We start from the raw sequence: 114,995 nt of genomic DNA, 5'->3' as shown, positions 1-114,995 counted from the left end.
GGCAACAGTTACTAATGGGAGTGAAAACGTTTGTATTAATGTGCACAGACTGAATCCACAGTAAGCACTTTCTACCTTGTTTAAGAAAAAAGCTGATTGTTTCCAAAATCTGCCTGTAAAACTTACCTTATTCTACAGAAAAAATACTCCTTTGGATTCTGATGATCTTTTTGTGGAAAAGTGAGTTATGGATTATTTGTTCATAAGAAGTTATCAACTGCAAAGGGAAGAGAAAATGGTGTTTTCTATTTTGGATCAACTGACCCTCAACAGGAAATGAAGTGAAGCAAGTTTGAGGAGACGAAAGGGAAGAGAGATTTTGTTTTCTGAGGAAGTGCCATGATGTAACATGAGCTTCTGTTTTTTTGTTTTTGTCTCGTCATATGTTCACCTCCACCCCCCAAAAAAAACAGTTATTCTGAAAACTTGTCATTTTAAGTTGGAAAAAAATTGCTTCTGAGCTGAACTGTATTTGAATCATGAGGAAGCTTCTGCTGCATAACCTATTGTATGCATTGATTAACTGAAATAAAGCCTCTCAGACAAACCACAAAAGCTTTATTTAAAACCGTATTTCATCTGAATGAGGAAGTTGTGCAGCAATACAAATCAAACACCAGCAGCAGCAGCTTGCATGAGTCCCAGGAACACTTTGAGCTGGCAGTTAACTTGGAGGACTGGGGGGAAAAAAAAAAACATTTGCATTTAAAAGAGGAAGTGGAAAGAAAAGCTTGACAAATATGCCACTGAGGCCATGGTAGCAGCGACTTCAGTAGTAATCAGTGTATAAGCATTGGGAGGACTGATTTCTATGGATGTTAAACTGGTTGTCCGGAGCCAGATGGAAATGCTTTTACGCTTTAATTTGACCGGGTCTGCTGGAAGGGAGAGTTCATTTCCCCAAAGGCACGGTTAGACATTTTTCAGTTTCTGACATGTTCCATCTGTTAAGGATGACTCCAGTCTGACCCATGTAAATATCACATGTACAGTAAATCGGAAACGGTGAAGGGTCAGACACAGACACTGGTTATTTTCAACTATTTTCTGTCTGTTGTTTACATAATGCTGTGGTTAATTTCAAACATTCCTCTTATGGTGCTAGACAAACATTTTGAAGTCATTTCTAAGACAGTTTTGTGCAAAATCTGTGGAGTTGTGTTTGGAATATTTTCAGAGCAGTGAGAAGATCGTTTTGATTCATCAAAATAAGATTCCTCTTGTGGCTTTACAGATTTTTGCAAAACCCAGTGTGAATGATGAAGGGTCATCTAAGTATGTGATTGAAAACATCTGGACTATATTAAAGCTGAACAATGCAGATTTATGTCCCACAGAAGCTGTATCTTTAACTGATGAGTGTGAATGGGAATGCATTACTTTTAGACACAAGATGAGAAAAATCAGCGATGTTTGCAATCACTAGGACATTTTCTAATTTTACATTTCTTATGTGTGCAGAGCATCTATGTGGAAAACTGTGACCTTTGTCCTTGCTGAGGCTTTAAACAATGTAAGAGGCTTCTTTGGGGTCAAGGGAACAGTTTTTTTAATTAACGTTTTACATAATTTTTCATGGGAGGATTTCAAGGAAACCCCACAGCTGTTATTTACATTACTATTTTTTACTTCCATTAGTCTGCTGGCTTCTTAGAACAAATTTCCCTCACAAAAGTCTACCATGTGCACTTTCCACGTTCTTTATTATTGTTTTTTTTGTAGTTTGTCCTCTATTGAATAAATTCTATTTATCTCCGCAAATATTCATCTTAGTAGTTTACATTTGACTGCAAATGAACATGCTGCTGCTGTTTCATAGTAATTTCACAGTTTCTATAGAAAAAAAAGTACATGAATAAACCAAACTGAAATGTGCAAAAATGTGTTTTTGTGCAGTCTTGCAGGAAAGAATGAGGAAAGGGTTTTGAGTTTCAGAAATGTCATGAATTTCATCTCTCTGGCTGCCTGTCATCTTACTATTTCAGCACAACCCCCCATTTGTCTGCCTATCTGAATGACACAGGAAGCAGCAAGGAAGAAGTGGGTGTATCTGTGCTTTGCAGATATCTGGCAAGTGTCCTCTTAGTTGAACATCACAGCTGTGACATTGTCCAGAGCCTAAACAGACCGGCAGAGTGACAGTGTTGTCCAGCCGAGCGGACAGACAGATGGACTGGATAACCTCTGGTCTGCTTTAACAACCTGCATCTTATCGATCATAGTAACCAATTGTGAAGTTTTAGGCCCAGGTTGAGGTAAAAAGGTTAAACGAGTCCATCCATCCATTTTCTTCAGCTTATCCAGGGCCAGGTCATGGAGGCAACAGTCTAAGCAGGGATGCCCAGACCTCCCTCTCCCCAGTCACCTCCTCTAGCTCTTCCCGGGAGATCCCGAGGTATTCCCAGGCCAGCTGAGAGACATAGTCTCTCCAGCATGTCCTAAGTCTTTCCTGAGGCCTCCTCCCGGTGGGACATGCCCAGAACACCTCCCCAGGGAGGTGTCCAGGAGGCGCATGAAACAGATGCCCGAGCCAGCTCAGCTGATCCCTCTGGATGTGGAGGAGCAGTGGCTCTACTCCGAGCTCCTCCCTGGTGACTGAACTTCTCACCCCTATCTTTAAGGGTGCGCCCAGCCACCCTACAGAGGAAAGTCATTTCGACCGCTTGTATCCGGGATCTTGTCCTTTCAGTCATGAGCTTTGGGTCATGGTGAGAGTAGGAACATAGATTGACTGATAAATCAAGAGCTTCACCTTTCGGCTCAGCTCTTTCTACCCCATGACAGACCGATACAATATCTGCAGCACATTGCGTCAGCTTGTTCACGAGTGAGGGAAGGATGGTTAAATGAGTTGGAAACTCAAATAAGTACTGTTATATTTAGATAATTGCACTGATAAGCAATGCTGTAGCCAATGGGCAACCAGTGACAGATGAGGTCTCACTTGATAATCATAATAGTCAGGTCCATAAAACTGCGAACACAAATTTTGTTAGTCTGTATCTGTACACCGCCACAGTGGATGTGAAATGAAACAATGTGATTAGACTTTCAGCTTTAATACAAGGGGTTTCACAAAATATTACATAAACCATTCATGAATTAAAACCAATTTAAACCATTTCCAGAGACTTAAAAGTAATTGGATATCTGACTGACCTTCAGCTTCATGTCCAGATGTGTCCTTTTCTCATGTCACTGAAGGGCCGATGCCTGAAACGTCACTACTGTGGGGAATAAATATCTTCTAGGGAGCTCACAGGTTGTGTGGACCTTATCTTATTCTTTCATCCACTGTTTTTTTGGGGTCCTGCACACCTTTTAGCAACTGGACATGTGTGGCATCACCTCTTTTCATTAAAACCAATAAAAACCATTTCCAGAGACTGAAAAGTAATTGGACACTGACTGTCCTTCAGCTTCATGTCCAGATGTGTCCTTTTCTCTGGTTATTTTATAACAAATGAAGCAGATTTAAAAAGTCTGCACTTGATGCCATGTGTTGACATTTGGTAGTTGTTCACTGGAATTGTCAATATGAGGTCCAAAAAGGTGTCAATGTAAGTATAGGAGAACGTTAACAGCTGAAAAAATAGAACAGGCATGAGAGAGAGTGAAAATTTTAGAAGTCAAATCAACAATTCAGTACATTCTTATAAATAAAGAATCCACTGGTGAGCTCTGCAACACCAAATCACATGCAAGACTATGGAAGACATCTAAAGTGGATCATCACAACTGCAGTAACTGAAGGCAGCTGTAGTAAAGTATCTCCAGGGAGGAAAGTCTAAGTTTAGTGATGTTCATGGGCTCCAGACTTCAGAAATTTCATCCAAATATTAAAAACAGTCCTCATTTTTATAACAATCTTACCTTGACTGATTACTTTTGAGCCACTGAAACTAGCCACTTTTAATTCCTACATGGTTGAAGCAATATTTTTACTGAACCCCTTAAGTTACAAAATAAGAACTGCATGTATTTAAAGCACAATCAAGCTATTTTATTTTCTTCATGGTCTAGTTTCTAAAATTTGCCGCTCCTGAAGTTTTCACTATGTCTCTGATGGATTTATTTTGTTTTTTGGACCTCATATTGATACCATTTACCGAAAGTAAATTCAATATTTGGACTCAACTCCTGGCCTTTTATCTGCTTCATTTGTCATAGAATAACCAGGGAACAGGACATGAAGTTGCTTATCAATCAGTTGTCCAATTACTTTAGAGCCTCTGAACATGGATCTGAATGGTTAATGTGATTAATATGTTTTTCAATACATTTTTATGAAACCCTTTGAATTACAGCTGAAGTCCACACTTCAATCATATTGTGATTGTTTCATTTCACATCCTCCATGGCACTATACAGAGACAAAATTATAAACCTTGTCACTGTCCAAATATTTATGGACCTGACTAAAATATAACAAAACATCTTATTCTATCGAGGCATACAGAAGCAAACTGGGGCATATACTATATTATTCCTCGTTAATATATGAAATGTAGCATGCTATAAGCAAAGGAACAGAAGAAAATAGTATTTACTTTTGAATTAAAATGGCTTCAGTAGCTGTCACACAGATGAATACAGATAAGATGGTTCTCTGATAGACTTCAATGATCAGCTTTCTTGACGTCTTGCCCTTTCAGACAGCCTTAAGATGGAGGAGGGGGAGGGGGGGGTACACTTCTTGTGAAAGGAAGCCCACTGCAGCCACAGCAGGTGGGGGTGGGGTGCTGCCTCTCTTCCTCTCTGTTCCCTGCAGCTGATTGATGCTGGCAGCCTTTTACCTTTTGCTTTACCAGCACAGTGCAAGGCTGGGCTTTGTCCCTGGGAGTTGCACCAATCTCCGGTCTGCTGCTGGGCGCTGAGAGCAGCTCAGCGGAGACTGGCGACATTTACACTCTGCCCCTGTTTAACAAACCTCCACAGAGGAGACACAGAGCAACGACTCCTGATCAGAAGAACTGAGACTGAGTCTTTAAAGGGGGCAGCTTCTAAAGATCACAGACGTTAACGGTTTTCTCCAGGTTTTGACCTCTTGGCTGAAAAGAGCTCCTGGCACACATTGTTTTTTACATATGTAGAGAGAGCACAAAGATGCATGCAACAGTCAAAATAGTTAGATTTCTTTCTATCACTGTAAAAATCAAAATGTTATCAAATGTATTTTTCTTATTTCTGGTCAGAATATCTCATCACACTTAAAATAAGTCATAATCACCTAAAGAGTAACTTTTCAGTCAGATATAAGAACTTATTTTTAGACAATAGATCTTGAAATCTTTCAAGAAATCTTACCAAGATAATTTTCACTTAAATAAAAATACTATATTTACATAAACAGAAGACAAAATGAATGTCTTTAGCCTTATAATTTTCACTTGTTCCATTGGCAGATTTTTTTGCTTAATTCAAGATTTTTTTTTTTGCTTAATTCAAGAAAAAAAAAATCTGGCAATTGAACAGGTGAAAATTATCTTGGTAAGATTTCTTGAAAGAAGATTTTCAAGCTCTATTGTCTAAAAAAAAGTTCTTATAACTTACTGAAAAGTTGCTCTTTAGGTGATTATGTCTTATTTTAAGTATGATGAGATATTTTGACTAGAAATGAGAAAAATACACTTAGTAAGATTTTGATTTTTGCAATGTAGCTCTTGAGGAAGTCCTCCTCTTTAATGATCCAACAATTTAAAAATATTATGAGCAACATTTATTGACTTGCTTTTTGTTTTAATTCAACTGAACGAGATACACTTCATTTAGCAATTTTTTAAAGTGCATCAGTTGCTGCAACCATCAAATATAACCAAAAACTTACAGTAGATGATATGCTTTTAGTTTTTGTTGTTACCAAACATGCAAAAATGTAATGCATCTTGTAAAATGGTAGGTATTAAAATGTTATCTTATATGCTGCTTACGGAGAAAGTGAAAAAACAGGTCTGGACTAATGCAGTGCTGTCAATAGCTACGGTTTTAACCTATTCCCAGGGCACACGTTAAATTATATGACTTTTTTTTTCTTTAATAAATGTGACAATGACATCACAAAAAGGTGCGTTTATGTTATTCTGTTGAGATCCAGGACATCATCTACTCAAATCTGCATCATTGTATCTTTTGCATGTTGCATTTGTGTGTTCACTGATACAAATACTAGAGAAGAAAAACTGGTTGTGTGTAGGTTTACTCTTTATGACTTGTCTTATTAGATTTCTCTGTGCCAAGAAAATAAAATGGACTTATGTACAGCCCTGAGTAAGACTACACTTAGCTTTCATTTCCTTTAATCTAACCCTCCTTTCTTAGCTGCCATTGAGTTTTAAACCACCCATGGACACAAAAAGCACATGCTGTACTCAGCTGCAAGCATGTGGTTCGCAAACAAAACCTCAAAATGTACCACACTGCTTTACTGATCTATCATTGGTGTTATCGGAGAAGACGTAAGGTGGCGATTTGTCATAAAATCAAAAAACTGTCAGACTGTAAAACTGAACGATGTTACCAAATAAATGTCAGCACTGAATTGCAATGTATCAAGATGTCACATTTCAACAGCACAGCCAGGCTTTAAGATGACAGATAGTGGTTTTAAACACTGTGTTAGTAGCTGTGCCAGACTCCTGATTCGGTAATGGTTTAATAAAAGCCAATGTTTATTTTGTTGGGAAACTTTTAGGAGCCTGAAGGGTCACCAATACAACTTACACACACATTCACAGAGGGACAGTAACTTTATTTTGGTCAGCATAATTTTTTAAGAATTATGTTAATGATTCAAGTAATGCATAGGCCTGTAATAATTTATCTGCTTAGTAACACAAACACTTAATGTTTGCTAAGCACCTGAGTACATCATTAGCTCAGTTTACACTCCAGAGTGATATAACCCTCACACTGTGTGTACTTTGCATCAGCAGTTAAAAGATGAAAAGTTTTCAAACAGTATATTTTATTCACACAGCAAAATGTTTGGTCTTATTCCAAGATAACAGCTAACATGAAACAGCTTGGATAAAAGCAGAGCAATATGGGATGTAGACCTAAAATCAAGGATAGTGGCATTTAAAGGCATATGAGGCTCATATTTAGTGTCTTATGGTGCAGGCAATTTAAACTGAGGAATCAATCTTCTACTGATGTTACTGCTGTTTTAGCAGTTTGTAGCAGTGTATATTCTCTGGACTCTTGGTTGTATGAAATAACTAACCCTTTTAAGACTGATATTATAACAGGCTACCTAGATAGAAGTGTCAGAAAATGTTTTTTTTTTGCCAATTCTTTTGCAACTTTTTTCAGGAAGAACTATTAATATCTGGCCATTAATTCTCAATATTATATGTAATAAATGCTTAAAACAGTGTGTGATACTTAACGACAACAACAAAAACAGAGATTATAGACATAAATATTCAACTACTTTACATGTGTTGAAACATTTTTGTTTGTCTATAGCATTAACTGTCCATGTTACATACATGCATAGATACATTTAATCATATTATACATATAATAATCTTTACAACTAAAATACAATTATCGATGAATTATACAAACTGGATTAATACAGAAAAAAACAGTGAGAAAATGGAAAAAAAAAAAAAAAAAGAAAAACTCAACCATAACACGGCAAAACACACAGTTGAACACTAAAACTGCATGATCACTATATTATACAGTTATTTACGAGAATTCACCACAACAACTCAAAACTTGCTAAAATGTTGCTAAAATTAATAAAAATCGTCCATCTCTTTCTCACCGACTGCACTCTGCTGCTCTCTGCTCCGCCCACTTCTACCCCTCCCCCTCAGCCAATGAACTGTAATGTGTTATACAGCAATAGAAAGCTCCCAATATCAGCTATTTTGTCAATAAATCAAATGGTAATTTGAATGATGGTATAAGTAATATTGATGTGCTGAAGAGACAATAGTCTAAAAAGAGTTAATTAGTTTGGATATTATAGAATTTTTGTTTCTGTGACATCCATGTAGAACAGACCTGGGCATTGTACAACCCAAGGCCACATCCATCCCTTGTGCTATCAATGGGAAATCAGAGATCTAAAGTTAATAAGTGCACATATGCATGTAAACCATCTGTGGTGCTTCTGTGTTAAAGGTCACTGCTACTGTTTACAGCTGATGTATGTTTATGCCTGTGTTCATTTGTCCATATAGCTGTAATGTCAGCAAGCTGAGGTTTATGGGGGATTAGTTAACTTTTAGTACCAGAGGATGTCCGTGTCTGTCGAAAAGATTGATTCAGGATGCACAGTTTTCAATTAGACATTGACTTACAAGTATTTATTCACTGCAGTCAAAGGTAAATCCTTATGCTGAGTTCTTGAACATAGACTGCTGTGTTTAATTTAAAATATGAACTGCTATTACAGGACTAAACACTGGTGTAAAAGTTTTAGCAACTCAGAGGAATGATTATTATTTTTATCATTATCATTATCATTATTATTATTATTATTAACAATAATAATAATAATCATCATCATCATCATCATCATCATACATTTTATTTATAGGAGCCTTTCTTGGCACTCAAGGACACCATACAGTAAACAGGAGAGTAAAAACAAGCAATAAAACGAATAAAAAGTAATAGGCAGGTAAATTTTGTTTTGTTCAATTTTGATTTGTCAATTTAGTAAAAAATAAGTTTTACTAATTAAGAACATCTCTGACAAGGTGACCGAATAAATAGACATAATAAAACAACATAATAAAATATATAATAAAATAATTCATAAAGAGCAGGACTGAGTTTATTTCATTGATCTGATCCAGCTAAAACAGTCCCAACTTCTCCTATGGTCCCTTAGGAAAACTAATTGCCTATCCCTGATGTACTGCCTGCTTCAAACATACATCATCCAATACTCCCTGTTGGCTCTGTCCATATAACTCTAAGGTTACCCTTTAATTACTTTGATTTTAAGAACTGAAAAGGTTCAAGTTTCATTTATTTCAATATCAGCTGCACTTACTCGGTATGAAGAATAGGATCAGCTCTTGATAAAAGATCCTGCTTTTGCAGTTCTGAGATGGACAATTACAAGAGGAGGTGGTGTGGGCATTTTTGAAAGTGCTGGTTTTATTTGCACTGTATCTTAATGCAGTTACAGTGGAGTCTTTGGCTCTGAAAGTGTGCATTGCGCAAAAATAATTCTGTTGCTGTGGTTGAAATGTACAGACCTCCTACGGCCTCCTCCTCTGCTACTGACGACAAAGCTCTCAATATAGAATTTCAGACATAGGTGATTTCAGCTTAACAAATGTGTGATGATATTAATCTTTCACAGATAAGTACAGACTATAGAGACAAACTTTTTCTTGTGATTCTTGTAATGGCTTGCTTTGGCAGTATTAACCCATAAAGATTCAAATATCCACTGGCATCCAAAGCCATCTACCTGATCTTAAATACTTGTTGATCCACTAATCCTGCCAATACATGTATTAATTGGTGTAAAATACAGTTTGTCGTCTTTTCATGGTCATCAGATATGACTCATGGAAGTTTTTCCTCGCCACTGTCACCAGTCACAAGTGTTTGCTCCTGGAGGATTCTGTTGGGTTTCTGTAAATTGACTTAGAGTCTGGTTTTGACCAAGTCTATTTGTAAAGTATCATGAGATAACTTTTGTTGTGATTTGGCGCTATATAAATAAAGTTTGATTGATTGATTTGATTGGTTTTCCCCTGTAAGTCGCTTTGGAAAATAGCGTTTGCCACATGCATAAATGTAAATGTAAATGACTCATTTGGACGTACAGAAGCTATATAATGAACGTGAAACCACCATCATCTTCTACAACCACCATTCACCAGTAAAACCCATGGAGTTGGATCAGTGACAGTGGATGGAGATGCTTGTTTTCTGTTAAGTCAGTGATACATTTTGTTGGAAAGGTCACTTTTTTCTTCAGTTTCCTCTATTTCTGATATAATCCTCAACTTTTATCTGATCTTTTATGAACATCTACATGATTAATAAATTAAATATAGAAAAATACATGATTTCCACAGAAAAAATGCAAAGTAAAGAGGGTAATATTACAATAAATGGTGATCAATTACTTAAGAAATGTTAAATATAAAGAAAAAAAAAATATTTGGGAACTTCCATAAAAGTAGCACTGGGTCTTTATGGGTTAAGATGAAAAAACTGTGTGTAGTAAATAAAATTCTTGCATAGGTCTTCTTGAATGGTCTTTCTGCAAGTGAAAGCTTAAATCCCAGGTGTTCACTTAGCTTTTGACCATTTTGTAAACATTTTAATTCACTAATTAATAAGCATGACCTTTTAAAAGTAAAGAGTGCGTCATAGGTCAAGTCTCAGTTGAAATTTTATGACAGAAACAAAGCTCTTGTCTGGTGTTCAACAGACTTTGATCCCTGACCCTGTAAAAACTATGTTAACTCGAATTATTATTTGATATTTATTTCCAAATCCTATTCAAATCCAGCAACATTTAGAAAGACAGTGAATTCTCTTGAACATGCAGTACATGTTTTCTTTTCTCCTCTCACCACAGCTGATGAGTGTACAACATCAGACCAAAATAAGATCTTTACAGCTTTTAATTTACTTTTTGCATCTGATTGTAACCCAGTGTTTTTCAATCTTGGGGTCGGGACCCCATGTGGGGTCGCCTGCAATTCAAATGGGGTCGCCTGAAACTTGTAGTAATTGGTAAAAATAAAATAATTTAAAAAAAACTTACTAATAAAAAATATATAGTGAGTTGACAGAGACAACCACAATCCAGGAAAGACAACCTGTGAGTCTGAAGCTGAAGCACTGTGGTACTGTTTATCTGTCAAATGTTCATTGTGGTCAGTTTCAGATGCTGCAGCTCTTTCATAATTCATAGTTTGACTTATTGTTTGGTCAGTATTAACTGTCAGCCTTGTAAATCCAAGTTGGACTGACTATACATATCCTGACCAAGGAAAATCAAATTCTCACTTTGTGCAGTAATCTACACCTGGCTTTTCTGCCTCTGTCCATAATAATATACATTATATAGACGAAATGTCCTCTAACATTAACCTGTATTTGAAACATAGTACAGCAAATCATTACATGATCAAAAACAAATTAATATTTACCAAAAAAAAAAAAAAAAAAAAGGCTCCATTTTGAGTGTCTGGGGTCACCAGAAATTTGTGATGTTAAAATGGGGTCACGATATAAAAAAAAGTTGGAAACCACTGTTGTAACCTGTTTGATGAAATGCAAGACTTCACACCAAGTTCAAAGGTCACCTCATAGCAGTTATCCACTGGTGATGTGGCCAATGCACTACTACCAGTAGACCTCTATAATTTGCTTGATGACAGTAAACTTAATCCCTGCTTTTTAAGGCTTGCCAGCTCAACTGAGCTGAACCATTAGTTACACTGCTCCATGTTATCTAATTATTGTCATCCTTTACTAATCAATTAACTATCTATAAAGGATCTTGCCCTAACAAAAATAGTAGTATCACCAGTTAATTATGAGCTTAAGTAATATCTTCAGCATATCCTATTGTAAACGAATCTGATTTTAGAGAAAAAGACTGAACCATATTGCTGCAACATCTTTTAAACTCATTTGTTTCATAGATTCCACTATGAATATACATTGTGCAGCTTTTTCTGTTTGTCTTTTAATAGCATCCATTGTAACTGATCTTATATTGCTTTTAAAATCCAGCATAGTATCTGATTATATGCTTATATATTGCCTTCTTTGGAAAATGAACATAATATACATCTTTATGCTGATGATACTGTCTTCTACTGTACAGCACATGCTGTCTTTCACGACTGTGTTACTGATTTACTGCTTGTACTCAATCATACTTCTTAATGCAGATAAATGTAAATGCTTTTCCCTAGAGCCTAAATATACTGATTATGATCATTATCACTATAACTAATACTAGAGCAAATATTGGAAGAGTCATGGAACATGATTACCTTTAAATTTGGACTGATTTTAATGGGGCATGTGTAGTATTTCTACTTTGAAATATCCCAAATTGATCACTAGAGTGTTTAGAAAGAAGAGTTCTGATGTTATGCCAAAGATGAGTACAATACATTGCAAAAACTGACGGACACTACAGTGAATGGTGAGTCAGTGTCGCCTTGAGGCTGCTAGTTTCCTAGTGCGTTGAAATTAGCGGCAGAATGTAATGAGTTAGGGTGAAAGCTGTTTCAACACGTTTCAGACTCAAAGAAAGTGACAAAGTGAAAATTAATAGAAACATTACAGTTGTTTTCCCCAGGGGGCATAGCATCACAATACAAAATACAATTTGATGCTGAAATCACAGCATTTCTTCTCCACTGGTGAGTTTGTTTATGAAGTTTATGATGGCACAAAGTTACAGTGATGTTATTATCTTTGCTAAGTTCACTGTTTGTTGGTTCACAGTTCAGGCTAATCTATGACAGTTCTTCCCTCCTTAGGTTGATCTTTAGCGGAACCACTGACAACAATCCAGACAGAAAATATTTTTTGTATCTTAACTATGTTGAAATGAGGCCTTCACCTCAATATTCACAGAGTCAAAGCTTGAATGAGAGATGTATTTCAGGTGGTTGTGAAATGTTTTCTAGTAGAATTAGTGAGAACAATCACTGTGGTTTTATTCTTTTGTAAGATTCTTATCACTTAATGTAACCTATTCAGTTATGTCCACTTTTTCAAACATGAGGAAATAACACACTTCCTTCTGTCACCTTTAGTGCTTTTTATCGATGAATCCAAAGCGGCATTTCTTGAGGTTGAAGTTGCATAAAAGCTTGCACAAGTAGTTTTCCAAATTATGCCAACAAAATATTCTACCAAAATGAGAATATATTATTTGTGATGATATGACTTGTGGATTGTAAATTTTCTAGTTTCATAAATGATTAGGCACAATATATTATCAGTATTTCACAAAAATTTATATACATTAACCACGTTCAAATTTTTAAAAAAATTTAATTTACTTCAGTAGATTTCATTCATTTTAAATATAACTCTATTAAGTAATCTTAGTATTATTTTGTTCCCGTAGTTTTTTTTTTTAAATTTACTCTTATTGTTCTCAAATTTACATAAATAAAGTATAAATAGCTAATGTATGCAGTGCAAACCTTTACAAGATACACCAACTTTTTTGTTATCAAAGTACCAATAAGCTAAGAGAGTTAACTGAAGCTAAATGAAAAATATTAGGTTGAAAAGGCACATCTGGGTAGAAATCCAGAATTATTAGAAGCAATAATTTTCCATGTTAAAGTCTATACCTGTATCATGAGACTTTTTCAACTGACGCTGTAATTTAAAAATTGTTTAAATATGATTAAATAATTTAATATTTGTTAAAACTATCTTTATTCAGGTTTATTAAGCAAATTTTGCAGTCATTTTAATTCACAGAACTCTAACTTTTACCAGTTAGCTCTTGAAAAACCTTCGAAATCCTGCAGAACATAGAACTGATCTATTTATAAGTCCTTAAAATTTAATTCAGCAACTACTGCAAGCTCTGTATTTGCTGAATAATAAAAAAGAATGCTTCAGCTAACCTGATAAAACTGGAGGATGTTATTTAATTTAGCTATGGGGAATTATATTATATCCTTTATTCTCACACCTCAACCAAACAAATAGAAACACAGGTCGGATTCATTATTTGTGTGCTGTTTTCTCTGTGAACATACAGTAGGATGTTTCTATATCAGAAGAGCTGGAGAGGAAACAACAAACAGAAGACATGCAGGTCACTGTGAGCTACAGGCAAAAACTGTGAGAGAGAGTGTGAAAGATTTAGCACATAGAGGGTGATGTAGAAAAAGCCAGCATGTCTGTGTTATCTCCAAATTGACTAATTTGGCTCTCTTTATCCATCTCCCTCCTGCACTGTGTAACTGTGTGTTTGTGTGCAGTTTCTTGCCTACATAGTTCCTTACAGTAAAGAATAGCACTCATCTAGTGAAAAATGTTGTGAAAGTGTTTTTATCACCAAGGACACATTCACCACTCACACACAAGCTCTGTATTAGAAATAGCTGTTTGTCAGAGTGCCTGCCACAAGGTTGTTTTATGAGAACAAACAAGGAATATTGATTTAATTACATACTTTGTGGGTGACCACCAGTTCATTTGGCTTCAGTCTGATAAAGGACATGTTACATGGCATACATACCTACTCATTCTTTTTCTTTAATCTCATATTTATCCAAACTGCAAAGCAAAATCATGCATTCTCCTCTTTACATTTTCATCATAATTCAGGCTTATGTGAATGGGTCAGATGCGTCTTTATTTCTTGTGTTTCAGTTGAAGACGACAGTGAGCTCAGTGTTGCATGTTTCTGTGGATGAGTGCAGGAAGACATTGGGTCGATCCTTCCATTTTCCTGTCCAGATGGCAGCGTCAGCTGACAGCAGATACGACATCTCTTGTGTAGTCATGTCTATCTTTGAAGCTCTTATGAAGCTCCTTGGTAGCAGAAGTGTGTGTGGGAGGTAGGGTTGTTGGAGGTTTGCATACACATGTGCATGTGTGCTTATTCTTGTGCTTGTTGGTGTATATTATGGTGTTTGTATACACCGTACAAATTAGGGACCTACAGCTTTTGTCATACATTTATATTCATTGTGCATTCTAATACAGCCTACACAAAGTCATTTTGTATTAGACCCGATGCTGGGATAGCTTGGACTTACACCCCTGGATCCCACAAAGGAACAGACATTTGATTACTGTACTTGTCAGCCAAAGAGAAATCCCACCTCCTCCTCCTCCTCCTCCTTCTTCCCTTACTGCCCAGGGGAGATAACACAGCCATTCTGTGCTGGAGAGAAAAACACTCTTTTCCAGATCAGCTACTGACTATCCACACTGGTTTTAGATACAATTTGTTGACACTTATTTTAACTGCAGTTGAAACTGGACATAAAACAGACAGTTTCCCAGACGTACATTAACTGTAGGTGGAGACCTAAAAAGGAACCCGATGGAAATCTCCACTGAAAGAAGTCTGAGCCTGGGCTTCATCTATTCATCTGGAAACTGAACCAAACTCTAATAAAGTAACAACTTTATTTAGTGAAATAAAACTTTAGAAGAATAAAAACGACTAAGATCTGTAATAAACTGGATCTTGTTTTAGTTAAAATTCTGTTTAATGTCCAGAACTCTTTGTTAAGGTTAGTGTTTTGCTTTAAGCAGACCTTGTGTATAACTTTGTCTCTTCACTTCCATGTGACTTCTTGCCATATTGCGGTTGACATAGAAAAGCTTGGCAGTTGGCACTTTAATTTGTGATGTTATTGCACCTCTTGATGAAGGAGCAGTTATGATGTTCAAAATGTGGCATTTAGTACGTTTTAAAAATAACGTAGTTGACGTAGCTGAGGTCCATGTGGCTTTACAGCTCAGTGAGGTCATCCCTCTGAAGTGCATCCATACTTGTTCTTACCAATCATTTAATAGCCGACGTCACTGGGGAACACAGTTACACAATGATTAAGGAGTATATCAATAAAAATGTGTGAAATGAATTCAAACAGTCCAGATGAGACATGGCTGTAAACCTCCAAAGTGTCTTTATCTAAGACTGTGGTAAGAATTTATGTTTGTATATAAAAGAGAAGCGGCTGTGTTTGGGCAACACATAAATCTGCTTTAACACTCTCAATTGTTTTCACAGTAAACTCAGTCAGCAGTGAGTTGGATAGTGTTTCAGTGTCACACTTTATTTGCAATAGATTAATTATGAAGAGAAACAATGACATTAGCGTATAGATGGTACATAACATAAAAAGTGTAAAAAAAAAAAAAAAAAAAAAAAGAAAAAAGGAAATGTGTAATCTTGATAGCAGTGAAACAGCATGTGTGCTCAGTATAATCCAATTAAATGAAAACACATAGTACGAAGAAGTAATTCATAGTCTGTTTTACTCAACCCTATAATTAGAGAACTTACAAAAATAAGGACCAAAAGACAGAAGGCTATATATAAACAGTAGCCTTCAAATGTCGTAGTTAATGTTCTGGTCTCACATTACTGACACCAGTAAGTGTATGCATACAGATAAGAATCAAAGAAACCAGCTCCGAGACATTATTCTGAGTAACTGCTGCTGTCACCCATCTGAAAACAAAACAGTCTTTGTGAACATTGTAAAGGTTATGGGGCCGATAGGGCCATAAAAATAACCAAGCTAGGACCCAGTGACATATCAGACAAGACATTTTGTCTTTGCTGTTCACTAACCAATGAGATAAATGTTAAAAGAAAGTCCTCCTCCTCCTCCTCCTAGATATGAGAGGAGAAAATGGCAGAAAAGTTTATTCTGCCTGCAGCCTAAAGCCACAGAAGACAGTAAATTAGAGTAGGAATAAAAACAACAACAAATTTAAGACTGTGCTGTCAGTAGTCGCTTTTCCATTGGACATCTGCGCAAAACTTTACAGATAGTTACTAAATGTTGAAAAAACAGAAGTGCATAATGTTCGTTTTTCCATTAAATCATAAATGGGATGATTTGTTTGTTTATTTATTATCGCGAGATGAGCCGAGAAGTCATTCCAGAAACATGGCGACGAACTTAAATATGGTGATTTACAGATATATTCATTATTATTATTATCATTATATATTACCCCTCTATCTCATACTAAATTAGGTTTTGAGTTTCCTGATGCATCCACTCATATCGCGACATGTTTCTTCTTCGCTTGTTGTAACATCCGTTTTTTTCACCTGACTAGTTGCAGAAAAGGTCTTTCCATTGCAGTTTTGTGTAATATATCATTTGTGCTATGCCCGAAAAGCCACCTCTTGCCAACGCAAAAACTTTTAATCGAAAAATGAGACTTTTGGCAAAATTATCGTTTTTCCATTAGGTAAATTTTTAAGCGTAAGTTATATTTGTGCAGTTTAAGGGTCAATGGTAAAGCGACTAGTGTCATATATGAAAATACACTGTTTGACTTGTTGCTTCCCTGTGAACCCCCCTCACCCCCCCAGAGTGCAGGTCTCATCGGCTGAACACATACTCGGTGTAGCTGGTCCACAGTTTGTCTTCCCCCGGGTCACTGCTGCCATATGAGCAGGTCCCGGTGGAGTTGCAGGCCACCATGTGGAAGCCAGCCTCGGCCAGTCGGTCAAACGCCTGCTCCAGGAAGTTGTACTTTAGGTAGTACCTGGAGGTGTACTTGTCCGGGGGTCGGTCCGGGTCTCGGCTCTCATTCAGGGTGTCTCCAAACACCTCTTTCGCCAGTGAAATCTTGCTGCACACGGTTATTCTGGCCACTCGTCGGAATTTGGCGTCTGCCTGGATGTCTCTCCCGATAGTGTAGCTGCCTCTGTATCCGACGGTGACGTACCCCGCGCCGGCCCCCGGGGAGCGCAGGGCCCGGTCAGAGGTGGAGGTGGAGGTGGAGGTGGCCGGGCTGCTGAGCTCTGCCTCCTCCGCTCCACTGTCTTCCGTACAGGACGAGTTGTCTTTACTGTCCCCGGCCAGGCGCCTCGACAGCTCCGGCAGTCTGAAGTAGTCCGCCTCCCTCTGCAGCCTCCTTCTTTCTTTAAAAAACTCTGGAAGAAAAAGCTCCGAGTCCCGCAAGTAGTCCAGGATGTACCGGAAAAGAAAGCCGTCCCGGTCGAAGAAGAAGCGGCCTTTCCCGTCTTTGGGCAGATCCTCCGGGGAGCCCTCCGTAAACCGGGTCCACAGCAGAGAGTTGGGGACCGACGTGAGGGTTTCCAGCCGGGTCACGTACACCTGTCCACCCACGTTGAGCTCCACTATTTCGGGGAAACTTTGTGCTCCGGTTTGGGCCATGTCTGCCTGTGTGTGTTTGTGTGGAGGTGGTGGTGCCCACAGAGGGATGGATGGGTGTTTGGGGAGTCTCCACGGTTCAGGAATGTTTATATGGGTTTGTCTGAGTGGGAGGAGGAGAAAGAGAAGGACGGCTGAGTATTAACTGTTCCCTGGACGGTTTTGACACTTTGATGATAGTGATGTGACGTTCACGTACGAATCGAATCTTTTGAACGGCTCTTTGACATGAACGATTCTTTGTAAAGAGCCGTTCATTTTTTCATTCGTTCATGTTTTTTTTTTTTTTGTTTTGTTTTGTTTTTTTTTTAAGGAGGGAGTGTCCGACTGCCTGTCAATTTACCAACATATTGTTCTTGTTCTGAGAGTTGCACTATCGTTCTGGTATTTAACCCTTTCATTCATACAGGGGTTGGACAAAATAATGGAAACACCTTAAAAAATCAACAAAATATAATTTAATATGGTGTAGGTCCGCCTTTTGTGGCAATTACAGCCTCAATTCTCCAAGGTATTGATTCATACAACTTGTGAATTGTTTCCAAAGGAATTTTAAGCCATTCTTCAGTTAGAATACCCTCCAACTCTTTTAGAGACGATGGCGGTGGAAATCGACGTCTTACTTGAATCTCTAAAACTGACCATAAATGCTCAATAATGTTGAGGTCTGGGGACTGTGCCGGCCATACGAGATGCTCAACTTCATTAGAATGTTCCTCATGCCATTCTTTAACAATTCTAGCTGTATGGATTGGGGCATTATCATCTTGAGGTGAAGGTGTTTCCATTACTTTGTCCAACCCCTGTAGGTCACTACAGTGGACAGTTCTTCTCCAGCTGTTCTCTTGCACATTCATGGGTTTTGTTGTTTTAGTTTCATATCAGCCAACACAGTGGACACTTACGCATTATCTCATACCTTAGACCATTACTGTAACTTTGCTGTTCTTGTAAACCTAATCTGCACTAACATTTTTTAGTGTAAATCAATTGTTATTTGTTAGACAAGAAGGTTTTTTTGTTTGTTTTTTTTTGCATATTATCTCCATGAAGTGAGTAATTACTAGCATTAGAATATGTTAAAATGTCAGAAGACATCAGATTAGCAGCCTTAAAAATGTTTTTATTTCATTGTTTTCAAATCACTTTCTGATATTGGGTTTTAAACACGTTTCTTTACTTCAAAAATTAAATGCATGGATATTTTTGGAACTCGTTAGAAAAAAAAAAAAAACTCGATCACATTGTTTTTTTCATGCCTAATGAGGAATAAAAACACAGAAGAAAAAAATCTTGGCTAAGGTTCTCACAATTAGTGCATGAAAGGGTTAAGTAATTGCAGTGATTAACCCTTTCATGCATGAATTATGAGAATCTTAATCAAGATTTTTTTTCTTGAGTGTTTTTATTCCTCTTTAGACATGAAAAAAACAGTGCGATTGAATTTTTTTATGAATCTATTTTTCATGGAATTACAACAATGTCCACTCAGCTGGATGGCATGTGTTAAATTTTTGAAGCAAAGACACGTATATTTAAAATCCATCATCATAAAGTGATATATTGGGTGAAAACTATGAAATAAAAACATTTTTAATGCAGCTAATCTGATGTTTTCTCACTTTTTGTCATATTCTAATACTAGTTATGGAGATAATACGCAAAAAAAAAAAAAACTTTTTTTTTTGAGAAAATTAGCAGTTGATTTACATTCAAAAATGTTAGTGCATATCAGGTTTATTAAGAACAGCAAAGTTACATTAATGGTCTGAATATCAGTGTAGATGATGCATGAGCGTCCACTGTGTTGGTTGATATCCTCTTGAGATCCAGTAAAGTGAAAATCTTTAGCTTTTTTTACGTTAAACAGTCATCTTATTTGGAAACTGCATAATGCAACAGTTTTTTTAGATGCATTTTTAAAATTATATTCACTTATTTATTTTTTAATGGAATGTCCTTTGCAATGAGCAGCATTTTTCTTAAATTATTATTGAAACTGTCAAACTTTAGTCCCCTACAGAGGAAAAAAATGCATTGCTGGGTCTCAGGAGGACATGGAATTAAAATAACTAAACCCATGAATATACAAGAGAACAGCTGGAGAATATCTGTCCACTATAGTGACCACTATGCATGACAGGGTTAATCACTGTTGTGTTTTGTGCAATTTTTGCATATGTTCACACACATTTATTGTTCTTGTTTTGAGGAGAATAAAATGTTATTTCATAAGAAAATGTTTAATTATCTTCTTCATTTTTAGGCTACAGACTAGTCCATATAATGTACCGTGATGTTTTTTTTTTGTCAAATTCCAGCATTTGCCTAATGTCACCTCTCATGTCATGGATTTCGCCCACACATTTTAACTAACTATTCTTTTTTTATGGTAAGATGATATTTACTGCCATGCCAATTAAACTTCTTTAAAATGTAATGTCAATCATCACATGTAGCCTATTTAGTCATTAAAACATTGGTGTTTCAAAATAATGCAAAAAACATAAGAGATACAGTCTTTTGAACGGCTCTTTTCAGTGAATAGCTCCTGATTGAATGGCTCCCTTCAAAGAGCCAAAAGTCCCATTACTATTTGATGATGCCTTCAAGGACTCCTGTAACTTTCTGGTGTGGCTACTATTAAGACCCAGTAATGCATTTTTGTACTATGCAGTGGACAAGAGTTTCACAGCTTTATTAAAAAAAAAAAAAAAAAATCCACTGCAAAGGACATTTTATTAAATAAAAAAATATATATATCTAAGAAAAATGTGGCATCATATGGTTTCCAATCAAGGCAATTATGTAATGTAAAAAAAACAAAACTTTTACTTACTGGGTCTCAGGAGGATATAATAAATTCAGCTGCTTGATCATTTAATACCGCCTTAAGAAGTGTATGGATTGTGGAAGCATCACTTATTTTCATAAAAGGTTATTAAGATGGAGCTTTTTATTGCTACATATTGGAGACTCTAGGTTTTTACTGCCTGCTATTACTTTTTTACAGCCAGTATATCTGTAACAGGATGTTTGCCTTTTTACGTGTAATAAAACTCAAACTTATCCCTAAGCATCCAATAATTTCAGACACTAGATAGGAGGCAACATAGATCTTATATGATCTTTTATGATTTTATATAATAAAGAACAAAAATGCTTGTGATGATTATTTTATTTTGCTTAATTTTAGACTACTCTTATTAAATGTTTTACCTCTATTACTATACAACCTATTTATTTTTATATGTATATATATATATATATATATATATATATATATATATACCTGTACAGACTTATTGTATTGTTGAGATGGTATTGTGATTATAGATTTTATGACAGATGCTAGACCTTGAATTTTAAATAAAGCATATTCTATTCTATTCTATTCTATTCTATTCTATTCTATTCTATTTGATTAAGAAAAGTCAGGTTTTCCTAATAAGACAGACATGTTCAACCAATGAAGCTTAGACTGTGTTCTAACAGAGCATGTGTACACTTTGCAGTAACAACAGGAAACAGGCACCATTCAGTTAGTTAAACTGGGTTTTAAAGGTAAGACAGCTGATCTGATTGATGTGTTTTATTTGTTCGATTTCAACACCAAACAGCTCTTTCATCTTATCTCTAGATGGGCTGTATTCACCAGAGGACCACTGACTCTTCACTCTTTATCTCAGTGGGAGATTAATTGGCGTGTTAGCTCAGATACTAAATGTTGTTTGATGCACGAGCCATATCATCTGTCTGTAAGAGCTGATTAAGAGCCAGCTGCATTCTGGAAAACATCTTGTAATGTTGCTCAAAAAGACAAACAGAGTTTGAGAGAATGGGATCATTTAGAGACACAGCTGCAGCCTTTAGAAATGGAGCATAATGATACAGTAAGTAAAGCCCAATAATCAGAAAGATGAAGCAGCAACGCTGATGTTAAATGGAAACACAAAAAGACTGATCTGTTATATGTAGTAAACCACTGTCAAATCAGTCATCATCAAATAGAAATGAACTTTGTACAAGAATAATGTCCTATTTTTGCTTATTAGATAAGTAGTTTGAACACAGAGGGACTTCTTATATCCATTTCCAGACAGTGACAGTGACAGTGACCATCCACAAATGGTTTCTGAAGTGTAAAGTAAAAGAGCTGCAACTACACTTAAACAAACATGTCAATGCAACGTCTAGTGGCATTTGGACACATTTTGATCCAGGATTCTAATTAGTAATTTACTATATATTTTGGTGCATTAGACGCATTCTGAGACTAAAAATGTTGACAAATTGATAAGTGGTTTTCTAAAGACTCGGTTATTTGTAGAGTATTAATGCCTTCTTTTAGGTTTCTTTATTCTTCTTCTGTTAATGTTGGAACTTGAGAAGACTATTTAAACCCTGTCAGACGATGTATAGATTATTAGTAATAGCTTTTTTTAAGCAGTAATGTGGGATGAATGAATCTCTAGGATGAACTTAAATGTGTCACCAAGTCTATTGTTAGAATTACACTGACATCTAGTGGACAATGAATGCATCGCACCTTAGGCCAAACATTTCCCCTTTATTTTATGTGTAATGCAGCTGCACATCATCAAACAGATTGCACACAATCAGTTCTTTGTCATTCTGTCACATGTTAATGTTTTCTATTTCCCCCCTTTTTTCCAACTGGCAGCCAACCCTTGGAGTCATACACTTTGAGCTGTGGATGATGGATGTAAAAAAAATATCATCATTAAAATGGTTCCTCTGTTTAGTGTCTTTTGTAACATTTCATCCTTCTTAAAACCAGCTTTATGATACACATTTTCAGACCAGGGGGTTATTTTGGGGCACATCTGCCTGCTGCGTCACACAGCTTTCTGAGCTCTTTGAACTGAGTTCAAACACCTGATATTTGCAGATTTTTTTTGCATCAAAAAGATAGAACACATTAGTTGTTCATAAGTTTCAGCTCCCAGAGATTATTCTGCCGTCCACAGACCAGACAACCTCAAACCTTTTCTGTTTCATATTTTCATTAAACATGGAATGATTTGTCAACTTTTCTCATTTGTATAGCATGTTGGATCAATGTAAAAGCAACTTAATCACCATGGATGGCACTCCCCATAGCCACGTGTGAGTCTGATTTCTTTTCTTGAAGAAACCATAACATAAAGATACTCTTCATGAGTTACCTGTCAACACAGAAGCTTAAATTTGTTTTCTAATACACGACAGAGTCTTGAAATAAGGCATCGTTTTGACTAGCTGATAACTGGGGAGATCATCCTCCATAGTTTAAAGGTGTTTCACCTCTAGTAGACCCTCAGGTGAAAATAATGTATATGATCAGCATATGTATACAAACTTTACCTTTAACTCCTTTGCTATGGTAGGATAAAGCAGATGTTCTTGAATGCGTCCTTGATCTTAAAGCCTTTCTCCAGTGGTTTCATCCTTACCTTGAAGCAGTCTGTTATAGAAAAGAGCATGAGGTACGGAGGCTATGAGTGTTTACGGTCTATTTTTGTGGGCTCTACCCTATCATACATTTATTTTATTTCACATTTCTTTTGAGTCTTCTTATGCTAATTCTTCACTGTTTGCAGGAACTCACATATATGATGCATTTAGCCTCCATTCAGATTTTTGTCCTTTTGTGTTTTAACCCTTTCATGCACAGTGGTCACTACAGTGGACAGTTATTCTACAGCTGTTCTCTTGTATATTCATGGATTTTGTTGTTTTAGTTCCATATCAGCCAACACAGTGGACACTTATACATCATTCCATACACTGCAGTTCATACCTTTATTGTAAATTGCTGTTTTTGATCAACCTGATCTGCAGTAACATGTTTAAGTGTAAAGCAATTGCAGTTTTTGGTTTTTTTTTTCATATTATCTCCATGAAGTGAGTAATAACTAGTATTAGAGTATGTTAAAATGTGACAAAACATCAGATTAACAGCAATAAACATGTTTTTATTTCATAGTTTTCACACAGTATATCAGTAAATACATGTTTCTTTGCTTAAAAAATTAAACACATGGTGTCCAGCTGAGTGGACATTTTTGCAACTCCATGAAAAATAAGTTCATATGTTGTTGTTGGTTTTTTTTTCAATTGCATTGTTTTTTTTATGCCTAAAGAGGAATAAAAATACTCAGGAAAAAATCTTAAGGTTCTCATAATTCATGCATGAAAGGGTTAAAGCTGGCCACTGCTGTTTGCCTTTTTGTATACTTTTAATAACTTAATTATATCCTTATTTTAAGCTGTATCTTTATTATTTCTTTACTCTGTCACCTGGGTTTTATTGTATTTTTACCAATTTAACTTAAATTTGAATCATCTATAGTCATTTTCTTTTTGTGTGATTAGTATTGATGAATACATTTTTAAAATAAATTCTACAGGACATTGCTAATTAACTCCAGTACACCATTTTTCCATTGAAAATTTTAGTAGTATGTGGACATTCACTCCACTTTCCATGTGTGCTTTGTCCAGTTTAAAGGGCCTGTCAGAGGATCCAGACCTGATCTCATGTCTGTGTCAGTGCTTGTAAAAGGTTAACTATTTTTGTCACAGTCTAGAAGAAGATAATTGGATAAAGGAAGTTGTAGCTTTTATCCGTTCAACCATTTCCTAAAGAATGATATGGATGCTCAATTACTAATCCTGTGGAAAATTATCTTCATGGTGTCCTCTATTCTTCTACATGTCCTCTTGAGATACACCATTTTTAGTATTTATCCATAATTTCAGTGTCATTTCTGAGCCAGTACTGGTTGCAAAATTTCAGTGTTTATCCAATAAGAAAATTATAGTACAATTTCTTCTGCTTGGATAATAGCACTGACAAATTTACTTTAATGAAAACACTATTGTGTTTTGTTACCATTTAGCATCATTTTTAGAAGGAATTTTCCTAAGTTGTCAGCTAAACAGTAAGAGATAAAAATGTTGTGTGAGGATAGATAGATAGATAGATAGATAGATAGATAGATAGATAGATAGATAGATAGATAGATAGATAGATAGATAGATAGATAGATAGATAGATAGATAGATAGATAGATAGATAGATAGATAGATAGATAAGCTTTATTACAGACTCGTGGTTCACATTAAAACACAAACAGATAAATACAAACGTAAAAAACAAAAAAAACAAAAAAAAACAAAAAAAACCTCTATACTTTCAAGAGGAAGGTTGAATAACAAACAACTTTTACAGTTTGATCTTAACTTTAGGGCCACCCCATAAAACCAAATTAACCCATAAAGTCCCAGTGCTGCTTTTGTGGGAGCTCCCAAATAATTTCTTCTCCATTTTTAACCTTTCTTAAGTGATTTATTACCATTTATTTTAATACTATACTGTGTATTTTGCATTTTAAGTAAAAATCAGGTATTTTCCTTTATTTAATGTACTGATTTTATAGATGTTCATTGAAGCTCAGATTAAAGATGATCAAAAACAGAAGAAAACTGAAGAAAAAGATCTTTTTTTTTTCTGCAAAATATATTGGTAACTGAACAATTTTCCTGATTTCCTTACATTAAAACCCTGTCATATTAAGTGTTTAACTCATAAAGACCCAGTGCTACTTTTGTGGTAGTTCCCAAATGTTATTTTTTCTCTATATTTAACATTACTTAAGTGATTTGTCTCCATTTATTATAAAACAATCCTATTCCTAAAATTTGAAAAAGAATAAAGTATTTCACCAAAGGATCAATTAGAAAGTTCCATTTATTATATTTTGATAGGCTCAACACCCTCCTGTTGCATTATATATACCCTGTAAAGTAGAAACAATGTGTGAAAGTGTCCCTTATTTACCCACATCATTAATTATATTACTGCCCCCCCCCCCCCCCCCTTTTTTTTCTTTTTTTTAAATTAATAAATTAATTTATTTTTTGGCTCATATTTAATGGCAGTTTGTATGTATGTGGGAAGGGTGGGAGGGAGGGGATTCAGCTGGTTAAACTAAGAAAAACAATCCAAAAATGCATGTATCTAAAATGCATCATATATTGTTTTTCATTTCCAAAAAAAAAACTTTTAATAAAAAAATAAAAATAAATAAAGCAACCCTCTGTTTTTTTACATTTCTCCAGTGAAAATCATGTATTTTCCTATATTTCACTTACTGATCACATAGATGTTCATAAAAGCTCAGATTAAACTTGAAGGTTATTAGATTGTTATAAGAAAAAGTGACTTTTTCAGTAAAATCTATCATTAACTGACTATAAACCAAGTGTCTCCATCCACTGTCATTGATCTAATTCCATGGGTTTTACTGGTGAATCAGTGTTGTAGAAGATGACAGTGTTTCCACGTTCACTACGCAGCCTCTGAACGTCCAAATGGGTCATATCTGATGACCATAAAAAGATGACAAACCGATTATTTACATGTATTGATAGGATTAGCGGATCAACAGGTATTAAACATTTTATACCAGTGAATGATTTTGGTCGCTGGTGGATGTTTGGAGTCTTTATGGTTGAAAATAAAAGTGCAATATAACAAGCATTTTTCTTCTCAACCTTTATTTAACCAGAAATAAAGATCCCACTAAGATTAAGAACCTCTTTTCCAAGGCCTCTTTTCCTGGCCAACAGGCAGCATGAAATACAACACACAGTTACAACATACGATAATTTACAGGACAAGTCAAACTATGAAAAACAAGTGCAAGTCTTTGAGTTAGTCTCTAGCACTTTAAGTTTGGATTTAAAAGCATTCAAGGAGATCAATTCAGTCAGTTTCCAGTCTTTTGGTAACACATTCTATGTGCAAGGAGCAGAGTAGACAAATGCCCTTTTACCCAGCTGTGTACAGGTGAATGGCACAAAAAGGAACAAGAAAAGCACTCGGAGAGCACAGACCTCTGCCAAGACAGATCTGTCTCCCATGCGTGTTGGTTTGTTAGTAAGATAACTCAAAAAGTTATGGACAGATTTTCATGAAATTTTCAGGAAATGTTGAAACTGGCACAAGGAAGAAATGCTCCCCACCCCTGATCACCACCAAAATTTAATTATTTCTTCCTTGTGCCAGTATCAACATTTCCTGAAAATTTCATGAAAATCTGTCCATAACTTTTTGAGTTATCTTGCTAACAAACAAACATACACGCACACAGAGCAAAGTGATCACAATTCCTCCTGGCAGAGGTAACAAATGCTCATTTGAATGCAGACAGTAAGAATCAACACTTCTTCTTGTTATTAAAATACAGATATAGGTAGGCAACAGTCCAAGTATGGCCCTGTAAATAAAGGTGTACCAGTGTCCCAGTGTCCTAGTGGACAGTGCAGGCCAACCCACTCTGGAATACTACTCACAATAATGTGTCATGGCTTTAGAATTGATAACACTGGGTTACAAAAAAATATTTTTTGCAAGTTGTCTAGGTTTTTTTCAACTGAATTAGGATCATTTTGCACCGCTAAATCCAAAAATGACATCTGTTTTTCTCAATCAGGTCAGGTTTTTTTGCTAATTTGATTTTGAAAAATTTGATCTTCTCACAAAATATTATAATTAATACCAAAGTAAGATTGGTAAGCACACTTTATGAAACTTGTGACTTGATTCCTGTTAGGTACAATGGTGTATTCACCGCAAATGTAGCAGAATACGTCAGGCTTATTTTTGCAAGATCTTCTAGTCGAAGCCATTTCACTCACCTGTAATATTAAAAAAACCATTAATCATAAATTGGCAAAAGTAAAATCTTCAGAACTCGTTTATTGCAAGAAATATGAAAGAATTTTGTATCGTATGATGTGAAAATGCCCATAAATGGCCATGGCTCAGTTGATAGAGCGGGTCGTCCAATAACCGAAGGGTTGGCGGTCCGAATCTCGCTCTGTCCTAGTCAGTCTGTTGTGTCCTTGGGCAAGACACTTCACCCTCCTTGCCTCCAATGCCACCCACACTGGTGTATGAATGTTTGGTGGCGGTCAGAGGGGCCGTAGGTGCAAAATGGCAGCCACGCTTCTGTCAGTCTGCCCCAGGGCAACTGTGACTACAGATGTAGTTTACCACCACCAGAGGGAGAATGTGAGAGCGAATGAATAATGGGTCAATAATGTAAAGCGCTTTGGGTGTCTAGAAAGGCGCTATATAAATCCAATCCATCATTATTATTATTATAAATGTAAGCAAAAATGTTAAAAAGCCAATATGTAGCATAGTTCAGAAAGTTGACCAGACTGAGCAAAATTAATGTGATTTTTGGATTCAGCACACCAAAAATATCCTAAATCAGCTCAAAAAACTTAAACAATAAATTTGTTGTTGACCAGTGTAATAAACCTAAGAGAAGCATGATAAACTGTGTCAACCATTTTTTATATAACACTGAGAAAATCACCCTTCCTACACTTGTATATGTTTCCTGGTTCAACATATTTCATGTCACAGGAGGGTTTTGTTCTATAAATTTGCTTTGCAGTGCACTTATAGGGTTGCATACATGTAGTGCTTCATTGCTACCTGTCCTCTCTGAACAACCATGTGACCTCCTGCCTGTGACAAAAGGCAGCCTTCTGATGTGACAACCAGCCAAACACTGTCACTCTGCAGCGTACTGGAGTGTGACCTCTTCTGCACTGTCTCGGCGCTCTCTACTCCACCGAGCCCATCATCTCTGTGTTGTTGTCCCTCTCTCGCCCTCCTTCAGCTTCTCTCCACTGATCCTCTTCCTGCTCCTGTCTGACACAAACACAGAGATGGGAGGCAGAAACCTCATCTTCTCTGTTAACACGGAATCTCTCAACTCATTCTCCCTCCATTTCTTCTCAATACGTTTGGGAATGTCACACACTTTCTTTGTTTAAGTCACTTTTTACCATCAATGACTGTCCTTACTCTCTTTGGTTGTTTATGATGCAGTTATTTGACCCGAGCTTTACGATCTCATACACTTTTTAGAGAAAGATTTACAGTCCAGTGAAAGAAATAAACAAGTTTCATCACAAAAGAGATCATTACAGTTCAAAATATAACCCTAAATAATCCTAACAGCATGTTTGTTTGTTCTAATTAATGTATAAAATCAATCTGAATAATGTCGTAGTAAAAGCTATTACTGGCTATAACTAAGATTAGCAAAAAAAATCCTGTAAATACAATGTGAATGATGTAAAGGAGCACCCTCACACACTTTTGTATTGTTCTGCATGTTATTTTTGATTTCTTTGTTATTCTAATTTCTATTTAAGTTTAACTAAGAAAACACAAATGCAAAGATGTGAGCACTTGTACACATTTTGTGCAACTTTGACACAATATGCTATTAAATGTACTATTGTGGCTCCACCCCAAATTCATCCCTATGTCATTGATAAAAATAAATGTTTGTGCTTTGAATGTTGAGAGAACGTGGGTGGGATTCGTGACTGTGTTGTTGTGTGTGTGTATGTGTGTGCACAGTTGTTGTTATGGATAAATGTAGTGTATTCTGATGTGTGTCTTTGCTCGACTGTATATTTTACATTGTAACTGCTTGTGTGTGTAGTGTTGCATGCTTTATGTAGCTGCATGCGTGTGTGTGTGTGTGTGTTCTCGTCACCTTCTCCCAGGGTTATGTCTGCACCCTAGTGCTCCTCAATCAGCTCTAATGGATCCTCTGGCTCAGACTCAGCCGGGGCACTGATTGTGATACTAAAGACACACACATACACACACACACACACACACACATACAAAGATACACACCAGTACACGGGACAGGGCGGGGCAGGAGGCTGATGTACGTCGTGATGAGCTCAGAGGAATGACGACCCTCACTTTCTTCCCGTCTTTGTCCTTTATTTCTTCTCCAAATGCTTCACCATCTTTGTTTCACCGCTGCAACATTCTAATGAGAATAAAGGCTTGCATTAAAATATTAAAAAACATAAAAAGAACATTATAACATGGGCAAAAGAGAGTAATTTTATTTCTCTTGGTGCGTCTTTGTGTCGGTGTCTCTCACACACATATCACCACAGTCCTTGTGTATGCATGTGTGTGTATGTAAATGCTTCACATGGGTCCCATCCTCCCACTTCCTCCTCAGCGTCTTCATTCTGTGAGTGAACCGGTCCCTTGGGGCTAATGTGTGCTTTTTGTATGTGTGGCCACTACATTATTCTCCCCACTGACTTTCTATGGAATAAAAAAAAAAAAAAAAGACCAGCCATTGAGCATGCCCTTTACTTCCTGTCTTTAGAAAAGAGATGGACTAAGGGGAGGATGTTATAAGGCTTTAACCACAGATGTAAAGACACATACGTCAGACAATATTCAGTAGATGTAAAAGTGGTGAATCTTGAAAAAAAAAAAAAAGAGGTGCGTGTATTTGGAAAAAACTAAAACATTGATATAATGTCTCTGCAGTTGAATTTCTTCTTTCTATTCTCATTTCTTCTGTACATGCACAGTTGGATCAATTTCATTTTTATCGATCCACTGACCACCCACTTGTAAAAATCAAGTCTTAGCGGATATTACAGTCAGAGTCACAGCTCCAGTTCTGTATTAGTGAAACTGATTCATGGCTCTGACACATTAGAAAGCTGAGGTTTGCTGATTGCAGAGCAGTTGTGTCATTCCTGCATTGAGCTCCAGACCGTGTACCTGTGGCCGGCCGAAGAGGAACAAAAGCTGGTTCTATAATTAAGTTTTCATGGCTGATTCGATTAGAGCAGTCGCTACATTCATTTTGCTGAAGATGCTCCTCAGCTGCTTGGAGGGACTAATGGAGGAGATGGGGAGATATATGGGAAGGAATTAGATGTGGCACTATCTTGTGTGTGTTTTTGCCGATGTGTACCAGCATTCATGTGTGTGTGTGTGTGTGTGTGTGTTGGTTATTTCAATGTCCCGCTCATGTTATCTCACGTGTATGTCCTCCTGAAACCTACCCGTTCTTCTGTCCGTTTCCATCCCCGGCTCTGTTTCTATGTTTCAATTAGCTGCCCTGCAATTAAATTAAAGGGGACATTACTTAAGAAGGACATAAATAGTGACTCGATGTCTTGATGGCTGTGGCTGAAGCTTAGATGAGATATGAGCTGCCTTCTGTCACACTATCTGGAAAAGACAGTCTGATCCAAGACTGACATTAAAAATAAGCAAATCATATTATTATTATTATTATTATTATTATTATTATTATTATTATTATTATTATTATTATTATTATTATTATTATTATCATTATATTTTTCTTCATTTTATATATTTTATTTTACGGAATTATTTATATTCTATGTATGTTTTACAGGTTTTTTTGTGTAGGTTTGCTTACCTCATATATTGTTTCAAAAAATATATACAGTATATTTACTTTTTCTTTTTTGTCTTTTTTTCTTTTTTGTATGTGTGTGTGATGCACAAACAATAACTATGAAATTTATCTGTTTGTCAGATTTTTGTTTCCTGATGTGTTGATTTTCTGTCTTTGATGTGTCATATTTTTCAATACAAACAGTGACTAAAAAAATAAAAAAAAAAGCAAATCATGTTTTCTTTGCATACAGAGACAAGTATTACTGTGTTTGACTGAGTGTGATTGTTTATACAGACAGTGTCGTGGTGCTGACAGGGTGGTGTACAGACGGATGAAAGCTCTCTGGGGTTGACGCCTCCTCCTCTCAAGTCTGTGCAGAGCTGTCAAAGTAAGATCTACACAGGGAATCATAACACTGTCATGTTTTACTTTTGCTAAACTGGACATGGAATATAAATCCATTTATCTACGTCACACTTTGCAAAAATGTGTCTTTTCAGGAAGTTGATTCATTTTAAGGATCATCTTATAGAGTTTGATTTCATGTACATTTGTTGTTGTTATTGTCTTAAATCATAAAAGACCCAGTGCTACTATTGTGGGTTTTTCTCTATATTTAACTTTTCTTGAGTGATTTATCATCATTTATTGTACTATTATCTTCTTTATTTTATTTTTTTTTTTATTAGTGAAAATCAGGTATCTTTCTGTATTTAATTTACTGATCATGTAGGTTTTCATGAAAGCTCAGATTAAAGTTGAGGGTTATTATGTCAAAGACAGAGAAAACTGAAGAAAAAGTGACTTTTTCTGCAAAGATATACATAAATAACTGAATATGAAACAAATGTCTCCATCTACTTTCATTTGTTAAACTCCATGGGTTTTACTGGTGAATCAGTGTTTCTCTGAATGTCCACATGGGTCATATCTGATGACCATGAAAAGATGACAAACTGCATTTTACACCAATTATTTACTTGTATTGATAGGATTAGTGGATCAGACGTTATTTAACATTTTATATCAGTAGATTGTTTTGGTCCACGGTGGATGTTTGAGTCATTCATTCATTCATTATCTGAACTTGCTTTATCCTCACTAAGGTCACGGGGGTTGCTTGGAGCCTATCCCAGCTACATAGGAGCGAAGGGTTATTTATGGGTTATTTACATCAAAAGTGAAGTGGAACCCCTTTTTTTTGCATGTGTGTGCTTCATGGACACGCCCACAATCATTTATTCATGTAGATAAATGTGTGTGCGTGTAAGTAAATGTAAATATGTTTGTTTGCGTATAGAATCTTTATTGTTATTATTCTACAAATGTAGGATAACCATGAAAAGCACTGATTTTCACATATTACTCCTCTGTTTTGTATTTCGCTCGAAAGTCTATATTTATATGACGATATTCATGCAACAAAGATTCACAAATTGCTTTCTTTTTCTTTCATTCTGTGAGCAGTATTGACACTCCTATTTTTATTTTTATTTTTTTTCATAAAAAAAAAAAAAAGAACAGTGTACTTTGTTTCAATGATGTCCTGTGTAATATGTTGTGAGACTGTTTTGAATTTTTAAAAAAAGAAAAAAAAAATGTAAAGTGGAAAATAACCAGCATTGGTGAAATTAGATAAAGTTAAGGTTACATGAAAAATGTTGATCTGCTTCCAGTCTTCAACAAACATCAATTCCCTTGCTTTGGGGTTTTTCTCTCTATAGTTATGCACATTAGATGGCTATCGCAATGCATTGTCTGCTTTGTGTAATCTCATCTTCTTGTGTCCACATTGAAGGAAATGTCTAGTGGGCCATTAATTCCCAGAATCCTCTATTATCTCTATCGGTTAGTCTATCAAAATAAGTCCAGGAACAAACCAGAGGAGACAGGTGTAGCAGATAAAAATGTAGCAGAGAAGAAATGGTTTGATTTCACATTTTTAATCTGAAGTATACTGGTCTCATTTTGTGATCTGATTAGACATTAAAATCCTATTCCTTCAAATAGAAATGTAAAAATTGTCACTTGGTAGGGTGCAGGATGTAGTTGACTAAGTCTGCAAGGTTTTGTCATTACTGCATAGCATCCTCTTCGAGAACATTTAGAGGTTGAAATTTTCTCTCCTGAAGAAGTAAAGATGTATCCATTGATAAAACATGGCTAAGAAAAAAAGCTAATTGTAAAATTTTGTGAACGCAAGAAATCCATCCAAGCTACCAAGCTATGAATGACTCTTGGAAAGACACCATAGGACGTTCTAAAAATATCCAAATATGCATGAATGAATGAATTTGGTTTGTATCCAAATGGTCTCTTGAATTGCACAAAACCATCCCCCCTACGATTCCCTCCCTGTTCGTAAATCCCCAAATAAATGGATTGACTTTTGGACGAGCGACAGTTTTCCCTCATAATTGTTAATTATCATGAGTGCACTTTGAGGTACTTTCTATGAATGGAGATGGGACACGCACCCTCTCTCTCTCCACCCTCTGTTCTTTTTATGGGATTGTTCTTACTTCTCAAGGACATCAAAAAGGACACCGGCGATGGAGGGAGGGCGGGGCTCGGTGGATGGGTGGGGCACTTGCGTCATTTCTGCGCACAAGGGTTGGTGGGTTTTATGGCAACAGGCGCCAGTAAGCTACACCCCTCTAACGACACCCCCACCCTTACAAGAGTCCATCTTCCCTGACCACCACCAACCTCACGCACCCCCGAGTGGCTCCTCCCAGAGTTCCAGACAAGAGTACAGCACTTAAGGTAATGTAAATAACGAGAGAGGGAGAGCTATTTTAAGATGCTGTCTTTCACTGTGGCCATAGAGGGGGACAAAGATGCAAGTCAAGCGATTGTAATTTCAGTCACGTTTTCCGACATGTTCTCTTTCTCTGTCTGCTATCCAGTTAGCTGAAGGGTCTGACAGGCAAGAAATAAAAAAACACAGCTACAAATTGTGCCTTTTTTTTTTTTTTGACATAAGTAAAATGCAAAATTACACTTAACCATTAGATGGAAGGGAAAAATGTAGTCATAATAACTCCTAAAAGCTTAAACCTAATGTGGAGATATCAAGAAAATATCAAATATGCTTTCAACAAAACGACACATGAAATAAAGTGGTTATTTAGAAGAAAAAACATGGAATACCAACTGCATATTTTTGCAAAAGTAGAGTTTATATATTTTCTTGAAATTATTTTACTTTTATTATTTCATCTTTTATGACATCAAAAATAAATAAACATTTAAACAGCATTCTTTCATTTTATATGACTAACTATAACCAGCATCATTAAGTTACTGTTATATTTTTCCCCATGTATACAAACATACACGTCACAGAGAAAATAATCTGTATACTGCTGTTAAAAACAAATCAGGCTTTTTTTTTTCTCCATCAGAACCTACCGCCACATTTTTCTGCAACAGTTACTGTTTGACTTTGCAAATCACCAACAGAACATACACAAATAACAATGAAATTACACTTTTTGATATAATTATATCATTTGTAGAGGTTACATTCATATTCAAGTCTTTGCTCACTGCAGTCTGACCTTCGTAAAGTCACGACTGTGGAAATAAAAGTATCTCTTCTTATGAGTTTCATTAAGGCAGTTGAATACAAGATCATTAAAGACATTTTAGTCTAATAAACATTGTTTCTTCTGATGAAATTTGCCTCTATACCTGACATTAAAGAGAATATTAGCTCATGTCAACTACTATTACTACTGTTCATATATTTTCTACTCAGCATGATACATGGATTGTTTCTTTCTTTGATTCACAGTCATTATCTGTAATAACAATATACATGACAGGAACTGTTAAAACGGTAAATAACTAAATCATTTTAAAGTATTGGTTAATATGTCTGACGTAATTTCACATTATGATATAAAGATATGTATGAGATTTTCACTGGAAATCAAAATGAGTTCACTATTGAATGAGTTAGATATGTGCATTAAGTGAACATAAATATACTGAGCTATAAAATATCTTGTTTTCTTTTATCTCTTCCAGTCAAAAACAATCTAATTTTAATAATTACTACTGTACAGGTGGTGTGTGTATGCAGTACATGTTATTGCCATTGATACATACTGTATGCCTTTCTTCCAATGTTGTGCTGTCACTTTATAAACCACCTGGTTCATCCTTCATCATATCTGACGTTGTTTGTCATCTAATTTTTCAACATGTCCTCTGTAGAAAGTGTACACATCACTTTTTAACTTAAAGCTATTTCATGAGAATGAATGGAACCAGATGCCTCTAATGACAGCTTTATCTTGGTGTCTCTTGAAAATGACTGAAAGGATGGACATGTATTATGTATTATCTGGGTTTATGTATGTGTGATGTACTGTACAGACAGATAGAGTCATCATACTGTCCAGAATCATCCGGTTGCTACTCTAAATATCCACACATGTGGCTGTTTTTCACTCACCACAAGCAAGATGTGGTACTTTATAGTCCAAAGAGAAGATGTCTGCTTGTTGTCTCTAAAAGAGTAACTTTTTATTCAGTTGTTTTGGCAAGTGTCTGTTCAGTCTTAATGATCCTGAGTCTGTCATTCTTCATCATGGTGGGAGGAGTCAGGGCTGGACTCCTCCTCCTCCTCGACTGTTTCTGTAGGCAGTGTGTCACGGCGTGTGAAGGCGGCAGCCAAGGTCACACTCAGCCGCGGTTTGACTGACGCCATCTCTGACAGCCCGATGTTGTTACCACGAGTTACAAGCGTTGTTTTATCCATAATTTCTCCACTGTGCTTGGATACCACCGCGTCGAGAAAGTCGTATTTGTGCGACAGTTTGCCGCTTTCGAACAGGTACTTGGCCAGATAAGAGAAAGCTACATTACCCAGAAAGGAGGCGAGCATAGAGACTGTCTTGAAAGGGAACTTCTGAATGACAACCTCCTCCATTTCTCCAGTCATGTGATGCATCCGCTGCTCAGTGGTCCAGCCAGGGTAGTAAATAAAAGGGGGCAGCTGCAGGTAGGGCTCCCCTCCACCTATACGCAGCACCATGCCAAACAAATAGGCGGCCACCGAGCCGTAGGTGTTGGTGCCTTTCACAAAGAGCACGCTGAGCAGCTGGGGGAAGATGATGACGTAAACCAGGTCTGAGCTCAGGTACCAGAGGCCGTAAACTGTCCCAGTTACCAACGCCATCAATGTGGCAAGACCACCGAACACAAAGATAGTAATGCGCATCACCCACACAATCTCTCTGTCCGATGCCTAAAGAAAGAAGGACAAGGAGACAAGATTATAACATATGTAGGGAACTATTACCTGTGCATGAAAATGTGATACGAGCGAGTACTGACCGACTGTCTGAAGGCAAGCTGGTAGATGTTTCTTGCGAACATGGAGCTTGCTGAAAGGATGGATGAGTCTGCAGATGACATAACAGCAGCCGATACTGCACCCAGGCCAAAAAACGAGACAAATGGTGGGCAGAGGTGTTGGAGCACGATGGGTAAAATCATGTCTGCTTCATCTTTTTCTTTTGGAGGAATGGCACCGTATGATGTTTGGTTCCAGTCTGAAGAGGAAAAACATGCATGTAATATATTGTATTCAGAAAGGTGGTTTCAAGTAGTCCAAAACACATTAATAGATAGAACAGACAACCCCAAGACTAACAGTGAAAAGGCGTGGTTCATCTCTTGGATTTGATGAGAGACACTGAAAACATCTGAACTACAGCTTATCCACCTGAGCTTATCTACCTGAGACTCAGCAATGTATTGTATTCCTCTGTAGTGGACAAGAGTTTCATAGCTTTACTTAAAATAAATAAATAAATAAATAAAAATGTCCACTGAAAAGGACATTATTTAAAAAAAAAAAAAATGTATCTAAAAAACTGTTGCATCATGCTGTTTCCAATTAAGGCAATTATTTAATGTAAAATGGTGAAAATGTTTACTTACTGGGTCTCAGGAGGATATTCTACAGATTTTGTACATCTAAATGATATGTTTACTTCAATAATTTTACTGGTGAAGTGAATGCAAAAAAAAAAAAAAAGCCTTCCAGTCTGGCAAAATAAAATATCCCAGTTCAAACGTTGTGAAAAAAGTTGACTAAATAAATACTAATAAATAGTTATTCGTTTTATTACCAATTTCAGATAAGACAAACAGACAGAGCTAATGTGTATTCAGATGTTCACTGATGAATATGATGCCAAAAATCTGGAGATCAGACCTCTAATTTGGTCCCATGACTCCTTCTAATGTAATATTTACACAACCAGCGCGGTTATTAAACGAGTTGCTGTTTCATTATAGATGAGGTGAACCAGCTGCCATTTACCAGCCTCTCTCAGATCTAAGGGCAACACGTATCCCCCCCTCCTCCCCTACCTCAGATAAACACACACACAAAAAAACACAAGCAACACCTCCCCCAAACACACACTTTTGTACATGTGTTAGCTCATGTGTGAGTTCTCCAACCTGTGGATGCCCCGATGGCTCCGATGAGGACGGAGGGCACGGCCATGACGAGGCAGCCGAAAGCAGCCAGGAAAGACAGGACCTGGGCATAGGTGGCCGAGGAGGCAGACAGAACCCTCTGGAAATACACCTGCCAGGGTATGCCTCCGAGCATCTGTCATTCACATTTAAAATAATGCCAATCAAGCCAATGTTTACTACTGGGACTTGTTTTAGGTGAGTAATTTGATGTTTCATTCCATTAAAATATCCAGATGTTTTAATTGTATCTTTAAACAATAGTTTGTGTCTATAAAACATAAAACAACACCATAATGAGCCAATTTAAAGTCAATTTTCCTTATTTCCTTACATTAAAACCCTGTCATATTAAGTGTTTAACTCATAAAGACCCAGTGCTACTTTTGTGGTAGTTCCCAAATGTTATTTTTTCTCTATATTTAACATTTCTTAAGTAATTTGTCTCCATTTATTATAAAACAATCCTATTCCTAAAATTTGAAAAAAATAAAGTATTTCACCAAAGGATCAATTAGAAAGTTCCATTTGTTGTATTTTGATAGGCTCAACACCCTCCTGTAGTATCATATATACCCTGTAAACTAGAAACAGCATGTGAAAGTGTCCCTTATTTACCCACATCGTTAAATATATTACTGTGCCCCCCCCCCCCCCCTTTTTTTTTTTTTTTTTTAATTAATAAATTAATTTAGTTTTCGGCTCATGTTTAATGGCAGTTTGTATGTATGTGGGAAGGGTGGGAGGGAGGGAGGGGATTCAGCTGGTTAAACTAAGAAAAACAATTCAAAAATGCATGTATCTAAAATGCATCATATATTGTTTTTCATTTCCAAAAAAAAATTTAATAATTTTTTTTTTTTAAATAAATAAATAAATAAAACAACCCTCTGTTTTTTTTACATTTTTCCAGTGAAAATCATGTATTTTCCTATATTTCACTTACTGATCACATAGATGTTCATAAAAGCTCAGATTAAACTAAAGGTTATCAGATTGTTATAAGAAAAAGTGACTTTTTCAGTAAAATCTATCATTAACTGAATATAAACCAAGTGTCTCCATCCACTGTCATTGATCCAACTTCATGAGTTTTACTGGTGAATCAATGTTGTAGAAGATGACAGTGTTTCCACGTTCACTACAAAGCCTCTGAACGTCCAAATGGGTCATATCTGATGACAATGAAAAGATGACTAACTGCGTTTTAAACCAATTATTTAAACATATTGACAGGATTAATGGATCAATGGGTATTAAACATTTTAGATCAATAGATATTTTTGGTCGCTGGTGGATGTTTGGGTCTTTATGAGTTAAGTTTAAAGAGCAAATGATCATTTTCATCTTAAAAAGTAGTGATGAGTTACAACAGACTAGAGTAGAAGATATGCTACATTACCAGGAGGCAGAAATTGTCGATCCAGACCCAGGTGTCATTCTTGTTGACGCTGCCTCTCCAGGGTGACTGATACACCTGCTTCACAGCAGTCACAGTGATGTCTGACACTGCTGGGTTGGTCAAAGCAAAGGGAACACTGATCCACTGCAACCAGACAGAAGGTACAATGCATATACAATTATTGAAGGATGAATGGACTATGTAGCTCTCAGTGTCCTAATTTATCTTCTTTTCTTTTTTATTTATTTATTTTTAAATCTTTGATGCTACTGTAAATTGGTGTACTTTAAATCAAGATGAAAGTACAACCAGGACACAAAACAAATATACTTCACAGTGGTAATTACACTACAGTAGCATCATTCATTTCTCCACTTCCACCCAAACCGACCAAGCCAACAAAGATGCAGAAAAGCTGTACGACATCAGTGTAGGCCACAGAGTACAGCCCTCCAACCAGAGTGTAGAAGATAGCAATGAGGGCAGAGATGACCACTGACATCTTTATGTTGATGTCCACAATGACACTCAGTGTAGCACCTGGAACATGACAGATAAAAACCATGGAACATCATAGAAAAAACACATAAAGACACTTTTCCTTTTGCTGTGAGTGGTGATGTGAACGTACCGAGTGCAGATAAGATGGCGGCAGACCAGAAGATTTCACCCATGAGTGCAGGTATGAAGAGGAGGCCTCCCATGCGTTTCCCATACAGCTGCTGGAATGGGTCCAACATGGTGACGTAACCACGTGAACGCATGGGCTTGGCGAAAAAAAGACCACCTATGACAAAGCATGCACGGATTAACACTTCATAGAACCCCATTTGAGCTCAGTTGCCCTTCGTCATTCATTCATAATTACAGATTTATTCTAAACTGTTTCTGCAAAAGGCTGTCAATGATTTCAGAGGCCAATAGGTCAGTGGATTGTTAATTTCATATGGGTTTGGATCTAAATAGGTGAATACATGTCTGATGAGGGCACAAAATACCCCAAATCTATGGATACATAACCCCTTTGTGCACTACTCACCTACAACCAGACTGAGAGCATAACCAAAGGGAGCCTGTGCCCAAGCCAGCCCATAATCTGGGAGATACACATACTCAGCTGTGCCATTGATGTATCCTCCTCCAACCCAGGTCGCTGCAAATCATCAAAAAGACAAGTCAAAAATTAGAGATTCACATCCAGAAAAACAGGCAATTTTCTACAAAATTAGTGTTAACGTAAAGAACTTATAAATTCATTTTTAAGATCATAGTTATATTCTTCCTTTCTTTAGCTTTGCTTTAACAATACAATGTTTTCTCAAGGACACGATGATCTTAGATGGTGATGGTATATGTTTGAGTCAAATTAAACTGATAAATACAAATGTTTTCACTCCAACATTAACATTTCACCCATTAAAAAAGAAATAAACATATTTTCAAAGCACAAATAAGCAGTAAAGGCAAAGTTTCTGTGCGTCTTGACATCTAAATAAATCCAAACTTCACCTGTCATGGTAAATCCACCCACGAATAATCCAATATCTCTGCCTCCGACCATGATAGTTTCGCTGCGGTCGGTGCCCTCCGCCTCTCCGGAGTTCTTGTTCTTCCATGCTGCCCAGATTCCCACGAAGAGGATAAGTAGATAGAAGACCGCGATAGCCACAAGCCCCTCTACATGGATGGTCATTGTCGCACCGGTCGACCGCTAGGAACGGGCAGGCATGGAGACCTGCTCGACGCACACAGACACAAGAGGATCTGATAGAAAACTCACAACAGAAGCATTTGGCACCAACTTTTCAACTTTTTTACAATATTTTGCTGTCATTCTGTGGCACTTTCATGACAAAACGCACAGAAAAAAGTACTTTTGTATAGTTTATTTGACTATATCACGTGAAAAAAAGTCACTGGGTTATTGAAGTAAACATTGAAAAAGATTTTCTAAGGTTGATTTCACGATTTAAGTATTTCACGCGCTCTTGTAAAAACTGGAAAAGCTGTGCCTTCTCTAAAACCACGACTTTCAACCCTCTATTTGTTGCAATGTTCGCTTTATATTTTTATACTTCGACGGTAAGTTCTTGCATCTTTTTTTGGATTTTTTTTTCTTCAGGTAACAAACTAAATGTCAGATGACATTTCAACACACATCAAAGCTGTTTTTTGTTCTATTCTCTGTCTTATTTATCATATTTATTTCGTGCGTAAAAATGTACGCACAGCAGTCAAAATAAGATTATAATCCATTTCACTTTATAACAGCCTTATCCGTTGTTTTAATTGTACTAAATGAAATTAAACACATTTTGCGCACTCTTCAATTTACCAAAATCGTCAAAAACGCATGCAAAACATACCTCAAGTATTTCTAGAGTCATGTGCTGGGGCACTAAGGCAGAAAACAAAGCAGAACAATTGAAGGGTTTATGAAGAGGATAGAGTTCCCCTCTGCACGGCGAGGAACAGTCAAATGAAACGGTGGTGGAGGTCTCTCGGGTGACTTACTGAGGCTTATAAGGCGGCAGGTGCCGTCAGAGGACTAAGTCACACGTCAGAGGAACCAAACGTCCCTCTTAATGAGCACCATGTATGGGGACGCGTCACCGTGCACTGATGGCTGATGGGACTGCGGGATGATGAGAGGGGTAGGCCGAGATTCCTTTACTAAAAAACGGACCTGGATGGGCATCTTATTTTATAAAATCACTCACTAAACATTGGCTTACTATTAAAGTTGATTTTAAACCTTCAGTTTTACACATTAAGTCGTTCTTCATGTTCCTGCTCCTCGAAACTCTGTGCGTAAAAGTCCTCTAATTGCGCAGGGGTGCAGTACCTCGTGGCCTTTTTGTGCGCTGTCACACTCTTCTCCGGCATTTACCTTAAAACCGCAATTAATTTTGCTCCACATCAAGAGTTTTGCAGGAGGACAAGAATCCGACCCCTTTGCTTTACGCAGTAGCTTCATTAAGAAATAACCGCTGAAATGGAATAAGCCTACTCATCACTTTTCTTTAGGTATATTTTCATCTGCTGAGCATTTCAACAGTGCAGCTCTTACTTTTCCCACCAATGTTATATGTGTCACGTGACAACAAATAACTACATAGCTCACCTGAGCAATTAAGAAGCATTAAAAAAAAAATGTCAGCCGCTTTTCCTTCTGGATCTACCAATGGACTGTGTCTAGTTAATGGCCTGTTCACACTGAAGTCGTTTAATCTGGGCTTCTCCTGTCAAAGATGACGGCCATCCAATTAGGATGGATCCATGTATTCTGAAGAGCAGCGAAGGGGGTTTAATGATACAGGTTTTAGGTTTGAAAGAGAGTGGAGCGTACACACACTCACCAAGTGTAGCCTAACATGTACGTCAAACGTCAGGGAGACAGGATTTTTCAAGCCATTAAAGTATTTTTAGTGACAAACATAAACAGCGCCTCCTGTTGGGAAGGGCAGAGCGTTTCAGCACCATGGACAGAGGCCAAAACGTCATGGCTGAGCAGCTACTGTGTTTCCATAAACGTTGATGAATCTCATGGAAATTTGGTTTTAAAAATATTCTTAAGGCTGGTTCTATGTAGTGCTGGTGCCAACACATAAATCACCAGTGGGCTATTTGAGTTGAAATATCTCTAACAGAATGCTGGACAGATGCTTGGTACACGACCCTGACTCTTTTCTAAGAAACTCTCAGGCTGAACTGTACTTGATAGTTAATTCATTATATCAACAAATACATACAAATGCACCCAACAAAATTAAAAAAAAAAAAAAAAAAAATGAATCACCAAGCTGGACTGCACAGATCTTTTTGATTTGTGAAAGTGAATGTAGCTACATTAATTGTACAGGACCCAAGGACTCCAGGTTTAATGAGCAGCTGTTGCTGGCAGAGCTCAAGATGTTTGACAGGAAGAGGGAGGGGAGACAGACACACACAGACAAGCAGGAACGTCACAAAAAAATGGACAATATCTGTTTTCAACATTTATTGTTTTTTTCTTTTTAATTAAAACATAAAATGTGATAAACAAAATACATACAACTCCTTTAATGATAAACTTAAAGTATCTGTCTTCTCCAACGCTAAAGTGAACTTGTGCTTTGAGCGGGCTCTCGTCTTTGAAATGGTAAAAAATAGTCAGTACGCAATTCCAACCACACTATGATGAAGATAAGAATTGCTACAGCTTTACAGTTATTATATCTATGTATTATATAGAAAAAATATTGAATTCAGTTAAATAAATCCAACATTAGATCTCAAAAATTTGATTCCACAAAAAAGTATAATCGATGACATAGATATCAGTGATACCACACACCCTGATATCAACATAGTTTATGTTTTACATATTTTACATATTTTTAAATTAATCAATTCAGTAATTCTTTGTCACTTGTTTCTAATGACATACAGTATATCTTAAGTTTTCTCTATTTGATGAATCTGAGGAAGCAATCAAATAAATTCTGAGTTTCAATTTAAAACATTTCCTTTAGTATGAACCATTAACTCTACCGCTAATCTGCACTAATACACAAAAAACCCCTAAAAAGAAACATCCTAGACTTGTTACAGTGATGGTGATCAGGAACGTACAGGAGCCCACATTTAGGGTTCACAGAAGAGTCAGTTATGAACATGATACTACACAATAAAACAACAAATTCTGCCTGTTCCTCCTTTTTGCCTTAAACTGACTCAAAAACAGTGAAACCACTCTACAAAGCTTGGTTAAAGGTGACAGAATATACAAACATCAGTGGACAAAAAAGTACGGAAACTGTTCTTATTGCAAGCTTTCAGCCTAGGACTGAAAAAGATTAAAAGCTTGCACTACAATTTCAGTGCAGACGCTCCTGTTTTTTCATCTGTCTGCTTTTGGTTTAGTACCACCACAAGTAAATTAAAATACACATTTTATTAGAGTTTTCATCCTTGAGCAGTCAAATAAGGCAAATATAAGAAACTAGCTAAACATTAGCTTTGCAAAGAAAAGTCTTGATTGATGTTTATCCTTGACATTCATTTGATCACATGTTCTAGCTAAGTTGAGTCATTTTTTATGCACACTTAGCCCAAAGCAGGAACATGTACAAAAAACATCTAATGGACCCAGAAACACATTTACCTGTTTGTACATTTTACTGTCGATATACAAAATATTTTCACTGCTAAGCCAAATTTAGCAACCTTAATCTTATGAGAAGAGCTGCATCAGAGGTAAACTGCAGGAAAGTTATTTTCAATGTGAGGAAGAGAAGCAGAGTTGACTGGAATGTATGTATAGCTCAGGTAAAGATTAAAGGAATATAATCAGCCTCCAGTTTGTAATTAATGGTTAAATTAATGGATGCTGTAAACAAACAGTAATGTAACTACAGGGGGTCTGAGTGAACTGAGGGGGAAATGGAGCATATTTTTGCATGTCATTTTGCATGTTTTCACCCTATTTACTGCACCCAATTTATACTTATCATTACTCCTGGGTTTTTTTTAGAATGACATCTGATGTATGGGAGGGAAGAGACCTGCCCTTGGGCAATGACTGCAAAAATTCACAGTATCCCCTCGTGTAAGGGAAATAATAAATTATGGCACACCATTCCATGCCAAATGGACTGTGAGTCAGTGGAAAAGAGCAAAAACATCATATTTATTTGGCTGGTATAATGCACGGCCAAGATGAATCAAATGGCTGTCACACTGCAGTTGTCAGAGAGGAAATGCTTTTAAATAGAGATTAAACATGCAGTATATTTTGTTTTCTAGACTCATGCTGACACTGATGTAAAAAGCCCATAAGAAGTTTTCTTCCCCTTGGATGTTTTTTCCTTTTATTGCTTCTATAAATCGAATCATGATCAATATAATTCAGCTTTTTTTGACATGAATGATAATGTCACAGTGAAAACAAATTCACAAAAGTAATGTCAATCAGTTAAAAATTTATATTGTAAAATTAGTGATTGCATTGATATTCACCCCTTTCACCCCCAAAGTGACTGGCCTGATTCAACAGAGGTCCAGGCAATCGGTGCCAGTAGTGTCGCAGCTAGTGAAGTGGAAATCACCTGAGGGCAGTGAATGTGTCAGAAGTGATTGTAGAGTCAACACACCAGTGTCTGGAAGGTCCAGTCAGTGGTTAAAGACAAAAGAAAACTCCAACCACCCTCTTAACTGGAAATCCACAACAGCCCCTTCCAGCACACAATGGATTAACAAGGCTATGTCCTTTTTAAATGTAGAGACAATTAGATATTCAAAATGGGGAAACTTGAATAAATTGCACAATAAATGATAACCGTTTATGGATTTTTTTGAGACAATGTAATTCCCTTCCCTATTTTTTTACTCTTATTTATTTTATCTTATGTTTATGTGACCAGTTTAATTATTTTATACAGACTATGTCTTAATATTTTTTTCATTGTATTGTTTGTCAACTTTCATTGTTATTTGCTCCTAACATTTGCAAATCTAAATCTAATGGTGTATACAAACATGGTTAATGTTGACATCAGTGTGCCCTGGTATACGTATGTACCTTTGTTTCTCTTGTATACACTTCAATTAAAAAAATATAAAACAGAAGAAAACTCCAACCAGTTCAGTGGAAAACTATAAACTAGGGTAAGGATGTAAACAAAATTCCCCAGTCACTGAACATGTGCCAGTGTTCAATCCAAAATTAAGAAATGTAAGGAATATGGCACATGAGTAAATCTGCCCACAGTCACAGTAAATGTGTCCACAGACCTATCCACGGTGCTGCGATCATCGCAGCCTAAATAATGAGATGTGAGGGGGTGAATATTTACACTCATATCTTATTTTGAAATTACTTTATAGAAATGTGTTTTTACTTTAACATTACATTTTTATTGTCAATTCTTGTCAAAAAAAACAAACAAACTGGGGGTGAAAACTGTTACAAGTATAGATACTTTTTTTATTGTTTCACTTGAGCTGATGGACATTGAATGCACCAAACACTTCCGATCTCAAAATGTGCATCTGAATGCTTAGAAGTTTTACCCAAAGAAACCTGATTTTGAAAATGATTCACTTTTGCTTCACAACTTTTACATTATTAATGTCACAGTTTAATGAAAGTGTATAAAATTGATGAATATATTAACAATATAGTTGCCCCATTTCTCAAGCATGGATGCATCATGGTACCTCTAAAAACAGATCCAACCCTCATTCATTAAAGTTTTCCATGGAAGATGCAGCTCAATTCCATCATGCCTTGTCTTTGTCTTCATGTCCTCACGTTTTCATTGTTTTGATTTGATCTGGAAAACAACATGACGACAATAGTAGATCAGAAAAATACAGAGCAGGTCATTTACAACTATTTTTCCAATGTGAAGGGAATGAAAGATTGTAGGAATATTTCTCTAAAAAAATTGTGTAAACTACGAGGAGGCTTATTAGGGCAAACTTGATTGAATGCAGGACTGGGCGATCTCGCCAAAAGAACACATGATAATCTTTTAAAGTACAAAGGCGAGTTACAAACATACTATAAGTTTTCCTCTGGCTTTTCTCTGCTTTCTGGAGGCTTAGGCTGTGTGTGACAGCTGTTTTTAATTGTATCTTACTAAAAACCCTTCATTTTGTATTACAATATTGATAATATCTAGATGAAGAAAAAACTATTCAAAATCTTCCAACACATACAGCTGGAGTTCTCCATTAAGTACCAAGACTATGATTGCCTAATTTGTAAATTTTACAATCATTGCAAAAAGTTTACATTAGCATAATTCTTAGGCATCTGTGTAAATCAGATACACTGTATGTTGGAGTACAGAGGCAAGCCTGCAGCTGATGGATTTAAAGTAATACTTCATCATTTCAACTTCAACAGCAGCAAAAAAAAACAACATGTTATTCAAACTCTACAAGTTAATGTGAACTAAATCCACTTGCATGTGAACAGATGCTAAAAACCCACTGAAATACACTCACTGGGCTAGCAATCTTGGCACGCAAGGTTTACATTACACTATAAAATACTGTAATTACACTGATAAACAGATAACTTCAAGTTTTTATTATTATTTTTTTAAATTTTGTAATGATATAATCTGTGCAATTGCTTTGAAAAGATAATCATATGTCAAATTAAAATTGATTATGATCTAAGATGGTGCTGATGAAAATCTGGAGATGATTCCCAAAACACTTCAATGACAGCTCACTGCTCTTGATGTGTGCTAATGCTAATGCTAGTGCTAGGTACTGTGTGTGTATTAGGATGGATAAAATGCAGTGACTGAATTTCCCTACGGGGAAAATAAACCAAGTTAACCTTTAACTTTTGACCTTTTAACCTTTAACCTAAGATTGTGAGATCGCCCAGTCCTTATTAAGGGGATACACTGTCACATCAAAAGGCCGCAGGAGTTAAAACAAGGCTGGACAAAGGAGGGGTAAAGTGGAGGTTTAGACACATGGTTAGTTCAGGATATCTCAGTGGCTCTGTCAGCTAATTCATGACACAAAACATAAGAATCACACCAGGATGAATATTTGGGTGGATTTATAGGATTTTGTTCAGCTATGTAGCGACACAATACCACAACACTTAACAGACACTACTCACTGAATAATTTGTTCTATTGAAGGAATTTTATGAAAAGAAAAACATAATTAACACAATGATGACAGGTTTTTCTTAGCAGTTCAACACAAATGTATCAGTGAACTTCGACATAGAAAAAAGATATATAAAAGTCTGAATATATTAATAATGTGAATGCTAATCATACCTTGTAGCCAGTCGACTCCCTCCTGTAAACCTTCTCCTTTCAAAGCATTAGTGGCGCTGAAAAACAATAGGTCACATTATTAGATTTGTCATTCATATCCTACAACATTAATCAGAAAAAGTTTGTAAACAGTGGACCATGTTTTTGTGTTGGAAATGGACTGTTTTCACAATCAATATTCAGCCTGTTAAAAAAAAAACAAAACAAAACACAGGTGGCACTGATAACATTAAGAATTGCTTTTTTTCCCGTTAAGTGCCCCAAGATACCATTATAGTCAGCCACAATGTGCAGTGCCAAGAGCCTGAAACTAATACAATTACATAAAATGCAGCCATTATGTTTTTTTCTTCCATAACAATGACAAATCTAAAATTGACTATGGTGTAAAAAAGTTCAACTGGTCCATAAGTTAATATGTAGAAACTCAACAGCACTTCCTAGAACTTAGCAATACTTTGTAACTTACAAAGATACTCTTACATTATGTATTTTACGTAACCACAATATTTACTATATCCAGGTATGGTAATCTAGATTCTTTGTGTATGCACATGTCACACAATGTAAACAAATGCTTCTGCATTTTTATTCATACCAGATGTGCCAGGGTTTATCTTTGATGTTCTCCAAACAAAGCAGCTGTGAGACCTTGACAGAAGACAGAGCGTCCCTGACATCCATCTTGTTAGCAAAGAATAAGATTGGAATCCTTCTGTGTTTAATATCTATGGTGAGACAGAGAGGAAATATTACAATATTATAGTTTTAAAATGTCAAGCAATCAATATAATTAAGAATATTATGGACATAAGACTTTGAAAACTTTAGGAGGGCAAGTGTTATTTTTTTGTTTAGTTTTGTTTTAGCTGCTTTAAAAATAAAACAAATTATATATTTTCATGACAGTCAGAGAAGGAATCATGTTGTTAACTAGAAAGGAAAGTTTTAAGGAATGTGAATTTACCGGGGTGGTTTAGTAACGTGTCCAATTCTTCTTTGGCCACTACCATCCTCAGCTTATCTGCACTATCAATGACAAATATGATCGCCTGACCCTCCCTGTGAAACACATGGAAAAAAACAAAGATAAGATATGTTTATACATGCATCAACAGTATAAATTTGCATGTTTTGTATAATAAGTATACTCACTTATAATAATGTTCCCAAAGATTTCTGTATCTGCCTTGCCCCGACATGTCAAAAACTGTGAATGACAAGCTAAGGAGAGAAGAGATTTTATGCTGATGTATAAATAACAGAGTAAAATATAAGAGGATTATTTTAAGATCTGGCAAATCACATAGATTTACATGAGACAAACATACAAAACTAAAAATGGGGAGATGACATGGTTCATTATTTCATGCAATGCTCAGTAGATTATTATACATTTGTACCTGGAAGTCTTGAACTTCTCTATGCTGAAGCCAATGGTTGGGACGATGTCTTGTGCCTGGGCCTATGAGACAAATGCAGTTTATCATTAATAAAAAAATAAAAATAAAAAAAAACAGACAAGACAGCGAGTGCTGGGAATACATGCACAACATTATGACAGGAAAGGAAACGTGCACAAGTCAGAACTGTCGAATTCACTGATTAAATTAGACAATACATGAATTCTGTGTGAATCTTTGGGTCAATAAAATATCTGACATTTATTAATATAGTAAACTGGTACTTACATTGGATGGTTTGAGCTGGTTGATAATGGTAGTTTTGCCACTGTTGTCCAGGCCAAGACATAGCACATTCACCTCCTTCTTCAACCCCAGCCATGCTGCCAACTTATCAAACAGCCCCATTGGCTAGCCGACAAACATCAGTTTTTGTGTGCTCTGTGACACAGCAAGAACACAAATAATGTAAGAGAGGGATACATGGATAGTGTTACTCAAAACGAATGCATTTAAACAACCCTGATTCTACTCCTTGTCAAATACAGTTCAACTCTACACCTCTGCATTATAAAGGCTCAGATACATTTCCCTTAATATCATTAAGGTAAATGAGTTTTTATACATTTGTTAACCACTATCATTAGAATGGTCTTCATTAGAAGTAAATCCGCCTTATCTTTGGCTCAACTGTGTAACGATATCATTTATATCATCCAAGGCGATTGTCTTTATCAGCTCTTGTTAAATAGAACATCACAGTTAGTTGCAGAGGCACTGTTTATTTGTTTCTAACCCAGTGGGCTCTCTTTAATGTCGTAAAGTAATAAGATAAGGTTCGCTAACTGTTAATGAGTTAATCTCTTGTTGCGGCTAGCTAGCTTCTCACAAGCCAGTTGTTACTTTAACGTGGTAAAATTCACATTAATACATAACACTAGCGTTTGGCCTCACCTATGCGGTAAATATCACAGGATTTAACCTCATAACGTAGCCATATCAATGTGAAATAACACAACGAAAACATATCGTAATCGATACTTGGCATTAGCAAGTAGCCTTTCACTAGCTAGCTAGCGCTAGTGGTTGTTAGCATTAGCTGCTACTAAAATATTTCCCAATTTGTTAGGAAGAAATTGGCGTTACCTGTAATTTGTCCCGGGTGTCTCTTTATCAGTATGCGGTAACAACTGCCCTTAGCTTGTATAGTAAGTAAACAGCCACCTTCAAATCAGTGCTTTTTCATTTCACTTGCTCTCTCACTCATGCCCACCAGTCTGGAGGAAGGAGCCTCCTGTTATTTACACTCTGTTGCTGGGAGACCGAGATGTGCTGAGCTAGTCTGCCCCCTACAGGCTAAATAATGCAATAACATAACAAATGGGAAGATATTAAAATTACAAAATTACATTATTTAATGAGAAAAAGCAACTATTTAGAAGCATAATCCACTTTGAGAATTAGGACTGTACTCTTACAGTATTTTCAAATAGAATAAGCCTAAGATATTTGAAAAAAGAAAAAAATAAATACATAAATAAATAAAAATAACAATTGCTATAAACAGTGAGCATCTCCTTGGTACCTCCTAACCTGCCACTTAGAGGCCCCACGCCTGTTATTCTACAATTAGCACTCATTTGACAGACTCACCTGACAATTCTCCATGTCCAGAAAACGTGCCAGTCCTTGAGTGACAACCAAGAGGTGTCTGAGAGAGAGAGCGAGTGTGTGTGTGTGTGTGTGTGTGTGTGTGTGTGTTTTATTAAATCAAGATAAAGTTTAACATTCGGCTGCTTTGAAAAGAGAGGCTGATGTTCAGGCCTGAGATGAGAGAGAACTAAGTATTAAAATAGGGTTGTTTAATAAGGAACAAACATACTGAATAAAACATACACCTTTCACAAGACTTTTTGTACAAGACATACTGCATTATCATGAGGATAGAACATTACATTTCTATAAAATCTTTTGACATTCAGCGGTCTTCAGTTCATAAAACATGATTGTATTTACCATACTGCCGATCTGTATTTCAGCTGAATAGTTTCCTAAACCATCCAGAAAAGTACTTATTTTAATAATTCACATACTGTCCCATATATTACCATACCACACCATATCTTATGTCCTATCCACATCTTCTCTGATCATGAGGTAACAGACTTGAGACCATTCAATAGAGTCAATAGAAACCATTGGATTGTCACTTGGAGAGAGAAGAGGTATTGGTGAACACTTGAATAGACACTAGAGAAAGTAAGTCCTAAATTCAAGTGAAATGCTAGTATTTGCTGAGATAATAAACAGACCGCATTTGGCCGACGCTGACAGAGGTTGGTTGTTGTGGAGGCTGTACTGATGACGATCCATAAGATGATGAGTGTGCGTGTGTGTGTGGTAACTAGACCACATATGGTCTAGGAGAGGACAGCTCTCATATGAGCAGTGTGTGGTACCTGCTACACCTAACAGTCTGGTGTTTTTGCAATTAGTCGGATGACGATGCAGAGGAAGTCTGGTTTGTTTCCAGCTCAGTGTGTACACACAGTCTGTCTTTATGTAATGGTCTCACACTTGAAAGCCATTCTGTTGGATGTGGTGAAACTGCAGGCGAAGAGACTGTATGCTGCTTATGATTCTCCTCTGGTGGCCAATCAAACAGACCCCAATACGCCTGATGTCGCTGAAGATAAGAAAAAGATTTATAATATTTTAATAGTTTGATAAGAGAACTAGACCTAAACATGCAAAAAAAAAAAAAAAGTTCACATCACTATAACCTGCATCATTCAAAGAACTGGGTATTTGACCAATACAGTATTTATCCTTGTTACAACAAATACTGTAAGTCAATAACAATCTTATATGAGAACAATATTTTTTGCAACCAGTAACTTCACACACCTGCAGCTTCATGATCATTGCAATGAGTGCACTTTTACAGCATGCAGTAAAACACCAACATATCACCCTTTTATTTTTCACTATGCATGTCTTATACACCCAAAGAAGAAAAACATTTTGAGATGAGCACATACATATATTTTCATTACAGCACATGGCGATCAGATCAATGGCACTAATTCTTCTTTTCCATTGAGTCTTGCTACTGTGCTTTCTTTTTGATGGGATGTTTGATAGCTTCACCCTGTAACAATTTGACTTGACTCACTCTATACTCATCGTTGAAATGGAATCCAGTGTTGTGTAGCCTGCTGCAAGGAAGTTATTCTTATACTGGCTCATTTTGATGGAGTCAAGCCAGTCGCCGATTGAGATGAAAAGAGGGTAGTCGTGCATGTCCTCTGGGGAATCAGGGAGACTGAGATGACAGACAGAGAGTGAAATAGTGCAAATACAGGAGTCAGATATTAGGTGTTCATTTGTACATATCTGCTGATGGGCCATAAATTAACTTAAAAATATACAATATTTAATACTTTGAAAAGCTCTTATCTATCAAATCCTACTGACAATTAGGATGAATAATTATTATTAAGATTTTCATATTTGCTCAGTGTTTGTCATCTGGGAATGATATGCAAACAAATAGGGTAGAAACATATGTACACTATGATGACAATCCAGTTTCTTTAATTTCTGAACTTCCCATTAACACTTAAATGCAACAACTCATATTTTTCTACTCATACCTGCACTGTATGGAGTGATTGATACATTTCAGATCCCTAAAGATTAGCTACTGTAATTAAAACATTTAAAGTCTGTGCAGCTTTTTCAGTGTTGCTGGAAACATTGTTTGATTAGAAGTTATATAAGCTCTAAAATCATTTCTAGGGAGCCATTAATCACACACAGTGTTAGTGACTGTGTGAATATGTATTTACCTTTGTACATCATTCACAAGAGTAAGCAGACTGCCGGGATTAATGATGAGTTTGTCAAGGAAAGAGAGCACATCGCTGAAGCGTGGGCGCTGTCCAGCCTCCTTCTGCCAGCAGTGCAACATCAGCTGGTGCAGCGTCACAGGGCAGCCCATCGGCGCCGGAAGACGATAGCCTTCTTCAATTGATAAAATGACCTGAGAAAAAATGGAAACCTTGAATCTGGCTTCATATTTTACATCAAACTAGATAAATTACTGATTTATATTATTTTAACTCAGAGAAAACAAAACAATAAAAGAACAATAAATATGTAATCATGTAGTTTTTTACCTGCGGTAACAATGCAATACTTCTTCAATATTTATCAAAAAATAGATGCAATATTTTTATATAGACCTGGTTCATAGGTATACGTACTGTTTTACATAGATATACTGTACATACTGTTTTTGAAGAAAATACATGCTGTTAATACTGTTAGAGAGACATACTGTACTCATAGATATACATACTGTTACTCATGGTAATATATATTGTTAATACTGTTAATAGTGTAAATTGTGCCTGTTCATATTTTATCCAGTTTTTTTTTTTTTTTTTTTTCCACTAAACTCTATTCTCATGTTTATGGGAGAGGATTAGGGCCACTGAAAAAAGGTCCAATATTTTATTATTATTATTATTATTATTATTATTATTATTATTATTATTATTATTATTATTGTTGTTGTTGTTGTTGTTGTTGTTGTTATTATTGTTATTATGAGAAAAAAGTCAGAATTCTTTCTTCTAGTGGCCCTAATCCTCTTCTGTACATGTTATTTTGTTAAATTGTAATTTTTTAAATCATATTTTTTAATCTTATTTTTCAGTTTTTGTAATTTTATATTGCTCTTTTCTTATTTCTATAGCACTGGTGTTTATAAATATTGCTGCAGTGACTTCGACTGACTCCTAATTTCATTGTACACAATGACAATAAAGGCTATTCTATTCTATTCTATTCTATTCTATTCTATTGAGAGCTTACATCTTGATTGGACATCTCCCAGTAGGGTCTTTCGCCATAGGACATTACTTCCCACATGACGATGGCGTAGCTCCAAACATCACTAGCCGAGGAAAATTTTCCATAAGCAATAGCCTCTGGTGCTGTCCAGCGTATTGGTATCTTTCCCCCCTGATACATAACAGCAACACAGAGTAAAACTGTTACAAGTATTTTCAGAAAATACAACTCCATCATTTTGACAAGGATCCACACTCACTGTAGTGGTGTAGGCAGCTTCAGTGTCATCTTCAAGGACTCTGGACATACCAAAATCAGAAACCTTACAGACCAAGTTTTTGTCTACCAAGATGTTACGAGCAGCAAGGTCTCTGTGAACATAACCCATATCTGAAAGATAGGTCATTCCTACTGCGATGCCTCGCAGCATGCCAACCAGCTGGAGCACTGTAAACTGACCATCACGCTTCTGGAATGGAAGACAGTGAGAAGACAAATGAAAATACAATATAAAGATGATTTTTCAACATAGGAGTATCTCTCTGTGAAGCTCTCACCCGGAGGAAAGAGTCAAGTGCTCCGTTTTCCATGTACTCCACCACTATCATTACTGGTCTGCCTGAGAAAAAAGATTAAAAAACCTGAGCATGAAGAACACAACAGAACAAAACTGAAGAAATGAGTGTCAGGATGTTGACAAAGCTTACTTTTAGTGACCACTCCTTCGAGCCTGATGATATTAGGGCTGTTAAACTGCCCTATGATAGATGCCTCACGCAAAAAGTCTCTCCTCTGGTGTTCCATATAGCCTCCTTTAAGGGTCTTTATTGCCACAGCTACATCTATCCTTCCAGGTATATGTAATCGACCACTACAGACCTCTCCAAATTCACCTGTAATATAAACACACAGTCATTTAATCTTTCAAATATTATAAATCTATCTCTTACACAAACACCAACTGAATTAGATTTTAATTAAAATACATACATTAGTTAGTATTTCTACCGTAGTAAAAGGAATTATAGTTTTATACTTTTTAATTGAAAGTTAATCAAGTAAAGCTGGAACTGCATTACTAAACACTGTAATTTCTGTCATTTTAATAAAATAGGTAGTTTCACACGGGCTCCATTAGATGGAGCCCATGCCACAAAAACTTGACCAATGGAGGGCCCCTTAGAAATCATTCATGGGCTGGAAAGCACAGACAATCTGTTCAATTTAATGAACCAACGAACATTATGGCTTTCAAAAATGTGCAATTGCTCCTCTAAGCTACAGTCCAATAAATTACTTGTAAAATCAGCTTTCTACGAGTGGCTATTAAAGTTTAAAACTGGAACTTTATGAGGCTTAACTTTTCTTATACAACAAAATTGGTACTCAACATGATAGAGGTGATAGAGACAACTGACAGTGTTTTACAGGTTAAATATAAATTTGGGAAATAACGAACGAGATCCAAATAGGTTACTGTAATAGCCTGCACTTTATAGCCTCTTCCATCTAGTTACCAATCAGGCATTATCAGTTCATTTTTTATCTTGTACAATGTTCTGCTCCGGTGGTAAACACATACAGAGTAGACAGTTTTAGTCAATATATTTGTGAATATGTGTACCAGCAGTGTGCATATACTGATTTACCTGCACCAATCACCCTCTCAATACATATGTATGAAGGGTCTATCTCTTTGGCGAATTCCTCCACAGCCTGAGTAGGGTCTTCATATGTGTCTGGATCCACATAAGTCTTAATCCCAGAAAATGGGACTGAAAAGGAAAAAAAGACAGCATACCTTTATTACATAAACAGCCTAAAAACATACGCCTAATTTGCATATTGGATACATTAGAACATAAAAAAAAAAACCTGAAGAAAATAGACTTTAATGTATTTTGCATCTTTGTCAGATCATACATAATAAGGAAAATGTCCTTTATTATTAAGGCTCACATACCTGAAACATGTTTCAATAAATCTCATTAATATCGGTGAAAATATCTTATGGTTTATTTGCTTATCTGACTGATTGCAACTGTTTTTAGTTTTCATTTTTTCAGTGTTCTTATGTTAATTATCCTTCGTCTCTTGTTACTACCTATATTTATACATTTTTTTTTTTAGAATTGTTCCATCTAGTTTAAATTGAAACATTAACTGTATTCACAATTTTTTTGCCATGTAATTGTAGTTGTGTCTGATTTTTGTGCATTAAGGATTATCCCTCACTGTATTTTCAAAGGTTTTATGTAAATAAAATGAATGAGAGAAAATTAACTACATGACACTACTAATTGGTTTTGTATGTGGTTCGATTGCAGCTGAAGGTTCCCAGGTTATTTTGTCAAGAAGTAGAAAAAAAGGCCCAAAAAAAAGAGGAGAAAAAAGCTGAGTGAGTTGAGAAAATGCCCCAGAGCAGTGCATGGCGCAAGGCTCCAGCATCCTGCTCTTTAACTGTGGCTGGAGATGTTGCTGCAGTGAGCACTGTGTATGATGACTGGCACAAATGATAACTTGAAGCAGCCCCTGGTACACCTCGAGCAGATGAACTGGGGACTAAATGTACTTTATAGCTGTGTCAGCTCACATTGTGGAAGGTTGAAGGCATCGCCTGCAATAGATTCCAGTTTGGAGTCTACTCTCTACCTCTGTCTCTAGGGTGTCTAAGCTCAGCTCAGTAATAGAACAAGCCTTTTTTGTTGCCAGTTTGTTGAGCCTGCTGGCATCCCCTGTCTTGGTGATGCCTCCCCAGTGCAAATAGTAAAGAACAAACAAGAAGAAAAGACCGTGGGAGGCAAAGATCACAGCTTTTCAAAAGCATTTCATAATTGCTGAAGAACTAGGTCATGCATTTATATCATATCATACATTTATATTAACATGTCAGCAGCACTGACACCGGCGAACAAAAATACTGTAAGTCAATGAAAAACCAGAACTCTACTGCAAAAATAAACCTTAGTTTCTGCACACTGAAGGAAAGACACATAAGAAAGCATGAAAATACACTGAAGCATCCACATACACACACACAGGAGCATTAATATGCCAAGAATGTTCCAATAATTAATTTCATTTTTGTCCTTGGATCAATCACAAATTTTCAAAACATGCCCAGAGATTGGAGAACACTTAGATTTGTCTTGGGAGCCACTTGTGTTCCTGCAGACCTTGGATACAATCCTGCAACAGCTCTCACTGAACTACCTTTGGAAATTACAGGACACACTTCTGTTTGCTAAGAATGATATGTTTCCCCTGTGCGACAATCAGAAGCCTTGCTTTTACCTGTAATTGCAGTAACACTCAAAGGGCAATTTTGTAATTCTGAAAACAGAATATGGCCAGACAATAATTTGTGAAAAGTTAATAAATGATGTGTGAAAGACTTCGTTCCACACTTGTGCCAGTGGGTGTAATTTTGCACAGTAACAGTATTTATCAGTTATGTTTTCATCAAAACACATACATGGGGGAGAGCCTGATTTAACAGAAAAAATGTGGAGATAAAAATTTGTGACCTGCACATGAGGTGGGTGGAATATGCACAGATGATGAAGACTGCATTCAAGAAACTGTGTCATTAGAGTCACTGTGACAAGTTAAGACAAGGCAAGACGCAACAACAGAATCGGAAAGACATGACAAAAACAAATGGATAATGTCCATTACCATGTCCACTGTGGAAGCGTGTCCTTCTCTTCTCCTCTGACTTCATCCTGGCTTTGATATACCCCTGACACCTGCCCAGTTTACCACAGAAGAAGAAGAACCCTCTCAGTATTTTGTGCCTAACAACACAACAAATTATTTATTATCAGTTACATCTATATAATGCAAAATAATTCACAGTTTCATCACAAAACTGGAAATGTTGATATATATTCTGGCAAATGTGTTTGGAAAAATTAATATCCTTGTTTGCTTCTTTGCAAGTTGTCTCTGCTGAGAAAAAAAAGAAAGCAATTTTCTTTTATAACCCATTCCTTTACAGCAATTTTTGGGCTTGCCTTTATAGTTTTCTTCACTTTCTCTTTTTTATCCTATCTGCAACCCTGCAAATTCAAGGCTTTTAAGGCTCAGTCTCTATAAAGATGAAGAGGTGAGACAAAAGTAATAGTCAATGCAGAGGGAACAATTTCCCTCTTCAATGTCAAAGTAACACAACAAAGTTACCTTTTGAAAATTCCATAATAGGACTTTGCACCTTGTGTTATTTATACACACAACTTTTATGTCAATATTATCAAAAGCATTTGTAGCCCTAAAGTAAAAAGTTTTTACTTTTTTTAAAAATATGAGATAACATCAGAGATAGTTGAAATATACAATAGTATGACAGCTAATATGGAATATTCAGTCATTTTCTGAGGGTTGTGGGGGCGCTGGAGTCACCAGTGGTACAGCCTGGACATGTGACCAGTTCAATATGGAATATTACAGGTAGATTTTTAGAATAGGGATGGGATTAGAGCAATACAAAGCCCGGCAAGATTTGATATCTAAGACTCAATGGAATCAAGCCCCCTTTCGTAACATAGCCATGTGTGTTGAAATATCTTTTGAATTGTGCACAAAACATACTCAACATACTCAAAAGTTTCTGCATTTATGATTTCTTTGAGAAACATCATTTGTAATATTATTAATATGTACATTAATATACATATAAAAGATTATGACTTCAAATTTAATCACAATTAGGTAAAAGACCTGACAAAGCATCTGCTGATTCACTGCCATTTTTCATTGTTTATCAATAATTGCAACTAATAAAAAATAAATAAATAAACTGAACTGAATGTGTGGAAGACAATAGTGTGAGCCAACCGGTGAAAGTTAATGGAATGGAGCAAATCATTGGTACATGCATTACATGCTGAGTAATTAGGCAGAAAATTGGTTCAGCCATTTGGAAAATAAGAGTGTCTGCTAGATAACAAGAGGAGAGTCCATTAACAGACTTCCGGTTGATGTGTCACATTGGAGATTATGAGAAGAGGCAGAGGTGTGTGTGTTTGTATGTGTGTTATAGATAAGATGACAACAAACAAAACAATGCCATGTCTTACCGTCCAGTAATGAGGAGGAAGAGAGTGAGGATGACCAATAAGGAGAATCCTCCTACTGATGCTGTGACAACCACTAGAACTTGACCCTGATCTGCAATATCAGGATCTGAGGAACAAAGATGTTCATTTAGTGACAATAAACCGTACCACTATTTCATATTTATCGTTATTTACAAGGCAAAAAAGGCATCCATTAATTCATTTTTTACCCTCATAAAAGTGTCTAAATGCATCTTTTAATTATATGAAGCAAAAGCTGGACCAAAACCTACAATTAAAAAAAAAAAAAAATTGCAGACACATATTAGATTTATTTCCAATTCAGACAGTTTACCATGTTCACTAATCTGACAATGGCAAATTAAGTCTGTTTAAAGCCATGGTTTATTTTACTTTTAATGCATGTTACTAGAAGATTATAGTGATGCCATAAATGATTGTTCATGCGATTGAATACACCTTTATATATACGTAACCTTTAAGAAATATAAACTGCCTAATGTGGCATGAAGCTGTGTGAAAATGTGCATGTGTTTACACAGTGAGACATACTGCCTATGTCTACGTATATAAACTGTCATCTTCATATCAGTGAGCGTTGGTGCAGAAGTGTACTGGAATGTGAAGGTGAACATATCTACATACCTGTCACTTAAAATGTCAATCTTGTTGAAGGCTGTGATTTTCAAAGTTTGAATCATCAGAGCACTTATGTGTGCATGAAAACTATAAGCACAACTTCACAACCTGAATAAGGAACTACAGACCTTATAAATATAAAACAAATGACTCATGGTTGAAAGAGTTCTGATGAGTTTTACTGATCCATAACAAAGAATGGCCATAAAATGTCTCCAAGGTTTTTATTGGGTTGTTGATCAACATAGACAACTCAACAACCTCTGGCTTTCTGTCTTTTAAAACTTTCATCTTTTCCAGTGATATGCTTTTCAAATAAAACTATTTCTGCTCAGAAGTGATGAATATCAGTCAGTGCCAGCCTTCTTTAAATCACAGTCACTTTGCATACTTTGCAAACACTGTTCCCATGACTCTCTCTCTCTCTCTCTCTCTCTCTCTCTCTCTCTCTCTCTCTCGCTCTCTCTCTCTCGCTCTCTCTCTCTCTCTCTTTCTTACCCTCTGCTGCAGTAGAAAACTCAAAGTTGGGGCTGTATGCTGTGTAGCCGGCGGCGGTGCGAGCGCGCACATGGAAGACATAGACAGTAGAGGGTCTGAGACCGGTTACCACTACACTGGGGACTTTGGTGCGTGTTGACGAGTAACTCAGCTGCTCTTGTTCCTGCAAAAGTAGAAACAGATTGCAAGAGGTGTTAAACAAAGGCCCACAGTGGCACAAACACGCATAAACCCATTATCACAGCGTTTGAACAAAACACATAATTTCATCCAATTAACTTCCAGAGCAGATGGTGAGTACGGCAGAATTAGCAATGAATTATGAATACCACACCCTTAGTTTTGTGTTTCTGTATGCTAACAATGCACATTGTTCTGTGAGCAGTTATTTTTGATAACTGTGTAACTGTGAACTTCATCACCTTGGTGCAACTATGCAACAATAACTTTTCTGTGTAACTATTTCTACAAAAAATACAAAGTAATGAACAAACATAGTGCATAAATATTGTAAAATAAAAGTTCACACTAATTTAATTTATCTTATTTTAATCTTTTAGAGGAATTACCTTTTCAAAGTATTTGACTTCATAGTCCACTATGTCTGAGGGCGGCTGTTCCACTTCTGCCCAGGAGAGGGCGATGCTGTTTTGGGAGGCATAGTCCTTCCTGACTACACCCACCAGTGCAGGACCTGAGGAAGCATTGAGAGAGTATAACTATTCCAACCCTAATGGAGATAATGAACAATTAATAAAAATCAAAATAAATAAATTTTAAAAAGACAATAATAATAATAATAATAATAATAATAATAATAATAATAATAATAATAATAATAATAATAATAAACAAAAAAATAATTAAAAAAAATAAATAGAAAAAAAAATCAAAAATAAATAAATAAATAAAATAAAATAAAAAGAATAATGAACAACATTTCACTTAGTGACTCACACTGTAGTAATGGTTGGCTCATTTGACTCTGTATGAGTCAAAAAGTGAAGAATGGGGAAAAACAAAATTAAGAAAAAAATGCCTGACAACTGAATGGAGACTCAGCGGCAAATACACCTGTCCTGGATGCCCCAGTGACAAAGAACATGAGCGATTCCAGCCTTGTGCCACTAAAGCAAATACTAAAGATTTAATAAAAAGGTTTGTAACAAAACGAAAAGCCAATGGAAATCACCTAATGTCTTATACGCACCCACTCACCTCCTTACAGTAGTCAATCTGAAGTAAAAAAAAATAAAAGTAAAAAAAATGTGTGAAACGGTGGCAGTTTGGAAGAGGAAATGTTTCTGTATTACAAAAACACCCAAAAGGAAAGAAGGCTTTTACTGTCCACTGTCAGTGTGATGTGCAGTTTGTGAGAAACACTTCCAAACCATCACATATACAGCAACTGTTTATCATTACTGCAGAATTTGAGAGAAAATTTCACACAAGGGTGCAAAGAGTCATAAAATCACAACACGGAGATTCAAATATTTCTGATCAATTATTCATAAAGCCTTCACTTCAACAGAATATTATTTGGAAAACTAATAGATCTAGTCTCTCTGTTGTCGAGTGCGCTGTTAGGGAGATCATTGTTGGAATACAAATTCAGGCCTAGATTAATCTTTTAAACTCTCTTCATACTCAGAGAAATAGATAACCTATAAGACACAGAAGGCCACAGAGAGATAGAGCACTTCAGAAAGGCGATATCTCACTGTAGTACCTTGGATGCATTCAAGTATAGATGCGACAATCTTATCTTGTCACGATTTTCTAGCTGCAGCTCAGCCCAGACAAGATGCTTCACAGTCCAGCAGTTCAACCACCTCAACTTGTATTAAAACAAAAAGGGGAAGAGGAAAGTGTTGTAGCAGGAGTTTAATGCTGACTCCTGCAAAAATGCACCTTCAACATGACAAATATGTAAATATGAGGTGTGTAAGTTTTAGATTACAACACAAAACTGTTTGAACATGCATCTCTATATGCACATAAAGCTTAGGAAATATGTCCTGTTTCTGGAGCTGAGCTACATAAACCCAGCCACAGTGTTGAAACAACACTAAAAACTAAGACTTTAAAGTTTTCAGCTCTAAGAGGACAACCAAAAGACAAAATAAACATCATAAGTGTGTCAAATTATCATTCAATCTTTACCCCCATATCTGTTTGCCAAACCAGATGACACATCTGCTGTCACTTCTGTAATTCCAGTTAACATGTGCATTTTCTGTCCTGTTGGCAGGTGGTGTCTGAGCTGCACAGAGAGCTGGGAGATATTGTGGGAATATCTCAAGCCCCCACAGTCTGGCTGCATGTTGTACTTATTAATGGCAGACAGCAGACACACCAACAAAAATATACAGAGTATATTGACAGAACTGTGGTGCAAAAGTGCACAGACGAGAACAGAGTCCACTGGGTTTTCAGTAAATGTCATCTGCGCGGCACTTGAATTTGTTTGGGGTTCAGTGTACTAATGATCCATTCAGTAATGGGATGCTTGTGAATTAGAAGAGAAAAGAGCGCCATAAACATGAAGTTCTAAACTCTAAATGTTCCAGTGAAATCTCTCAGGTCAATAAATCTCTTGTTATTTGACTGTTTTTGTCTGATCCACCGTCCAAAGCCATTTTCCATATGTCTACACAATAATGTGAAATAAAACCAAAAGAAAAGGCCAGAGTATTGACAGGCACAGGAATATCTGCAGCTATCCAGTGTACAAGTGGAAATGTATGCAAGTAAAGGCACACCGAGCACCTCAGGGGCAACAACCACTAATCCGAAGAGGAAAAGCTCCAACATACTGAACATATCGCTTTGAGTAGGACCAGCATAAATATCTACTGTCTAAACCAGTTTCGAGACCCTTCTGTCATCAGCATTTGCACAAGAACTATGAGTACATACTTGATAGGTTCATGTCGATGAAACTCCTGAATTAAAATATGCACAGTATCCTAAATATTTAATGTGCAGTACTGTTTTGATTTGATTAAAATATATTAATACATATCTAATGATGTACATGTTGACTAATTTGGCATCAGTGTGATTAGGTAGGAATATATGCATATGATGAGAGAATAAATGTAACTGCAGCGTACGGTATAAAGTCATGCACCTATTACTGTGTGTGTTAGGTGTGGTTGTAAGTATCAACTGATGACTTTCTTTGCATAGTGAGGAAATTTTGGTGTAAGTTTCATACAAGAAACTATTTTAGGTCTGGACTGGATAAATCAATCCACTGGTTAGATTCTTACAGCTCCGGTTGAGTGGTTCAGAGAGAACAATTATGGTCATTACAGTTTAATCACAATTCAAACTGCAGATGATAATTGAGAATCTATAGGCTCTACTTGGTTCATTGGTAGCACGAAAAAATAGGTTAACCCTCAACTATGTATGCTCAAACAGATAAAGGAAGGACAGAAAGGAAGAGGCGAGAGATGGTGAACAGGGAGAACTGTATAGAAATCCCACGGGGTTGCATCTCCCCAGCATCTGAGCATATAAATAGAAGTCAGCCTTATTCCCACTGTAAGAAGGGAAAAAAAAAACAGAAGAGAACCCACTGGAGAGAAGGGGGATAGAGCAAAGCAAAAGAGAAAGAAGAAAATCTCCTGAATCAGGACACCAAGAAACATTAGAAAATGTTCACACATGGAATAAACATGTGAACCTGTATATCAGAGCTGACGCCACGCTTCTAACATAGTCACTGAGGAGATGATAATGTTGATATTCTGGAGATTAATACCTCAAAAATAAAAAATACTGAGATTCTACCCAAAGGAAGAACACATGAAACCAACAATAACAGTCAAGAGAAAGAGAAAGCTGTACAACATGACTTATTCACCTTCAAATTATTTATTTATTTTGCATATATTTGCCAATAACCTAAAATTTTCACGACACAGTAAATCTGAGTAACACTCGCTAATATTAACACAAATTATGCTTGATAAACAGCTGGCACAACGATCTTAGAAAGCTTTATGGCCTTTAAATGTAGAGGAATTACAGCATCCTCTCACTGGCAGTTTTACTTTGCGGGTCAATGTACTAAATCAGGCCTTTGTGCCAACCTTACTGGGCATGAACTATGTGTGTGTCTGTGTGTGTTTGACATAAAAACTAACTGCACTGCACTTTGGACCGCAGGGCAAAAATTTGTCCTGATCAACAACAGTCTGAAACTGACCTGAAATGCGTGTGTGTAGGTGTGTGTGTGCGTGCGTGCGTGCGTGTGTGTGTGTGTGTGTGTGTGTAAATCTTTGCGAAAGGGGATTCTCATTTCCCTGAGGCCTTCACTCACTATAGTCTATAGAGATTTAACCCTTTAATCCAGAGGTGGTTTTACTTACACTCTGATTCATTGCTCTACATTAGGAGTGATTTGACATGATAAGATGGTTTATCTTTGCTTGTATAAAACAAGTAAAGCTGTTCTCTAACATCAAAATTAAACACTTTGGGCCAGATATACTAAGATCCCAACTTGCATTTACGAATTTATATGTGCAATCTAGAATTTTGGGTGTGGGGTTGTACAAGAGTTTGCAGGTGATTTATTAATAGTGATTGTGTAAATGATAAAAGGTGCAAATGTGTTGGAGACATGCCTGTTTAAATGGGGGTTTGTGTGCTTTTTGTTGGTTTGCTGCATGATGAGTTTGGAGACAAAAGCCCAAAGCTAAATTCGACCCTATAGAATTAGAGGTGTTGGTAGATGAAGCAAAAAGACACTTAAATGAACTAAATCTGATGATCGCACAAAGGAACACTATATGGGAGAAAATCTGTGAAAAAATAAACGCTGTTGGTAAAACAATGCGAACAGTGGATGAAGTGAAAAGAAAATATCAAGACATCAGAAGGAGAGCAAAAGAAAAATTGGTGTATGATATAACATCAGCAAATCAAACAGGTGGGGGCCCAGTGGATGAGACGCCTCTGTCCAGCATTGAGGAGCAGGTGCAGTTGACTGGGTCCAAATCTGCTCTGACTTCATCCAACAATTCCAAAATGACAAGGTTGGATGGGCCATATGTTTTAATGAGTGTTTCCTCATTAATTCCAAAAATGTTCACATGAAGGTGAAAATGTGTTCTCTGCATTTTGTTTCATCATTTTGATGTCTCCTTCTTGCGACAGTAACTGCAGCCATGTGTGCACAATTACGCATCCAAACCGTTTGCACCTCCCTTCGAGCCATGTTAAATATAAACGCAGTTTCTATGAGCAAAATTGCTTTGGGGTTTGATAAATCACTTTGCGTGTGCTAAATTAATATATTTACGTTTTCTCCTCCCAGCACATGCACAATTGCATGTAAACACCCCATATTGCATATTCATTGTGGCAAACGTACTAACTGGGTGCAGACGCGTTATTTTGCAACTTTGAAAGACACAACCCTAAGTGTGCACTGTTAGTAAATCAGTTTGTAGATCCGGCCCTTTAAGTCTCAAATGGCCAATGGGTCAAATCTACACGTTTTTCAATTGTGGTATTTATCTGTATTAAAGAAATGTTGACTCTCTCCACTATTCATAAAATTATATTGTATTATATTTCCTGTTCTTAAATATAGTCTAGATAAACTCTAATTAAATCTAAGGGCATTTAACTCAAACAGCCACTGGGTCAAATGAACCCCTTTAGACACATAATCATTTTTTTCACCATTTATGTTTAAAGACATTTGTCTTTTATGCAGTGTATTAACTTGTGATCTGAAAGAGTTGACAGTGGAAACAGACAGAGATTAACCAACAAAATAAATATGGCATATATTTTCTTCTAATACCCTATTATACAATATTCACATTCTTAAAGATATTTTAAAAGACAGGGGGATGCTAAACTCATGTTATGACTTGAGCCATTTGTTATTGAAGAAAATTACTTAATTTAATGAAAGGACGTTCCTATAAACCAGAAATGATGCATGGGTAAATCTGACTGATTTGATCAGTTTAGGTATATAGAAACCTCTAGCTGTCCTAGTGTTAAAAATGTGATGTTATCTAAAAACTAATACCTGTCATTCATTTGCACATTTGCTATCCTATTTGCACACGATATTGCACACAAATTGAATTCTGCACATACTATTTACCACACTGTTACTACACTGTACACGCTGTGTTTTGCATTTCTTTTCTATATATAATAGTCTTGATATACATATTCTCTGGTGTTTTTATATTGATGTACATAATCTTTAGTGTTTTTATATTTTTTTTAGCCAAGAACTACCTCTAAGAAAAAAATCCATTATGTGCACATAATGGCAATAAACATTCTTGAATCTTGAATCTAATATCTAATCCAAACTTTATTGTGAAACTACAAATAATAATCTTGTAGTATATCTACTACCTTAAAAAATGTTTTTCCATACACACGCACACACAAATATATATTGCTATGAATAAACAAAGAAGGAGTCTATCTTTGTGCTTGCACTTCTGCCTCTGTTGTACTGTAGGAGCACATTTTTTTCATATGCAAACACCTCACATGCATCGGCACTGTCTATTTCTGGGCCTCTTGATAGAGGACCTCAGTGAACTTTGTGGGAGGAATCTGGATAATACTGTGCAGAGCTGTAACTACACTATGTTCTGGGTAACACACAGTTCAGAGTTCGTCAACACAGAGATCACTCTGCTCACACTGCTCTACTTTGCTTCCTTGGGATGTGTCAGATGGACATCTGACCTTCATCACCCTCTACAAGCACAAAACCAGCTATGTGTTATATCAAGTGAAATTAAGTGTAAAGGAAAGTGGGACAAACACACATTCAAGATGATTGAATCTACTTCTTTAGAATTTATTGCTAGTCAGAGGCACAGCTGCAAAAGTGAATGATTTTCCACTATGTCATGTTGATAAATGCTCCCTACACTCCACTGTTGAAACGTAAAGTGATCATGTATCTTGCTTAACTAACCACTATAACTTATCAAGGTTAGACAAGCACAGAGACAACAGGGAAGAGAAATTATTAGTAATTCTGATGAATAGGTTTAGCATAATTAAAAGCATAATGAGCCATTAATATGCACTTTACAAACAGAGAGCATGCCACCTGAATATAAACTGCCCCCTCCCCCCTTGGTAAAAAAAAAAAAAAAAAAAAGAAATCCATTTAATTGCTAATTCTGCTTTTTGATTGGCTATTATTTTGTTATTGGCATAATATCACAATGAATTATATGAATCACCTCTCTGCATCTGTGTAAAATGACAATGAGTTTGAATCAGTCTATCCAAAGTCCATCCTGCCAGGTGTTTACGATTTCCAACCTGCATTTTTCTTAATTATATGAATGAAATACGTGTAGTAATTGCATTTCCAATTAGAAGTGTTTAGAAATTTAAGCACATTTTAACAGAACATACTTTTATTGTGTTGTTCTGTACCTGAAAACAAATACTAAAAGGAAGTGAAAGTAGGTTCTTAATAATACATACCCTTTATTTGTGATGCACAACAGCACTTCTCCAGCTTAAATAAATAAATAAATAAAGTGGTTGTGTAGAGCATGTATGAGTATAAGCGCCGAGACTATGACTAATAGATAATAAGCGAGGCTGGAGGTGGGATGGATGCTGTAAATGTGTGCGTCATATGTGTACAGATTTGTTGTTGCTTGTATGCATGCATGCCTGGCTGTGTGTGTGTATACAGTATGTCTACTGAGGAAAGGCAGTTTGACAAGTTAATCCACTCTAAACATCCTAATGGGAACATCCCCACAGGCTGCTTCTCCTCCTCCACAGAGATTATTTGCATTCCAACTTCCTCGCATCAGTCTGGCTGCCTTTGCCAGAGAGATGGTATGAAGTGACACATATACACCTGACATCTGGTTTCAATGACACACTGACAGCCTATCAGCATAACATTTCATTCCTAAAAATAATGCATTAACACAATATTCTCCACAGTAAAATAGGGGGAATTTTGTCAAAATGAATAAATGTCGGGGGTTTGGATTTTTCTTGACCAAGCAGGATCATGATTAAAGACATTAATGAATGTGATTTTATAGTTGTGACTATTTTTCTTACTCCATTAGTGTATGAATGCATAAATTAGTATGCTACATCCACACAAGATGAAATGCAAAAAGATCCATAAAAAGTGAAAACAAGTAATGCAATTATAGCGACATTTGTGGATTGCAGACTTCAAAAATCTGAATTTATTAACACACTGCAAGCATATGCACAGCCTGATTATTTAAGAACAACTTTATTTTTGTTGTTCACATACTCAACTCACAGTCTTGTTTTTTAGTTGGCACTTTATCATTAGCGCTGCTTCATCTCCTCTGGCACTCTACTGTATTTGACACAAGAAACTGCTGATTTCTGCCTTCTGATAATTAATCTAGTCACACGAACAAACAGTATCTGACAAACGCTGTAGATTTCCACTAACTTTTTAAAGTTGACTTGTCATCAAATTAAGGATTTGAAATTGGAAGATTTACATGAGACACCAACCTGTACAATAATTCATGACAGACTTTCAGCTTTGTGAATTTTCTTCTCTCCCCAAACAGAAGACGTGCTAAATAGGACTGTGAAACCATTTTTGCACTTGATTATAGCTTAATCTTCTCCTTAGCCTCGTAACCTCTTTCACTAAGCAATCAAAAATGTAATTCAGATTGTTCTTATCACATACAACACTAATGGAAAACTTAGATAATCTTGAGTTATGAAAGTTGATTACTGTACACAAACCGGTACAAGCACAAACTGTACATGCACATATTCCTCTGTTTTATTTTAGGTCTGATTTAAGCCTTCTTCTCATTAGAATTTTATCTCTTTTCTGGCGTCTTGTACATGCTGAAAAGGAAGAAAATGTGCTCATACATCACAGTATAATTTATTAATTCACTCTCCTCCCTTGCTTCACTTCATCTTCCTCCATCAATTATTCCATCAATATTTTTGCCCTTAGAATATAAGGTTCAGATTTCAGAAGTTGAATTTCAGGTCTCCTACTTTTCCTAATGCAAGTCCAAGACAAAGCTGCCTTGAAGTGCGCTAGCTATGACTGACCTGAGGTCAGCAGAGCTCTGCTAATTACCAGCAGGTTCAGGTCAAAATGGTAGTGTCAGCTATTTAAGGGTCACAGATGCACTTCACCTACTGACACTTAAAGCTGGACAGAGTGACAGAGATTGTGGAAAAGGACACAGGGTACTCAGCAAGGAGAAAGGCAGAAATAAGTGCAGAATAAATAAATCTGTTCATTTTACTGGAGCATGAATATCTGTCTTCTACACACTGAAACCTAGTATTCACAGGTTCAGGTGTTATATAACTGCAGCACATGTATGTGTAAAGCCCATGTGTGTAAATGTAAATCTTATCAATATTTCTGAGCTAAATAGAGCTACTGAAATATCAACACACTACAATCTGGCATAATGAAGACATAACTGGAATACATAAAACATACAATTTGTCTGTTAAATAAAATGCAATCAAGCAATACATGAGAACAAGTAAATCTCCTGGTAGTTTGTTTGACCTGCTAGTTTGCTTGTATCGTTATCTTTTTCAGTTTTGCTTGGCTTTCTGACATCTCAGAGGTTGAAATGATCCATTGGGAAATTCTCACTATTCCAGATGGTTGTTTTGCCAACGCAAGCAAGATTAAAATGATGAATGCTCCACAATATTTTGTAGCTGTAACTATTTCAGCAGTGCAAAAATATTTTTGGTGCAATTATGAAATTTATGTCTGCAACTAACAATTGCTTTCACTACTGAGTAAGACATAAAAAATTTCCAGAAATAAATTTATTATAGGACAATAAAATGTGAAAACTAGTGGAAAACTCCTACGACTGACATCGCTGAATTGCTCTCAGCATGGCCCATTAAGACTTCAACTATACAAAATGATATTATATTTAGAAACTCTGTTCTTTCTTATCTAGAAATGTGAGGAACTGGCAGACATCGAAGAAAAATGTAAATAATAAAAATAAGATTAAGTCAATTTTGAATATGTATGTGAAGCACAGTTTATTGTTAACCCTGTAAAGCCTGAACCATTAAATCATTGACAGAAAATTCCAGTTCTTTGAAACTGGAGCCTTTATTGTTCCTTCTGAACAACATAAAACAATTTTTTTCAAATATCAATTTCCATGTATGAGTTTCAATTTTGCTTCATATTTGATACATCGGGTCTCAATGCTCAAATATTAATATTTTTGAACAAACAAAAACATGACATAACACAAACCTGTCTAACAAATTGGTAATTCTTATCAAAATTGGCAAAGTTCTGCCTCCTGACAATCTTGTAGCGTCACTGGAAAGGCCTCTGGTGAACAAATTCCTCCCCCCTGGTGGATTATCCATGTATTGTATGTATCTAATTGTATACATCAGGTCTTTCAAGAAACAAAATATCGCACTGATCATGTAGAGGGCTTCAAAACTCATGAATCAAATATGATATGTTTGCCGTTATAGAGACATTTTTGTCACAATTTGATACATACAAGTAAAACAAAAACTCACCGGCTTGGTGTGTATTGACCGTAACGTTTGCCAGAGAGCGTGCAGCTACCCCCAGCCCAGAGACGCCATTCACAGCCTCCACATGAAAGGTGTAGTTTGCGTGCATTGCAAAATCCAGGATTGCCACAGATGTCCCAGTCAGACCAAGTGGCCGTGGGATAAAGCGCAGGTCAGGTTCACATGGCTCACACTGCGTCACCACACCTTCACTGTCGGTAGTATCACAGCGTTGGCAGAGGATGTTGTAAGTGATGTCCTTCCTGCCTCCTGTGTCCCGAGGAGGCATCCACTGCAAGAAGAGAGCTGTGTCATTGATCAGAGAGACCAGGTTCCGGGGAGCTGACGGAGGCCCTGAAAACACAGAGATAGTGTAGGTGTTGAGAAGAAGACAAATTCAATCAATATCAATGCATTTACTGTTGAAGTATAATATCATTTTTTGTTTTGGGTGAACAAAAAAACAGAATCTGAAAGTACTGATGGCTTTTTAAATTTACCAAAAAATGCAAAATGAGATGCAAAAGACTTAAGTAGATATAAAGTCGCGGAAAAAATGATTAAACCACCCTTGTTTTTCTTCCATTTTTTGTTCATTTTAATGCCTGGTACAACTAAAGGTACATTTGTTTGGACAAATACAATGATAACAACAAAAACAGCACAAAAAAGTTTAATTTCAGAGCTGATATCTAGACATTTTCCATGTTTTCTTGATAATAACCGAAATCACTTCAGTTCTTACATCAATATCTTTGGCATTGTACTGACAAAAACAGTGCTTTTAGGCATTCCATGTTTTCTTTTCTGTCTGTTTTAGTCGCATGATACACACAGGAGTTAATACTTGATTGCATAACCATTGTTTTTGATGACTTTTGATGGTCTAATAATTTTATCCACGCCTGTATGAATAGTTGGTGATGAGATCCATTTGGCCTTTAAGAATACACATTTCATCAAAAACAAGTGAATAGTACAATGTGTATGTGTGTTCAATATGGGTGGGTAGGTGAAGTAACTTGCAGTCACATATTTAATTCCCACATCTTGTATTTAATTCCCTGGATGTAAGTGTTACATGCACAAGACTGAAGTGTCTGATTTGAGTGTATGTAGGCGATGAACCTTCAAGTGCTCTCCATGTTCTATTTCTGCGTGCCACTCGTTAATATTAGACACTTCCCACTGAATTGTGAGAATTTTTCATGTGCATATACAACAGATGTAACAGATGCTGTTTTGACACCTGTGGAGGCCTGATTATATTTACATTAAGTTCAAACTTACTGGTAAAAATGAAAGAGAAAAGTTACCACAACAACAGATGGAAAGAGGTGGAAAAAAAAAAAAAAAAACACCACTGCAAACTAACTTAACTACACACACAGAATTTAAAAGTGTCTCAGCTGACAAAGGATGTTCACATTTTTCAGCTTTGTACTAACTTGTGCAAGCCATGGTGGAGGGGTCTTTGATCGCTCTGTAGAAGCTTTTGTCACAGTGACAGATGGTGGCGGCCTGGTCATGGCTGGAGCTATGTGGAGGACACTTGGTGCATTTAGTGTTCCCAGCGTACGCCTTGAAGAAACCCGGCTTACAAGCTGGAGAAAGAAAGAGGTGGAGGAAGAGGCCAGTTACGCAAGGTTAACATACTCCATGAAACTGCATTTCCATCAGAACACATACATTTTAATCCAAAACTCCAGCTGCTTCTCTCCTCACCTGTGGTCTGACCTTATTTCCCGAGGTACTATGGATCACTGTCTCCTCTTTATTAGCTCTCTAAGCCACATGCTTATTGTTATATCCATTGCCCAGTGTAATATGGCACACACCTGTAAATCCTCTTTTATGAATAAGAAACGGCATCTCATGAACCTGTTTCCATTGGAAATAAACAAACAATAAATAACTTATGACAAAGACTATCCTGGTATTATAGTAGTAGTCTACATCAGCGATAGACGCACTTTCAAGTCTTTCCTTGAGTCTGATGGAAAGTACATTAACAGCAGTATTGGGTCCCAGAAGTGTAATCAGTTGTTACTCATTTATTTGGGAAAAGTAGGTCAAAGTAAATATTTTTTAATGAATTTTTAAAATCTTTTTTTTTTTTTTTTCCATTTACTTATAACACTGGTCAACAACAAATTTATTGTTTAAGTTTTTTGAGCTGATTTAGGATAATTTTGGTGTGCTGAATCCAAAAATCACATTAATTTTGCTCAATCAGGTCAACTTTCTGAACTATGCTACATATTGGCTTTTTAACATTTTTGCTTACATTTATGGGCATTTTCACATCATATGATACAAAATTCTTTCATATTTCTTGCAATAAACGAGTTCTGAAGATTTTACTTTTGCCAATTTATGATTAGTGTTTTTTTTAATATTGCAGGTGAATGAAATGGCTTCGACTAGAAGATCTTGCAAAAATAAGCCTGACGTATTCTGCTACATGTGCGGTGAATACACCATTGTACCTAACAGGAATCAAGTCACAAGTTTCATAAAGTGTGCTTACCAGTCTTATTTTGGTATTAAACTTGGTGACCAAGATAAAGTTTGGGCGCAGATTGTGAGAAGATCAAATTTTTCAAAATCAAATTAGCAAAAAAACCTGACCTGATTGAGAAAAACAGATGTCATTTTTGGATTTAGCGGTGCAAAATGGTCCTAATTCAGTTGAAAAACCTAGACAACTTGCAAAAAACATTTTTTTGTAACCCAGTGTAAAGGGTAAAATTTCAAATGTCTGTAGCAGCAAAACTATTGGTTGAATTCATACCAAATTGGGTTTATAGATTGCTAGTAACTGAGAATAGATGTGGTTACCTTTTGGGAAAAGTAGGTCAAAGTTCAATTTTTTTATGAATTTTTAAAATCTTTATTCTCCCATTTACTTATGATGGATAAAATTTCAAATGTCTATAAAAACATCAATTTTGTTTCAATTTATTTCAAACTTGGCACATATATACAGGCAATTAATATGTTGACATCAGCATACGTATGGACATGATGACATCAGCTGGATCGATGCCAAAATAAGCTACAATACGTGCAAGGGGCGGGGTTTGTTGTGCCTGGCATCATTTGTTTATCATTTTTTGTTCATGTATTAATTTTTACATCCATGATGATGAAGAAGGTGTGTCAGTCTACATTATATTTAACATAATATCTAAGGAACAGTTTGATAAAAAGTCACAAGCATTCACCTGGAAACGAGGATGAAGTGGCAATATTTTGGTGCCTAAAGGTCAAAGGTCATGGTGACTTATAAAGGAAAGAATAATTTACTACTGGGCAATATTCAAGAAATGTTTTGTGAAAAAGAGGGAGGCTATGATTTACGGGGAAAATTAAATTTAAAGATTCATAAAGTACGCACTACATTAAAAAGTTTCTGTATCACCATTTGTGGAGTAAAACTGTGGAACAAATTGTGTGTGGAGATAAAACAAATATCAAACATAATTCAGTTTAAAAAAAGATATAAAGAATTGATTCTTGAGAGGTACAGTATTTAATAATGACAGTGAGGCTTGTTTGTTTATGAATGATGTCGTACTGATAAATCTGCTGTAATTATTGAAGAGAATGTTTGATTTGTTAAGTCTGTTTGTATGACTGTGCTGACATGAACATACTGTTGTGGATAATTCAGTTACTGCATTGTGGATTGTTGTGGTTTGACGCTAAAATTAGGGAAATAGTATAGGCTGATTGTTGTATTAAGTTAATGATAAAGGTGTAAAAGCACTGAGGGGTAGGATTAAATAAGTTTATACTTCTTCCTACTCCTTTTCAACCATGCGATATTCAGACTTGTATGTGCTTGAGGATAGATTCTGTCCATTTGAATGTTATTTTGTTTATGTCTTGATTTGCTTTGTTTTGTCTTATTTTTCTTGCATGTTCGAAATAAAATAAAAAAAAGAAAGAAAGAAAAAAAGAAAGAAAGAAAAAAAGAAAGAAAAAAGACTTCATGTTTGTCAGTAACACTTTCAGAGAATTTATTCATATTTGGCACAAATGTCTTCTTGGAAGATTTTGACCAAAAATCAAAGGTCAAGGTCACTAATAAATAAGTTAAAGTCTGCTAAACTGAACTGTCTGTCACTTAACCCTTTCATGCATGAATTATGAGAACCTTAATCATGATTTTTTTTCCCTGAGTGTTTTTATCCCTCTTTAGGCATAAAAATAATAATTCTATTGATTTTTGTTAGCCTATTTTTATGGAGTTACAAAAATGTCCTCTCAGCTGGACACCATGCATTTAGTTTTAGAACCAAAGAAACATGTATTTACTGATAAACTGTGTGAAAACTATGAAATAAAAACATTTTTAATGCTGCTAATCTGATGTTTTGTCACATTTTAACATACCTGCATGGAGATAATATGCAAAAAAAAAAAAAACCTGTTAATTACAGTCTAATAACAATTAGCAGTTTTTTTTACTCTCAAACATCTTACTGCAGATCAGGTTTATCTAGACCAGCAAAGTTACAGTAATGGTATGAATTGCAGTGTATGGGATGATGCATAAGCGTCCACTGTCTTGGCTGATATGGAACTAAAACAACAAAATCCATGAATATACAAGAGAACACTTTTGAACAGCTGTCCACTGTAGTGACCAGTGTGCATGCAAGGGTTAAAACATGTTTCTTGTAATTGAGAGAAATGCACCAGCTTCTGCTGTGTATGATGACATGAAGGACAGTGTTCACATCTGACTGACAAATAATAACGAAACCTTAGCTACTGACTTACACATCATTAATTACCCTACTTAAACGTTCTTTTTAGAAACTTGCTCCATCAGCTGCGATATAAAAACACCCAAACCACAAGTACTGTCTGCTTCATCTACTGTTTCACTTATAACATCATATCACTGCTGAATGAAGGTTAGGAAGCTCCGACCAAGGGCAAGAGAAGCCATTTACAGGCAACTAACATCTAACAAAGGCAGATGAAAAACAGACAGTATATAGATGGTGATACGGAGCGGTTAGTTGTATAAAGGGTTAGATGAAGGTGTATGAAACTTTGACAGTGTAGTTAATCCATAGACCAGTAAAGAAATAATCTCTAATCCCTCTAATTATTACAAATATTTTTTAAATTACTCCTAACATCACAGCATGCTGCGTATAAATATCTATATATTTATCACACCTTAAGGATTATGGTAAGAGGATACAGACACTAGAATAAAGGCCTGATTGCATTTCCATATATTGTTGAAATAAGCAACTATAACTTAAGAGTCAGCGAAATGTCATTTAAAGTTTTCTAAATTAAAAGCTATTATAATATATTTTATTTTATTACTGTTATTTATTTAAGTGCTCGCAAGTTCAGCAGAGTTCACCTTCCTTCAGACTTACCTGTAGATACAGACTCTATAGCCATTTTCATACAAATAATGCATTATGAAAATGCAATTACAAGTGGCTTTCAGTTTAAAAACCTCTATCCATTAATATGGGCTGCTCTCCTGACCCTCTGTTTTCCATCCTTGCTCCGGTTCACTTTCCTACCTCATTACTTCTTCCAGTTCTCTCTCGTTTTTACCTACCTCTACCTGTTTCTTGTATTCGCATCAAAACTCTCCTTTCCTTATCTCCCTAATTTTTCACCAACTGTTTCCTTCTGCCACTATTTTCACCTTTACTTGATTTTTTCATCTACCTTGCAATATTTTTCCTTTTCCCATTTTTAACTCCTGCTTTCCTGTCCTTCACTTTTTCCCTTATCAGGAGATGGAAAAACCACTGCTGATTGCCTGCTTCTCCCCAAACCTTTCTCAGCAGAGAAAAATAAAGCACCGGTACAATTATTTAGTATTCTGGGAATCTGGGGATAATTTTATTGCAGTCATTTTGTGTGAGAATATGTGTGTGGGTGTGGTAATAATTTCGAAATTAGCTAATAAATATGCAAGATAGATAGACAGAGCCAGAAGGATTTTCTGGTCTAATGCTAATGCTAATTTTAGCATTTCAATATTTTTCCACAGATAACTGAGGCAAACAGTTATCAAGTACCACCTTGATTTCTTCTCCTCCTTACACAGAACATTACTCAAGCCCTTTCTAATCTGATGCGTTATTGCCTCTATCAAGAAATGGCACCATGATTTCTGCTGATTCGAAGCACTTTTATTCATGATTAGTGTCTAAAATATCTTCGTAAGGTGATGATATATTCTGTGTCATCACATCACAGACCATAAACAGATGCATTTTGTCTATTATTACCTTGTATGTGAGTTCAGAGATCTTGGGTAGTGGCAGAATAATACTTTCTTCCAAAGGCTATGTTGCTGTTAGTTCAGTCTACCTCATGCTTGATTTATAGAGCATTTATAGTTGTATGAACATCGGCTTGGTTGTTCAGTCAACTGTGGAGTCAGCTTTGCTAATACTTCATTGAACAGAGACCAGCAAAGGTACAGTCTGTTGCAATAGTCTTTAAACATGTCTGGTAATTCATTTAAGGGTCAGATCAAGCGAAAGTGAACATCATCCTGAAAAAGTAAATTTGCACACATCATTTATCAAGTGGGCTCATTTTTTAACTAAAGATCTCTATTTTATGGAACTGGTATCCTTTTTAAAATACCACTTACACAGTACAGGAGAAGTTCTGAGCCTTCTGCTAGGCTGCAGTAAATTAACCAAAACACATGCAAAAGACTGTCTATAACTGAGAAATTAAAATTCATACACTGGTCACATTTAAAAAGACTATCTGTGAACTGTTACTGAGAAATTACTCTTTATTTGTCAACCAGTGTATTTCTGTTAGAGGGGTACATCTGTGGAATAATCTGGAGCAAAACTTAAAAATGTCTTCTTCAATCTGTGCATTTAAAAGGATGTATAAATCCACTATAATAACAAAATATAGATCATTAGAAGTACGCATAAAATAAGATATTATAGTTAATTGGTTATCATGATAGGAAGATACTATCATATTTATTGATCATTGTATTTGGAGTAGATATTTGGGGTGGATATGTATATTATAGTTGATATTTACCTCCGCCAAGGAGGTTATATTTTTGCCAGGGTTTGTTTGTCTGTCTGTCTGTCTGTCTGTCTGTCTGTCTGTTTGTCTGTCCGTTAGTGTGCAACATAACTCAAAAAGTTATGGACAGATTTTGATGAAATTTTCAGGGTTTGTTGGAAATGGGATAAGGAAGAAATGATTAAATTTTGGTGGTGATCGGGGGTGGGGGGGCCCACGGGGGGGGCCACTGATCAGCCTTGGCGGAGGTCTGCGCTCTCCGAGTGCTTCTAGTGAAAACGGTTGATTATTGCAAATCTGATTGTGTATGAGGTGACTAAAAAAAAGTGTATATGAATGGTTTTAATGGATGTTTTGTGTTATTGTTAAAAATATACAGAGGAAAATGTGTGTTAACAAAGCAAAGGAGGCGGATCTGGTTTGATTATTAGTTTGTAAAAAGGGGGTGGGAGTCAATAAGTTATACTTCTCCTTTTCACTCCTTTTCGAGCGCAAAAAAAATTGTATTTACTTATTTGTTTTTGACCATGTTGTATGATTCTTTGTTATCTGATGATTCTATGTGCTCGAAATAAGCTACTACTACTACTACTACTATTTGTAGTTTACCTATTTCAGTATGGACCAGCACAAGTTGTAAACAACACTGTGTTAATATTAAATACATTAAATCGAGCATTGTGATTATACCTGGCTTGTGGGTGATGCATACAAGGGTAAAGAGTCGTCCACGTGTTACTATGGCAACCTGTCCACATGTGACCACATTCTCATGTCAATAAAACAAAGACTTTTCAATATTTTACTCCAAAATTTATTTTCAGCATAGCTACCTCCGACAAGTGAAACAGCTGAGGTTATGTTTTCATCAGGGTTTGTCTGTTTGTCTGTCTGTCTGTTAGCAAGATAACTCAGAAAGTTAGGGACGGATTTTCGTGAAATTTTCAGGAAATGTTGATACTGGCACAAGGAACAAATAATTAAATTTTGGTGGTGATTGGGGGAGGGGTTTGTTAGTTCATCTGTCTGTTAGCAAGATAACTCAAAAAGTTATGGATGGATTTGGATGGCATTTTTTGGAAATGTTGATACTGGCACAAGGAATAAATGCTAAAATTTTGGTGGTGATTGGGGGAGGGCTTGGGGGGTGGAGAGATTTTGATGACATTTTCAAGAAATATTGAATCTGGCACAAGGAACAAATAATTTAATTTTGGTGGTGATGGGGGGGCTGATCTGCCTTGGCGGAGGTCTGCACTCTCCAAGTGCTTTTCTAGTTGAACATAATATCTAAAAGGTTTTGTCCTACTTGATATCAATTTCTGTCGAGAACCACATGTTTTGAATGTTTGCATAAAGCTTAAAAAAACTGACGTCCATTTCAAGTCCACATGTTACCGAGTAGTAATTTGACATTTTTCACCTAAAACTCTTATCTCGACATATTCTGTTATGACATAATGTTAAAGTGGTTATAAATATCTACTCAAGTATGTATAATACATGCATATAAGTTACTCTGCTTACATGACAGAGACCGTTGAACACCAAATGTGTGTTACCACTTGATCGGACCCTTAAACAAAATCATCTTGACTATTTCAAGTGCAGCCTGTTTCTTTACTGAACTGCCAATTCTTCTCACATTTGTGCACCCAGTGATTATGTCTAAAACGGACATGCAACCTGGCTTTTGAATGACCATGGTATAAACACAATATCATGATTTTTCCATTTAGAACTATAGATATGAGAGATATGATTATGATTATGATTATTATGATTATGATTATTATTATCATTATTATTATTGTTATTATTATTATTATTATTATTATTATTATTATTATTATTATTATAAAGCGGCCTTTTAAATCTATTTTAAGAGTTAAACAGGTTTGTATAAGAGGCAAAGACTGACATTTGTTAATGTTAAATATCTAATATCCCTGCTTGTCACATCGAAACAACGAAACATCAACTAACTCAGGGAAATGTTTGCAAATGAATTGTTCTGATGATTGAAAGCCCTTTAATTGCTTCAGTTCTGTTGAGATTTGTATCCTGCAAAGCTAAAAATATCAAACACTGGAATTATATCAATCTAGTCTGGCTGCAGGATGCACTCGATTACTTCTAGAATAAGAGGCTGGATTGTTATTCTCTTTCCTTCCGCTATCTGGGTGTCACCGTTTTAAAAGTCCCCCTTGCAACTTGAAAGAACCACAACCTCCAAGTTGCAAATATGGCGAGTTTGGATAAAGACACACATTTTTATTTGGAGTTTTCCTTTGTAGGGATTTCATACACTGGTTTTAACCTCACAACACAAAACACTGTTTTCTGAAGCCCAGCACCACCTAAATTGAGTGTGATTAATTTTAAAGAGCTATCCAAACAACTCAGAGCACTTTTACCCCTATTTACAACAGTCAGACCGATCTCCAGCGCTAACACGGTCCTTATTAAGTGTGGAGTTATGTTGGTTTGGCCATACAAGACCGTAATATTTAGTTACATTCAAACATAAAGTCTAAAAATGTTTGGTGTCTTGTAGACTCATTCATTCAATAATCTCCCAAATCACATAATTTTGGGGGGTGGGGGGTTAGATTGGCCAATTAACACAATAAGGTGCATGTCTTTGGATGGTTGGGAGAATTCACACAGACATGGGAAGAACGTTCAAGCTCTACACAGGTAGCCCCCCCCCCCCACACACACACACACACACACACACACATGCACATGAACCCTGGACCTTCTTGCTATAGTTCTCACCATCACACTACCGGGCTTCCCCATCCTCTGACTCCACTCATGAATCCTGCCAAAGTTCTGACTTGAAATAAAAAAATGAGAAGAAACAAGGAGGAACATAACACAAAACTGAACTAATCTGCATGAACACACAAACATAACTGTGTATATAGGATATCTAAAAGGAATGAGATAAAAGATTGACACACAGACAGACAGAAATCCTCCCCAAAATCATGTTGCGGTTAGCTCCTAATGAGGAGAGTGATTTGTCATCCAGCTTCCAATTTTCAGGCACCTCATTCACTTGGATATTAGTTTCTTTCGATGCTGAGCTCCTGCCAAAGGCAACAAACACACAGATTCATTTAAATTTCCAAATTCTCCCTGCTCTCTCTGCTATGAGCTGGGAAGATCACCACCAAAAAGCAATTACAATTCTCATAGCACTATTTCCATCGAAAAGTTTGAAAACATCTCAAATTCACACATGCACACAGATACATATTGATATCCAATTTGTTCACGATCAGTTGTGTAACTGCAAGGTATTCATATTCATGAAAGGCACAAACATATTTCCATTTCAAGCGAAGAAGGATGCACATGAGAAATATGCAGCACAAATGCTTCATAAGTTAGTGGTGTTTTTGATCATATTAATGTGGCAACTGAGCTTTCTCTTTAGCAGTAATTGTACTATTAAAAACTACAACACAACATGACCAAATATGAATGACTAAAAGATTTGTTTCAATAGTTATACCTGCATCAACTGATTTTATTTCTTTATTTGTTTGTTTGTTTATTTGTTTATTTGTTTGGTGCATCTGTCTACTAGACTAATATACAAGCCCAAATACAGAAGGATACAAAATGAAAATTGAAAAAAGAATGTGGCAGTATCAAAATACACTTTGACTTTGACTCGCTGTAGACAGTATGAACACATTCAACTTAATTACATTTGCTATTTTTCTGTAGCTCTATTTGCACAAGACTAGTATTACCTGTGAGTTCGTCTCTGGTCTTAATCCAGTGTAAATCTGCAATGTCTGTGCACCACATATTACCATCTTATTTCAGCGAACTTGGGGGTCTTGTAAATCACAGATAAGTCAGTGCAAATAAATATGAGACCAATTCAGTGAAAGAAGAATCTTAAAGAAACTTAAATCCTTCAGAAGAAAATGATGAGATGGATGACATGCCTGGCAGCGTTCAGTACAGAATATTTTTCTATATATTTCACAGACTCATAGAATTTGACCATTATCTGTATCAGTGGTAACCTAATAATAGCTAGTCTTGACATCAGATCCTGGGGGCAATGTCAGTAGATAATGATTATAACACAGACTATGCTTATCCAGTTCAATGCCTCTTTGCCCAACCACTCATTGACATGTTTCAAATCCTATTGTTAATTAATTTCACTGTTGTCCATAAAATTATTTTCTCTTGAAATGATTGTGTTGGTGTGATTTATTCTTGATAGAAGTCTAACTAGGACTCAGTGTGTAATCATTACACCTGGTAGAAGGTCATTACCGATATGAATAAATAGGAATAAACAGAGGATTGTGTCTGAAAACAAAATTATTCCAACTTTATCAACAGTGCATTTTAAGTCATTACTCGCTCATAATTAAATTTGTCCTAAACTTTTGAAGAGCATGTTGGAGCCCTGAACATTATGAATGGAAAATAAGTTTAAATAAGTTAACCTCACAAAAACATTTAACATGTGTCCACCTACAAAAATAATAACACTAGATTATATTTTAACCAATAGACACCCAAACAACTACTGATGTAAATTGTTTAATACCTGTTGATCCACTAATCCTATCAATACATGTAAATATCTCATGGTCTTTTCATGCTCATCAGATATGACCCATCTGGACGTTCAGAGGCTCCATAGTTACCATGGAAACACTGTCATCTTCTACAACATTGATTCACCAGTAAAACCCATGGCATTTGATCAATGACAGTGAATACAGACACTTTGTTTACATTCAGTTAATGATATATTTTACTGAAAAAGTCACTATTTCTTCAGTTTTCTCTGTTTTGATATAATAACCTTTGAATTTACTCTGACCTTTAATGAACATCTACATGGTAATTGAATTAAATATAGAAAAACACATGATTTACACTGAAAAAACTCAAATTAAAGAGGATAGTATTACAATAAATGGTGATAAATCACTTAAGAAAAGTTAAATATAGAGAAAAATTTGGGGAGGGGACTGTTACAAAAGTACCACTGGGTCTTTAGGGGTTAAAATGTACTTTCAATATTGTCCCAACTCCCAACTATTTCCTTTTTGAGGTTGTAGGTCTAAAATGTAGTCTTCTTTCAGCTATATGTAACTCTACAACAACTTCTGGGGAAAATATGTGTTGCATCAGTGGCTTTGCTGTGTGTTTACAATGCAGCTTTTACTGTCTGCCTGATACTTTTTGTTGGGCAGGTAGAAAATTGTATGCTTTTAGAGATGTTTCAATACAAGATATTTGTCGGCGCCACCTGGACCTGAAGCTGATGAAAGCTGTGAATGATAATCCGAATCATGAAGCTCAATAAAAAACAGCACAACCTTCCTTAACTATGCAAACATAGTCAGTTGAAAAATAATCTCTGGTTTCGTCACTATTACCAATACTTACACATAGTCATTTGATGGTTTGGCCTCTGGTCTGAAGTGCAGGAGAGCTGAGTTTTAAGAAATGACCTAGAGCCACTTACATCACTACATGACTTGCATGTTTGTGAGAATTCAATAATATGCCAGCTAAGAGGTTTTGAGCTGTTTAGGTGTGTAGAGTTGGAACTTTCTCTAGGCTTTATGTTGTCAGAAACAGATGGAGCAAGAGACTATGTTTACCCTGGTCTCACTGCTTTGATATGCAGATGGGAAGTTCACAGAGAATGAGTGATGCTCAAGTCTGGCTGAGCGTTAGAGGCCGAAGTAAATACAATCTTTAATGGACACAAGAGGGATACAGTGACTCAGATACAATGGAGTCTGATAAGCATGTATTTTTTTCATTTAGCTTAATTCAACATCAGACATTTGCACTTTTTCAGCCTGTATTTGAAGAGCAGCCATCAGCGAATTGTCATAAACTGCTGAAGAGCTCTTGAACTAATAGCTCAAAAGGGAAAAAGGATGGAGGAAGAAGACTGACTGACGTTATTGTGTATCTCTGATAAATTGCTTCACTACTATTAGTCTGGGCTTTGTCGGTATCCATGTTGTGAATAGTACAGTGGGTGCTTACTGCACATTTCACATGTAAAATCGAGAAATGTTGCAGCTCTCGGGTGCAATCGCTTAACCTACCGGTGAGCTTCTTGCCGTCTAAATCTTTGTTCAAACCAATTCCACAAGACATCTCTATAAGCTCGCCCCTCAACGCAGCATCCACTTTGAATATGATTGTGTGACGAAAGAGATGTGGAACAAATAGCATGAGCTCTATGATGTTGCCTTATCTAGGTCATGATATAACCAGCATATCTCTGAGTAACCCTCTTGTGGCTGACACTGAATGAAAGGAATGGAATAATAAAGCGCTCGATTGAGATGTCAAAACAGTCTGGCAGTATGCTATTGGGGTGGAAAGCGGTGTTTGATAAGCGCTGATGCCTTTGTTTAGGCAGCTGGGAGGGAAAGATGGACGTGTTAGCGCAGAGCTGTGCTTATATTCTGGAGCGCTGGGGTTTTCCCTATTCTGTCTCTCTCTCTCTCTCTCTCTTTCTCTCTCCCGGCTCACTCTCTCTCCCTCTTTTGCTCTTTCCCCATGCTGCCTCTCAGACAGCTTTGATCACAGCACCCTTTGAAGCAGTGTTCCAAAATGAAAACGAGGAGAAAGCAGAAGTCATCGCAAGTTCATGCCTAAACTTCCTGCAACTACTTGTAAAGTGCACATCTTCATCACAGCTGAAGCTCAGCAAGACCTATGGAAAATATTGATTAAAACCGAATTAAAGCTATAAATCATTCATTACATATCCTTGATGTGTAGTTACTGTTGATCGTGGCTTTTGTAACCTATAGTTAATGAGTCCAAATTGCCTTTTGAGAGTTCCACAGAGAGGCATTCTGACATTTCTGAACCCGACAATAACACAGCACAACATAAGAGCATAGAACAGTACTATCTCTGGCTTTCAAAACCCAGGGTACAGAGGCATTTCAGAGAAGAGTGGGTCTTAAAAGAACAGCCATTTTGGGAAATATTCTTGTTTATTTCTTTCTATTCACCCTCAGAGAAGATCAATATCAGTTTCATCTCTGGATATTCAGCATCTCTGTTTGTTCGGTTCAGAGTAACTGTGGGAAATATCTGCCCAACACAAAAAGCAGATAAAAAACATGAACCGTCTGATGTATTTTCACATAGATGCCACAGTTTGCTTTTAATTGCATACTTCCTGTTAGCTTGTACTGACCACACATCAAATAAACAGTAAACTGTATATACTAGAGCTACCCCCATTTAAGTTTACTTTTTATTTTATTGTAGGGCTGTCAAAATGAATGCGTTAAAGCAGATTAATCCATCATCATGATTAATCTGATTAAAAAATTTAACAAAATTAACCCATCTGCAGCACAGAAGGACTCTGAGTGTCTCTGCCAATGCATTTCAGGCAGTTTGTCCAAGTAAAGTTACCGTTACACATGAACAAATGGGCAGTTGATCTGGTAGTGACAGGTAGCAGAACCAACCCTTAAAGATGGATGATACTAAACAGCACGTTGGCCCTCTGGATGGAAATATGAGGACAAAAAAAACAAGACAGAACAGTTGACCGACATAAAGTATTATACACACTCTGCAGGAAGGAGTTTTCTTTTCACCTAAGCACTTCATGCGCAGTATATTTGTCAGGGATTCTGCTAGCATCTCAGCTAACGTGTCGCCCAGCTTGTGACAAACACATAAACTGCATTATATATTCCCTTATTTCTTGAGTCTGTTTGCTCATGCAAAATGATTAATATAGATTAAAATTAATGATATTTAATCGTCATTAATCAAAATTAATCCACATCAACCCTGTGATTAATCTGATTGAAAATTTTAATTGTTTGACAGACATACATTTATATATCCAGGAGTCTGGGTCTGCTCGAGGTTTCTGCCTGTTAAAGGGAAGTTTTTCCTCGCCACTGTCACCAGTCACAAGTGTTTGCTCCTGGAGGATTCTGTTGGGTTTCTGTAGAATTGACTTAGAGTCTGGTTTTGACCAACTCTATATATAAAATGTCAAGAGATAACTTTTTTGTGATCTGGCGCTATATAAATAAAATTTGATTGATTGAGTGATTTAATTGGTTTTCCCCTGTAAGTCGCTTTGGAAAAAAGCGTCTGCCAAATGCGTAAACATAAACATAAACATAAACATATTTATGCACTCTTTATACCTTGTATACTCCATGTGGAATTTGTATTTTACAATTGGCTGCAGGTACAACAATACACTTTCCTGTGCTTTGTTCTATGTTTAAATATGCATGTGACAAATAAATCTTATCTTACCTCTTAAATGTTTGCTTTAAATGGTCTGTAAGTCACTCAGAGAGGGTTTTCCACAAAAAAGGACTAACTCTGAACTCTAAACTACACTCCTTTTATAATCATTGTAAGCCAACTGGATGACAGTATTGATGTTGTTCAGATTCGGGTATCACTGATATATTGGCCAGATATCAGTATCCGCCAATTTCTGCTCATATCTGCATTTTTTGACCAGTGGAAGGATCAGACATTTTTCTGCCATGTTATTTTACAGGTTTTTCCTATATTTGTACTAAAAAACATGAAAGCCATATTGGTACCAACATCAACTATTGTCCAAAATGTCATTTTAAATATCAGTGTATCCTTAGTTCAGCTCACATTCAGAGCAAGTCGATGATTGTAAAAGACTGATAGTCTAACAGAATACACCTGAACACATTACACTAGCTCTGCATATCACCTGATTTACCTTTATGTATTTTACTCTTATTAATATGACTGTAAATTACAAGTAAACAGCTGGTACACATAACTGCAATTCTGACTTCATAGGTTACTGAGTATTTAATTGCAGTCAATGATAATGAAAGCAGACTGAAGCATCAGTATCTGACTGAATATATCGACCAAACAGGGACATTTTGTGTTGAAGACTTTGTAGATATTTTTGCAAACCTTTGACATATGTACCACAATACAATTTTTTGCAGGGGAAAGATGAATAAACCTTTCTTTCTTTCTTTCTTTCTTTCTTTCTTTCTTTCTTTCTTTCTTTCTTTCTTTCTTTCTTTCTTTCTTTCTTTCTTTCTTTCTTTCTTTCTTTCTTTCTTTTTCTTTTACTGCTCTACATTAAAGGTAAGAACAAAGAAACAGATTGAGCTGCGGGTGTGTTATATGTAATGATATTATTTATCAGGGTGAATTTCCAGAACATTATAGTAACAATCATTTTAAAGTGTTGTTCTAATTTGTTTTGGTGCCCCTGGTTATCTCTGCTGAGGAAGCCACGTGATCGCTGCTGTTTGTCTTCCTGTCTGTCAGCAGGATTATGTAAATATCACAGCACAGATTTTCATGAAACTTGGCAGCAGAGTCAGACGTGGGTTAAGGATCACGCAGTACATGTCACAAATGACAGGTGTAATGATGAAAAAGATGTAATAAAACAAAAACAAACAAGAGAAGGAGATTTTTGACCATGAAAACGATATACTCTCCATTTAATGTGACATCCTATAAACTATAATACTGATATAGTACTGATATGGATGATGTGAGCTTCAGTTTGCTGGAAATAGCTATTAGAATCTGTAAATAATTTTTACTTTTACATTTTGAGTGCATTTCACAGCTTGTTCTTGTAAATACTGAATCAGTTTTTCTACTTCTACAGTAAAAAATAAATATATATATATCTATTTATCTATATTTTCACTTGTGTACAACATGTGTACATTTATCTCTTTAATTTAGCTATAGTCACATACAGTATGTGACTTTTCTGTCTGGTACAAACTGTGGTGTAATTTATTAGCTTCATTTTTGTGTCCATTTGTATAGGGACAAACATGTAGATTAGAAAGATTATTACTACAGACCAAAAAATGCATGGTCTAATTTTCAATGCCTATCAATAGATGGGCTTTTAAAGAACAATAAAAAAAAAAAAAAATCAAACACAAAAACTGTGTGATACATGCAATCACAATAATACAAGCTAAATCACAATTAAATATAACAGAACAAGGAACAGTGTATTACCTTTCCATAAAATAACCTTTTTTAAAAAGCTGCTTCGTGTTCAGTGTAGCATGATATCAGTCTGTATCCACTTTGAGATTTGAAGAGTATGAGTATGAACATAAAGACACTTTACAGTTTCCTTCTGTTACTGTCATGGTATGGCAAGTGGGTACCATCCATCCATCCATCCATCCATCCATCCTAGGGTGCTACTATCCTGGCTACCAATGGTCAAAGTTGTGGTACACCCTGGATGTGTCATCAGTTCATCACAGGACTGACATACAGACAACCATTCACTCTCACATTCACACCTATGGGGGACCAGTTAACCTATTTAGGTGCATGTCTTTAGATCAGGGGTCTCAAACTCATTTTCTGTCAGGGGCCACATTCAGCCCGATTTGATCTCCAGTGGGCCGGACCAGTAAAATAAGAAATAATTACTACTCCAAATTTTTGCCTTTGTTTTAGTGCAAAAAAAAAAGAAAACAACAACATTAAATTATGAAAATACTTACTTATAAACTATCCAAACAAAAAAGATGTGAATAACCTGAAAAAACAAAAACTTCTTTTAAAAAAATAAGTGCAATTTTAACAATATTATGCCTCAGCTTAATCATAGTTGTGCATTACGGATCAGATCTAAAAAGACACCGAACACTTAATAACAGGCAGAAAATTGTTAAAATTGTGCTTAATTTTCTTTAAACATTTCAGATTATTCACATTTTATCGTTAAATGATAGTTTGTAAATGTAAATATTTTCATAATTTAATGTTATTTTTTGCACTAAAACAAAAACAAAAATTTGAAGTTGTCATTATTTATAGTCATGATGTAATATTATTTTTTTTCACATCAAACTGAGAATATGGAGTCATTATTTTCTGTAGGCTATGATGCTGTTATTATTTTACTGTAGATCATATTGGTCTGTATGTGGAACCTGAACTAAAATGAGTTCCACAGCCTTGAATGTGGAATTTTTGCCCTTTGCAAATTCATCCCACGGGCCGCACTGGAACCTTTGGCGGGCCGCATTTGGTCCCCGGGCCGCATGTTTGAGACCCTTGCTTTAGATGATGGGAGGAAGCCAGAGAACCCATAGAGAGCCCATGCAGACAGAGGGAGAACATCCATGTTTCCCTCACATCCACACAGAGTGGCTCATGCCGGCCTCTCAGCCCTGGTACAATAAGATAAGTTATAACAAGAGTACTCTAATGTGCCTTTATATTTGTGGGGACATGACAGTAATCTTGTAGCATTAGTAATACAATTCATCATGAAATATCTTCAAACCTATAGCTCTCTAAGCCTGGGTTATCTGTCTGTCGCTGGATGTTATTTGAAGTTTGCACTAATAGAAGTAAACACAAAAATGCATGTATTTTAGGAAGTGTCAAGTGGGTCAGTGTTGCATGAATCACTGACCCATTCAGTGAAGTGACTGTCTAGATCCCCTTGACACAGTAGCATTGACAGTACAAGCAATAGAGCCAACTAGTGGGAGCCAACAGAGTTGAAGAGGGAGCAAAGATATAGGACATGTATGAGGGACAACATGAGAGCGCTGCTTCTAAGCTGCCCCCTCATCAGTAATCTCTCCTGACAGGCTTCTGTGTTATTTAACTACATCTTTGAGATGATTGAGAGAGTGAGAGCAAAAAGATAGAAAAGATAAAAAAAAGAGATAAAAGCGAACTAGATAAAAAGAAAAATTATACCCAAGGAGCAAATAAAGGAGACATTACAGCCTGTCCTACATATCAGCTGTACTAATGACTGTTGGATTTCTCTCTGTAATAACTTGAGTAACCACATCACCACAGGGGTACTACATGAATTCCACCCCAATGAGCTGAAACTTCTGTAATTCTACACAATGTAGTAAGTAACACTGGGTGAGCTCCAATTGCAATCATGCAGCGCGACTCGATTTAGCACCTGCCTTAATTACCAGAATATGTTGGAGCTTCGTAAATGAAAAAGAAAGGTTGGGGGAGTTTTAGAAAAGACTAGATGCAAGCTAAATTAGCTGTGAAACTAACAAATGAAGGCAATTAGCCAGCTAGCCCCCAGTCTGTCTACATAGTCTAATTGAGAAACCAGGCCAAAGACTATCTGGAACAACTCAACAGTTGCTTAAACTTTCTCTTTATCTGTTTTGCTGACAATGGGCCACATTTAGGTAATGCTGATACAACTAATTAGAGGACACATTCCAAAAAGCCTTTTACGGAAGCATTGTGGTATTTATAAATGTTCTGCAATTTGAGAGCTTTTATGTAAAGCACGTGTTATACAGGTGAATATTTGCATGTATCTGCTGCAGCATCGAATTTATCAAGGCACCATCAGACGTATGAACAACAGAAACTGGAAATAGTTTGATGAAAGAGATGACGTTCCCATTTCAACAATATAATTGATAAAGTCCAGAGAGGTCCCCAGAGAAGGAAGAAGTAATGATTTTAAAATGTCAGAGAATGTTGGGTGACATGCACTTATCTCTTTATGTTGTGCAGGATTTCACATCAACTAAGAACAGCAGCTACAGGAGAGTTACTAGAGGGAATGGAAGGAGACAATGGAATGACAAAAATAAAGACCAGGGAAGCAGCTGAGCGAAAAACAAACAAATACAGACCCTTTTTCCATTATTAGAACTTCCTGAACTGTGCTGTTGTCTGACATTTTAAGGACTTGTAAGGCTTCTGTTGCAGATTCTACTATGTTTTACGATGCTGAATTGCTGTCATTTTGTGATACACATTGTCGTTTTCATATACCATTTTGTACAGCATTTCAGAAAGCAACGAAAAGAGAGCATTGATTCCTGGATTACATGTGGTTTGTTTCATCAGTGTTATTAGGAAAGCCAACAAAATGGAGTGAACTGAATGATTTTGTAGAAATGTCCAACCAAACAGACTTGTAAAACACTTTCAGTACAGTTCACAGTCTAATTTACAGTCAAATTCATAAAGCATCACATACTGACAGTTCTGTATCAGTATATCTTCATAAACACCATTTTATAGTCTAGCAAAAGTACATATGTTGCTTTATTAAGTGTGTTAGCTGTGTTGCAAAGAAGGTGTGACATTACATCCGCATAAGAGTATCTGGTGTCTGGATTTATTATTTCATTTGGTCCAGGAGCTCAGCCAAAAAGTGTACGTGGGGGTAGATCACTGAAAACAAGTGCATAACCCGTGACAAAGGCTACACATTAAGTTATGGGTGGTTAGGTTCTTGTACTGGAAAAGGCCAGCAGAGAAGGAAGAATGAGGAAGGGAGGTGGCGCCAGGAGGAGATGAAGAATGATGTGGATGGAGAGGATCTGACAAGAACGCAGGATCTTCGAATGAGCGGAGGGGATTGCAGTTCTGTAAACTCAAGTTGTTGCAGATGACTGGGAAGGCCCATGAGATTTGTTAATGTGATGCAATGCCCTTTCTTGTCTTTTCTTCTCTTCTCTCTTTTATCTCATTCAATCTGTATTTGTTTCCTTGTGTGTCACCAGCTCATTCAGAGCACCCATACATTTTATTTAAATAATGTATTTGCATCTGGAGCTTAAATTCTTTGTGGTTCAAGCGTACAATGCTAAGATACATACAAAAGAAGTTCCAGAAGTACTTCTAACCTTGGCAGAGGCTGTCCATTTCCTCATGGCCGATACTGCAGACGCAGCGACCCAGCGGTACCAACCAGTCTCCATCAGCACCACAGTACAGTTTGGGTGTGTCCCTCTCCTCTGCGTTCTCCACACATGCGCCCCTCACTTCCACTAGTGAGGACGAGTCCATGTGCGGCACAGTATCTGGAAATGCCGCTAAATTCCTCAAAGTTGATGGGCAGCGTTTGTAGAAGACCTTAAGTAATAAAATGTTTAAAAAGTAAGAGTTTTAAAAGTACAAAAACTGTGGTTGTAGAGCAAAAAACTGTTCAAACACAAAATCCATTTCACTGACCTTGACAGACACAAGAGCAATACATGCACCCACATCCTGGAAGGCCAGATAGAAACCCTTTTGTGTCACAGGTCCGACTTCTCTGACTTCAGTATTGAGGCGAAGAACTCTGTCTCCGAGGTCTGTCTGTGTGAAGCTCTCATCTGCTGCTATAGTGTCCACCTTAATGCCAATGTTAAACATGTTATTTGTACTGAGTGTTAATGCAGGAGAGGTCTTACAACATAAGGACCTTAACCTACTTTGGCATAGTCTGTAGGTCGAAACCGAGTCCCTCCAGGGAGCGGTTCATCTGTCTGCAGGTAGAAGAGGTTGAAGGTTTCTTTACAGGTGCCTGACACCCAAGGGATGGAGTTGCAGTCTCTCAGTGTGAAACGTAGCTCCACATATACCTATGTGAAAACAGAATACAATGAATACAAGAGTAATGTAAAGACAAGACACGTATGTGTATCAGTGAGATATAGACCAGACCCTTTGTGCCGCCTGTCGTTGGATCCATCCAGACCGAAGCCAGTTGTTCTGGTTTGGCTCCATCACATGACAAACCTGGAAGGTGTGGATGGGCCGGTTCTGCTCATCCATTTCTGTGATTGCATCCCACTGTAAAAAGAGGTGACGGTTATTTTAACATGATGGCACAGATGTTGGAAAAAGAAAGAACAAAAATGGTCTATAGATACTTCTATAGGAACTTGGATTAATCCAACCCAGACAGCGGACAATTTATTAAAAGAAATACCATCTATTAAAAAAAATGCTGTCTTGCAAATTGGTTGACCTGAACCCTAGAAAAAGTGGCAAAGTGATAATGAGCGCACCAGTGCCATAAATGCCATGGCTGGCTATTTCATGAAATGTTCAACCTTTACACCTACTATTGCATGCAGAGAAACTTAATTTATATAGAAAACTGACGTTTGAAAGACACCGGGTTACTTTCACCAGTGTTTTCAAGCTGTTGCATCAGCCAGACTCTCTCATTTGTCTGCTCCACTTAACGGTGTGATGATCAGAGGTTCAAAAGCCCTAACGTTTATTGACAGAACCTCTTTCTTACAACTCCTGTGGCATTAAATGGATAGCTGGACACATAATTATCTGTCTAAGAACATGGGATGCATGGGACCATCTCCAGCTGAACTGTGGAGGAATATTTAACCTGTAAAATATATTGCATTGTAAAAGCACATTTTCTGCAAATGAAGGTACTCTGCAATATTTGTCTAAGGAGTCAGTTAGAAAGTAAACAAAACTGTGAGGAATTAGATACTTGAAGGCTTTGAAGAATAATTTATACCACCTGTGTGTTCATGAAGTAGTGCCATGCAGCACAAAGGTCTCATTCAGGGTTTTAGTAGAAACACAAAAATTAATTTTCCTACCATTCATCCCTTGATGTTTGCTCATTTAGTAAATATTAAGATGTTTTCATTTTGTTTAATATAGCTGGTCAGTCCCCTCATTTGTTTCTTTGCAAACTAATGGAGAATCAATAGGCTGCATATGCAATAAACAAAACTAAAGTAGTTGAGTACAAAAAACAAGGCTTCTGGGCATATTTAGTTTTTTCTCCACAGTACTGCATAACTTATATACACAATGCACAGTACTCCAAACCACAATGGTAAAAAGCTTTTTCACAGAATCCTTTGCTTTTTATGCTCTGATTAGGTCCGATGCATTGAGCGGCCTACAGCTGTCACAATTCAAAGGCTGAATGCAGCTCAGAGAGGTAAGTCCTTTATAGGACCTAAAGGCTTTTGCCAACCCCGTTTAGTGCCCCCAAATACGCATCACAGAGACTAAATAATAGTGCATTTGTGCATTTCTCATCAACAACTAAATTTATCACAAAATTGCAGAAGTGGTCCTTACACCGTTAGCAGTATGACACACTGTGATTACATGCACAAAGAGCAATATGCCAACAGTGCTGTTATGACGGATTTAGTTCATGTTATGTATTTATCAGTGACTGGCAGCAAATAATACACAGGTGCATACAAGGCAGTTATACAATATTTATTGACTTTAAAAGCTGACGAGGAACATCTGGGCACACCATTAAATAAGTGATGGTTCAGCAATAGATTATGAAATATGAGGGTATTAAAGGATATATGACTTGTGGTGTCCAACTGTGGGCAAAAGTAAACACATTTAAAGAAACGTTTGAAAGGAAAATTGGCAGAATCCCTGAGTTTGGATTTAGCTTCTTCACAGATTATCCCTGACATCACCAGGTAAAAGAGTCGAATGTGATACACTTCCCTGCTCACTTAATATACAAACACACAAATGCACACTCTGACCGCAAAAGTCCTTCATGATTAATGTACATGAAGGTGTCACACAAAGAGGGACCGAATAAAAGTACTTCAGGTGACAGACAGCACAAGTTAAATCTGAGAGGAAATTGAAACAACTGAGCCAGAGTGTTCTCAAATATAAATTATTAAATAACACTTTAACCTTGAGTGGAGTTTGTGAAAGCAATTAATCTTATATTAATTAAGCTATCGAAATTAGCTCTATGTGACACCCAAGGGCTAAATGATTAATCAATCATAATAACTCTTTTTCTCATTCAGATCTACAGCTACCCAATAATGTTTGTATCTGTGCCTTCGTGAGGGAGGATGCAATCAGTGTGGGACAGAAAAAGAACATATGTAACAGTGTTCCATATATAGAAAATACAGGGTGTATAATATAAAAAATACATTTTGAAAAATTACCCCCAGTTCCGCATTTGATAATTTTTGGAATTTTCTTTTATGGATGTCGGTAGGTAGGGGATTGGTAGATATTTGTCCAAGTTTACAGACCCAGGTTTTCATGCATGAGTGAACAGGGGCAAATTGCGCAATCCAAGAAAAAACTGGTTTACGCGAAGTAGCGGTGGGATTTAAATCCAGTCAAAGGTCAAGGGAGGGGACAATGGGCATCCATCTTGTTTTCCACAAAATTGCCAGGTTACAGTATTAACACTTTGGCCACCATGTTAGTTTCATTTCTTTACCCATGGCAGCTATTCCTGCCTTTCAAAGTTAATTCAACTTGTTTAAGCCTGAAAATGTCACTGAGGACAGGCCAAGTTAGGGTTAGGGTTAGGGTTAGGGTTAACCCTGACTTTGGACAAATATCCTCCAGCCCCTACCTACCGACGTGCATAAAAGAAAATTCCAAAAATTATCAAATGCAGAACTGGGGGTAATTTTTCAAAATGTGTTTTTTTTTTGTTTTTTTTTTTAAACACCCTGTGTACATATATATATATATATATATATATATATATATATATATATATATATATATATATATATATATATATATATATGCACACACACACACACACACCTACACACACACACACACATAGTGTAGCTTATGTGTCTACACACATGACAGGAGATAAAGAAAGTGATGTTACAATGGACAGTCAAGTTGCATATTCAATTCAACACTAAATTTACATATTATTTATGTTTTTCATCCATTTCATGCTGTGCAAAAACTCAAAAGGTCAAATCTGGCTATTCTGGTGCCATTTTGATTTTAACAGGATTAGTCACAAGACAACAAAATGTTCTATTATGGATGAATAATTGACATAGTTTCATTTTCACCTCACTTTACTGGTTTTCACTGTAACTTCACAATGCCATCCTTTTTCCCAGACATCACACTGCTTTATGTTTACAGATACTTGTCTCCACAGCAAGTGTTACAATACATTCAGATTAAGTTCCATCTACTTTAGGGAGAAGCATTGTGCGAATGCTCATTACACTGTAAGACATGACTGAAGTAACAAAAAAAAAGTCTATGTAGATAGAGTAATCTAACCGAAAATGTTAGAAAACATTTGTGGGATTGTATTCTTTAATCTGTAGTGAAACGCAATTTGAAATACAGTATGAAATGATGCATACATTATTAAAAATCTTCCAAGGAAAAAAAACCACCGCCTGGATTTAACCATGCAAAATTCAGATCACTCCATTGGATAATTACTGCAGTTGTTAATATGGTTCAACTGCAACAATTTCTTCTCATTTCTTAAGCAACCATCAGTTTGTGAGAGAACATGAAGATTGGACTGTGAAATGGGATGGAATTTCAATGGAAAAATGTCATGTGGTCTGATGAGTGCAGACTGACCCTATTCCAGAGTGATGGGTCCATCAGGGTTAGAAGAGAGATGGATTAAGGATACCCATCATGCCTAGTGCCCAAAGCACAAGCCTGTGGGGACAGTATTATGATCTGGAGTTGAGTCAGTAGATCAGGTCTAGGTTTAGAAATGTTCTGTGTCAAAATATGAGGTTTAGCTGAACCTGAATATTCTGAATGACCAGGTCTGAATATGAGAGGATCTTTTTCTCCCTGATGACACAAATATATTCAAGATGACAATACCAGGACTCATCAGGCTCAGACTATGAAACAGTGGTTCTGGGAGTGTGAGACTTCATTTCTGCACATGGATTGGACTCAACAGAGTCCAGATCTGAACCGCATTGATAATCTTTGGGATGTGATGGAGAAGACTTTACACAATGAACTGACTCTCCCATTATCAATACAAGATGTTGATGAAAAATTAGTGCAAATCTGGAAAGAAATAAATGTTGCAGCATTTCCTGCCACACTACGTAAGTGTTGCATGACTTAAACAACAGTGACTGAACCCTGTAAACAAACCTAGATGGTCCAATGAAATATTGTATGTGACTGTGTTTTGGCCAGACAGTCTATGTAAAGGTTGATATGCAGAACCTGACTATCTAAGATAAGATAAGATAAGATAAGATAAGATAAGATAAGATAAGATAAGATAAGACTTTACTGATCCCACCATGGGGAAATTTCACAGTTGACAGCAGCAACATACAACACACCAGTGTAAGAGAATGTGAGAGTGAAATATAAAGGAAAATGAGAAATTTGGTAGTTATATAAATATTCATATAAATAGAGAATTATAATTAAACATTCTTAAAATGTAAAAGATATTGAGATATTCACATTATTTACATTGTGGCTGCACATGTACATGGTGTGATATCTATCAGACCTTACACATAAAAGTCTGCTACATGTTCAGTCTATAACTGGCTAAAAATAAAAACAGATTTGAGTCTTACTTACAGTAATTAACTGTATAGCATACATACCTAATCATGTTGCAGATTAAGGAGGCTGTGAGGTATACGTTCACACAAGTATTGTACATTAACCCTGAAGGCTTGAAGAAACAGCTGTATTATGAGCTTTTAACTTAACTCTATTGTTTCATCTGTTAAAGTAACACAAACCCACACAGTTTGTTCTGCTCTACTAATCTGCGCTAATGTAAAAAGCTGAATGCCGTTGTAAACTACTCTGAGCACTGTGTTCTGCAGTGTTTTCCACATGCCAATTAGCCTGTGCGCTCTGAGATGTTCTGTCATTCAGTGTACACATGTATAAATACAGCAGTCATGGAGAGAAATTGTTAATTCAAGCAAGACTCAGATACTGGGTGTGGGAGGAGTTTCTTTCTCCTATACACTCCATATTTTGTCATTTCATTGCCCTCATTTCTGGGCAAGGAACAGTAATACAGTGCCTTTACAGAACGCAGGCTTGCTGGTTTGCATAAGATCAGCATTAAGTAATTTGAGTTCCATTATGCATACAAACAGGAGAAAATGGTGATTTGTCACTTTGTGTGCCTCAGTGTTCTAAAATGCACCCTTGGGATGTGGCATGGTTCAGAGCAGAGAAAACAAATGCAAACCTCTGGTTTGAAAGATGAGCTGCAGCCCACGCTCTCTGAGGCAATCAGATATGCACCTACTAATCGCTCTGCCTATTAGCCTTGAGCTTAGCAAACTGCAACAAACAGAAACCAGGTTTAAAGTACAAGATGTAGAACTAATTCATGTTTTGAAGTCACTACAATATGAGAAATCATCGTTTGATTGATCATTTCATTTACTGAAACATCAACTCTGAGTCTCTAATCAACAGCAGGTGATCATAAAAAAAATCTTGAACAATTGTTCTTTTGGGATAAAAAGAAAACTGACTGAATGAAATTGCTATTTTAACAAATTACATAATGCCTTCTAATGAATATTACTAAAAAAACAGGGTGAGACTATTATTTTATTTTAGTATTCGATCAGGTTGAGATGTTGTCTCATGATTTTATCTATTGGTTTGAAGAATACATGTATCATAAAGTTGTGATTCAAATACCAAAATGCAGTATTAAGTGTAAATGCTGAGCGCTTCATTCTCAGAGTTTAAGACCATGAATGGACAAACATATACCAGCAACTCATATCAAGTCCTTGAATTAAACCGACTCAAATAAATAAATGTTTGTCATTTACTACAAGATTGTTGATAAAATGGCTCATTTTCAAGATGCTGTTGCTTTATCTGTTTAAAGTGTATTGACAGGTACAACCCATGTATCCTCTGCTGTCCCAGTAAATAAAAACAATGCAGTTCTGAACAGCTCCAGTATGTGTTAGCTTCACATCCAGACTGAACAGACCAGTCTGCGCTGAATGAGAACTGATGAAGTCTGCCTTTGTCGACTTGTTATTTGGGCAGATATGTTGAAGTCTCTAGTTGTTATGGTTCTTTTTTTTTTTTTTCCACATTAGCTCCTGCCAGTCTGCACTCAGCTCCTGACAGGAATCTTCACTGAATTTAGTCAGCGGAAATCTTTGTTGCAGTAAAAAAGGTTTCCATGGAGCCATTGTCTCACAGATAAAGATATCAAGTTCCAAATTACTGATGGCTGCAGGAGCAAAACATTAGGAGCAGCTTCTTTTTTTCCTGAGCATTGAGATGATATCAGAAATACTGTCCAGCAGCTAAAACACTAACATGATTGAGAAGTACAGCTCTCAACATGTGATGTGGAAGAAAACCACAGAAGTTCATAATGCTACTTGACAATCATTACAACTTTAGGTAATTAGCATAATTAAGAGCGGTCTTTCTTAGGCATTTAGGTCCTTAAGCATCTTTTTGAAGGGTGATGCCCATTAACCTCTCACCATCCTTTCTCTACCCTCAGGACACAAACAACCATGGTACACATATATCACTTTGAGAAAAGTAAGAAAAAACTTGGGAATAATGGCCCCAATTAGACCACTAGTATTAATTATTCTAATCAACCAGTGCAATCAATGTAAGAAGTAATATCACCACATGTGGATTAGAGTCAGGGACGGGCATTATTCTCATTCATATAATGGATGTGAATGAATTTAACAGAATAGAGTAGAATAGAGTAGAGTATAATAGAATAGAATAGAATAGAATAGAATAGAATAGAATAGAATAGAATAGAATAGAATAGAATAGAACAAAACAGGCTACAATACAATACAGTAGAACAGAGCAGAATAGAATAGAATAGAATAGAATAGAATAGAATAGAATAGAATAGAATAGAATAGAATAGAATAGAACAAAACAGAACGGAACAGAACAGAACAGAATAGAATAGAATAGAATAGAACAGAACAGAATAGAATAGAATAGAACAGAACAGAATAGAATAGAATAGAATAGAATAGAATAGAATAGAATACAATACAATACAATAGAACAGAATAGAATAGAATACAATACAATACAATACAATGGCCCTTATATATTTTACTATCAACAACACTCAACCTAGCTAAGAGGTGTGAGGTTCTGAGTAAAACAAGACAATTTGTCACTGTCAGAATGAAGGGACAAGAGAGAAAAAGGTGTTATGAAAATATCATTAAATCTCTGTAGTTGTGATGAAATATTGATTTGATGTGTTGTGTAGGGTTTTTGTACAACCAATTAATGGAATTGTTGTTCCCCACAGCAAAACGTCATTTGGGCTGTGTAAGGGAGGAGAAGCTGTTTCAATATTAGGACGTGGCCTTGAAAACATCTCAGTATTCTGTTGTTATTTATTGGTTTTACTCCAAAGGATTTATTACTCTTTCAATAATGGCCCGAAAACACAAACAGTCCTGCTATCTCTTGTCCTGAATTAGACACAACGGCATAAAAAAAATAAAAATAAAAATAAAAAATTGTTGCTGTCGCTGATGGTTGCTCAGAGCCAGTTGAAATATTTGTAAAATTTAAATCAACAGTATTTTTAATCCAGGTTTAGCCCTGAAGAAACAATAGGACACAATGAAAATAGTTCCTGTGATAGATTACATCTTACTATTCCGTGATATATTAAAAACTGGATCAAGTCTCTATTTAATAATGATAACATTTTCACGCTTAGGGTATTTTATCCTGCTGTCATTCAGAAAAAATCTCACTTAATTTACAAATTGTGTTTCTTGTTTTTACTTACTGGTCATGAAGGACGTTGAGGTAAATAGGTGCAAAGAAGGATAAATTGAATTGTTCTCAATAAAACAGCATATTCAGGCCATTTTCATCTTTTTTGTAGAGAAATCATGTGAGTGAATTGATCACAGAGGTGTTAAAGGTTTGAAAAATATCTCACTACAACTACATCAGCAGGGTAACATGCACACAACAGTTACGTGTGTGTACTTAATCATTTTTTGCACATAAAAACACATATGTATAGCCTGTGTATAACCTGTTCATTAATATAACAGATCCAGATGTCCCTGTCCCTGGCAGCCTCCTCCAGTTCTTCCAGGGGGACACATATAATTCCTCTAGTGTGTCCTGGTTCTGCCCTGGGGCCTCCTCCTGGTTGGACATCCCTAAAACGCCTCTCCAGGGAAATGTCTAGGAGTCTTCCAAACCACCTCAACTGACACCACCCGATGACTGAGCAGCTCATCTCATCTTTTAGGGAGACCCTGCTGAGGAAATCTATTTCTGATACTTGTTTTTGCAGTCTTGTTCTGTTGGTCACAGCCTAAATCTTGAGGTTATAGACAGTGGTGTAGTGGTCCCGGGAGAAGTGGGTATTCTCTCAATTTTTGCCCTTTTTTTTTAAAGTAGTCCAGAAAAACGTTGTTTTAAAAACAGTAACATGTAAGACTGCTCTATTTATTTTACCCCAAAATCCATCAGTAGTATTTGCTCACTATTATAAAATTATCATAACTTGATCAGGAGCATTTCGAAGGTATTACTGGTCACACAAGCAGCTGCATGAATGTAAATGTATTCAACATGAGGCACATATAGGATATCGTTAGCCTTTCATAACGCTAGGCCACTTGCATAATTGAACTATTGGCGACAAAATCTCTTCTCCTCTAAATGTGCAGTCATATGACCAGTAGTTTAAAACAGTGACTCATTCTGAAACCACCTAAAACTTACCTCAAAATCATGTATTCCATGAAAGTAGGTTCTCTCAATAGGTGCCACTCATTTGAAAGACGTTTATTCTGCCTTTCTTGTTTGCATTTCCAATAATTGCACATCTTTCAACAAGACTTGCAGTGATCTGTCAATCAACTGGGGTGGCACTGGCACCTGAGGTGTCCAATCAGGTTCCAGATGTGGTCAGCACTAAACAGAGCCCTGGCTCTGGCGCTAAGTTAGCAATATTTTCCTCTGGATGACCCACCCTACGCTACCTTTGATTGGCTCATCAGTCCTCATGCCTAAAGTTAACCAATCTAATCAGTGAAGGTACCAAGTTCTAGCCAATTAGAGGCAGAGTAGGGCAGGTCATGGCTTCACCATCCAGGGGGAATAAATGGGCAATCTGGCTCGCATTAGGGGGATTTAGAAGGGGGTATACCCAAAGCTGACAGAAAAATAAGTAGGTTTACACCATATACCAGTGTATACCCTGGACTACGCCACTGGCTATAGATGAGGGGAGGACTGTGGGTAAATTAAGCTAAACTGGTCGCAGCTCCATGTTCACAATGACACACTGATACTACTTCTGTATTGCTGCAGACGCCACACCAATCTATAAAATCTCCCTTCATCCTTCCCTCACTCTTGAACAATACTCAAACACGCTTCCTAGGACATAAGCATCTTTGTTGGTATATAACTATGTTTCTTGTCACTTTACAACCACCAACTGCCTGCTGAACATGAAATCGATGGCCTGCATGTGTGTCCCCATTCATGCACACTAGGAAAACAGAAGGGGACCCACTTCAAAAGATATAGCACTAATGGAGGTCAAAAGCTCCACAGGATACCTTTATCCCCTCACGCTCTCTGCATTGATTTATGTCTGCACTAGAAATTGTATGTCATCATTGACCAATAGTGGATTTTTAAAGGCTGATGGAATAATGATAGTTTGCAGAAGGAAAAATCTAATACCTAATTAATTGGCCAATATTGCAGAAGATTAAAAATTTGTGGCTATATTGAAGACTGATTATTGTTGAGCTTAACAGCTGAGTCAAAGTAACTAATGTCTCAATAAATAAATGGATATGAGTCATGAGCATCATATTCAAAGTAATTAAAGAGTAACTTTACCCCAGTTCTGAGTCAAACTCTACCCACGGCATGAATCTGAAAATTACTCCAGAGCCTGAAAAAGGCTGTGAATGTGATAATCAGTGTCAGGTTTGAATGTGTGACAGGAGTAGTTCAGGGATGTCCGTGCGATGAATAATCACAAGACACTCATGCAGAGTCATTTGAGGCTCTGAAAGAATTAGTGTGAGTTTTTATGCTGGTTTTACCACCTGAGAAAGGCCCTCCTGTAAATCAATATCTGTTTAAGTGTTTGCTATATTTAGAATATTTTCTCCTCTTTTTCTTGCCATCATACAGCCTTTTCCCACAAGGGACCGAAGCCCTGAAGCCTCTTCAACCTACTGGAGTTTGCCGAGAAAAAGAACAATTCTGCAGTTTGTGTCGTATGACTGTGGTATTTTACATTACATTACATTGCATTTAGCGGATACTTTTATCCAAGGCGACTTACAAAAGAGAGGATCAAATCAAGCATCAGTGGTAAAGTACAATAAGCAAAATATTATCACATGCAAGAAAAACTGGGTGAAGTGCAATTGTAGGAAACAGGAGGGCAGAACAAAAAAACTGAATTTTTCAATGTGTTATTTGAGATTACAATCACTGGTAAAATCAATGTGAGTTTGGTGGTTCTGAATACAGCGGTCAAAATGTTTCAGGCTGATCAGCCAGAAAATGAATGGCATTTGGCAGAATCCAACTGAAGGTCAGCTGGACAAACGCCTCTGATTAGAGCCTGATTGTTCAATACAAATTTCATAAAGTTCAATAATACCCTATTAGTGCTACTACTAGTGCTCATATATATGACTCTGTCATCATCACAGTGGGAAGGCTCAAAATGTTCAAGTTACAAGATGAACTGTATTGACCTGTAAAATGCTTCTTTTTAAACATATTTGTGAGTTGTTGTTTTTTTTTTGTTCATGTGGCCGAGTTGTGTGTGGTGTGTTCCTGCGTGTATAGCTAGTGATAGGTTGAATAAACAAAGAGCGTCGATTTCAATGTGTGTTGCATGTCTGCATGTAAAATATTTACTGACATATTCTTAATTCCTATTTCTGAACCAGCATTAATATGTTTTATTGCCAGTGGGTCATGATTCTGTTCACAGATCAATGTTTAGCATCCCTTTCATTAATCAATCTGGGTGTGAAAATCAAACTACACATGCATTTTTAGCTATTATTTTCCCTTAAGGTCAGTAATTCCAATTGAGAAGCTACTATAGGAAGCAAGTTCTGTTGAGTAATAAACTGAGTAGTAAAAGTAGCAAACTCTTCAATCCAAGCACATTAATCAGTGTGTAATCTGTAATTGTGTATTTACAGTTAATCCTGTAAAGCCTGAACTATTAAATCACTGACAGAAAATTCCAGTTCTTTGAAACTGGAGCCTTTATTGGTCCTTCTGAACAACCAAAAACATTTTTTTTTTTTTTTCAAATATCAATTTCCATGTATGAGTTTCAATTTTGTATCGTATTTAATTCATCGGGTCTCAATGCTAAGATATTATTATTTTCGAACAAACAAAAACATAATATAACACAAACATGTCTAACAAATTGGTAATTCCTTTTCAAAACTGGCAAAGTTCTGCCTCCTTCCTCATTAATGACAATCTTGTAGTCTCACTGGAAAGGCCTCTGGTGACCGAATTCCTCCCCCCTGGTGGATTATCCATGTATTGCATGTATCTAATTGTTTACATCAGGTTCTTCAACAAAAAAAATACTACACTGATCATGTAGAGGGCATCAAAACTCATGTAACAAATATGATACGTTTGGCATCATTGGGTTAAATACACAATGTATAATCTATGTACTGCATGTACACAGATTAAGCACTTGTCTAGGTTCAGGATTCAGATCACACATATAAATAAGATAATTTGGATAAATTGGCAATACATCATATGTATGTCTGTGTTTCTGCTGCTTTTACCTTAGATCTGTGCAATAAAATGTTGGTTTAACCACTGTCACAGACAGATGGGATGTTTTTTTTGTTTTTTGTTTTTATCCAAATATAAATACAGGATCATTGAGTCAGATTATTTTTTGAGGATAGAAAATGTTTTGCTGTTATGCCAAGCTTAAGCAAAAATAATAACACATCTATTGATACATCATTTTCTTCATTTCTCAGCTGTTGACAGGTTAAATTCCATGGGAGCATGTGGACATTGAGGTCATAGTAGAAGGTGCTAATATCACTCACCCCATTGACAGGATAGGTCTTCCAGTCCAGTTCTCCTAGCACTGTCGTGGTGTCCAACAGAACCACTAGAGAAAGTAGGATGGTGAGAAAGAAAGTCATGTATAATGGAGGAGAAAAGTTGGAACAGTGCAAGCATAAAGAGTGACAGAAAGAACAGAGAGGATAAGACAGAGTGAGTGAGAGAGGTTGGACAGTGAGTTTAAAAAGAAGAGAAATGGAGGTGACAAAATAGGAAGAGAGCAGACAATAGTTATCAAGCTGTCAATGACGAGCTGACAGAGCTGTAAAGCCCTTATCCGATTCAACCACCTATGAAATAACAGCTCTTAGCAAAGTCCAGCACAACACTAACACTAAGACTGAACCGCCCTCCATTTCAGTGGAGTCTGAAAGATTAGTGCTCTCCTTCACAGAGGTCAGGAGTCCTGTGTCCTACATGACATCCAGGATAAGACGAATAAAGGGGAACACATAAAGAAATGGAAAAAAAAAAAAAGTACTTTAACTTTTATGTTACTCATATCAGACACAGACAAAATTACAACTCCAGTTAAAGATCACAAAGCCATTTTGGTTTATTTTTATGAACCGTTAAAGACCTATAATTATTTTTGTGGTAATTTTAACCTTTCCTGTGTGATTTATCACCATTTATCATAATATCATCCTCTGCATTTTGTATTCGTCAGTGAAAATCTGATATTTTCTCACATTTCATTTACTGATCATATAAATGTTCGTAAAAGCTCAGAGTACAATCAAAGATCATTACATCAAAACAGAGAAAAGTAGAGTGACTTTTACAGCAAAATATATATTTACCTCAACATAAAAACAAATGTCAATAACCACTGACATTGGTCAAATTACATAGGTTTTGTTGGTGAATCAATGATGCTGTTTCTAAGTTTACTATGGTGCCTCCAAATCACACATCTGCTGATGCTGAAAAGCTGAAAAATTGCATGATATTTATATTATTTTATTTTATCTTAATTGTACATATTGATAGGATTAGAGACTTAAAAGGGATTAAACATTCTTAAAAATTTAAGGGCTTTAAAGATAGTCCATTGTTGTGTTTTGTAAATAAATGGGTGTTGGACTATACATTATTTAAATCTTATAATTTATTATCTGATTAAACTATTACTGGTGCTTTGTTTATAATGACCTTCATGCCAATAAAGAGGAGTGAACCGACCCTATAATCATTAAGTCCTTCAATTATACATTAATAATAATATGAATTCACTAATTTTGATCAAACTCTAGTGAAAACATTAAATATATGATTATTACAGCCTAATTATTCCCAGTAGGTAAAGACAAAAATTACTCCCTGATATTATGTACACAAAATGGTTCATTATCTATGGTATGAAAATCAGATCAGTCATGTCTGTGATGTTTGACAGAAAGATGGATGGACTATAAGATAAAGACAAGTGGACAGATGGACCAACAGACAATCATACTAATTATGGCTTAATGATGAAGGACACTCATGTGCACATTAAACCATATACCTATGCTCACTTCTTTGTTTAGCGCGTTCACATCTACCTGCCTTTTGCGTGGCTGTATCAACAGTTTGCTTCTTGTTGCTTGTCGATGATTGCACTGTGAACATACAAGTGCAACCATCTAAAGCTGTCTGCACTCCAGTCACGGCTCAGACATGAAGAGAGCTATTATCTGGCCTTTGCTTAGCCCTCGGAGCCAATTTGATATGATGAATGTGCAATTTCCTTTGTCTTCACACCGCCAGTTAATTACAATCTCTATCAATAAAGTGCGTCCCACTTCACTGGCTGACATTATAGACCAGAGAGTCACATCATCAGATGACCTGTCACTCTAGTATACAACAGACTTTGCCAAATCTGGCCTAATTTAATGGGTTTGCTACTGTTTTGAGAACAAGTTAGATAACCAGAGAAGATACACTTTGGTAAGACTAAATGAACCGCTTCAGTATTTACAGAGACTTCATTTAGCCTTGATCCTCCACTGGTAATTAAAGGCTGAATTATAATAAGGTGGCTTTGCCTCTGTTTTAAAAGAGGACAAAGAGAGAGAAAGAGCGAGGGGGGAGAGAGAGAGACCATCAGAGACACAAAGTTATTGATTTTTACAAAATTACAAAAGCAATATCTCATGATCATTGGCAATATTCCACATCATATTTGACAGTGGCAAAAAATGTCTACAAACTTTTTTAACTGTCTCTCTTTTACTTACCTACACATACCATTGTCAAATCCTCATAAAAATGCATTTTTCAGCTTCATTTTGGTGTCACAAAACAATAACTAACCCATTATTGTGATCAAAGAGAACACAAACACAAAAGTACAAAGACGCCAAATTGTGTTTATCATAAGCCAAATCATATCATTGTCATACTTTCTATATTTAAAACCATAATCTGCAACTGCTTTCACTAGTTAGTTCCACGTCACCTTTTAGAATTCATGCCTCATTCACGCTCTACATTTGGCGTCTCGCCCACATGTAACAGGGCATTTTAGGTCACAAGAACTGAGATGAAAGTGAAGAAAGTGAAGGTTTTTTTTAAAACAGTTTGTGTGGATCCATGTGGTCAGAGAGAATGGAAAACAATGGTGACACCCTGCTCTGTGCATGTGTATTATTGGTTTGTGTAATGAACCTGCACCTAAAACATCAAATCCAGGTGTGTAAATCAGTGTATGACCTGTAGAACAGATACCCAGGGTTTTATAGTCAAAAGTCTTAAAATTCCTCAGACACAATAAATGAGAATTCTATATTTGCTGTGGAAATTCTTGTAAAAACAAGTGGTACCAGGCACAACAAACCCCACCCCTCGCACATATTGTAGCTTATTTTGGCATTGATCCAGCTGGCATCATCATGTCTATGTGTGTGCTATATATGTGCCAAGTTTGAAGTAAATTGAAACAAAATTGATGTTTTTATAGACATTTAAAATGTCATCCATTATAAGGAAATGGGAGGAAAAAAAAGAATTAAAAAATTCATAAAAAATTTTAACTTTGACCTAGCGTTCTCAAAATGTAAGCCCATCTCTTCTGGGTCACTGGCAATTTATACATCCAATTTGGTACGAATTCAGCCAATAGTTTTGCTGCTAGAGTGTTAACAATCAAACAAACAAACATAGAAACAAACAAACCGAACAAAAAATAATACCTCTTGCCTCCCCTTTGGGGGGTGGGGTAAAAACTGTCAAATTTGTATTTAATGATTAGCATTTTATTAGAATGAGTAAAGCCAGTGGAGCGTTCAGGTAAGACCTTCAGCAGCTTGAACATCTGTATTAGTCATGAAGAAACGGAAATGTAATGTTATCTGGATTGAAACATGATTACGACTGGTTCGAGACAATAACTATGAGGTCACTGTTATTTTTGTGAATGTTTGGTCTAAAATTGGAGCAAAGCATCTTGAAAATGTCTTAAAGTCATAAAATTGTCTTCCTTAAACCTGCAGATAGCCTGGATACCTTTGCAAAACAGACTGGACTGGAGTTATGGATAAATCCACATCATTTATTACTTTATTTATTACTATTATACAGATTAAAACCTCGTCATCTGCTACATCCAGTATCATCTCCATTGTCCACAGTTTTAAGTTCACCTAAAACTATAGTGTTGTCTGACTGTTGGTACCATTTATAGTTGCTTGTTTTGTTCAGTGGACAGAGTTGGTGGGGTCAGAGCAAAAGCTGATGTGGAGGGAATGAAAAAATAAACAAAACATCTTCTTATGACATGTCAGCAATGAATTGTAAAACATTGCAGTTAGAGGTCTAAAATGGATATTTATCAGTGAATCCTCCAGCGGCACATTTTTCCTGATTTAATTTTTTGACAGATTGTGACATTTGCAACAACAACTATGCACTAAATCTGATTGCCAAGTTAGGTCTCAACACTTTTTTCTGGTCATTTTAAGTAAAATCAAGTTGGCTGTGGTTCATTTTCTTACTTGGCAGCTGGTTTCTTCTCTCTAAGCAGCAGAAATAAAAAATAAAAATAAAAAAAAACCTGCCACAGTCAACATGTTAGCTTAATCTGTCATATGATCACCATGTTTCCCCTGAACATCCTCGTAAGAAATTAAGCCTATCCCTTACTTCATTTACCTTAGTTTTAGCTTTTTTTTTATGTTTATCCATATCCTGTGAAGCCCTAATTGCACACACAGTCGGAGGTGCTCCAAGAAACATCTGTAAAGTCGCAGTTAAGTTGCATATTTGTTGTGTCACATCTCACTGGAAAATTTACACTTCAAAAGAAAATAGAAAAAATGTTGTACCTCCAATTGGGAACGACTGCTATCCAGATTTGTATTACATAACCTGTGATTCGTTTGTACTGATAGTTTCCTTTAAGCCATGTTTCCCTCTGCTCCGTCTACCAAGTTATTAGACTGTCACATCACATACCAATTTTACAATCACATATATTACATTAATTCTTTTCAATGGTACCATCTGACAGCCTTTTCTGAGCTACGGTTTACAGAACAAAACCATCTGTTTTTGGAAGTGAGTCGACATGAGTAAAAACCTGGGCCAGAGCCAGACTTGAAAGATTTCTACAAATCGTCTCCTACAAGAGGTTCAAGAACACTCAAAAAGATAGACATCGAATCAGAATCCTCATTTATAAGTATAAATATTTGTCTGAGGTTATTCAAAGCGACAGGCACTTGGCTGAGATCTTTGCTTCTTTACCTTTTCGAGATGTAGGTTCAAAAACCCACATGGAGAGGAAGTGTCATTATTTTCTACTTGAGATGATAATGAATGTTGACTGCAACATGTAATTCATGACACAGACGCTGCTGCTTGCTGTAAGCTCAGAGGTGTCTGAATACACCACCTTTGAAAACCCACAATAGTGATGTGTTTAATGATGTGATTTTTTTTTTTTTTCATTATGAGAAAACATGTCAATAGCAGTTATTTCCTACAACATGAGTCGTATAAACACCAAAAAAACACCATATATTTGCTATTTATTTGGCATACATAGATTTGTGTTAGACTTCGACTTGATTATTTGTCTGTGTTAACTGAATCCACTTTGGGTTTTTTTGTTTTTCCGTATCATTTTAGATAACTTTTACAACCATGTTTGGATAATCACTGTGGCAGAGTTACAGAGTTAATCTAGCAATTAACTACATTTTGCAGTAGCTTTCTTTTAGCATTCATATTTTCTTAGTGATGCAAATGGGTGTTACATAAGCAAAATGGTGGAGAAAAAAATAAATAAATAAAAAATAGAAAGATGTGTAATACAAATATACACAGTTTTATAGGAAATCTAAAAATGAATAAATATATGCAATTAGTCCAAATAGATTTGTGATGCAATGGGATATTTTCATAACTGCTAAGACCATCGAGGCTGTGCATAGTGACATTTAGTGAGCACCAACCATCACCCATAGTCAGTTGTGATACTTAGAGTGAAGATTAAGTAATCGATAGGGAGCAGACCTATTGGGAAAACAAGTGTGAGACAATAAATTTTATGAAAGGAAGCCATGTTTGGTTGAGTTTCTGACAGGACCAACGTTTATCATGTCTGTGTTCCTCTAGTGGAATTTTTGTGCATGCATATAGTGAAATTATGTACATTTAGTTCATAAAAGGAATTTTTATTTTTTTTATTTTTATCATTGCCTCTAAACCCCCTTTAATTAGCTCCACCCCCTTTTCTGGCTCTTATTCAGACCATCAGGCAGCACCACCACTCATTTGACCTTGTGTAGTGCATGTGAAAGAGGCTTGATGTTTATCAGTATGGTCTTTAGCCCAGTTCACACCAAAGATTCATGACAAGATGAGATGAAAACAACTAATTGCAAAGCACCAGTCTATGACATCCTTAACACCTGCCAGCATAGTTTGCTGTATCTAGAGAGAATTTGTAGCATCTTAAACTATGAATAAGGATGATGTTAATGAGGTCCTTCCCATAATTGCAATTTTAACATTGATAACATAAAACTTACAAAAAAAAAAACCCAAAAAATGAGATGCTCTTCCCTGAGCTCCCCTGTTGTTTAGGGGAGACGGTGTCACATCTAATAAGCAGTGAAAACACAACCTATTGTGACAGGATTTCGCCAACACTGAGCTTCTTAGCAACAGGTAAACCACAGTCCATAAATAAATAAATGAAACACAGTATTATACTAAATTCTAAAACCAGCCACTGGTGATTGAAAAGATGAGTCACAGGTGACGCCATGAGTCATGTAGGGATGGGCCACTTTACACCGCCACAACTTTTAACTGCAACGGTGTAAATAAGCAACATCAATGAGGAACCTTAAGAAGAACAAGAATCTACATATTGAATCATTTGTTAGCATGTGTCTTTTGCTATTATATTTTGTTAGATCTGATATCATTTGAAACCTAATTTTTTTGATCTTTAGAAAAAGTAGGATGGACGACTTATCCTTTGTCATTTTAGTTTTGCATACCTTACTTCTGCAGCTCTATCCTCTCCCTTCAAATCAAAACATGACATCTATATGCAGATGAAATAACACCATTTTGCCATGATAGACAAGTAACCTTTTCCAAGTTTCTGTGACAGAGTGGAGCATTAGAGTCATGTCTGACTGAACCTGAACGGCAACCAGTAATTATACATGTCAGTTACATATGTAACCCTGCATCTGTATGAAAATAAAAGGTCAATTTTCTAAAGCCCAAAAACAACCCACAAAGTGACAACTCAAAGATAATTGTGGAATTTTAACACAAAACATTTTCAAACACTGATATAAATCACTTTGTGTGAAGGTTCAGAATACCTTACATAACTAGCCAACTTTATATGGAAATTTTCACTGTTTTTTAACCTCTATGTTACTAAAAAAAATAAAGCTAAATAAAGTTGTCAAATACCCAGTTAAGAAACAAAAAAAAACATGTTTCCATAGTCAGGAACATACTGCACGTATGACTACATACTTCACATTCAGAACACTCGGGCAGATAAACTGCAGCTGACCCAACATATATTAACTTTGTTCTCTGTATATTTAAACTCCTCACGTTGTAGTTTTTTCAGATTTCCCCTGTGTCCGCCCCCTCCCCTTCAAGTCTGTCACAACCACAGACGTAGACATCCTGTGGGAAACTGAACACACACACACATACACACACGTCCACACAAGAATGAAGTGAAGGAGACTTTGACATTTGGCAACAGAGAGAGCTCCTCTCATCTCTGAAAATACGTAACCTTAAACATTAAACATTCAAAAAGGAATATTCAACTGACCTCTGCAAATGTGTGAAGAAGAAGATGTCAAGAGCAGATTATATTATGGCAGCCGTTTATCCACGTGATTTATGAGAGCACAGCAGATAACATTAATATTCCCTGTGATTCTTATACTGTATATGTGCATCTTCCCACTGTGTTCCTATCTTAAAAGAGAGAATTATCCATATAGTCTGAACATAATGACATTCAGACATGTTAGTTTGTGTGGGATCATCTAAATAAGTGGCCAAAATACTGGAACATTTTCACCCATGAAAATGAATGAAATCATCAAGACAGAGGCAGACAGAAGCAGCTCAGATGAATCAAGTGTTGCTGTCAGGGTATGTCAGAAACACACTCTGTGGTCCCTATAGCTGTCCCAGTGTTTTGTGGTATTGTGATTTTGGAGGTGGAATATACTGTCAGAGACCTCCCCATAATATGGCTGATGGAGCTCTATAGCCTTAACAACAGATGGCACCTACTGTGGATCTGAATTTTTCCCATGCATTTAATGATGCCAGTATGTTTTCACTGTGCATTCCTTATACTTTGAGGAGAGCAAACAACAACAAAGTTCTACTGTAGGGAAACAAAGACCATTATAGGCATTTGTAAACATCTAACCCAATGTAGAATGTAGAAAATGCATCCATTCAAATGACATTAAATGTTGTAGGTGCAAATACAGTTGTTATGTATTAAGGCAATGAATGCAACCTCGTTCTTACAAATTACATGTTGGAAAAGACTCAAATAAATACCAAAACTTAAATATGCAGTGGGAGATGCTTTAACGCCCTTTCTGCTCACCTTGGTTCGTGGTTCCAGGGTCCGACAGAACACTTTTAAGCAAGAACAAAAGCACACAATATTCCCTTCTGGAGTACATCGTCAGACACAAGTGCGCTACGAGCTATAACGCAGTACAGTCTCCTATATAAATCCCCCAAAAGAAAAGGCAGGAGGGTTTCATGAAATACGTGTCTGAAATCTCCAAAGTATCCAGACTCCGAGGGTCGAATCCACAGAAGTTGTTAAAATAGTTTCTTTTTCTTTTTTTTTTTTTTTCTTTTTCAGTCAAGCATCCAGGTAAACCCCTGTGCGCAGACAAGCTGACCGACGGTGTAGACGACGAGCCATTGCGCACATGGAAAACAACAGACAAGAGGTGCAAGTTTAAGAAAAAAGAAAAAGAAAAAAGAAAAAGCAGTGGATGGGATGTGTGTGCTGTATTTAAAACCTCGATAGACGGACAGGACGATGCAGATACAGATGCAGAGGATTCCAAAAGTGTCCAAAAGCCAACTTCCACGATGCGTCCGAGTCACTAAGTCAGACTGTTTGTCCTTTCATTTGTTTATCCCGATGACATAGAGAAACAAGGGGAGAAAAAGGAAATTCCCTGACTTCCCGCCTCACTTTGAGTCCGTGCATCCCTCACGGAGCCTCTGTATTACTGCGTGTGTCTCCCCCTCCGCTCAGGATAGGACTGATGCTCTGGCGCAGATCTATATGAGCCGGTTTTTCCTCCAAAGCTACAGATTTGTGCGTGCGTCTAAAACTAACTTGTTTTTATATTTTTGCTCATCTATCTTCTAAAACGCACAAGTTAGACATCTCTCTCAAAACGTTATGTGTGGCTTTCTGCGCTGTATTGATCCTGAGGGGACGTGGGGGGGAGATGGAAGGAAATATGAACCCATTAGTGGACTACTGTATCACTTCTGTGCCATGATGTAGGTTATACCTGCATTGGATTATGTTGTACGAATAGTAATGTGTCTGGGGCAGTTTCTATTTATGGTGACAGGGGAGGAAGGCAACCAGACAAATAGATAGAGTATAAGTTGATATGGAGCATGGTGGGTTGAAGGTGCACACGCACACACACACACACACACACACACACACACACACATACATATACACATACACACACAGGAGCATTTGTATTAAAACCCTACAGCCCAGTCAATTAAAGCCAAAAATTGTATCATGAATTGTTGCAATATGGAAAATGAACATGCATTCAATTCCAATAGACTTTTTTTTATTGCATATGGATTTTATGCTTGGCATGTGCTCGCGAAGGCAGTTTGTTATAAGAGGATCTCAATACAAACAGTAAATGCATAAGGCAAAAATGGAAGCACACAGACAGAGTTGTTTTTTTTTATTTTTTCGTGCGCATTAATCCTTGAGTCTTAACCCTAGACTGTAATTTCTGGAATTTGTATTTACTAAAATGCTTTAATTACAATGCACTTAAATGATTTAAGTTTTTTGATGTTACTATAAAATGTTAAGTATATTCTACTAATTTGTAGACATAGTTGAAAGTACGAAAAAGTTTGAGTTGAATGGAATTAAATCACTAAGTTTTAGTCATGACCACACCTTTTTATCTTCGCATTGCATTGTGGGTATTAGGCATGTTGTTGAAAATGTGTTAGTTTTAGGTGCAGGGGTTCAGCGGGGTTGTGGTGTTAGTGTTAATTTGGATTTAATGTGTGTATGGCAGTGTTTATTGGCCTTTTTGTGTTTGTTTTTGTATTTTTGTAGAGCTGCACCATGAGTCAGAGCCATAGGAAGAACAATCGGTTTCCTGTTCATCCAAAATTATTATTTCGTGATGAAAATTCTAATGTCTTGTCAAGGTTAAAGTATCTCTTGGATCTTTGATTGGCATGAAGTTAATTTCCATTCGTGCTACAATACACTAAGATGAATGATTTTGAAATTGCTGTAGTCAGAAATAGAATTACAAGTTTGAGTAACTTGAAAAAAAATGATTAATCAATGATTATTTACTCTGGCTGCACTTGCGAAAATTAATCAGTGTAATCTAAAATGCTAAATTGAATGGTTGGGTAGTCGGGTTGATTTTACAACAGATTTAAAGTACAAATAATTCGTCTTTTAGTGTTTTCTACTTAATAGTTTAAGTTCAGTACTTTAAG

At 36.4% G+C, this 114,995-nt stretch overlaps 4 protein-coding genes across 10 annotated transcripts; all 4 read right to left on the bottom strand.

The window, feature by feature from the left end:
• Positions 1 to 15,758: 15,758 nt before the first annotated feature.
• Positions 15,759 to 17,938, bottom strand: LOC115417087 (BTB/POZ domain-containing protein KCTD12-like). 2 transcript variants are annotated; one of them, XR_003935081.1, is made up of 2 exons: positions 16,994 to 17,938; positions 16,446 to 16,461 (listed from the first exon to the last, which is right to left on the bottom strand). XR_003935081.1 is itself a non-coding variant. In XM_030131061.1 (1 exon), the coding sequence occupies exon 1, from the start codon at positions 17,865 to 17,867 to the stop codon at positions 17,067 to 17,069; it is 801 nt and encodes a 266-aa protein (XP_029986921.1). In that variant the 5' UTR covers positions 17,868 to 17,938; the 3' UTR covers positions 15,759 to 17,066. The 2 variants fall into 2 exon arrangements, 1 of the variants encoding a protein (XP_029986921.1); XM_030131061.1 differs by having other exon boundaries at positions 15,759 to 17,938.
• A 16,628-nt stretch (positions 17,939 to 34,566) lies between these two features.
• slc5a7a (solute carrier family 5 member 7a) lies at positions 34,567 to 42,008 on the bottom strand. The gene is made up of 9 exons (XM_030159922.1): positions 41,438 to 42,008; positions 40,581 to 40,806; positions 40,111 to 40,224; positions 39,703 to 39,858; positions 39,463 to 39,611; positions 39,072 to 39,215; positions 37,652 to 37,805; positions 36,515 to 36,732; positions 34,567 to 36,425 (listed from the first exon to the last, which is right to left on the bottom strand). The coding sequence occupies exons 2-9, from the start codon at positions 40,762 to 40,764 to the stop codon at positions 35,754 to 35,756; spliced, it is 1,791 nt and encodes a 596-aa protein (XP_030015782.1). The 5' UTR covers positions 40,765 to 40,806; positions 41,438 to 42,008; the 3' UTR covers positions 34,567 to 35,753.
• Positions 42,009 to 46,016: 4,008 nt separating this feature from the next.
• Positions 46,017 to 50,597, bottom strand: arl6 (ARF like GTPase 6). 5 transcript variants are annotated; one of them, XM_030122805.1, is made up of 9 exons: positions 50,419 to 50,597; positions 49,561 to 49,730; positions 49,273 to 49,334; positions 49,025 to 49,093; positions 48,837 to 48,931; positions 48,468 to 48,597; positions 47,870 to 47,925; positions 47,704 to 47,716; positions 46,017 to 46,387 (listed from the first exon to the last, which is right to left on the bottom strand). In XM_030122805.1, exons 2-9 carry the CDS (start codon positions 49,678 to 49,680, stop codon positions 46,354 to 46,356), a joined length of 579 nt encoding a protein of 192 aa, XP_029978665.1. In that variant the 5' UTR covers positions 49,681 to 49,730; positions 50,419 to 50,597; the 3' UTR covers positions 46,017 to 46,353. The 5 variants fall into 5 exon arrangements, with proteins under 5 accessions (XP_029978665.1, XP_029978656.1, XP_029978649.1 ...); XM_030122796.1 differs by having other exon boundaries at positions 49,561 to 49,718; positions 50,422 to 50,597; XM_030122789.1 differs by having other exon boundaries at positions 49,561 to 49,713; positions 50,419 to 50,596.
• A 522-nt stretch (positions 50,598 to 51,119) lies between these two features.
• LOC115410930 (ephrin type-A receptor 6-like) lies at positions 51,120 to 113,635 on the bottom strand. 2 transcript variants are annotated; one of them, XM_030122769.1, is made up of 20 exons: positions 112,846 to 113,635; positions 104,720 to 104,784; positions 92,502 to 92,630; positions 92,270 to 92,419; positions 92,028 to 92,189; positions 91,700 to 91,928; positions 72,380 to 72,535; positions 70,935 to 71,285; positions 60,917 to 61,041; positions 60,348 to 60,510; positions 59,211 to 59,316; positions 57,811 to 57,929; positions 55,782 to 55,907; positions 54,840 to 55,025; positions 54,690 to 54,751; positions 54,392 to 54,601; positions 54,154 to 54,303; positions 53,124 to 53,317; positions 52,448 to 52,597; positions 51,120 to 51,958 (listed from the first exon to the last, which is right to left on the bottom strand). In XM_030122769.1, exons 1-20 carry the CDS (start codon positions 112,922 to 112,924, stop codon positions 51,844 to 51,846), a joined length of 3,027 nt encoding a protein of 1,008 aa, XP_029978629.1. In that variant the 5' UTR covers positions 112,925 to 113,635; the 3' UTR covers positions 51,120 to 51,843. The 2 variants fall into 2 exon arrangements, with proteins under 2 accessions (XP_029978629.1, XP_029978637.1); XM_030122777.1 differs by having other exon boundaries at positions 57,811 to 57,881; positions 112,846 to 113,634.
• Positions 113,636 to 114,995: the final 1,360 nt, after the last annotated feature.

The sequence above is a fragment of the Sphaeramia orbicularis genome, chromosome 3, assembly GCF_902148855.1.
Source record: "Sphaeramia orbicularis chromosome 3, fSphaOr1.1, whole genome shotgun sequence".
NCBI classification, from domain to species: Eukaryota; Metazoa; Chordata; class Actinopteri; order Kurtiformes; family Apogonidae; genus Sphaeramia; species Sphaeramia orbicularis.
This window is presented reverse-complemented; position numbering and strand designations above follow the sequence as displayed.

Coding starts and splice junctions, on each gene's coding strand:
- LOC115417087 (XM_030131061.1), bottom strand. CDS start 17,867: ATGGCCCAAACCGGAGCACAAAGTTTCCCCGAAATAGTGGAGCTCAAC.
- LOC115410930 (XM_030122769.1), bottom strand. CDS start 112,924: ATGTACTCCAGAAGGGAATATTGTGTGCTTTTGTTCTTGCTTAAAAGT. Junction 57,930..59,210: donor TTCCTCCTCATTACTGGACG/GTAAGACATGGC, acceptor TTGTGTTGTTAG/GCACAAAATACTGAGAGGGT. Junction 53,318..54,153: donor GGGAGATGTCCAATCAAGAT/GTAAGCTCTCAA, acceptor ATTTTTTCTCAG/GTCATTTTATCAATTGAAGA.
- slc5a7a (XM_030159922.1), bottom strand. CDS start 40,764: ATGACCATCCATGTAGAGGGGCTTGTGGCTATCGCGGTCTTCTATCTA. Junction 37,806..39,071: donor TCGACAATTTCTGCCTCCTG/GTAATGTAGCAT, acceptor TGTGAATGACAG/ATGCTCGGAGGCATACCCTG. Junction 36,426..36,514: donor AGCTTGCCTTCAGACAGTCG/GTCAGTACTCGC, acceptor TTCTTTCTTTAG/GCATCGGACAGAGAGATTGT.
- arl6 (XM_030122805.1), bottom strand. CDS start 49,680: ATGGGGCTGTTTGATAAGTTGGCAGCATGGCTGGGGTTGAAGAAGGAG. Junction 49,335..49,560: donor ACCAGCTCAAACCATCCAAT/GTAAGTACCAGT, acceptor TTTGTCTCATAG/GCCCAGGCACAAGACATCGT. Junction 48,932..49,024: donor CTTTGGGAACATTATTATAA/GTGAGTATACTT, acceptor TGTGTTTCACAG/GGAGGGTCAGGCGATCATAT.